The 144,179-nt window shown below is 30.3% G+C and overlaps 15 protein-coding genes and 2 pseudogenes across 32 annotated transcripts; 8 read left to right on the top strand and 9 right to left on the bottom strand.

Annotated features, from left to right (window-relative positions):
- Positions 1-126: 126 nt before the first annotated feature.
- On the top strand, positions 127-723 carry LOC113869850 (MLP-like protein 43). Its single transcript, XM_027506348.1, has 2 exons — positions 127-310; positions 452-723. Exons 1-2 carry the CDS (start codon positions 127-129, stop codon positions 721-723), a joined length of 456 nt encoding a protein of 151 aa, XP_027362149.1.
- A 7,710-nt stretch (positions 724-8,433) lies between these two features.
- LOC113869828 (MLP-like protein 43) lies at positions 8,434-9,277 on the top strand. The gene is made up of 2 exons (XM_027506321.1): positions 8,434-8,635; positions 9,003-9,277. The coding sequence occupies exons 1-2, from the start codon at positions 8,449-8,451 to the stop codon at positions 9,275-9,277; spliced, it is 462 nt and encodes a 153-aa protein (XP_027362122.1). The 5' UTR covers positions 8,434-8,448.
- A 6,065-nt stretch (positions 9,278-15,342) lies between these two features.
- On the top strand, positions 15,343-15,905 carry LOC113869843 (MLP-like protein 43). Its single transcript, XM_027506338.1, has 2 exons — positions 15,343-15,526; positions 15,634-15,905. The coding sequence occupies exons 1-2, from the start codon at positions 15,343-15,345 to the stop codon at positions 15,903-15,905; spliced, it is 456 nt and encodes a 151-aa protein (XP_027362139.1).
- Positions 15,906-19,220: 3,315 nt separating this feature from the next.
- Positions 19,221-26,443, bottom strand: LOC113868656 (cell division control protein 48 homolog B). Of its 2 annotated transcripts, XM_027504445.1 has the most exons (12): positions 25,864-26,443; positions 25,726-25,770; positions 24,745-24,800; positions 24,487-24,636; positions 23,155-23,256; positions 22,450-22,549; positions 21,718-22,002; positions 21,476-21,645; positions 20,712-20,840; positions 20,256-20,343; positions 19,990-20,067; positions 19,221-19,768 (listed from the first exon to the last, which is right to left on the bottom strand). In XM_027504445.1, the coding sequence occupies exons 1-12, from the start codon at positions 26,011-26,013 to the stop codon at positions 19,457-19,459; spliced, it is 1,665 nt and encodes a 554-aa protein (XP_027360246.1). In that variant the 5' UTR covers positions 26,014-26,443; the 3' UTR covers positions 19,221-19,456. The 2 variants fall into 2 exon arrangements, with proteins under 2 accessions (XP_027360246.1, XP_027360244.1); XM_027504443.1 differs by having other exon boundaries at positions 19,285-19,768; positions 25,726-26,440.
- A 5,509-nt stretch (positions 26,444-31,952) lies between these two features.
- Positions 31,953-32,753, top strand: LOC113869832 (extensin-1-like). Its single transcript, XM_027506325.1, has one exon. It carries the CDS (start codon positions 32,103-32,105, stop codon positions 32,610-32,612), a length of 510 nt encoding a protein of 169 aa, XP_027362126.1. The 5' UTR covers positions 31,953-32,102; the 3' UTR covers positions 32,613-32,753.
- A 6,124-nt stretch (positions 32,754-38,877) lies between these two features.
- On the bottom strand, positions 38,878-41,772 carry LOC113869162. Of its 2 annotated transcripts, none has more exons than XM_027505343.1 (4): positions 41,638-41,735; positions 40,720-40,980; positions 39,925-40,179; positions 38,878-39,580 (listed from the first exon to the last, which is right to left on the bottom strand). In XM_027505343.1, exons 2-4 carry the CDS (start codon positions 40,966-40,968, stop codon positions 39,212-39,214), a joined length of 873 nt encoding a protein of 290 aa, XP_027361144.1. In that variant the 5' UTR covers positions 40,969-40,980; positions 41,638-41,735; the 3' UTR covers positions 38,878-39,211. The 2 variants fall into 2 exon arrangements, with proteins under 2 accessions (XP_027361144.1, XP_027361143.1); XM_027505342.1 differs by having other exon boundaries at positions 38,880-39,580; positions 40,720-41,006; positions 41,638-41,772.
- An 8,074-nt stretch (positions 41,773-49,846) lies between these two features.
- Positions 49,847-54,625, bottom strand: LOC113868379 (auxin efflux carrier component 3). Of its 11 annotated transcripts, XM_027503874.1 has the most exons (8): positions 53,568-54,590; positions 53,182-53,537; positions 53,018-53,019; positions 52,668-52,936; positions 52,032-52,117; positions 51,136-51,293; positions 50,567-50,643; positions 49,847-50,476 (listed from the first exon to the last, which is right to left on the bottom strand). In XM_027503874.1, exons 1-8 carry the CDS (start codon positions 54,431-54,433, stop codon positions 50,410-50,412), a joined length of 1,881 nt encoding a protein of 626 aa, XP_027359675.1. In that variant the 5' UTR covers positions 54,434-54,590; the 3' UTR covers positions 49,847-50,409. The 11 variants fall into 11 exon arrangements, with proteins under 11 accessions (XP_027359675.1, XP_027359676.1, XP_027359674.1 ...); XM_027503875.1 differs by lacking the exon at positions 53,018-53,019 and having other exon boundaries at positions 52,668-52,948; positions 53,225-53,353; positions 53,402-54,590; XM_027503873.1 differs by lacking the exon at positions 53,018-53,019 and having other exon boundaries at positions 52,668-52,923.
- Positions 54,626-66,302: 11,677 nt separating this feature from the next.
- Positions 66,303-69,020, top strand: LOC113870359 (annotated as a pseudogene).
- Positions 69,021-73,081: 4,061 nt separating this feature from the next.
- LOC113868474 lies at positions 73,082-75,957 on the bottom strand (annotated as a pseudogene).
- A 3,438-nt stretch (positions 75,958-79,395) lies between these two features.
- On the top strand, positions 79,396-85,066 carry LOC113868472 (pentatricopeptide repeat-containing protein At1g62350-like). 3 transcript variants are annotated; one of them, XM_027504083.1, is made up of 4 exons: positions 79,396-79,548; positions 79,675-79,759; positions 82,014-82,317; positions 84,311-85,066. In XM_027504083.1, the coding sequence occupies exons 3-4, from the start codon at positions 82,033-82,035 to the stop codon at positions 84,737-84,739; spliced, it is 714 nt and encodes a 237-aa protein (XP_027359884.1). In that variant the 5' UTR covers positions 79,396-79,548; positions 79,675-79,759; positions 82,014-82,032; the 3' UTR covers positions 84,740-85,066. The 3 variants fall into 3 exon arrangements, with proteins under 3 accessions (XP_027359884.1, XP_027359885.1, XP_027359886.1); XM_027504084.1 differs by having other exon boundaries at positions 79,438-79,548; positions 81,998-82,317; positions 84,311-84,994; XM_027504085.1 differs by having other exon boundaries at positions 79,439-79,548; positions 81,545-82,317; positions 84,311-84,994.
- LOC113868473 (S-adenosylmethionine decarboxylase proenzyme-like) lies at positions 82,314-86,214 on the top strand. The gene has a single exon (XM_027504086.1). It carries the CDS (start codon positions 85,451-85,453, stop codon positions 86,108-86,110), a length of 660 nt encoding a protein of 219 aa, XP_027359887.1. The 5' UTR covers positions 82,314-85,450; the 3' UTR covers positions 86,111-86,214.
- A 4,774-nt stretch (positions 86,215-90,988) lies between these two features.
- Positions 90,989-107,314, bottom strand: LOC113868584 (ATP-dependent DNA helicase homolog RECG, chloroplastic). The gene is made up of 17 exons (XM_027504281.1): positions 107,164-107,314; positions 107,008-107,075; positions 106,830-106,935; positions 105,882-106,430; positions 105,664-105,776; positions 105,230-105,464; positions 102,264-102,427; positions 100,658-100,739; positions 98,226-98,315; positions 97,482-97,715; positions 95,346-95,417; positions 94,997-95,149; positions 94,739-94,882; positions 94,304-94,456; positions 93,949-94,032; positions 92,802-93,374; positions 90,989-91,362 (listed from the first exon to the last, which is right to left on the bottom strand). The coding sequence occupies exons 1-17, from the start codon at positions 107,164-107,166 to the stop codon at positions 91,270-91,272; spliced, it is 2,916 nt and encodes a 971-aa protein (XP_027360082.1). The 5' UTR covers positions 107,167-107,314; the 3' UTR covers positions 90,989-91,269.
- Positions 107,315-108,808: 1,494 nt separating this feature from the next.
- On the bottom strand, positions 108,809-112,281 carry LOC113869614 (nudix hydrolase 25). Its single transcript, XM_027506038.1, has 6 exons — positions 112,076-112,281; positions 111,278-111,328; positions 110,883-110,975; positions 110,457-110,551; positions 109,248-109,359; positions 108,809-109,169 (listed from the first exon to the last, which is right to left on the bottom strand). The coding sequence occupies exons 1-6, from the start codon at positions 112,139-112,141 to the stop codon at positions 109,065-109,067; spliced, it is 522 nt and encodes a 173-aa protein (XP_027361839.1). The 5' UTR covers positions 112,142-112,281; the 3' UTR covers positions 108,809-109,064.
- Positions 112,282-115,680: 3,399 nt separating this feature from the next.
- Positions 115,681-119,852, bottom strand: LOC113868679 (cytochrome P450 734A1). Of its 2 annotated transcripts, XM_027504492.1 has the most exons (5): positions 119,470-119,609; positions 118,764-119,275; positions 117,417-117,661; positions 116,761-117,124; positions 115,746-116,261 (listed from the first exon to the last, which is right to left on the bottom strand). In XM_027504492.1, the coding sequence occupies exons 2-5, from the start codon at positions 119,253-119,255 to the stop codon at positions 115,842-115,844; spliced, it is 1,521 nt and encodes a 506-aa protein (XP_027360293.1). In that variant the 5' UTR covers positions 119,256-119,275; positions 119,470-119,609; the 3' UTR covers positions 115,746-115,841. The 2 variants fall into 2 exon arrangements, with proteins under 2 accessions (XP_027360292.1, XP_027360293.1); XM_027504491.1 differs by having other exon boundaries at positions 115,681-116,261; positions 118,764-119,852.
- Positions 119,853-120,228: 376 nt separating this feature from the next.
- LOC113868681 ((+)-neomenthol dehydrogenase-like) lies at positions 120,229-123,660 on the bottom strand. Its single transcript, XM_027504493.1, has 4 exons — positions 123,503-123,660; positions 121,994-122,252; positions 121,486-121,680; positions 120,229-121,018 (listed from the first exon to the last, which is right to left on the bottom strand). The coding sequence occupies exons 1-4, from the start codon at positions 123,592-123,594 to the stop codon at positions 120,623-120,625; spliced, it is 942 nt and encodes a 313-aa protein (XP_027360294.1). The 5' UTR covers positions 123,595-123,660; the 3' UTR covers positions 120,229-120,622.
- Positions 123,661-126,066: 2,406 nt separating this feature from the next.
- Positions 126,067-136,885, top strand: LOC113868678 (protein ESMERALDA 1-like). Its single transcript, XM_027504490.1, has 10 exons — positions 126,067-126,536; positions 128,168-128,237; positions 130,765-130,832; positions 130,931-131,019; positions 131,930-132,127; positions 133,965-134,169; positions 134,274-134,441; positions 134,664-134,831; positions 134,907-135,097; positions 135,863-136,885. Exons 1-10 carry the CDS (start codon positions 126,177-126,179, stop codon positions 136,020-136,022), a joined length of 1,677 nt encoding a protein of 558 aa, XP_027360291.1. The 5' UTR covers positions 126,067-126,176; the 3' UTR covers positions 136,023-136,885.
- Positions 136,886-137,852: 967 nt separating this feature from the next.
- Positions 137,853-142,737, bottom strand: LOC113869204. Of its 3 annotated transcripts, none has more exons than XM_027505418.1 (7): positions 142,710-142,737; positions 141,518-141,786; positions 141,328-141,389; positions 141,139-141,217; positions 140,919-141,057; positions 139,628-139,741; positions 137,853-138,297 (listed from the first exon to the last, which is right to left on the bottom strand). In XM_027505418.1, the coding sequence occupies exons 2-7, from the start codon at positions 141,685-141,687 to the stop codon at positions 138,106-138,108; spliced, it is 756 nt and encodes a 251-aa protein (XP_027361219.1). In that variant the 5' UTR covers positions 141,688-141,786; positions 142,710-142,737; the 3' UTR covers positions 137,853-138,105. The 3 variants fall into 3 exon arrangements, with proteins under 3 accessions (XP_027361219.1, XP_027361218.1, XP_027361220.1); XM_027505417.1 differs by lacking the exon at positions 142,710-142,737 and adding an exon at positions 142,524-142,632 and having other exon boundaries at positions 141,518-141,789; XM_027505419.1 differs by lacking the exon at positions 142,710-142,737 and adding an exon at positions 142,115-142,169.
- Between the last annotated feature and the right edge of the window lie 1,442 nt (positions 142,738-144,179).

The raw sequence follows: 144,179 nt of genomic DNA, 5'->3' as shown, positions 1-144,179 counted from the left end.
ATTTAGTTAATAATAATAGTAGGCAAACAATTTGCTTATTTAAGGTCCGATAGGGTTGAATATCCTTCCCATCCTCATCCTTGTTTTGTTTCTTTCTCTACTTTGTGTTGTTTGTTTTCACAAGACATGGCTCTCAGTGGTAAATTAAGTGCTGAAATTAGAATCCAAACTCCTCCAGCTAAATTCTTCAACTTTGTCGCAAAACAACTTAACCATGTTCAAAACGTTACTGAGAAAGTGCACCAAACCAAGTTGCATCAAGGTGATTGGCATGCCATTGGTTCGGTTAAGCAATGGACTTATGTCATAGGTAATTTGACAAAGCTAGCTATATAGCTTCAAATAAAACTAATATATATGTGTAACTAGAATTGGTCTATTATTTTTAACAAAAATTTCCCATATTACTTATATTATTTTGCTTTGATTCTTATTATTTGTGGAATAACAGATGGAAAGGTAACAACATGTAAGGAGAGCATTGAAGCCATTGATGAAAGAAACAAGTCAATTACATACAACCTCTACGATGGAGATGTCAGTCATCAGTATAAAATATTAAAGCTCATCTTTCAAGTGATTGAAAAGAATGATGGTGGTGCTTTTGCAAAGGGTACTATTGAATATGAAAATATCAATGAGCATGTTGAACCTCCATATGGCTACATGGAGTACATAACCAAGGTCTTTCAAGATATTGATGCACATCTTCTCAAGGCATAGCATGCACCAAAAGTTGAGAAGAAAATAATAAATAAAAAATAAATAAAGGGTTTGGCTTGAGCTTAAGTGCTCGTCTCTAAATAATCAATGTATGAAGAATATGGTTTTACCCTTACTGGTTGAACCTGGAGACGCCTATCGATGTAATTATTGTGTTATATAATATGTGTGGAAATGTTAAACCTAATGATTTGATATTTTTTTTTTTTGTATTAACAAGTTTAATTCACTAAATATTCATGATAGGTTTGACTGCAGTGTTCCAAAAATTCTAATCACTAGTAATTAAATTTTATTAGGCAGTTGCAACGGTACTCAAAAATTTGAAAAAATATTATTATTCTTGTTAAATTGATAGTTATAGTTTTTTTAATATTGCAGAGATTAAATAACATATACATCTTTTTCTAATAAACTACCAATTCTACTATCTATTAATATAAAATTAATAATAATAATTATTCCGTGTGTAAAGGAATATAAAATATTCTCTTGATGGATTTACAAAACACAATAAAAATTACAATTTTATTATTGTTAAAATATCTCAACTTAGTTACAATTAGAAAACATTTTGTAAAATTTGAACACTATTTTATCTTGATTTAGCATTTAAAGTTCAATTAAGCTCAATTCATTTTTAATATTATAGTATTACATAGTCTACTCAATCTTAATATTTAGTCGTTTAGAGATATTCAATTTTGTAAATTTTACGCTTAAGACAATGAGTTATAATTAAGCTTAAAGGAGTGTAAATATTACTAATTTATTTATTTTTGAACAAGGAGGAGTGTTAAGCTTATCAACTTGTCAATAACGGGACATGGCTCTAAGCTGGAAAGTGGAGACTAAGTAGAGATTCAAGCACCTGCAGCTAAGTTCTACCACATCTTTAGAGAGTAACATCATCATATTCCTAATATCTCTACTGAACATATACATGGAGCCGAAGTGCAGCAGGTAACTGGGAAAATGTTGGTTCTGTCAGACATTGGGACTACACCATAGGTAAATATTTATCGTAATGTTGATATTTATAATACTCAAATCAGTTAAAATTCATTCTTATAAATAATGAAAAAGTGCGACAAATTAATATTCTCAACATTAAACTACATGTTAATGTGAAAAGGCAGATACAACAAACTTGAATGAATCTTAATTAAGCAATTTTCTACTAAAAATAAAGTTACATTGGTACTATCCACTTAATTCACATAAATTAAAAAGTCAACATAACAGAACAAACTATTCTGTAGCTCAAACCAAAATTTAATATCCAAAGTCATGGCTTAACAGGATATATAACTGGCCAAAACTAAGGAATAGCTTAACTGCTTACTAAACTTGTTGCTTAAACCTATCTGAAAAATAAACTAAGAACTTCTTGTTCTCACTAAACTTCACTGTTTAGACTTTAAATATGTACAGTATTGCATGGGATGGATATATAAATTGCTATTCTTTAACTATTTATCATGAAGGAAATCATGTTCAATACCTCAACCAATTTATAGAATTTGAACATATCTTCTATATATTCAACAGCAGCAAGTTCATTGTCAACATCACCAGAATCAATGTCAACAATCTGCTACTCAGGCTTGTTAGTTATACCACATGTTGCCTGCAACAGAACATCGTTAGAACATTTTGTAAATATTATCTCACATGGTTCAGACTTCAGCCATGTATATTTTTTTTTGGCTTTTTTTTATTTAATTTTTATCGAAAACTACCTTACTTCTACTTATAAGCACAGAAGTAAGAGTGTGTGACTTCATCAGGCTTTGGCTTTAGTTTCACACTGACTTTCTTCTGGCACGATTTGGGAGGGGGTGCCTTTTTAGCCACTCCATCAACAACAGCAAGAGGCCCAGCTACATTAGTAAAAGCCTTATGTCATTTTGGTAATACAAACAATCATTTTAACATTGAAATACAGTTATAAAGATAAAAATGGATACAAACAATCCCTCCAGTTTGGCACCTATGAAGAACTCTGTATCTTCTGCTAGCCCTCTGAGATCAACATCACCGCCTAGTTTCATTTTACGAGTATGTGCACAACGTATCTCATATCGAGTCTCCAAATCAGGAGGTGGCACATACAGAACCTACAATTCCACAAAAATAGACTAGTGAGATGGAAAAATTTAACCAACCCTTTCAACTTGCTGTTAGGGTCAACTGTTTTGAGAATATTTTCAACATATGGCTGGTTGATGAAATTCTTTGTATCACCATGCATGAATAATTCTTGGTATATATTTTTAACTCCTATGATTCTAGTTAAAGACTAAATTGCAAGTATGGTAGAAATTAATATTTCATACCAGATTAGTTATTTGATTGCTATGTATTTTATTTTTCACTTTTATTTATTTTGTATTCTTATTTTTCAGAATGGGATGACTTTTCTACACAAGTCCTTTTCTCTTTATTTCTCTTGTCCTCTTCATTTTTACTTCTTTTTCTTTTCTCTAAACATTGAGAACAATGTTGTGCTTTAAGTATGAGGGGTTTCCATTATTACTTATCTCATTACTTGCTCTTAAGTAATTTCTTGTGCCCCTATTTTGAGGAATTTTTGAAAATTTTATCCCAAAAACCTCAATTTTTTTAAAAAATAATAAGAACATGATTGAGTAATTTTCATTGAGTTTTGGATTCATTAAAAAATATATATAATTAATTGAGATCTCTAACTTTTTGCTCTACATTATTTTTATCCTACTTTAATTGTATCACTTTCTTCATTACTTTGTGTGATTGTCCCCTTGAGATTTATACTCTAAAACTTGACTTGTAACAAATTTAAAGCTACTCCTTTTGATTGCATGTTTTAAATATGATTGAGACATATTAGAATTAATTTTTTTTTGCCTTCAACATGTTTGAGAAAGATATACAAGTAGTTGCCCACTTTGAACTTTATTGATTTTTCTCGGTACTTCATATTAAAATTATGAAATATTTTGTTAATTATAGGTTTGTAAATGGAGCAATTAAGTTGTTGGATTGTTAAAAAAATTCTGCTCTATATCTCTTATGTAAAACAAAAAAAAAAAAAATAGTAAAAAGAAAAGAAAAAAATGGTTACATTTGAATGAAAGAAAAAGGGAGTAAAGAAAGTAAAAATATAAAAATCAATACTCCAAGAGCTTCATTTATAAACTTAAGAGATATTTGTGATTGTTTTAATTAAGTTAACCCTTTGTGTATCTTTTTCCTTTATTTATCTCACTTTAATTATTATAACTCTTGACAGTGTTATGTGAAATTGAGTTTAAATTTTGAATTTAAAATTTAAACTTAGATATGAAGATTTGGAACGATTTTGATCGTGGATAAAACTGATTTGAAACGATAGAGTTCAATTAACTAAAAACTCATGGCACAACCTATATAAATAAGCTTTATGCTCCACACTTGATACACTTCTACTTCTCTACACACCTTCTTCTCCCTCTTAATTCTAATCAAACTCATTTTTGAGAGTCATTAGATATCATTGGCAAAGACAACAAGCTTTCTCTTGAAGTCAAAGCAAGTCATTAAGCACCCTTCAGAGAACGAGAACTCTCTTCGTCTTTTACCTTTCTGGATTTTTTTTGTTTGAGTTTTTTTGTTGTGATTGTGGGATTATTTATCATATTCTTTGTAATTTATTTTGTTATGAGTAACTTAACTCATAGCTAGGGCTACGAGGGATCCTACTGCAAATTTTGTGTAATTTTTACTTTAATATTGATATTAGTTTTCCTTTAATGTTTGGTTTTTATTCTGTTGGATTATTTTGTGTATATTAAGACTTGATCACCCTTAGCATCCCATAGTTGGTTGCATTATAGGCGATCGTACCACGTGTAATTAGTGAACTATAAGATAAAATGAGATAAGGGGCTAGATTAATCATATTTAATTCCTTTCTTTCAGCCGTTATTGAATTAGCAAACTCATAAGATTTTCATGCTTTCTCGACCAATTACCTTGCATGATCATTGGAGGTGTTTGTTCAGGAAAAAGAATATTGATATTGTATAATCATTTGGTGTTAATAGAACTAATTATGAGTAGTTGACAAATATTTGAATACCAATATAGAATTAAATTAATTAGAACATAAAGAAATATAGTAGGTAAACTCATAAGTTTTAGACTCATCTCATCTGATCTCTTTTATATATTATATTACTGATCTTTTAATTTATTGTTAAAATTAAGCTCTGTTTTTTATCTGTTAAAGTCACTTTACATTTAAACAATCAAATTAAGTTATTCTTAGTATTTAAAAATAATCTTTGTGAAACAATAACTTGAGAACTCTTAATTTGAAAACTCTTTATTACTTTTTGATAAGTACATTTGCCTACAAACAAACTTCACTAAGATAAATCTTACCAACTCTAATTGTTTATATATATATATACATTAAATTTAATCAATTAAATAAAATTATATATATTAAAATTTTTGATACATAGATTAATTGATACACTTTCAACTAGTATGCAAACTAATTAATTAAGAAGCACAATGCCTTATATGTAACATTTAAATTAAGATATATACAACAAAAATAATAATATCAGATTGTATACCGTTCTCCAAATCAAAGAAAATATATTATTAAAGAAATTTATACAGATATATAGTAAAGTCAATAAACTTCATTTCTTCAAATGAAGTTATCAAACAGATATGCTGACCACTTCACTTTAATTTCATCCAGTTGTGTATTTGTATAGTTAGTATATTATTACTCAGAAATAATGTAAGTTAACACAGAAAAATATTAATTAGAAAAATAATATATCTATGAATGAAAATTTATGAAATTGATAAGATAGTGTGATTAAAAGTTGAATTCCATACTTTCTTTAAAATTCTAGTTTATCATTGATGTAGATTCTGCTTAATAAATCTCAACATGTAATACCTACAACCTATGTTAATTATTTGATTGCAAAGACACTATACATAAAACCAAATACTTATTCACAATGACAATGCCGATTTTGTAAAGCCAAAGTTAAAACAACAATTGTTAGCGTCTGCGCATGACATGTGGTTTATCCATGATATTTATTGTTATCACTTATCATCAATATTGAAAACAAACTTCAGAATTAGTACTAAGATGACAAATATAAAATATTCAACCATTATATCGATCCAGATATTAGAACCGCTCCCAAATGAATTGACAATTTAATCTATATTATTCATTTCTTCTTTAGTTTTAATTTTAACTCTGTTTAAAAGTATTCCGTGCTACGGTCGACTAAAATTAAAGAAAATAGTGTGTACAATAATTTGATTCCAGTATGTAGCATAGAAAAAAAAAATTAACATGTTGGATTGGCACGATGAGTGAGGATATATTGGAGATGAGCAAGAAGTTTGAATGCTGCATGTGTTCATGAACACCTCGAGAGGGTAACATGTTTGCACACGTATTGGCTGTAGCAGGAAAGAAACGTTGATCATCTTGTTTGCTGGACTTTCTTCCATCTCATCTTGTACATGCAATTTCTGTTGGTTTCTAATGAATATGAATCTTACCACTTATACTAGTTACAGATGGGAAGGAGCGTAAATAGAATGAGTTTAAGGTGATAAGGTCCATTGTAGCGATTGCAAAATAAAAGGATAAAACATAATACAAATTAATAGAAAGGATTTTTAATAGATATAATTTCTCCAAAATAATATATTTATCTTCTTTGAATTTTTCATCAGCTGAGAATTTTTCTAAATGATAATGTAAAATGGTATTCTTGTCATATATAATTTATGGAAATGATTTTGTAGTTTGTACTGTTTATTACGTAAATAATATTTCTTTTAGTGAAACGTAAATAATATATTTATTCTTAGATTAATATTGTTTGCTAATTTAGAATTGAGTGCCATATTTAAGCCTAAATATAATTATATTATATTTGGATTGAAAATTAATGTTAATATAAAATGTGTACATTATGTATTATAAATATTTTTAAATTAAAAAATAAAAAATAATTAATTAGATAGACACAGAAAAATAGTATCCTTTCACTATCATAATTTTGTTTGTGTTAGGTGGTATAAAAAAAAATCAAATAGTTTCTTGAATTATATAAATAGTATTACTTATTTTATTTTTACGAAAGGTTTTAATTTAACTTGTGCGCATATAGTTACTTTTTTTTTTTTTTTGGCTCCAAGTTATTTCTTATTTAGTAATCACACTTTGTTAAACATAAATATGTTAAAGTATAAAGATTAAATTAGAGATAAGTATTTTTAATGTAAGGAAATTATAAAATAAAAATGGTAATTTGTTCTGTTTTTGGTTTTCTATTCAAGTAATGAAATAAAACATTTAAAAGCAAAAATGAAATAAAATATTTATTCACTATATAATTTTTAATGTATTTTAACGTTATTTTTTAAAAAAGATTAATGCTCATTGTTTCTTTAATCGGTATCCTTAGAACGTGGCTAGCATGACCCGATCTTATAATATTACTTTGTTAGCGTATAATATAACAAATTTATTTAATTTTTTGTGAAGATAATGTTGATTGTAGGTCATTTTTTAACATTGTTTATTTGATAATATATAGTTAACCACTTCATTCATTTTTTTTTTAACGAGATGATTAGTAGGTTTTCTTGGTTGGGACCCTAAAGCAAACGAAACCTTTGCTTTTATTCTGTTTGTTTTAGAGGAAAGAAAATAATAAGAGACAGAAAAAGTTAAATTCAAATTATGAAAAGAGAAAATTTTAAATTTTTATTTTTAAAATTTAATTTTTTAATTAAATAAAATGTATCGTTAGCTATATTATTATTTTTATTATTTTTTGCTTATTCAAACAAACGTAAGGTTGAGTTGTTATTGAATCATTCAATTCTGTACTAATCAAATATAATACTATGAAGGGACAACTTATATTGAGCGATGGGAAAATGAATAATTTTAATTAATTTATTTTATTAATATATACTGTATATCTATTTCAGGTAGAGGCCATCTTCTAATTTTATTTAATGTGAAATTTATAATATTATCATTTCCTTTGCAAGCCAATGTCAACGATAAGCTTCATTTTGTAAATAGATTTTTTGCAGCTTAGTGTTTAATGAAAGGGCTGGTTTTTATAATTTAAGCACACAAAGAAAGTCTCATAACTTAAATAATATTTTATTGAACTTTCTATTCTTCGTAATATGAAACTCGTAATGTATTTTTTATTAATCTTTTATTTATTAATAAAAATTATCAGATATGTGTTATATCCTTGAGATATTAATCACATTTTTAATAAAATATTAATATGAACATACATAGCATTATCACATAAAAATTATACATCTCGTGACACACCAAAAACATTGTCGAATCAATATATTATGTAAGCGAATATTTGGCATAGCAACATTTTCCATATTTTAATACGAACTGAAAATTTTTCAAACTTTGGAGGTGTCTAGTGATGTCAAATTAGTAGATTAGATTTTGAATATTTCAATCAATAACTTGTTTTATTTTTTCATTTTTTTAGTGAATAATGCACATAATCTGAAACCCACTAGTGGTGTTGAACCAATAATATATTCTTTTTAGTGAATCCACAGTCTCTTATTTAAGGAAATGCCTTCCTTCCTTTGAAGGCATCTGGGTTCTTCTTTCATCTCTGTGCATTTTTAGTTTAGAGAGTAGATCGAGAGATGGCTCTAAGCGGGAAAGTGGAGACTCAAATAGAGATTCAAGCACCCGCAGCTAAGTTCTACCACATCTTTAGAAAGCAAATTCATCATATTCCTAATATCTCTACTGAACATGTACATGGAGCCAAAGTGCATCAGGGTGACTGGGAAAATGTTGGTTCTGTCAAACACTGGGACTACACCATAGGTAAATATTTAATATCATAATGTTGATAATTATATTGATCTTGAAAGTTATTCTTATAAATTATGCAAAAATGAGACAAATTAATATATCTAACATTTCTTATATTAAAAATACTAATATATTGACTCACTTTTTAACATACTGTTTTGACCAATATTTTTAAAAGTTAAAGTGAATGTTTTGTAAATTGATCATTCTTTAATAATTGATTAATTATAAAAATGTGTTAAAAAATATATTAGAAAACTAAAAGTGTATTTCTAACCTTCGCTTTCTCATCGTATTACATGTCTTAACTACATCTCATGTAATTAAGTTGATGTTATAAATTTAATTTATGTGACAAAATACTTGTGAAACCGAGCAGAAGGAAAGAAAACAAGTGCCAAGGAGAAAATTGAAGCCATAGATGACCATAACAAGACAATAACATACAGCCTCTTTGATGGGGAAGTGAGTGAGAGTTATAAGAGTTTCAAGGTCACTTTACAAACAATTGATAAGGAAATTGGTGGGCTTGTGAAATGGACCATCGCATATGAAAAGCTGAGGGAGAACATTACAGCTTCATCTCCTGATTCCTACTTGGACTTTGCTATTAAGGTCACAAAAGATATTGATGCTCATCTTGTCAAGGCGTAGCACAAGATTGACAAAAGAAGAAGATGGTGATGAAGTGGGTTTGACTTTTGTTTTAGTGCTTATCTAAAGCATCGATCATGTGGTAAACTTGTGTTGTGTTGAATCTGTAATAATATAATGGTGTATATATGTTTTCTCAGTCTTCCATGCCTGTGTTAGTATCGCAGTACGTAGTGATTGTACTATTATGCATGCCTCAACCGAATCCTTCTGTAGTTCATTTGTCGTAGCTTTCAGTTTTGATGTGTTCGTAAAATGTTTGTTTTGAACTAATAAATAAAGATATTATAATGGTACTGGTCTATAATAAAGGAAACTTTCATTTTATTTCTTTAAAAGTTACAAGTATCATTACACTAACTTTTTAATAACTTAAGTCATCAAATTAATCAATCTTAAAGATTTAAATAATCACTATATTAATCTTTTAAAAATCATCACTATTGAATCAATCTTTATAAGAGATTTCAGTGGTGACAAATATTAAAAATCAGTTTGATGGTAATTAAATCTTTTAAAAATATTTTGATAATATTTTTTATTCTTAATAAATTATTAACAAATCTTTCAATGCCTCTTTATGCCAAATATAAAAAAATTATTATAGTAATAATAAATGAAATATTTAAAAAATTAATGTAATTGCCTAGATTTTTTTAAGACTAATATAATAACACTTATAACTTTGAAGCAACTCCAAAAGTCTCTCCCAAATAATATTCCTCGCATGTGATAGCATACAACAACAGCAAAAGGGAGTTATAAATATAAAAGAGGAAAACATATTTTTAAGAATTTAATTATTCAAATGTATTTACGGGTATAAGTTTTTTTTACTATTATTTAATTATGAATTATATATCATTAAAAATTATTGTTTTTTAATAACTATCCAAAAATTATATTTATGATGTTTTTAAATCAATTGATAATATTAAATTTTTTACGTCAAGAATATATTAAAATTAAACTCTATTTTTAATTCTTGGAACATGCCCATGATATCAATTATAGCTTTCTTTGCTAGAAGTTTATTTTATCGAATTCACAATCAAATTAATTTTAATGGGTAAACTATCCAAAGTAATTTACCCCTAATTAACTTGGTGCTTTATGTTGTTGAGGAAGTGTCAAGCTATACATCGAGACATTTTTGGTGAATTTGCAACCCCAAAGTGGGTATCTCAATCGTAAATGTATTGAGTACATATTGAGATGTCGAATGCACTTATTATGGAGACGATCCTTTCATTTCCTAAGGGGATATTTTTATATCCTGTCACCTATATATCATGCATGTGTATATATAGACGATTAATTCTATATATAAAGGGTAAAGATACCATATTTATAAGACTCTACTTGATTGTAGCTTCAATAAAAAGCTTTTGCCCATTTAGTGTGATTAAATATTTTTAGCATTATATCTTATTAAAAGTCTAACGAATTGATCATATGATGGATTTGGTTTTCAGCTGGTCGACCCATTCTATATGTTTTCTATGAAATTTCCTGCATGTAGAACTGTTCAGAAGAATTTTTTGTGGAAATTAAAGTTTGCATGAACATAAGCTAGTATAAAACAAATTGCGAGAAACTTCATAGGTAATTTTTGCAAATTTTTCTACAACTTCATTTACTAGAGATTTATTTGAGAATTATGAATACTTACAAATATTTTCAAAATATGGCAACAAAAATGTATTTTTCATTTAGTTCTGAAAACCTACACAGAACCTTTCTTGTGATTTTACTTGTAAAATTTTGTTGCAAATTCAATTGCAAATAAATCACCTCATGGTTTATTTGTAGCCATTCTTACAAATTACCTGCAAATTTATCCGTAAGATAGTTGCCTATAACATTGTCCTCATAAAATTTTGTAGAAATTTTAAAATTAAAATCATTTTTTATAAAAGAAGAAGAAGAAAAACAATAGCTATAAAAGTTGTGTGCTTTTACTATGAAAGAAATTGCAGAAAAATTTATTACAAATTTTAAAATAAATAATTTTGTTATAAATAAAAAGTAGAATGTGACTGAATCGTAACATATATAATCATTGTCTTAAAAGCAAGTTTCAACAAATCAAAGATAAATATTAACATGAAATTTCAAATTTTAATCTTTTGTTGGAGCTTATCGCTGGAGTTTCTATTAAGGTGCAACAAGAAGATAAATGGGTATAGAAGACAGACTCTTCAGGTTATTATTCAATGTAATCTGAGTATTCATAACTATTTAAATTTTTTAGTGGTCATAATAGTGTAAATCAATGTACGATAGACGCCTTGCAAAAAATATGGAAAGGGAAGATTCCTCTTAAATGTCTAATATTTTCTTGACAATTGTTGTTAAATGTACTTCCTTGTAAAAGTTTGTTGATTGATCGTAGTGTTCAAATTGATGAAATAACTTGTTACTTCTATTATGATTTGGAAGAACTTCCAACTTATTTATTTTTAACGTGCTCAATTTCATCTCAAATCTGATATTTTAGGGTGCGTTAGCTTGGATTCTTACTGGTTTTGCCTTCAAATTTATTGACTGACTTGCTTTTTTGGGTTTGCGTTGGTTGCAGTAAAAGAGAAGGGATATGTTTATTAATTATTTGGGTAAGTACAGTGTGATCTTTATGCTTACATAGAAATAAAATAGTATTTTTCAACGATGTTTTAGATGAGAAGGAAGTCACAAATTCTATTATTACGAGGTTCTAGAAATGACTATCACTTGTTAATAAAGGAAAAACTATTCTGTTAACATATTAATATTTGAACCCACGAAATTGTTTCTATCTTAATTTTACATAAGTATTCTAATTTTTATTTTTTTGAATAAGTATTAATTTTTTTTCTCTGTATATACGGGTTTTGAGTTTTTCTTGAACTCTCTAATAATGTATATTTTGTTTAACAAAAAACAATGATAAATATTAATTATGTAGTTTGTTTCTTAATATTAACACAACAAATCTCTAAAATTCACGCACCCAAGATCTAGAGATGCAAAATTCATAAACATTTATCAAAGAATATATATAATATAGAAAAAAAAAAAAGATAAAACTATTTGATATACAATTTATATCTTTTGCTTAAATTTTTATAAAAAGCACTAACTATCGATTTATAATTCTCAGAAATGAAAAATAATTGACAATAATCTACTATAACGGTTATATATAATAAAATATCACTGAATTTATTATTAGAAAAAATGATCTCAATCGATATTTTTACAGAGTTACATCTGTAGAAAATTTATATGAAATTAAGAAACTTGAAGTAGTAAATGTTAATAAGTTTCGTGATCTAGATACGCATAATATTAAATTATGTAAAAAATATCAAACATTACTCTTCCAAGACCAATATTCACATGATTCTTGCATCGATCTTTTTAAATTTTATTTATGTCCCACGACAGTGATCGGTGATGATACAAGAAGAAAATTCAACAGGAAAATAACACGTGATAAGAATGAAATTATACTAAGGTAAGTTGTATTAATTTTTATATTATTTAATAATTATTTATTGAATAATTCTATTCAGAATATAATTTTTAAATTAACAATTTTTATTATATAAATTATGTTTATAAAATTTTAGATTAAATAAAATCATTTGATATCTCATTTATGTGCATAAAAATTAATATTATTTATATTTTTAAATATATAAGAATAAGACATTTTCATTATATTGATATAATTATTAATATTTTATCAGAAACAATTTTGATACAGTCTTTGGGTTTGGGTAAAGAGATAGGAGAGTTTACGAGAATAAAGGAAGTTTCAGTAGAAGATGTGTTTGTGGGTGTATTCATGGTGTTAAAAATAATCAAAATAATATATAATTATAATTTAATAGTTACATAAACAATTTATGTAAGAAATTAAATTATATCGATTATAATTTACACTAATTCTTATATCATTAATAATTTTAAACATAATATAATTTTATTGATTCACAAATTGAATTAAAATAAACTATTATAAAAATATAATTAAAAATATTAAGTTTTATAAAACGATTTTTATAATAAAAAATTAAATTAAATCCAATATTTAATTTTTGGAATAAGTTATTTAATAAAAAATATTGAATAATATAAAAATTAGCATAATCTAAATTGATATAATTTAAAAATAATATATTTTGTGTGTAGGGGAACACTCAACCTATTAATCGAGTGATCAAATCATACCTTAACAACATGTTTGTCGGTTGACACGAGATTTCCGGTTTTAGCGATTCTGAAGGATTTACCTAGAATATCGACAACGCACTAACAAAAACAAGTGCATAACATTGAAATTTTAAAATATAATATTTTTTGCTTAAAAATAAAGTAAATTAAACGCATATTAAATCAAATATTATAATAAAAATAATTTTTTATTCAATTTAATCTAAATTTAACTTAAGTCATGTAGCTGAGTGAATCAAATTTTTTTTTACATTTATAAGAACTTAAATTTAAAACTTTATTTAAGTGATATTGAATTATATGTCACTTAAACTAATTTCTATTAATAAAAATAAAATTTTTTAAAAAATATTATTAATAAATTTTAATTATTTTTATTTTTATTTTTTATAAAATTTTTGAAGGGAGGAGTTAGTATTCTATTTTTTTTTTTAAAGAAAGTTGAGAATTTATATTTACTTCAACTCAAAGATATTAACAAGAGTTCGAACCTGCAATTTGGTAGATATAAAATTTATCTTATTCAATTTAATTATTAATTTTTTAAAGTTAAATGAGCTTGTTAATTTGTGGTGATTAAAATATTTTGAGAAAGTAGATACAATAATAATAATAATTAAAAATAAAATTAGGTATAAAATGTTTGAAAAATAGGGGTTTTAAAAAAAAATGAAGTTGCTTGTTGATTTAGTTTACGCTTCTGCATATTTGTGGTGTCTATTTTAAGGTGGGAAGTGATATAGGAATCCAGTGATCTCGCGTGTAAGGTGTACCCTTTTTATTTGTTGAATGGAACCTACAGTGTTCTGCAGCTTCAGTTATCCAGGTCTCTGATCTGATGCTTCGATATGAAAAGAAAATAAGTAAAAAGATGATAGAAAGATGAGAAAATAGGTATAATTTTTAATTATTTCAATTATGCGAAAAATGATGAGTTTTATCTTCATTTGTTTGGATTAATAAAATCTGAGAAGAAAAAATAATTATTATATTTAATTAGTATTTTATTTATTATAAAAAATTATCATTTATTAATAATTTAAAGTTAAATTAGTTTTTGTTAGTAAATATTTTTAAATAAATATTAAATTATTAATATACATATTATGAATTTATACTAACAAAATGATATATATTATACAAAAAATAAAATATTAATATACAGTAATAATATATTTTTTTAAAATAAAAATTATCCTAGCACTTATGAATTTTTATTTATTAATAGATGGCAATTTTTTTAGCGGTTCTTTATATATAATGACGGCAGTGTTTAGCACTTAATTAAAATTGGGCAAAATAGTTTTTTTTAACAGTTATTTTAATGATTTTTAGATATTTTATAAAATATTAAATAATAAGATTCTTTAATGATTTATTTTTTGAAATTAAAAAATGTAAAATAGTTCATTAAAACTTACGTGATTTTATTTGATAATTTTAAATATAAATTACTTCAAAATTTTCAAAAAAAAAAAAATTATCTACATTTCAATTTTTTTGCCCAAAATTTAATGATTAGTGTTAATGAGTACTTACATCAAACTAGGGATTACCAGATGCATGGAATAAGTCAACTAGTTTTGTCTAATTGTTTATTAGCCAAATATATTGACGAATTAATTTTCCTATGCATGTCATTTTCGTGCAAATCACATTTAGTTCATATTTTATTACACCCAAAAGTTATGAATTAGATTATTATGATTTAATAATTTAGTTGATAATAATAGTGGGCAAACAATTTGCTTATTTAAGGTCCAATAGGGTTGAATATCCTTCCCATCCTCATCCTTGTTTTGTTTCTTTCTCTACTTTGTGTTGTTTGTTTGTTTTCACAAGACATGGCTCTCACTGGTAAATTAAGTGCTGAAATTGGAATCCAAACTCCTCCAGCTAAATTCTTCAACTTCATCGCAAAACAACTTAACCATATTCAAAACATTACTGAGAAAGTGCACCAAACCAAGTTGCATCAAGGTGATTGGCATGCCATTGGTTCAGTTAAGCAATGGACTTATGTCATAGGTAATTTAACAAAGCTAGCTATATAGCTTCAAATAAAACTAATATATATGTGTAACTAGAATTGGTCTATTATTTTGCTTTGATTCTTATTATTTGTGGAATAACAGATGGAAAGGTAACAACATGTAAAGAGAGCATTGAAGCCATTGATGAAAGAAACAAGTCAATTACATACAACCTCTATGATGGAGATGTCAGTCATCAGTATAAAATATTGAAGCTCATCTTTCAAGTGATTGAAAAGAATGATGGTGGTGCTTTTGCAAAGGGTACTTTTGAATATGAAAAGATCAATGAGCATGTTGAACCTCCATATGGCTACATGGAGTACATAACCAAGGTCTTTCAAGATATTGATGCACATCTTCTCAAGGCATAGCATGCACCAAAAGTTGAGAAGAAAATAATAAATAAAAAATAAATAAAGGGTTTGGCTTGAGCTTAAGTGCTCGTCTCTAAATAATCAATGTATGAAGAATATGGTTTTACCCTTACTGGTTGAACCTGGAGACGCCTATCGATGTAATTAGTGTGTTACATAATATGTGTGGAAATGTTCAACTTAATGTTTTAATATTGTTTTTTTATTAATAAGTTTAATTCACCAAATCTTCATGATAGGTTTGACTGCAGTGCTCCAAAAATTCTAATCACTAGGAATTAAATTTTATTAGTTAGTTGCTATAGTACTTAAAAATTAAAAAGAAAATTATATACTCTCATTAAATTGATAGTTATAATTTTTTTAATACTGCAGAGATTAAATAATATATACATCTTTTTCTAATAAACTACTAATTTTACTACTTATTAATAAAAAATTAATAATAATTATTATTCTACGTGTAAAATAATATAAAATATTCTCTTGATTTACAAAACACAATAAAAATTATAATTTTATTATTATTAAAACGTCTCAACTTAGTTAGGAATGATTAGAAAACATTTTGTGAGATTTGAATACTATTTTACCTTGATTTAGCATTTAAAGTTCAATTAAACTCAATTCATTTTTTATATTATAGTATTATATAGTCTATTCAATCTTAATATTTAGTCGTTTAGAGGTATTCAATTTTTTAAATTCTACGCTTAAGACAATGATTTATAATTAAGCGTAAAGGCGTGTAAATAATATTTATTTATTTATTTTTTAATAAGGAGGAGTGTTAAGCTTATCAACTTTTCAATAGAGGGACATGGCTCTAAGCGGGAAAGTGGAGACTAAGTAGAGATTCAAGCACCTGCAGCTAAGTTATTCTACCACATCTGTAAAGAGCAACATCATCATATTCCTACTATCTCTACTGAACATATACATGGAGCCAAAGTGCATCAGGTAACTGGGCATATGTTGGTTCTGTCAAACACTGGGACTACACCATAGGTAAATATTTATCATAATGTTGATAATTATATTGCTTAAACCAGTTAAAATTTATTCTAATAAATTTTTCAAAAGTGGGACAAATTATTATTCTCAACATTAAACTACATGTTAATGTGAAAAGACAGATACAACAAACTTGAATAAATCTTAATTAAGCAATTTTTAACAAAAATAAAGCTGCATTGGTACTATCCACTTAATTCACATAAATTAAAGAGTCAACATAACTGAACAAACTATTTCTATTGCTCAAACTAAAATCCAATATCCAAAGTCATGGCTTAACTATGTAACTGGCCAAAACTAAGAACTAGCTTAGTAGCTTACTAACTAAACTTGTTGCTTAAACTTATCTGAAAAAATAAAGAACTTCTTGTTCTCACTAAATTTTACTGTTCAGACCTTAAATATGTACAATATTGCATGGGATGGATATATAAATTGTTATTCATTAACTACTTATCATGAAGGGAATCATGTTCAATACATCAACCAATTTATAAAATTTGAACATATCTTCTGTATATTCAATAGCAGCAAGTTCATTGTCAACATCACCAGTATAAATGTCAACAATATGCTGCTCAGGCTTGTTAGTTATACCACATGCTGCCTGCAACAAAATATCATTAGAACATTTTGTAAATATTATCTCACATGGTTTAGACTTTTGCCATGCATTTTTTTTTTTTACTTTTTTCTATTTAATTTTTATCGAAACCTACCTTGCTTCTGCCTGTAAGCACATAAGTAAGAGTGTGACTTCATCAGGCTTTCGCTTTGGTTTCACATTGACTTTCTTCTGCCACTGTTTGGGAGGTGGTGCCTTTTTAGCCACTCCATCAATAACAGCAGGAGACCCAGCTACGTTAGCACAAGCCTTATGTCATTTTGGTAATACAAACAATATCTTAACATTGAAATACAGTTATAAAAATAAAAATGAACATACATTCTTAAGAGCAATACTCTTTATGTGTACAAGAGTTACACACAGAAGAATATTGTTATTCAAACTGATATACGTATTAATGGTTGATCAACAATTGAAAATACATCAAGTAAAATGTAGTTAGTTCTTATTGAAGAATTATTTAAAAATATCACCTCCTGAAGAAGATTTGCACGATAAATCATCGAAGATGAACGGATTGTTATGTTATTTTAATAATACAAATAATTATTTTAACATTGAAAAATAGTTATAAAGATAAAAATGAACATACATTCTAAGATTAATTAATTAGAAGTGTTATTTTTACAGATCACTTAAATATTAGGAGGATTCTGCTGCGATATTTACGTTTATTATGTCCTCAAAAAGTATTTATTATACAATTAAAAATGTGCATACATTCTAGAATTAATCCAATCTACAGTTCATTATTATATACAATGAAGAGTTGCAAGTAAGTAAATGAAAACACATGATAAAGTACTCGAGTAGCATCTACAAAAAATGAGTCACTAATTTGGATATAAAAAAAAGTGACGTGTAACTTTAGAGGATGACAATTGGAGATTAAGACAACATTGTGATTTTTTTTTTCTTTTCCATTGTTCTAATTTTTGCCAAATTGTTTACAAGTGCACATCCTACTGAATGAAGCTTCACCAGGTCGAGCCAAAAACGAAATGTCATTACGAAAGAAGAGTGACAATGTGCTCTTCAGTGTCACCTGTTGGATCATCAAATCATTCATTCCAAATCCTACTCCATGAACGCTTCTTCTTGCTGCATTGGATCCTTATCATTGCGTCCCACCCAATAATCTTCACGTCAATATCCAAGTTAATTAAGGCGTTATCCGAGGAGGATTACAAGAAGAAGAAGGGTTCTCATTGGTTTTCTCGAAGCTTCTGTGATGAAAGTCATAGCAGCATGGTGGTGGATGTGGATTTGATCGGGATAATTTCCTCACTCGTCACTTGAGCGAATATCTAAGCAATTTTTACGATAATTCAGTTGTAACCATAACTGGAAATGATCCAGATCTTTTGTACTATCTCATGTCCATTCTATTTTATAAACTCTGAATCTATTATTAAATTGGAAAATATATATATATATACATAGTTAATCAGGAGAAATTTTCTATTAAATAGCATATTTACCAGAAAAAGAAAATTATTGTTCTCATTGTGAAATATGCCACCGCTTAATAGTGTAACGTGTACATTTTTATTGTTGTGAAAATTACTATCCCGTGCAAAAGCATGGGTACAGAACTAGTTCTTAATAAAACCTTGTCACTTTTAATGCTTAAAATCATATTTAAAGGCTTATCTTAACATTTTATGAACGAGGGATTTGCATACTCGTGAAAGGAAAATGAGAACAGTACCAAGATAGTGCACGTAGATGGTGAAAAATACAAAGATATTACTTGAAGATATGAACCTCAATTAAACAAAATCACATCCATAATACCTTTTGAACAAAATAAACTCACTAGTGGAGACAGTACAATTTACTGTTTTATCAAGTTTATTACTATTCCTACTACCGTAATGCTACTCTTCTCAAAATTTCACTCTCAAATGCTATGTCTAGATGAGGTCTTCATAAAAGATGAGTATAAATCAATTTCCGCTTTTGTTAATTGTGGTTTTAAGGAATTCTTTGATATCTGAAAATGACGGTCACAAACAACAGTAGCAGATATGTCTTCCCTCAGAGCTACAATTCCAGCTTCCTTGCATAATCCCTCCAGTTCAGCACCTGTGAAGAGCTCTGTATCTTCTGCTAGCCCTCTGAGATCAACATCACCACCTAGTTTTATTTTGCGAGTATGTACACAAAGTATCTCATATCGAGCCTCCAAATCAGGTGGTGGCACATACAGAACCTACCATTCCACAAAAATAGACTAGTGAGATGGAAAATTTAACCAACCCTTTCAACCTGCTGTTAGGGTCAACTGTTTTGAGAATATTTTCAACAACATATGGCTGGTTGATGAAATTCTTTGTATCACCATGCATGAATAATTCTCGGTATATATTTTTAACTAGTGTGCTTCTAGTTGAAGACTAAATTGCAAGTATGGTAGAAATTAATATTTCATACCAGATCAAAACGCCCAGGACGCATAAGTGCAGCATCAATTGCATAGGGGCGATTTGTAGCCGCCAAAACAAGAATTCCCTGGAAGGAAAAAGAAAAAAAATAGTTAAAAGGCAGAAAGAAACTAGATGCCGTCTACCAGTCTCTGGAATCTAGTTTTATGTTTACCTTTTCCTTTTGATAAAAGAAGAATTCATGTCTAAAGAAAAGGAGGGTGGAAGATAAAATGTCGTCCTTAACACAAACAACAAAGACAAAGGTACACTTACTTTAGCTTCTTCTAAGCCATCAATCTCAGTCAGCAGAGTGGATAAAAGCCTCTCTCCAACAGTAGCACTATTGCTTGAACTATCACCCCTGCAATTTAGGGAAAACTCAGAACATCCCATTTTATGCACTACAAACGAGAAAAAATTATTGTTTCCATCTCAAAAACTGTGGAACATTTTCATCAAGGAAGTCAATAGTAGGCTTTAGATGCAATGCACCAAACATTTGAAACAGAAAATTTACCAAAAAACAGAGTTAAGATAGTTACATGCCAGACTAATAAAAAATAATTGAGATCCACCACACTTTGGTGCATATAAATATTTGTGCAGAAAATATTTTCCTTTGAAAACTTATCAAGAAATACTATCTCAAAGAGGCCTGGAACAAACAACACAATGAAGCTTCACACTATCTTTCATGATATAACTCTTAAGCAAAGAAAGTTAACTAACCGCTTGGCAGCTACCACATCAGCTTCATCAAAGAATATTATACTCGGTGCTGCAAGGCGCGCTTTCTGAAATGTTTTACGAAGCAAAGCTTCCCCCTCTCCAACATACATTGAATACAGTTCTGCACCACTGATTCATCATTTATTACTTTTAAATTTTCCGTAATTTGGAAATCAGTTACTGAATTGCAAAATATTAGATATAATAGAAAAAAAGAGAATATGATCACAGAGATTATAATGTTAAAGGACTGCAAAAATAGAAATTAAACATATCAAAGCATAACATCACCAATATAGAAAATAGCACACGTGTCATTTATCAACAGAATAAGTGGGAGAAGATGCAGGAGAAATAGTTGAACTAACATGTTTCAAAATAGCAACCAATAATCGAGTCACGTTAGTAACTCATTCATGAAAGACAACTTATTTTGTTGGATTTCAAAAAGTTCATGCACATACGATCCTACTAGTACGTTTTTTCTTTTACCAAAAGGCCACATATCATAGAATGAATTGGATACTCAAATTGAAAGGACAGCATCATATTCAGATAAAGATACAAATAATTTATGAGGAAATAAAATAGTGGGTCCAAGTTCAGGGGGCTGTGTCTTTCTCTCCCAAATGATTGTCACCTTCCTAAAGAAAATTAAAGGATTCATTCCATTTTAACCATAAACTTCTGTCTTAATTATGTTAAGACTCTCTCACTTAAGGACAAAACCTACTTAAGAGCTTTAAAAATAAAATTATTCAAACCTCAAGGAAAAGAAAGAAGCTTGAGCAGCATGTGCAGCAGCTTTGGCAATGGTAGTTTTGGAACATCCCGGAGGTCCATGGAGAAGAATTCCACGTACAGGAGGTATTCCTAATCTTGAAAATGCAGCAGAATGCTTAATAGGCCATTCAACTGCTTGCTGGAGCTTTTTCTGTTCAGGGATACATGCAAATATCACTGACTAATGAGATTCTAGGCAAAATTAAATGTAAAATGTACAAACCTTCAATTCTTTTAATCCTCCAATGTCTTCCCAAGTCACTTTGGGGATTTCCACAGTAACACCTCGTGTTACACTTGGACCAACAACAGACCTTGCATAATTCCAATCTTCCGTTGTTAAACTAAAATTACTTGTGTCTTCATTTATATTAGAGAACCTTTTAATTGCAAACAAGGTAGCTTCACGACATAAAGCCTCCAAATCAGCTCCAACATATCCATTGCATGATGCGGCAATGGACTTTAAGTCCACACTACAATCTGAGGGAATCTTCTTTGTGTACAGCTGAATAATTAAATATAAAACCATATAAATTCATGCTGCCAAGCTTCATCAATCAACAATTCCACGAAACATGCAAAATGACAAAAGAAAAAAAATGAAAGATTGACTTCTCACTAAAGCATTACACAAACAAGTTGAAAAGTTATGTTACTGTCAAGAAACAAATCATCTTAAACGCTCAAGTTACTGAGTGGAGGTGAGTAGTTTTATGTATACAACGCATGCCCCTCACAAACAAGCTTTTTTGTTATGAAATAACATGACAATTGCCCTTTATAGAGTGCTAAATTTTGACTTAACTATGAAGAATGCAGAGAAGAAGGCTGTAATTCCTCCCAATTTAATTACAGAGGCTTTGAATTTGATATCATCTCAAGAATCAAATCATCTCAGAATCTAAAGCTGTTAGGTGGAGATGTGCAGATATTTTATATTTATAACAATTACCTTCAGAATTTGAAAGCGCTCCTCTTCATTTGGGACAGTAACTTCAATTTCAGCATCAAAACGTCCATACCTTCTTAGGGCAGGGTCAATTGCATCCACTCTGTATGCAGAAATCAGATACATGAAAATCAACTGAGCAAAAGTACTTAGAGATGCAACAAATCAGGTGTTGGTGAGCATTCTTAAGCAGTGCTAAAAAAATGACCTGTATTACATGATTAAAGTGAAAGGTTTTAAGAGACCACATAAGCATATAAGATAAATCACATGTTCCAGATATCATCCAAAAGTCAAGAATCAAAGGTATCAAAGAATCACAGATCTTGATAACCTCTCAAGATACAGAAAAACAGCTTAAATCAATACAACACTTATTAATCCATCAGCAGTACAAAACTCAAAAACACTTAATGGATAAACATTCTTATGCCAACCATCAAATAATGATTGACAGTGTAACAATCAGCCAAAGTTACACAATTTGCATACAGCATGATAACTTCTTCAAACCCACACAATATGAAACTTTAAGCTTGCACTATATATTTCTAATAATAGTGCATAGGTTTAGAAAGTGGACAAGAAATAAAAATATTACAGGTTGTGAAAATTGAATTGAATTAAAGAATCAAGGTATGTTCATTCCCTTTAATTGCTGTTTCTGTAAATTCATAAATTACCTTCTGAGATACAATAGGTACTAACCTGTTAGTTGATGCAACCACAACTACACCTGTTGTAAAGGTTGGTTTATTTGAGTCCATCAGTGTTAAGAGTTGGGAGGCAACTCGGACATCTTGCTCCCGTCTGCATGTCAACAATATAAAGTAAATGGTGTAATAAGCATGCAGCATTTATAAATATATTCTTTCTAAGATCAAAGTGTTAATATGCTTTGGTAATTGTTTACGGTTGTTTTTAGTTGTTTCAGCTTATTAGATTAGGATATTAATTAATAAGTAATTTCAAAGTGTAAACCACATTATTTCAAAATACCGAATTTAATACAACTTGTATTGCTTGCTTTCCTTTAAATTCCCTTGACAGCTTGTTTTTGCACCACTCCTCAGAAGTAAACATCTTTCTAAGATTTATTTATTTTTATGAAGCGAAGTTACAAATCAATTAACCGCATGTCTCACCAGTTCCTTCTTATTTGTAAAATTTTTCAACAAACTAAGGTATTAGAATGACTATGAATAAAGCCAACAAATATTCTCCTATGAATTGTCTTCTTTATCAAGGTACGTTTTTCAGTATTTTTACATAATTATTTTTGTTATTCGTTATAACTTGTACAACTTTATCCTCTCCATTCTCCTCCATAAGAGTATCAAACATTTCAAATAGTTTTTCACTGGTCTTCACAAAATTAGATCCATGAATGGATTTCACAACAAGTCCAAACAGGAGAGTTAACTAAAAAATTAATCAAAATCTTTACTTTCAATTAATCTTTGCATCTGACATGAAGGAATAACCATGTTTGTTTCATTTTTCCTACTCAAAAACTGTCATTTTTCTGCCATAACCGCTGTTACCACCATATGCATAACAGCCGCCACCGGAAAATGCCATGCCTGTAACAACGAGCATGGAAACTGCCACCACCATCGCCTTCCGCCATGGCACCGCCATTTGTCAACAATGCTTAGGAATAATTTAGTTTGTTATCTAAGTTTGTTAAAAATCTTTCAGTTACATAATTACTTTCTAATTAAAATTATTATAAATGTACTATTACTATTGAATAAATATGTGTTCATTGCTCATTCGTTCCCTTCACAATTCTACGCATTTTTCTTTCTTTATTTTTACTTTTGTGCCATAAAAACCAACAAAGTCAATAACTATATATTGTGCATAGACGGGATATTTTTCTTCATTATGCATTTTATCTACTATGAAAAAATTATAAAAATTGTGTTACAACCTATATTCATCTTTCCTATTATAAAGAAGTATGAGAAGAAGCAAAAGCTAAGAAAGATGAAAAAAAAAAATTGTTCAGCATTAAAGTAATCAACTGTCCCATACTTGGAATCTCGACGAGCACAGAGTGCATCTATTTCATCAATAAAAACAACTGATGGCTTTCCCAAGGCTACATGAGATGCTGCCTCTGAAAAGGCCTCACGAAGAATTCTCTCACTCTCACCAGCATGTGCTCTAAGGACAGAGTGTGGACTGCAAAATACGTAAAAAGGACGAATAATGACAAGCAATTGATTCAGATGGAAAAACTTTGGAACACAAGATCAACGAAGTCAAGATTGACATTCAAAAGACAAGTACCTGATAATTGTCAAATGTGCACCACATTCCCGAACTACTGCTCGTACCAAACTCGTCTGCAATGACATCCACAAACAAGCATAAATATAATTAATTTTAAATCTCGTAAGCAAAGCAATATATAAGGTACTCATATGATCACACTATGCAAGGACATCATATAATTATCCTATCTATATTAAAATACATGTTAATGTGGAAAGACAGATACAACAAACTTGAATGAATTTTAAGTAAGCAATTTTCAACCAAAAATAAGGCTACATTGCTTCTATCCACTTAATCTACATAAATTAAAGAGTCAACATAACAGAACAAACTATTCTATAGCTCAAACCAAAACCCTATATCCAAAGTCATGGCTTAACAGGATGGACTAGCATAGTAGCTTACTAAACTTGTTGCTTAAACCTGTCTGAAAAAATAAACTAAGAACTTCTTGTTCTCACTAAACTTCACATGTTCAAGCCTTAAGTATGTACAGTATTGCATGCGATGGATATATAAATTGCTATTCTTTAACTATTTATCATGAATTTTCATATAATAAAAAATGCAACACGATCCCTTTATAATAACTTAAAATTTTGCTTACCTAAATTTTTTTAATAATTTTACATAAATTTGTTATTTAATTTATTATATAATATTAACAAATATTATTTAATTATCACCTGTCCAACCCCAGTTCAACACGGTTCAACCATTAATCCTTGAACTAGTGTCTTCACCTATTCAATCACATGTCCGATTTTTAAAAAATTGGTTATAACTGAGAGATCTAATTAAACTAGAGCTTATGTTGATTCATTTGGGGGAAAATCCCTAAGATACTATTCTTAACCCTCCGTATATTGGACCTAACAAACATGCAGGATCATGGATTTCTAACAAATATTTAAAAGGAAAGAAACAAGTTATAAGGACTGAATGAGTAACAAAACAATAAAAATTTCAACAACCCTGTGAATTGTGGCGTACCTTTCCAGTGCCCGGTGGACCGTAGAGAAGCAACCCTCTTGGCCACTGCAATGAAGCAAAGGCAAATGAAAGGGGAAAAAGGTTAGAAAGAAGGAGAGGAAGAAATGGAAATGAAATTGAAATGAAATGAAAATGAACTTTAAGGCCAAGTTTGCGGGCTTGTTGAGAGAAGAGGAAAGGGTATATGATGAGTTCTCTGAGGGCTTGAAGAGCTTCCGCGTTCCCACCAATGGCTTCCTCTGCTCTCCACTGTTCCTTCCTATCACTGTTGCTCACGCAGCTTTCCATCTTCGGTTCTGACTGCTTACAAGAAATGAGAATGCTAAGCTTCTTCTTACCATCTCAAATATTCCATCACTGTAATTCAATAGGCTCAGCCTAACTGCACCCCATTTAAAAATTAGTTTACAAAAATTAAAAATCATTAACATTAAAAAAATAAATATTATCTATTATCACTGGAAGTGTCCATTTCATGAGAATGAAAAATGAAAATAAAATTAAAATTTACTACAAATTAGAAACAACAGAATTACAGTGTTACAAAAAAAAAAAAAATCCAGAATACAATTGATATGAGGTGAGGCCAGTTAACATGGTCTGTGGCATGTGTATAAGATGGTGATCATTCACAGGCAAATAGAAACAAGCAAACCCTTGTCTTGTTTATACCAACTAAAAGCTCTAGTCATTTTTGTTTATACCAACTAAAAGCTCTAAGAGCTTGTTTGTTTTCACTTTTTAAATAGAGTTTTTAATTTTTAAAATTAAAAAATAAAAAAACTTACTTATTAATATAAATTTTAAAAATTAATTTTTACTTTCAATTTTTAAAACTAAAAAACAGAATTGCTATTTAAGGTGTTTTTGTTTTTATTTTTTTATTTTTTTCTAAAATTAACAAAAGTCTAACTAAAAATAATTTTAAAAACTAAGTTATCAAACAAAATTTATTTTATTTTATTTTTCTAAAAACAGTTTTATAAAATTGTTTTAAAATCTAATTTTTAAAATTAAAAATCAAAAACTAAATCAAGCAAACCCTAAGTCTCTACTCCATTTTCCCGCGCGCCTTTTTTGTCAACTGTGCAATAGTCTAATATAAGCTCGCAGGAACACGACGCATCCAGCTCTCATCAATTTAACAAAAATAAAGAACAGGAAAAATAACGAGAACCTTGCGTCAATGACGGGAAATGCAGAGAACGTAAGATTTTGTTTATTATTTGCGGACCTCGATCTTAGAAGGTTTAGGAAAAGCAAAAAACGAAAAATAAAAAAGATGAATTGAATGGAGAGCGGAGAGATTTGCGTACCAGAGTGAAGAAGCAGAGAGAGGTTGAGACTGCAGCGTCAGTGTGGAGGTGGAAGGCGTGCTTGAGGGAAATTCTGAGAAGAAAAAGGGAATCATGAGTTTGAGACTGAAAAAGGTTTCGGCAAACCCACGATCAACCCGACCCGAATCCGCCTAACCCGTTTTTCAATGGGTTATACGGCCAGTCTAACGGGTCATATTTAAATTGACGTTCTTATCATGTCAACGTGAAAATAAGAATTAATCCTCAGATTAGTTTTTAATTATAACAATTTTTAATTTAATTTTTAATGCTTTAAAAGTTTTTTATTTTATTTTTATTCTTTTATATAAAATATATTAGAATGAATGTTGTTTTATAAAATTCTAATAGACTGTTATAATTTAATGAATTAAAATAAATATTGAGTTGACCTCAAAAAAAAAAAGATGAAGGTGGCTCATTGTTACCCAAAATTAGACATAAATTATTCCTTAGAAATATTAGAACTTGAAGAAAATATTCACTTAAAAAAAAAAAACTACTGACGAATTATATATGTTAACATTTTAAAAGGTTATTCATAAGTAATTTCAGTTTATTTATATTTTATTTAACAATTAATTTATAGATTTATTTGACAAAAATAGAATTATTTAATAAACACACTTATCTCGTTAATTTATTGTATTTTTCACTTGTAGCAACGTCTAAATTTATAACTTATATCACCCTCACATCTGCAAGTCTTTTTTTACAATAGTGTAACCACTTCCATAATATCCACCCTTAATCATATCCTCTTTTTATATTCAAAACTAATATAAGATTATTAACTTAAAAAATTTAAACTATATTTCATTTAAAATATGATTTTGTTTACAAAATAAAAATAAAAACTATATAAAGAAAACATATAAAGATGTTTCTTTTTCATTTTTTATTTATCAATTAATTTGATAATTGATTTTACCAAAATAATATTTTTAATTTAAAAAATGACTAAAAGTAAAAAAAAAATATATAACTTAATTAATAATTTTAGCTATCGGATGAGATTATTATTTTTAATTCCTGACTATTTTATCACCCTTTTTTTTTCATTAATAAGTAAGCATTTAATTTTTTTTTCCATTTAAAGTATGATTATTTAATATTATATTTTTAGGATTTATCATCAGATTAGAATAGAAAATAATAAAAAGTAACCAAGAAAAGTAATTAATTTAATATTTTAAATATTATTTGTTTTAATTATTTTTATTGATACAGTTTTATAAAATTAATATTTAAATTAATCAGGTTACTTTTATTTTTGTATATTAAATTAATTATTTTTTATAATCATTTGTTGTAATCATGACGGGATAGTGATATGTAGAAATAATAATAATAATAATAATAATGAGTCATAAAAAAGTTATCTTATGATGTCTGCTAATTAGAATACTTTTTTTAATTATTTATTTATTAGAATAATTATCTTATAATTAATTGTATAAAATTATTTTAATTTTAGAAATATTTATTTTATTTTAAAAAAATAATTTATTTTTTATTTGTAAATTTATTATTATCTTTTTATTTTTATTTTAAATTTTATAATTTATAAGAATTTTTAGTTTTTATGTTTTTAAATAAAGAGACACAATTTTAAAAAATTGAATTAAAAGAATAAATAATATATATATATATATATATATATATATTAAACACACAATTTTATGATTTACACACAACTTTAGAATTCATCAGTCATCACAAAATTTATTTTATTTTATTTTATTTTTATTAGTTAATAAAGATAAAGAATAAAAAACTATTATTATGTAATTTTTTTAATAATTTATTACAAGATTGAATTTTAAAAAAAGGAATAAAAATAATTAAATTATTAATTTTTAAATTTTATCATAAAATTAAAATTATAAGATTTATCACCATATTAAATTTTTATTTGTAAAAAAAAGAAAAAAAAAGTAACTAATTTTTTTTTATTTTAAGATTTATCACATGATTAAATGCTAGAATTTATCACAATTAGAGAATAAGAACGAAACATGCAAAATTAAGAAATAAAAAATAAAAAATCTTATTCGAGATAAATTTATTTAGATCAAACTCCAAGAGAAATATACAAAGAAAAAAAAAATTATTAGTTGTATTATATAAATCGCAACGGCAATAGAGACATTTCCGAAGTGAGAATGGAGTGTAGTTTGTGGGTCTGTTAAGCTGGTTATCTCTAGAGATTAAATAAAATTGATTTAGGATAAAAGAAAAGGCTACTCTAATGTCTTTTTTAAATTTTGTTTATTTTTAAAATGAGAAGATAATATTATTAATTTTATAAAGATTTATATTAAGATATATTTACTTTTATCTCTCCTCACACATATATAAGTCATTATTTTTCAATTTCTTTTTACGTGAAAAAAAATTATAACAAGGAGACAACATCTATATTTCTATGGACTAGGACGCAAACAACAATGATCATTTTCTTTTTAATTAAGCATGTTAAAAACATTTGAACCAAATAAAAATTCTACTAACCAAACAAAAATGGTAGTAAGTGTTGATAGCTAGTGGGTATTTTATATCAATATCCTCAAAATAGTTTGTCAAAGATAAAATTGTGACCTTCGTCGGGGGACACTAATTAATTAATTAAGTTATGAAACAAAGGGACAAAAAGCAAATGTTCATAATATTTACGTGAATATAATCTATGAATAACTGTGAAAAGAAGATGATCATTGGCAAATCAAAGGAACCTTCCAATGGTATTTATCAAAGGTTGTACCACAAGATCAAAAGTGGATTCGAGGATGATGCCTTACGAAAATGGGATGGGACGGTGGGTGCTGCTAAGGTACCATTGTGCTAACTTTTGTTTTCTTTAGGGCAAAGTTTCTGAAGACAAGAGTTGGAAAATGCAATACTCAAGTTTGGATGACCTAAAAGCTTCAATAACAGGTGATGACAGATTGCAGTGACTCATTGGGTGTCAGCAAAATAAGAGATGTAGATTGCACTGACTGAAGGTGTGTTTCTCTATTTTCTATAACACTTGGCATTCATTTTATGTCCTAATTGTGAGTATAGCAGAACCAAACACATTTCTGTGGACCTCATTTGATGTTCTTCTGAATTGATAAAAACTTATCCCCTGTCATTGTCTCCTTTATCCTTTTCTGCTTTTGTAATTTACATACAGGTTCCATATTCATATATAAAAAAATATGTTAAAATTATTATATCACGTTTTTAATTTTTAATTTAAGTTATGAAATTTTATGAAATATATTTTTTGTTTCAGTATTTGATTTGTTGACTTTTCAAATCTTATAATCTTTTATTTTTTTAATTCTCTATAGCTTTTTAATTCTTTAATAAGAATGTAGCAAACAAAGTGCATTAACTTTTAATAAATTCGAGACACAAAGACTTTCCACATTAATTGTTTTAAATATAAAAATCTAAGAGTATGCATTATTAGAATGCCTCATAAGTGTTTCTTTTTATTTAATTTTAATTTTTATCATTTTAAATTTTTATAAAATATAATGAAGGTAACATTTTTCTGATAATCATTTAATTTTAATTTTTAATAAGTTATTAGATTTAAGATGTGTAGAAAACGATTAATATTTTGAAAATATTTCTAACATAAAGTACACCAAACCTTTGCTAAATACCTGTAAGACAAAATATTAAATATAATATTACGTAATAAAAGAGTAGACAAAAAATTATTCAAATTTTAAATTGTCAATAAAGTTAAATTAATATATTAAATGAAATAATGTCTTTTATTTAAAAATTATAAAAGTAAAAAATTATTACTAAAAATTAATTACACTTATAATTGTAGATGCTTCGATTTGTTTGTTCTTTAAAGTTTAAATTCATATCATGTTACTTGAAAATATAAATGAACCATGATATAAAATTATATCATTGATTTTTATTGGAAATAAAATTCCGTTTATAAATGTATATTTTTATTCATATAAAAAATTACTTTAATATGATTTGAATAATATTACTGCGTGCTACTAAAAGTAACTACAGAATTATCCTGAACAAAAAATAATTAATGGACTACTAAATGTTAATGTTTAATGAAAGTAATAATTTTTTTGATATTATGAAAATAATAATTTTAAAACTATAAGAGTACTATTATATGTATTTAAGATAACACAATTTTTTTACGACGTACGTGTGCTAAATTAATCGTAATATAAATTCATATTGAAAGGTGTATTTTTGTTTATTAAAATATATTATGACTATTTTTCTAACCCACAAAAAGAAACATAAACTTAACCATTCTTATATTTAATATGGTGCCAACGTATAACATACGGTTGAATATTACTAAGAAAGGGAGAAGTGATGCAACGAATTTTGAAATGAAAGACTGTGGAAAGTTCTTGAATTTTATAATACTATGGTCAATGATTGGCTAATATTATTTGATCTGAAAATCATGTGGTAACATGCAGAACACCCATCAGAGAAGGTTTTCCCATGTGAGATATGAAAAAGGTTCACAAAAAATAGAAATTGAATGTATTAGAAAGTTGGCAAAATTGGGATCCATTTTCAGAAAGGAAAGAAATTGCTTTATCATCTTTTGAGGGTATGATTCCCTAGCGTCATAGCTGTTGCTCATCTCTTTATCAAGTTGCAGCCATGGAGTTTAGTTCACTCCAAAATTTTGCAACTATAAACGGCTTAATAAGATTGAACAGTGGAACTGAATCAAAAAATGAAACCTTCAAGTGGCCTAGATTAGTGTTAATTATTGAGGTCTTAAGGATTGGTAAGCATGGTGGAGCCCATAATGGGCACATGCTAATGGAAGTTTATATTCCATTCCACCCCTCCTAGAAAGGACCATAAGAGCAAGTGTCCCTCCCTCGTTGAAACCAAATAAATTACCCCAATCCCAAAAGGCCCTTTTACCCATTGTTTACATTTTCCATGCACCTAATAACGTAAGAGATCATTCACTATCCCTCATTCTCTTCCTCTAATCCTCTCTCCAAAGTCCAACCCCTTCAACCCACCATGTCAATAAAAATCCGTCAAATCAAAGCACCAATTATCCTCAATTTGATCCTTTTGCTTATTTCTGTTACTCTCCCAATCAAAGATGTTGACTCAAGGAAGCTTGACGAGACCACAAATAATGGTAATGAGAAATGCGCCCCATGTGGTGGTAACACACCATCCCCTCCACCAATAATATATCCATCACCACCGCCGCCAATACTATATCCATCACCGCCGCCGCCAATACTATATCCATCCCCGCCGCCGCCACTAATATATCTTTCACCGCCGCCACCTTCACCCAATAAACCACCATCAGTGTATTATCCACCGCCACCTTCACCCAAAAAACCGCCATCAGGGTATTATCCACCGCCATCGCCGTCATACAACATATACAATACTGGGCCACCGGGTAATTTGTATCCTATTGTTGAGAATTTCAACAGAGCTCGTCCCAGACACCACTTCAGTTTGCTTCTGTTCTTGCCACTTTTATTGGCCCTTTTGGTGATTGGCATGTGAAGAAATTTAAGTGATTCAGATCATTCAGACATAGAAGAATATTCATGGATTATGGTTGTAGTTAAGAATAGCATGATCTTGAATAAGGTAAGGGGCTGGAGAATTTCAGACTCAATGATTATATTGTTTTAATTAATCTTCCGTTCTTCCTTTAATTTGTGATTACAATTTGTACAATAGTAATTGCACTCATCCTTTCCTAATTATCTGCAAAATTTGCTAGCAGTGCTTCTCCCTCTTTCGTCCGTTATTTGATCTAATATGTAATTGATTTTCTCTGCCACAAAAATTAAAATTTCGTAATTTTTCGCTTAGTTCCAAAAGGGATGTCTAGTGGAACAAGGATATAGATAGATCGAGAGAGGCGAGAATAGTAAATTTGGTAAAATTATTTTATTTGATAATTTTATTTAAAATAAATTTTTGAAAAATGAATGATTGAACCTTATAATGTAATTTTATAAATAACACATTTATATCTTAAAAAACATATACCATAAGTTAAAATGATAATAGGCAATAAATAAGAACGTTTAATATAATAGTTGAATTGATTATATAGTTTATTGTGGATAAAAAGTACTAATAGAAAGAACAATTACCCTTAAAAAAAAAGGGACTTATCAGAAATGTGTGTTAGCTGCATTTAAGCAATTGGAGTATTCAACGTCACAAAATTCAATAATGGTGAAATGTCACAACCTGTGAATAGATTATGATGAATGCATTTTACACATATGTCACCGACCGCCACTTATGCAAGTTTGTTTTATCATCTTTCCACTATGCCAAAAGAATGCTTCCTTTTCGTGTGGGGTCCATCGTTTGTTCTTTTTGCTCGTTAATTATATAACACATCTTTGGTTATTTATTTATTTTTGTGGAAATCGTAATAATGCTTCTTAGGTTAGGTGTGATCAACTTAAATATATGTTATCCCCTAGCCTCCTTCACTCATTCACGGTACAACTGCTATACTTAATTTGTTTTTTAACTTTCTTTTTAAACGAAGGTTTGAAAAAATAGTCTAATCAAATATTATTAAATAATTATAACGAGCCCAGCGATGCTGGTATTTTGCAATTTTGGGCCCATTTAGGCCGCTGCATCGTTTTTGTTACTTAAACACCAAAAAGGCCGAAGAGATTGGTTTTTTCATATAGAATATTGCATCGGCCATGTTTGTGTGTACGTTTTTTATAAGTAAATTTTATATAATAATAATAAATTAGATAAACATTTAAATAAAGATAAAAACCTATTGTCACATTTTATAAATTTTTAATTTCTTAGTTTTAGACAAGTTTTCTTTACCAATTCTCTTTAAGTTAAAATCCCATCTCACGTTACTTTTATTAAATTTTTATGTTCTATTGAACAAAATATGAGACGAAAGACTTAAAAACATTTAAAATTAACGACAATTCATCAACATTAGAATAACTGAGATGTTATGTATGCAATTATACATTTATTATAAATGCACACTTTTCACGCTTAAAATGACATTGCAACTTACCATTTAAATGCATTTCTTCAATTGAAATGTTTGCTCCAAACTCAAATTGAATGATGAAAAATTATCATATTCGATTATTTCAGGGAAGGGATTTGCAAGAATTCACCTATCCAATAACCAAAAAACATGAAAGATTGAATGGCAGCAAGAAGTAAACAACTAAATTAACCAAACCGCACTTTGTGTGGTGAAGAGAAATGCTTTGACGCAGCAACCATGGTGGCTGCAGGCCCACCAGGTGCAGGTGCTGCACTTTTACTTTGCCTTAACATTTCCACCAAAAATGCACACTGCTAAGGATCTAACTTTAAAGAAAAAAGAGCTATTCTCCTTGTCCTTATGACCCATCTTCACAGGCCCACTAGGTGCTGCACGTTTACGTGTCTTCACATTTCCACCAAAGATGCACACTACGAAGGATCTAACTCTAGAGGAAAACGATCTATTCTTCTTGTCCTTATGATCCATCTTGGGTCTGCAATATAATCACGGAATATAGAATTTATGCAAAAAAAAATTAATGGTACATGATTTTACCAAGTTGAAACAGGGAAATATGTAGTAGCACTCAAACTTAATACTTCTGAATTGGATATGTTGTATTATAAATTGTTGATGATCGATGTCTGTGAATCAAGTTCACTTGCTTTTTATAAGATCCAAAATAATGAATTTCTCGTTGATGTTGCTATACTTGGTCTCCAAGTTTGTTTGCATTCATTCAAAATGAAAGTAATATAATAATGTCTTGACTTTGACTAGTTTCTAATAAAATAAAACGTGAAAAGTGTGAATAAGTGCATACTTGAGTGTAGATCTGAGAGCAAAACATGTTCTAAATCAAAATAGAGTGAAAAATTGAATTTTATTTGTGTTTAAATTATGCAAGCTTGTAATATAATAACGACAAAAAATTCGAGTATGAAAATTACCTTGATAATCCAAGAAGTTTAAGATCTTCCCTTCGACAAGGATGATAAAGGAACATCATTTGTGTTTAATCCTTTGCGTCCAACTCTTTGAATATGAAAGGATCACAGCAAACAGAATGTTCGTGAAAAGGAGAAGTGTTTTGTTGTGGAATGTTATGTACAGCAAGTTGCTCAATATATATAGCAATATATTTTCGTTTCACTGTAACTGTAAATAGGTTTTTTCTATTCTTGTCAACAACAACTTGACCAAGTCAGTTACTTAAACTGACAGATGCAGTTTCAAACATTTAAAATAAATTTAGTCGGTTGTGATATTCTGTTACTATCTCTTGATGATGTTATTCTGGTGCTGGGCTAATCAAAAGTGATTGCGCCTAAGACATTCTGTTCCTATCTTATTTGCTGATTCAAAATTTACTTAATGATATTCTTTATACTCAACTCTTTACTTTCTTCTTTTTTTATCGTCACTGCTATAATTTCTCACTTAAGCGAAAAATAAACTGAAGATTAAACTGAAAATGATCCAGATCAAATATATTAACATACTGTTATACTCTTCTAATACACAAAGAAAATCATTAAACTCATGCTAGGTCAAATTTAACTTTTTAGAATTAACCTCCTATTATAATATGTTTGGTAACGACAATGGTTTAAGAGACCTATTTATTAATTGGCTTTATATACCTATATACCCACATCATAGCTATTTTTATGTGAGCATCTTTTTACTTCTACTTATCTTTTATAGCTCCATGACTAACCATAGAGCTTTGAAATTATCTTTGTATGTACACTCACCTTGTCCTAATAAGTAAACATTCATTATAATGGTTTAAACTTTTTTGACATTATCGAACCGTCTTGAGGCTACTTTCTTAGGTATAGTTGTACACATTTTCCTTCTTCTTCCCTTCAAATGTGTCTTATAAAAATATTTCATCTACTCTCTCTACTAGCTATTTTCCTCCAACTAAATTCAATGTATTAACCTATATAAAGGCTCAAACTGTGTACATCTACCATCTCTAAATCTCACTTGATGAGAGTCTTCTAATAGAATTCAGCAATAGTAGTCAAAGCCAACTGGTGCACGTAGCTCAGCATCTACCTCTCAAGATTCTTTCTCAAGTTTCGCATTGATCATTCAGCTACAACTATTATCACCTATCATTGCAAAGCTAAGTACAATCATTTAACACCCGTTATGAGTGCCACCTTAGAAATTTAATTCAATGAATTGAGCTAATATAAATATTTACTGGACTTTTAAATGAGTTGAATGACAAATTATGACTCTACGGGATGCTCAAAAGTATCAAGAGATACATACCTAAAATTTTGGAGACAATCAGCTGCCTTAAAGAATTGTCATTGTAGAAACATTTTTTATGTGAGAAACTTGTAATTAATGTTTAATTAGTTTGCTCTAACTCATTTTTATTATATATCTATACATATATCTGTAGCCTAGGAGAAATAGATTAACAGGGTGCATGAAAAACGAAATAAAAAATGAATAAAGTCGTGATTTAATAGATATTCAAAATAACGTATTAGTTTATTACAACAATAATAACCAAATTAACCAAATTAACATTTTTATACATAGAACATTTTAATAAGTTAAATGAATATGGAAACTCACAAGCACAAGTACTCTCAATACCTATCTCATCCCATTAATAAACATGTAAAGAAAAACTCATTTAATTAAATCTGTGAAGCTTTTATGAACACAAAAGTACTTCTACACATAGTTAATTTTCACCTGCATATACTTACAAGTGTGAATAATTTTTGTTTTGAAAACATATAAAATTCTGCCGAAAGTTGTATATGTGGACTGAGACCTTTTTTTTCCTTTTTAATTAGGGCCAAAATTAATTATTGAAGACATAGTATTCTTAACAGGAACATTAGGATAAATTTAAAACATTTATTTCAATAATTGTCATGTAACATTATGAAATAAATTAATTTCATAACACAATAGTAGGAGTTATAATGGTTCTAGAAGTCCAAAGTTAATTGGTAGACAATCCTTGTATCAGCTACTCCAAGCAATTTTTCTGACCCCTCTCAATATCCTTGATTTCCATTGTGGAGCAAACGTCGATGTTGAAACAGGTTTCAACCCGTAAGTCTTAACAACGATGATAACCCCTTAATTATATTTAATGGACACTAGATAGTTAAATGATAAACTTATCCTTAAAAAAGCGATAAAATAAAAATAATATTTATCGCACAAATAATAATAATTAAAATGAAGATGCTAATAACAAAAGTAATACATGTGATAATAATTATTATTATAACAATGATAATATCAATAATGAATGTCACAATGATAATAATAATCTTTGTAGAGGTGGTGAAAGAATAATTAAACAAGTTACGTAGTGTGAGATAAAGGTGAAAAGAAAAGTTTTGCTCTCTATTTTATCTTATTTCAAATTTAACTTTCAATTTGTTAGTATTAGAAAAAAAATGAATTATTAATATTTTACTTAATTCAAAAACCTCTATGATAAATATAAATAATTAAGGATAAGTTATTAACCGTTCAGAATAGAAAAATAAAAATAAAAATATCCCAATAAAAATAACTTCAATCATTTGAGTAAAAAAATCATATTTTTCTTGAAGGTTATTCTTACAACTTGAATTGGTTACACTTAAAAATAAGAATGTAGTAGCTTAGAATGGGTCCTTTTCAATATCTTGAAAAAAGTGAGGCCAATTGTTTATCGGCTTGCATGACCATCCAACTTGTTTGTTCCTCTTCACGTTTTCCATATTTCTTAATTCAAAATATATGTTCACATGTCATAGATGAGAAGTCACTCCAATAAAAGATGATTTAACTACACAAGCATAATCGATATATTGATGCAAATGTAAGTAAAGGAATTGAGAGAGCTATGACCATTTCATTAGTCAAAGTGATTTGAGAAGGATTGACTCCATAAAAAAGCTATGTAAGCAGAGATGAGAAAGATATATAATGTTTATCTAATTTTGGAGACACGATTTTAAGAGGAGGGAAGACTATTGATACCCTGTCTTTTCACATGTCTAACTATTTTCAATAAAAACTAATGAACTATATTATTTGTTATAATTTCTTTCTAATAAAAACATTAATGAACAACAAAAATCTGAAATTTGATTGTTTGCAACCATTAAAACGCACATCATCACTCAAAGATGACCAAAGATTTCAATATTATCAAGCTAATATATAATATACAAGGAAAACATCTTTTAATATCATACCTTAAATACTTGGCCTGGTTATTTACCACAGATACACCACTGTACTAAACGAATTAGAATCTCAACTAATAACTTTTTTTAAGCTCATTTCAATCCAACTTGGTAATATAATTTATTAAAATAAGTTATTTTAATTTAACTCTAATAAATTTTATAATTAAATTTATGACATAAATTCTCATATTAAAAAAATCTATTAAAGAAATAATTAAGTTATATACCCAAACATATTCTTAAAAATAACCTGTGTAAACACATGATAAGAAGCTAAATATAATACATTTTTATTTAAAAGTTTAGTATTTAACAGTATCAATGCATCAAATTGCGTTAAATTTTTTTATTTTAATAAAAATTTACTATACATAAATTCTTATCGTTTACATGTGCAAGTTAAAAAAATCATAAAAATAAATACTCAAAAGAATCTAATCAGCTCATAAGAATCACTAAATTTCTTGAGTCATATAACTTGTACCCAATCATCATGTTTAGTAAACTGTCGTCCTGTATTAGACATATGAATACTAATTGCCATCTTAATTATAAAAATTGATGCAATTTAAATAGTTTACAAGGGTCGGGCAAGTACTAAACAAGTGGTGGTTTATCGTGAAAAAATCTAGCACAAAGAATGATATACTAAATGGGCTCCAAATATTTAAAGAGAAACAGCTTCAGTTCATGTGAAGGCCTAAATTGCTGTCTTGGTTCCATTAATCTTGAGGGAAAAACAAATGCAAGAGAGGGAAGAACACTAAAAACAGCATGATACAATGTGTACAAAGCTTCATTAAACTTGAGGGTAAAACAGATTAAAGAGAGTGCAATTGAGGATGTGCTCCAAAAACTTAGAAAAATTACTCTTCATCTGATTCTGAATCTGAATCTGAATCAGAATCTGATTCCAAGCACTCCAGAACCTCTTCATCTGAATCTAAGTCAAATTCATCCCGAATGGCAACGACCGCTTCTGGATGTGATTTCAAGTAATTCCTAACAGTTTCACGGTAATAGGCAGGGTCGTCAAACCAAGTTCGGGTATTCAGAATGGTCTTCTCCAACCAATACTCGTCCTCCTCCTCTTCCTTCGTTGTAAAGAGCTCGTAGATTTCTTGCCATTTAGCCATGGCATTCTTCAGCCGAATACTCGGACTTCCGCCAAAAAGATACTTTATATAGTCTCTAGCTAGCTTAGTGATTTCTTCGCCAGTGAGGATATAAATGTACTGAGAAAAAAGATATGTAGAGCCTGATAATTAAGAAATGAAGGATACCCTATGTACTATCCAATACTACTAATCATGTCCAAACTCAAAAGCTTCATGCACTTTAATTATTTAAGCAATTAGCTACTTTTATCATTAATTTACTTTATACCTATGTTTGTGTTTAGGAGCTCCACTTGAACCTTTCTCCTTCCAGTTTTCAAGATTCACATTTTCACAAACAAAATAAAATATGCTTAAGGGTTTCAATGAATGAAGATTTGATACTTATTAGTGCAAATACTCACACATTCGAGCGCACACACACACACACACACACACACACACACACACACAGAGGGTACCAGAAATATAAAGCCAAAGGCTGCTAAAAGCGCTTGGACATTCTCTTCCCACATCCCAGACAAGCTTTCATCTTCTGATCCATCAGAGTCATCAGGACTGCCTCCACTGCCACCACCTCCTCCTGGTGGTTTCACTCCACTGCCACCACCACTGTCATAATATTCACCTTTCTCAATTTGCTTCCGTAATACATCCTCTATTGATTGTCCCTTAAATTTTTCCATAGCTTTCTCAATAGATTTCCATGGGGAATTCTGATTACAAGTACAATTATAATGTTAATATTATGTAGGGACCGAAATATATATAACTAAAAAATTTCTTCACACAGAGATTCATGATAGACAGTAGTGACATTTTTGTGCTTGAGTGGTACTGAAAATAAAAGAGCTGCTTCCAGACTATTCTATTCCAGCTGTTTGCACTACTGCTGAGTATATTTTTTAGTAAATCACAGATTCCTGCAGCTTAGGTTCAAGATTTCCTAAGGGGACTAAACTGCAATAATAGAAAAATCAAGGGGTCCCCAATTTAAGTTAGAATGTAAAAAGAGATCATTAAATTTAAGCCATATTTTCTGGATGCACCATCCTTCTCCTAGATGCACACAGTTTATAAAGAAGATGGTGCAACAGAACAAAAATCTAAGGCGCAACAGTAGCTCGGGCGGGAGTTCTGTCTTTGTCAAAAAGATTAGGTAGCCCAAATCTCATACATTACTTTCTATCATTTCATACTAAATTGCAACAATAACAACAGCATACCAAATTGCAACTCAACAGAAGGTTCAATACCTCATCACTATTTCCCATCATTTCTTTTTCACCAGCTAAACAAATATAGAGAGGTTTCCGAGCTTGTGAAACGGGCCGACATTTCAAGCCAAATGATTGTTCTCCTCTCAGGCTCAACACAACGCGAGTGTAAGGATCAATACTCTTTGGTAAAACACACGGTTTCAGATGCAGCCTGTGCACCTGATAAATATTTTTCACACAAATCGCCGTCTGGCATGCAGTAACTTGAGCAGTGTTCATTTTCATCAAGCAGATCAGCTACCCCAAATTTCAAACATTACAATCTAGCATTTAACAAAATCAAGCTTCAATTCAGATTGCTTAAGTTGAAAATTGAAAAATTAAAACGCTACCCATCAAAGTAGTACACATGCAACAAAAGACATAATGACAAATATCCAGCAATCTGCATTATTTTCTTCAATAATTTCCAAAATAATAAAAATGCAGCCACCCTTGAACTTGGCAACCTCAATAACCAATAGCACATAGAAATAGAGGAAAATAATCATTACAGAAAAACCAACAAACACCAATTAGGGGTTCAAATAAGATTGAAATGGATATAATCCATCCCAAATCAAAATAAAATACCTGCAATTAGCACATTTTGTCTTCAATATCTGATTATAAACGAAGTCCTCAAGAAGTGTAGCCCATAAACACAGAAAAAAAAAAGAAATAAAAGGAGCAAGTGCCCTTTGAAATGAATAAAATAGGCAAAATTATAGTCTAAACACACATTGTCAGCATCCAACAACAAAATTCACAAACCCCAAAAGAAACCAACTACATTAACACACGGGAACACTAATTCTATAGCATAGAATATAAAATGGATAAAAAGAACAAAGCAAAAAAATAAAAAAAAAATTCAAAGTATAAGTGACTTGAAGGGATGAAAGGAATCATTACCTAAGTTTCGAACTATCCAAGGGACGCTGCTTTCTTGCCCTCGCTCGTTTGTTCTTGTCGTCTCATCCACATCCACTGCTACTGGAGAGAGCTGTGCTACGAACGGTTCTGTCGTTTTGGAGAGAGGCACTAATGCGATTTTGTAATGGGCTAAAGGAAAACAGAGCCCAAATTTGTTATGTGTTTTAAAAGGGATTTTCTTTTTAAACTCTTCCAGAAATTAAATTTTGGAAGTGGTTTATGAATCACTTTTCGGAAAATTAAATTTTTAATATGTATTAAACTATCTTTTTAAAATTATTTTTGAAAATAAGTTACAATTTACTTTCAAGACCTAGTTACAATTTTGTTAATTTTCAGAAGTAACAAAAAAATAAATAGTTATGGAGCGTACAAAGAGAAAAAAAAAGAGGAGGTAGGAAAAGAATGGGCCGTTGTAAAAACAAAGGCTTGTAATAGTTGGCAAATTCATGGGAGCCCAGTAGTTGTTTTATGCCATAGTCATTAAGCCTAACATCTACTGTTTCATACTTATTGACCAAAACATAGGCATACATATTGGACCAAAAAAAGAAAGCCTAACAAAGTTTTCTTACATTTTGTGGCTAGAACTCTCATGGTTCATTTGCGAGAAGATGTTGTGATTTCTTCAGATTTTTTAGTGGTTTTAATTTTGTAGTGTTTTAGAACTTTATGATTTAGTGGTGTTCAATTTTTAAGTGTTTTTAAGCAATGGTTAGACAAAAAAAAAAAATAGTGAGTCTTAATTTCACCATATTCGACTATTCGTGTGCATGCTGATTCAGATCTTTGAAAATATTCACTATTGATATTTTCAAAGGCAAATTAGGGATTTACTCTTCATAATATATACAACTCCGTTTATTATATAAGTTATGGTACATCGTTAATTTGTTTACAACGTTATGTTTTCTTTTAGTTAATTCATTTTTATTAGTTGATTTAGTACATATTTAGTTCAGCTTATTTTGAAAAAAGAATCGCTTATTTTTGTAATTTTGTGAAGGAACTTTTAAAAAATAAGAAGGAGTACTTATATGCTTTTGTTGCTCTTGTTTGGGTTGCTCTAATGGTGAGTTTTATTTTATTTTATTTTATTTTTTCCTTTTTCTAATTGTCCTTGAAACTTTGCTACGTGAGTCAAGTCATATTGGGTTTAGTTTGGATGTGCTGAGATGGAACACATTTTAAGTTATAGCATTTCTTGTAATATCAACAATTATTGTTGATGTCATAATTTTATAACAAAAGAGGGGCCGAAAAAAGGGAAATAAAGGAGATACTCAAGTCCGGTAGCTTATAGGAAAAAGTACATTTTCATTTTCAATTAATTATTGTGTTTCATAATTTTTATAGATTCATATTTTACAGAATTATTTGATGATGGATGAAAAAATTATTTTAGTGTAAGGAAATCATTGCATGGAAAATAAGCAAGAATTATTGTATAAATACAATAATCAAGATATTAATTAGAATAAAGTTTGTAGTAAAAAAATAATTATTAGTATTATATGACAAATATTCTCAATTGAAATAAAATAGTCTCACAAACAAGGACGATAAATGTGCAGCTAAATTAAAAGAGGGGATATGCACACGTACAAACAAAGGATATGAAGTGCTGAATTTAATTGAAAAAAGGGGACCAGAAAAGAACATGCATGCTGATAGTTACAGACTAGTATTTTTGTGAGACATGTTAGCAGGTATTTCGGTGCACACTTAATTTTCATGATAAGCTTACGGTTCTGTACCAAGTGGACCTACCATCATGGATTCAAGTTATGCAGCCAACCATAATCTCTTACTTTTAGTTCCCAAAACTATTTTGCCAAGAAAGATCATCAAACAACTTCATTTTCTGCACTAAATAAACTATCAAATATTCTACTACAATCTACCTACCTAGCTAGCTGTATCTTACGAAAGCTTTTCATATATACTGTCAAGAATCACACAAATTAAATTATAGACCTGAATGGGGGTTCAATATTTTAATCAAAACTAAATATAATTGTAAAGTATACATACATATACGTAGGGAATTATTAAGATAAAAATGCTTGATTATTGTTTATGAAAATAAAAATTAGAAATACAAGTTCATATATATATATATATATATATATATATATATATAGAGAGAGAGAGAGAGAGAGAGAGAGAGTCATGGTTTGTATAAAAGGAACTTTCTTCCCTTTAAACCTTTTTCATTGTCCTTTGTCAAACTCAACCCACCACCCCTTAAATGGTCCCAGCCTTCAATGGTCCACCCATCTGGCTTATGTCCGTGGTTCACCCTACAAAGATCATGACCTCTCTCCCTCTCATTTTCCCTCTACTTTGATTAGGTTTTGTTAGGATGTATTTACTCTCATCTGAACCACGGTTTTGAATTATTTTTTGGTCCAAATCCCCACTTGTTCAAAAAATTTAATATCCACCCCACTATATAAATCTTATACAGAAAACGATGTTACTTGAAAAATACGCACATACATTTTCTTTTCACCTGAATAAATTCAAAGAGCCTTAAATTTTATTAGTGTACAGATACTTGTATTGTATTTTGGTATTATGGGTGCAAAAATTCTTACTGTACTTTCATTGGACCCATTGGAATTAGTATGTTGGCCCGCAACATATGCTCCATAAGATAAGGCCACGCACACGAGGGTAGCACCATATGTGTATCTTGCATTTCTTCTTGACCACCAATAATTAATTTTAGCATACATGCAATGTATTACCATCTATATAATATACCCGTTTCAATCAATCGTTTGCTTTTCACCATCAACTTTTTTGGTGGTTGAAGAAACATTTTGCTATGTTAATTGTTAGTGCATGCATGAGTGATATATATAAGGGGTGTATATATCCATGAGAGGGTAAGAGAAATCATTTTAGATGAAAGAGGAAGACATAAATCTAAAATGAATAATTATATAGGGATAGTTATGGTTATATAAACAGATGATGGCTTAAATGTTTTAATTATAACTATTTATAATGAGATTTAACAATTAAAAATTTTTCTCTCAATTTCACACACAAAAAAAGCTTTAGCTAAAAAAGTCTTTTTATATGAAAATTAGAGAAGCAAACATGAGAAGTCGCGTAGTCATTCAAAAAATTTCATAATTTATATATTTTAATATTGATAATTCATGATGAAAAATATTAATCAAAGTTTCTCATATGGAACCACTTGCATGCAGAAGGTTAGCCATTCGGATCGACAATATGATCTGAAGTCTACATCGCGTGACAGTGGGAAATATATCAAGCATGTTCTCATTGTAGTTTAGCTAGTGTTTTTTGTGGCTTCTGATGTAATACGGGTCCTCAGAATGTTGAAGATAAACAGAAAAATAACAAAATATAAACGAAAATAAACGAGAAGAAACACATATATAGAATATGCATGCTGATATATGTATAGTTGCAATAGTCTCAAGTTACAAAGACATGGTGCAATCGGATTTCACTTTTATTATCAGTTAGAAAAAGAAGAAGATTATATATACTAGCTAGATTTGGTTTTCTAATAAAATATTGAAATTCAAAAAATATGACTCAGGTTACCATATATACCACTATCAAAAAACAATATAACTTACAAAGCTAGTCATTGCATATAATACATTAAACAACTCACGATACATAGCAAACAAATAAAATAAAATTAGGCTAAACTCTGTTTCAAGTATTGTGAATTTCGGGGTGAGGAATATATTCATTACTATACAGTTATAACATTACAAAAATGCAATGTGGGGATGACTTTATCTTCAAATAGTGTCAACATTATGGTAGGACCTTAATGCGTATGATCAGTGATTGAATAATATCAAATTCGGGGTCCATTTATTCTTTTTCTAATCAAAAGGGTGAAAGTTTCTAGATGAGTAACTTCGAAGTCCACAACTTGATTTTGCTCAACTTCATTCTCGTAGTCCCTACCTTAGTTGGAACCTAATCCTTTCCAAGCTTCTCTTTTACTTTCTTTCTCATGCTCTTTTGCTTCCATGCAATAATATAAACCACTCCATGCATTTCTGGCATCCAACATTACACAGTCCCAGCACCCACATGAACCCAGTATGGGCATCCACATGAGCATGGACCCCATAGTATCGCTTTTGCCACGTGTACACTATCTACACACACCATGATCATTATTATACTTTACTACTAAAACTCTGCTATGTGTGTGTTTGTGTATATGTATACCAATTGGCCCTGTAACTTATATTGAGTCCATGCCTCTATGCAAACTTCAACGAAAGTTACAGATGGTAGTTTAAAACACGGGAAATTTCCAGTTTGATAAGGTTTTCTTGCTAAATTTTCATCAATTACACAACAAAAATTCATAGTATTCTGTTTTGAATTCCTTCGTATTAGTTGGTAAATTTTGAATCAAATTTAATTTATATATACTGAATATAGTGTTTTATAATCCATTTAATATTATTCATCTCTTCTTAATTTTTTTGTATTACAGTATATCGCATATCACATTTCTTTTCCTATATATATCCTCTTTAGATATCTACATTCCTATCAAATATCTACCAAATGTTTTCCAAGTAAAATTCAATACCACATCTTTTCTCACTTGCTATGAAACTTATTTCTTAGTTATAATGGTTATCTTTTCAGCGTCAGTGGCAATTGAATTGCATCCACTCTTATATTCCTTTTCGATTTTTTTAAATAAAAAATAATTAATTAATTCATCAAAATTAATAATAAATAAATTATATACCTTCAATTTATAGTACATTTTAAAAGATACTTATAATAATAAATGATTTGATTAATCACTCTTAGGTTAAATGAATCGATATATCTTCTTGTGTGAATAATGAGTAAATGTTTTATTATCACAAATTCTATGAAATATAAGGATATAATATTTAAATAATTTTACAATCTAAACATAAAATGATTATTTTTTATAAGTAATTATAAAAAAAGTTATCCAAATAAATAATATATGTTAATCGTAAGACATAAATGTTACACACATGTTTAAGATATGCATAATTAAATAAATAACAACTAATAGAAATGAATGGTATTTAAATAATTTAAATAAAATTTTATGATAAGAAACAATTATAACCATGTCAATTTGTATGTATAGTAATTTTCACTGAATATCATTTAATTTAAATCAATTATATTCAAATGTATTTAAAATTTAAAATTCACTTGATAAACATCTGAATGAAATAAACAAAAGCAAATTAATTTCAATCCATTTGATTGCTTTTTTTTAAGGCCATTTTATTGTTACCCGGTAACAATATAAAAAACTAAATTAAATATTTTGAAATACTCGTTTACAGTAAAGCTAATCTAAAATCTTGTATGTATAATTTATATGATGAAAAAATTTAATATAGGTTTTATGATAAAATTATTTGATAAAAAATTATGTGAATGAGTATAATTGATACTAATGTTAGTTCTTTTCTTTGTATATGTTAAAATTAAATAATATTAAGAGTTAAATTTAATAAAATGATACATTTAATAACATTTTATTTAAACTATAAATTTTATTAATAGATCAAATCTATAAAATTAAATCAACATCCTTAATTTAAAAAATGAAGGAATATACTTACACAAGTATGAATTAAAAAGAAAAAAAATTATTGTAAATCCCACTCTCACAAGTTTATTTTCTTTCCTTTCACTAAAAAAACAAAACATTTGTTTTTTCTATACAAAATCTCTGATGAATTTCTTTCCTTTCACCTACATCTTATCCAAACCATGTGTTAAGGTTTAAAAAGCACTTATATACTTATAGGTCATTGGTTGATGAAGTCCTCACATATCTTTACCTTGGTTGGCATTTGAACTAAATAATATGAACTATCTTCTAATTTTTTTAAATAAAAAGTATTTTTCAAAACTAATAAATTAAAAACAAACCTACTCATTTATAATTAGTTCAACTTTAATTAAAATATTTGAAAACTAGCTGAATTAATTTGTTGCCATTGACACGTAGGTAACCCCACTCGATGTCTCTCAGCATATGTTTCTGTTATGAGTAAAAGATTCTCACACAATTAAAATATTGAGTCTTTCTGGAATCTCATGTGGGTCGTTCATACATATATCTTTAAACTAATGAAACCATCAATAAATATTGCAACCTCCACGCTTAATAAAGAATAAATTTTTATTTAGAAACATATTGCATAATCATTTTTAAATTTTATAAAATTTAAGAATATATTATAAAAGCATTCTATCATACTATTTAGTAATCATAATCAGGCGCTAATCAATTGTCAAAAGCATGAAGGATATATGAATTAAATACAAACCTAAGGTCGCAATCACAATGAATGCTACAAAAGATAGACATAAAGAAATGCATATATGCTGCTTTGGATTGATATATGGTTGGTCCAACCATGACCAAAATTTAAGGGAAGCATGGCTTAGAGTATATATGATTATTTATTGGTTTTCATAGAATAAAAATAAAAAGACTAAGTGAGAAGCAGAACCACACGTGAGGATGAGAATGGAGTGGGCACATAGGATGATGTTTATGTGATTGAAACAAAGGCATGTGAAAGTGTAAAGCATTCACTATAGATAGAAGGTAGCCACGGCGTTTTGGGGTGTCGTGATGCAGCAGCAGCCATCGCTTTCACGGCGGAGCATGTTGGTCTCTGCCTTATTTACTCACTCTTTGTCCAACCCATGCCCTCCTTCCTATCTACTCAAAGCAAAACCCCTCAATGGGAATGGACCAAAGACTATAAAAAAATTATTGATATTTTTACTAAAAAATAAAATATTTATTATATTAAAATCACAAAATAAGATTTATGCTATCAAGTTAAATAATCAAAGAAAACGTTTTGTCATTAAAAATAATCAATAAGATAATATTTTTTCACATATAAGAACTTTTCATTTCAAATTTGATTTTTTTATTAGTACCTATACTTATTAATATTTTCTTAATTAAAATTCTGACTTCAACCGAAGAACAAAGAAATGAATATAATGTTGGATTGAGATTCACTATTTTGCTGGGGAAGGGAGAAAGGTAGAGGATGAAGGGTTCTTCTCAATTTATGGAGCTGATAAAGAGAGAACTGCAAAGCTAGTTTGTTGTGCGTGTGTTCCCTGCCATTCATACAAGTTATTAATTGAAGTCGGGAGACTTTGGTGTAGCAATGTTAATGCTTTATATATATATATATATATATTTTAATTATCACATCATTTATTTAGTTTAATTTTTCAGTATATCTTACGTAAATATATTAAATTGACTTAAATATAATTCTTATCATTTTGAAGTTATAATAAAGTTTTGAACATGTTTTTGTGGACATACATAATTGAATCGTATCTATTTATGGATTGGTTTTAAAAGTGTATACTATTTATATAAACCTTAGAAAAAAAAATTTCATTGTAATGAGTGGTGTTTAGTCCAACCTGTGTATATTTTAATTAATTGATTTTTTTGGGTCTGGCTAAAGGTTGATCATTCATGCTATGTTAATACTTTGGAAATTATCAATCAAAAGAGCGGTAAGTATTATAATTAATTGTCTCCATAAATATAACTTTTATTTGATAAAAATTGAAGTGTTAATATAAATATATCAGATTTATATTAATAAAATGATACATTATACTGATAATACTCGATGTTTTAATGGTATGTATTAATTTATTAATTTTCATATAATATAACATACTATTAATGTCAATTTATAATATTTATATTAATAATTCAATTTTTATTAAATAAAGGTTATATTAGTTTTTTAATAAATGTGAAATATAAATGGTAATTTTCTATTGACGAAAGTATTGATCAATAATAGTTTTGACTAAATATTAGTTCATTACTTGTCTCACTAAATTATATATATACTTTAATTTTTATAACAAAAAATAAATTTTGGATATTTTAAGAATAAAAATCAAAGAAAAAAATAGTTGTCTTAAAATTATAAAAGAACTATTATTTTTAAAATAGCTAAAGATATTATTTTTTGGAGATAGAAAAAATACTATATTTCATGAATATTCATAGTATTAAATAATTAAACTAATAATTTTTATATTAAATATATATATAAGTAATAAATTAATATAATAAAAATAAGGAAAAGAGGAGAAGAAAAAAAAGGCTTCGTCGTATTTTTCATTAATTTAATTTCCTCCGCCCAACTACTGCACTGTCTTTTTAACTTGAAACCGGATTTTCTCATAAAATTTACAAATGCTGATAGAGGGAATCATTTATAGATATCAAGGACTTGGCTTACGCTAGCTTTCCTCTGTAATGTCTCCCATACACTGTTATCCTCCCTCTTCGAGATTCTTGAAAATTGCATTATCACACTTTTACAGCATGTTGATTCACTTTATTTTTAAAAAAATAATCGCTTATTTTTTAAAAAAAATCTAAAAAAAATAAAAGAAATAAGCGATTATTTTCCAAAATAAAATGAACCAAACATAGGAGGCATTAAAATTACAAATGAGGATTTGGCCAATATCTCACAATTTATAAAGTTCCCAAAATTTTGAAACTTGGAATGACATCCTCTGCTGTGAAATTACTAGTCAGGGATAATTTTTGCGAAAATCCTCGAGTGATAGAGTAAGTCACTGTGGTCTCCATGCATGTTACTAGCTTCCAAAGCATCAAAGGTTGAAATGATTCGCTTAAATTTTCCTTTACAAACCAAGGAGTATGTAATAGACTAGAGTAATGGGAAGGGCTATCAACATGCCAAATATAACCCTGCAATTCAATTTATTTGTAAAAGGGTCAATTTGTTTCTTTAAAGTAACAAGAAAGTGACGAAGAAAATAAAGAGGTTTGATTGCTTACGCTGTACTAAGAATGGCTGGATGAACATTGTACTCCTTAGCAAACACAAATGGAACGATCCCTTGAGGAAGTGCAGCCTATTTTCGACCACAACATTTCCAAAAGTTAACAACTTGTCTTTTTCCTTTTTTATTGTTAATTTTTGCCAATAAGGATTATAAAAACTTTAGACAGATACCCATAAAAAAGGAAAATGAAAATTAATTAGACCATCTTTGGCCACAACCCATTCCTAAAATATTTTGATAATTGATAAGAATTTCATGTTGATAATGAGTAAAATATAACTAAAAAAACAAAAAAAAATGTAAAGATATTAAAATTGACAAGTATTCAACATCTCTATCATGGTTTTAAATTGCGGTCAACAGTTGCAGTATAGCTACACAACTCGTATTTTTTCATAGTTTTGCTAATTAAACTTACCACTGCAACCATAATTACGATTTTAAAAAATGGTATACTAAATTAGACCCTAAAATTATAACTACTAGTCAATTTAATTTTTATCGTTATAAGAATTTGTTTAGATTAAAAAATTGCATAAGAATTTGAAGTTGATATGTAACCTGAACAATGGCCACATGTAGGAGGGTGCCACGGAGGCCAACTGCAATGGAAGCTGCGGCCATAACAGCTGGGCCAGTGAGGAATCTAATAGCCATGGCAAATGCAGCAACAGAGTTTCCACATGCAATTATCTTGGGCTGAAGTGCCATAAACAGACCTAAAATACAAATATCAAACACAATCTTTCACTCAAGTGCATTAAGAAAGACATAAAACAAAGGGCATCAATGTTTATATTCCAAAAGCATAATTCTTTGAAAAGAGACACGGAAACCAGAAAGAAAAATTAAAAGAAAACTATATAGTACTTGGTGATTCGTCCAATTCAACCACCATCGTCTAATTATCCAAAATGGTACCCCTCACCACCACCATTGTCCACCGCAAAGTGACCTAGTTCATGACCCGACCCCACATGTCGGAGGCATTATGCTCAACAAGTGAACAAGATCATTTGGTCATTACTCGTTAACTAACATCACGGGAATGGATGGCTATGACTTGTTTAATACTTGCTTTGCCCCAAATCCATGCTTTTCATTGATTCAGACCCATTATTCAATTATGGGGAGCTGCACAATTTATTTTATGTAATTTTGTTCTATGGCTATTAACATAATTTAGAAAAAGCAATATCATATATTATATTACTATTTTCTCATCGTTCCTACAATTTGGTTAGAAATATTAAAAAAAGAAAAAAAATAGAAAAACGCTAAATAGATACACACATACAATTTTCTTAGTCTAAGGAAATACACATCTACACCAAAAACGGGAGCCACTAAAATAATGATGTTTATTTATGCGAAAGAGGATGCAATTTGTGAAGATAAAAGAATGAAATTATTGCGTGAGAGTATGAATTTGTAGAACTGGATTGGCGACCACTCACCTAAGCTGAACATAGCCATTCCAAGACCAGCATCAGACAGTATGGAAATTGATTTCTCTATTATTTTGGGCATATGCACGTGCCACCTGTACGTCATCGTTACCATGAACAACACCATGTGTCAATAACTAATAATAATTACATTACTCTATTAACCAAAACTGAAAAAACGAAACTAGCCACTGCTCATGTTGCCATTACCATATTCTATTTTTTTTTTCTTTCGTACGTTGTTGTCTTTGATTTATGAGTCTTGTTCTGTAGTTGACCATATCACATTTATCAAGAATAATATAAATAATAATTTATTAAAAGTAAAACTAAAAGTGTATTAAGAATTTATTATCATACTTTAATGAAAATTTACTTTAAATATATTTTTATAAATATTTACTTTAAATTTTCTACAAAAATAATTTTAATTTCTATTTAAAAAAGGTTAACACTTTAATGCCCGTTGATAACATGATTAAGGAATTGTTACATGCTATTTTTTTTTTTGGTTGAATTGTATTAGTAAAAGAGACTAAAGGCATTAAATTTAAAAACATAAAAATTAAAAATATATTTAAATTTTTAAAAAATTAATTCTTATCTAGTGTTAGTGTTAGCGTATGCTTTGATTTATTTACCTACCTAAAGGCAACGAGGGACCATATGACACCAATGAGGCTGGAGTATGTGTTGGGATTACGAATAAGCTTCCTCCAAACCATGATGAGTATGAGACGGGTCATGACACTCGCCGGTGGCATGTGTTTTACGGCGCCGGCAGACTCAACCGCTCCGGCAGCTTTCGGGTGGAGCTCCGCCGTGGAGCTGGAGCCCAATTTGTTAAGCCCATTGGGCCCCTCTTTCTCTTTCTCTTTCTCATTCTCATTCTCATCCTCAGCTTGTTCTCCCCCCTTTCCCGGGAACTTGAACCCTTCCCCACCAACCCCTTTCTCTAAATCACCTTCAATTTAACCCAATCATTACACAATCACACCTCATCATCACATAATCATAATCTTAAATCAAATTTCATCATTACACAAACAAAAATTATAAAATAGAAATTACATTATTGTCACATAGTATTTAGTACTTTATCTTATAAAAACGTAAAAAATTACCGTTAAATATAATTTATGTGTGTAATTATTGGTACCTTTGTTATTGGTCTCTCCATTTTGAGTGTGTTCATCAGGCACTATCATCCTAATCTCCTTTGCACCCCGGTCGGATTGTTCGGAGTTTCCGAGGTCGGTGCTACCGAACACGTTGAGACCCGCACTTTCCGAAACCGGCGAAGCGCTTGAGCTCCACACGAACATGTGAAGCTCTTTAGCATCGTGAGCACCCTTGCTATTACCCAACGGAACCTGAACCTGAACCTGCTGCTGTTGTACCTGCAAGTTTTGGGTTTGGGTTTGATTTTGATTTTGATTTTTCACGGTTTTGGAGAACTCCGGGTTGGGAGGCGGGTACGAAGCAGGCACAGTTTGGGCCGGGTAAAACCCGAACCTGGGAGAAGCTAAGGTCACCGGCTGTGACTGGGGCATTGAGGGTTCTTCGAAATTGGAAGGTCTGGGAGTGGGTCCACGCGAGGAATATAAGTCATTAGCGGTGAAATTGGAGTGTCTGGGCTGGTACCCCATCATGGAGAAGAAATCAGCATGGTTAAAATTGGAGCCACGTGGCGTTGGGTTATGCGAGGAGCTGAGGCTGTAAATCTCCGCGCCGGTGAGATTAGACGGCCGAGGGGTCATCATAAACGACCGTCGCGACGCGTTGGACTTCCTAACGGTGACGTGAAGTTTTCCGTCATCGCCAACTTCAGCGTCGGTCTCAAGAAAGTCTCTTCCGTCTAACGAAACGACGTCGGAGTCCACTTTAAACGACACAATGGAAGCCGCCGTTTCGGGGAACTGTTCCAAGATCAAAAGCTTGGCGGCGCGGTACTCGAAGAGGAAGAGAAGAAGCGTGTACCAAATGATGCATTGAAGAACGACGATTTGAACCATGAGGGTTCCGGAATATTCGCCGTACATGGCGATTAAGAGAGGAATTCCCATGACTAAGGTGTTGGGTAATGTGGAGAGGGAGAAGACGGTGATGGTCCATTCGAGGGAACCGTTTTTGGTGAAGTTGGTCCAGAGAGCGAGTGCGAAGAGCATGATGACTTTCTGTAGCGTGTCTGCGGCGATGAAGCGGAAGTTCATGGCGTAGGGGTTGTTGGTGGAGATGAAGTGGAAGGAAAGGAGTGGAACTGCAAATATTGCAACGAACCGGTTTATGCCTGAGCATTGGTCCGGTGTGAAGATCTTCCACCACCGGACCGAACCGTATGCGAGTATCATCGCCACGTACAGAGGCACCACTGCGGTTAGGACCGTGTACAGGTCTTTCCAGCTTATCATCTTTCGGTTCCCAAAAATGGAAAGAAAGAAAAACGGTTAGTTTAGTTAACTGAGAGTAGGAAGGGGGCGTTTATTTATATATTTGGCTCTCACTCTCTCAGTTTGAAGTTTTAGTTACTGTTTGGGAGAAGATGGAGATTAAGAAGGATAATATGGAGTCCAGAGAGAGAGAAACAGAGAATTACAGAGTATAAAGGTGTGAGTTGCAGATAGTATATATAGGGCATGGGGATAGGGAGGAATGCAAAGGGTGGATGTGTCAATGACTTTAGGAATAGATTTTATATATGTGAATCATATTTTATTTTGACATCGTTTAATATATTATAATTAATTATAAAATATATGTTGAAAATTATAATTTTTAATAATTTTCATATATAATTAGAATCTGTCTAAATTATTCTAGAGATGAAGTGTTTTTATTTTGGGCATGGTTATAGATTGTTTCTTTTACAACCTTGGTTACAAGCATATTTGATTTTAGTTTTAGAAAAGGAATTGATTGGGGGAGGTGGTGAGGGATGGGCCCAGGGTTACGGTTCGGAGTGGCTGCATCCTGTGGTACTTAATCCTTTCTTTAGGTGCAATGATCTATGTTGACCACTAACATATGCCATGATCTAGGAAGGAAAACAAATATTTAGAAAAAAATATATATAAAAAGAGTAGTTTAAATGAGAAAACACTTCTTTATTTCATTTGAATTTTTTAAATAATAAATATATCATATAAATTAATTGCTCTTTTTCGTTTTTCTTAAAAGCATTCTAGAATTTTTCTAGCTAAACACACTGGACAAAAGCTAATAAGTTGAAAAAAAAATACAAGTCCGAAAGCATCTAATATATAAAAAAGTTGCATTCTTTTTTCTTCCAAATTTAATGTTCGAATCACTTAATTCTCAACTATAATTTGAAATTGGATTTGGACACTTTTCATTCACTTGTAAGGATAATTAGTGAGGAAATGAAAAATAAGCGTTTAAGGTATTTTTAGACTTTTCACGTTATATTGTACTACATTCTAATTGCTAGCCTAATTAATTTAGTGAATATAAACCTATTTATACTCACATTTTGTGTAGTTGTCTCAAATATCTATCCGTTTGGGGGCAAAGGGCAATTATTTATTAGAATTTATCACCATTAACCACAACCCACTCCTTGTCAATTGTTAATTTCCAAATCTACAAATTCAAATTTCAGAATAACGGACTTTTATCCTTTAACATATTCCTATAAAGATAAAATCAGTTGTAGGAAAAGGAGAAAATATTTTTTCTCCTAATTGAAAATTTGAAATATGTTCTTATCTTCTCTCTGAGGTTGGCATGTTGAAAATTAAAAAGGTATGTTTGATTAGTGTTTTAAAAACAGTTTTTTATTTTTAAAAATAAAATATAATACAAAATTGTATTGAATTTTGTTTTTAAAAACAGAAACTGTTTTTTTTTTTTTTTGCTATTCAACAAAAAACTACTTTTTTTTTAACTATTACAAAACTGTTTTTAAAATGGAAAACAAACACTCTCTTAATTATTCCAAGAATGAAACTCATACACAAGATGGACATCATAAAGTTACTAATTAAACTGAAAATTTAGTTAATAAACTTTATTATCTTATTGTGGCAGGTCCATAAATTTCTTTCCCAATAAGTAGTCAATTATTTCATGTCGTAAGATATGAGTTCTCTTAATATATGATTTTGCAGTTTAAATTTTTAAAAAATTTATAGGTTGCGAGATTCATGATAAATATATTACTGTCATTCTTTATGCAAATAAGATTGGGTGCCCTGTGGATAAAAAATTAACCAATAGTGATCACGTGTCCATTGAATGATATTTGATTTCTTAAAAAGAATAAAAAATAAAATATAATAACGAAGTTAAGTATAAAGTTTAAGAGTAGGTTTAATTTTTTTAAATAGCTTTTTATTTTTAAAAATGAAATCAAACATGCTTTAAATATTAAGTAATAACTAAAACATCTTTCAAATTATTTTTGGCATATGATTTTATATGAGATTTGGCTCGAAGGTTCTTTATTATGAAATTTTGGTGGGACAATTAAATTTCCATTCATGTTTTTTCATGAACCCTATGCATCATATGTAGGAAGTTAATCCTATGGTAATTCATATATAATTTAAGGTGAGTTGAAGTGTTATTTATTGCAATATTTTTTTTCTAAAATATTCATTATAATCTAAATAAAATAATGATTCAAAAATTATAAAAAAAACAAATTATAATAAGTAAATGAGTGAGATTTGAGATTCAAGCTTCAAATTTTATAATCATTGTTTAAAATTTTTATTCAAAATTTTCAAATTATAAACAAATTTAACTCATTTAAATAAATGAGTTAATTTTTTTTCTCAAGCTTGAACTTTATGCATTCGGCTTGTCTCGTTCCAGGACAAATGCTTTACCTTTCTTTAATCTTTTATTAATTATTTACATCAAGGACAACCATTTTACAATATTAACAATCTATTGACTTGGACATGAAAGAAAATACGATAATTTTATTTAAAATATCGAGAAACTGATAATTTTAAATTTTATTTTATATTTTAATCTTGGTCCACTCAAATATATTTCAATTAGCAAAAGTGAGATCAACGACATCAAAATAGACGTTGGTGATAGGTAATTTCTTTTTCTTTTCATGATAAAATTAGTAATTTGATAATTTATTATTTTATTTTATTTATTTCATTTTAATTATATATTTCTTTTTGTTGTAATATAATTCTATTTGTCAATTGTGACTATATTTTACTAATACTAATTTTTTTTTGTATATTAATTGTAATAAGATAAGCATAGTTTAGACTCAGGCACATATAAACAGAACATTGTAGGAATGCACACGTGCATGTCTATCTACTACCTCGTATGACTTAACCTAATCTAGCTTTTTCTTAGTACATTGTAGTTTATTTTTCTTTACTTTGATCTCTTAATTTATTCCTCGATGGATTCAAATTGAAAATGGATGGGAACAGAACTTCTACCATTCCTTCGGTTGTTTAGGTCCCACCCATTTGTAAATTTTAATTATCGATCTTATAATCTAATGAATTATCTGTGGAATTGATTCACACAAATGATTGAGTTTTCAATTTTATTTTCCACAAATAGAATAGACATTAATTTGGTTTCAATTTTAAACATTTTGTCTTTAATTAAACCTTTGATTAATATATGCATATGGTATTGATAGAATTACTAAATATGATGAAGCATGAATAATTGCTTACTAAATATGAAAAGGTCTTATATTTACTAACAAAATGTTATCATTAACAAGTAGTGTATTTAGAATTTTATTAATGTATGTGCTTTAGGTTTGTGAAGCCTATTTGTTTAAAAAAGTTTTGACAATTTTGACTCTACACTTCTCCTTTTTAACTTGTAACTAATTTTATCAATGTCATATTTTATTATTTAACATTTTCTCTTAAGAGTAGTTAACTTTAATCCAGTTGAGACTTGAATTCAACTTTTAACCTATACTCGTAGTTAAAGTTTAGGCCTTCTTGTTTTCTCTTATTGTTGCCCATGATTATGTCTTCTTTTTTTAGATGTTTTAAGTATATTTTTTTTAGTCATTTGCCCTTGACATTTTTTTTTGTATCCTTCAATTTATTTTAATTTTTGGACTGTAATTTTTTTCTTAAACCAAACTCTCTTATCTTATTAGAATATAACTACGAACTCAATCAAGAAGGTGAAAATAATTAAATTTTGAGTTTGAGTGATATATTTATCTAAACTATTTTTAACAATTTGAATTCATAATTCACTTAATTATATATCTTTTAATTTAATACTAATATACTAACATAAAATTTTATTATCTAATACTTTACTCTAAGTCTAACTAATTTTGATTCAGCTGGCTTACATTTAACATTTAGTTTAATTAAGCTTGTATTTCAAGTTTAGTCTTATATTATATGTTTTGTTTTTTAATTATCTGGACTAGTGTGTATATATTTTTTTTAACTTTTTAGATAGCATACGACATAGGTCTATTTTCTTTTTTGTTTAGCCTTTATTTCTTTTTTTAATTTTTAACTTCAAGTTTTTTTTTCCTTCCTAATATAGTTGTGACTTCTATTTAACGAGTTTATACTTCAAGATTAGGCCACTGTCACATGCTTTATTCTCTTTTCTTATTGTTTCAACCTGTAATAATATTCTTAAAGTTGTTCAATATTATAATATATTAAATAATAATGTAATATATCATAATGTTAATATAGATTTTTAAAATTTATACTAACAATTTGATATTTGTTTAAAAAATATATACTAATGAAAGAAATGCTAACATTTAAGAATCTTTAATTGTCAGTAAATAAATATTTTTTAATGATTTTAATTCATGGAAATTAAATAATATGTAGCTTTTAGTTTACAAAATGTCATCACGATGGATTGCAAGTCTCTGTCGATAAAAAATCATATGATAGCTACTTTATGTGAAATAATTGAACTTTACAAAAAGGAAGCACGAAACAAACACATGCACGAATGCCATTTATTACAACCCCGGAGTTTTGTCTTCCCATTTTCTTTTCCAAATGACGGAAGTTTCTTTTAAAAACTTAAATATATTTTTTTAACTATTTAAAATAATTTATAAGAAAATCATATTTATAATTTCTATTTTTTAAATAAATCATTGTTTTTATTTGAACGTAATTTTATATAAAGTTAGGATTTGTTTATACTAAATTTAAATATTTATAAATAAAATATTAATCAATTACTGAGAGTTCTTAATATATAAATTAATTTTATAAAAAATAAAAGTAATTAATATTTTATTACTTTATTTTAACACGTAATATATTTTTAAATATAAATAAATATCAAAATTTAGATAATATGTCTATAAATATTTAAATATAAAATTTAATATACATAATCATAAAAATAATATTAAATGACATGATGATTAAATTAATTTCTTATTTTATAAAAATTTATTAAATATTATAAATGTTCAAATTTAACATTAGTATCGACATATCTCATTCTTTTGTATTTTATAAAAAAAATATTATCTTGATTAAAAAGTTTTAGGTTTAATTTTTTGCGAAGATATTTCATTGATAAAATTCATAATACTACATTAGTTGTTTGCTTAGACTCAGTGAAATTTGAGGCGTTCCTATTTTATTTTAGAAGGTGAAATTTTATATGATTTTTTTAATGTGTCTCTTAACTTTCATAATTAAAAATTAATAAATAATAAAATTTCATTAAACAACTATAGCATTAATGATATGAGTTTAAATTATTTGTAATAAAAAATTACTATATATAAATTATTATATCATCTCTTTAAATTCACATATAAGAAACTGGTTTACGTAACATTTTTTAAAAGGTAAATACAATGTTTGAGGACATGTAAATGTTCCATAGATGACAGAACTGAATCGTTTTGCATGGAAGAAACACGGGGAATAAAAAGAAATATATCTTGTTACAAGGGAAAATTAATCATTGAAATTAACTACATAACAAAATACCTCTAATGAACATATAATATGAAAGGAGAATATTTTCAATTCGTAAAAGCTACGTTTTCAATTCTTGCTGTTTTACATTTGGCGAAAACTGATTATTATAATTAGTGATGTGTGTATTGGTTCAGTAATTATAATTAGATTGAAAGGAAAATAAAAGAGGCACAGTATAGTTGAGGAGCGATTATGAGTGAGTGGATTAGGGCAATTATAGAGTCAAAGAAAGGAATGAGAGACACGTGAGGGCAAAAAGGAAAAAGGTAAAAGGTCTTGGCGCACACAAAATGGTCCCCTTAGGTTGAGTGGTTCAACGCATGGCTCACCCTTTTTTTTTTCTTTCTTGTTTTGAAGTAAGCAAGTGCTTCTTACTTTGTGACAGTTTGGGTACGTGTGAGTCAAAATATGGGAGCTTGTCTACCCATTGGACCCTCCCTAAATGCCCTTCCCACCATATCTCTCATGCTCGTCAAGAACCTGGTTCCACCATTTAACCTACCATTACGATGTTCAACCCGTGTTGCAATATATATATATATATATATATATGATTGTTTATGTTAATTATTTTGAAGTAAATTAAATTCAATATGATTCAGTCTCATCATTGATTCATCCTTAAATATTTTACTTTGTGAAGTTTATATTCCAGATATTCAGCAATGGATATAAAGAAGTGCGTTAAAGTGTCATTGATTAAAAATATGATTAAAATATTCTAATAATTAATAATATCTAATTTCTCTAATGCAAATAACTAATTAACTAAAGTCATTTAGTCCAAAGAAAATCTAACTCACTTAACGTTATATTGAAATACTTATTTCTTTTGTTGCAATTTTACAAGAGCCAATTTTCGTTCGGGGAATATATGTTCATGCATTGCATATTACAATTACATTAGGTATGTTCAAGGGACCCATTTGCTCATTTCCCATAAAACAATAACTTACGATACCATTTTCTTCCTATTTCTTTGGTTCTTTATTTTGAGAAGAATAAGTTGCGCCGTTTAAGAGACTCGCGTCATACTTAAGCACTAATAAGGCTTAGTCAAACTTGACTAACTATTTAAGAACCTAGGATCAAAATGCATGAAAAACATTGGTGATAAGACGGTGGATCAATGTTAAGGAGTAAATCTCATCCAACAATGTGGTAGGATTTCTGAGTTTTAATCATGATGTTTCTAAGAAGAATTTGCATTCCTATTACACAATAATTAATCAAAATTATTGGGTTTAAGAACTGATTGAAAAGTGCAGCCTATTCTATTGAAGAAAAGACGCAATCTAATTGAATATGGAAGAGTTTATCGATAAGATTGTTAAGTGGAAATATTATTGATGTGTTTCTTCTGAGGTCTTAAGTCTCTTAAGCATTCAAATGACGCCACACCCTTGCTTTGGAACCTGCAAATAGCTAAACCCCATGGCATGTTTCTCAATGCGTGTGCGGTTGATTAACCTGCCCGTGAAGGAAAGCTTCTACCCTTTATTGGGCCTATGTGAATTTTTTGGATCAAGATCGACATTGGTTGGCCCAGCTTTTACATTTTCACAGTCCCCAACAACTAAATTATGCCCCACCAGAGAGGGGGAAAAAATTATGCCACTTATATAGAAAATCCAAAGTTACATGCTCTATCCCCTAAAGGGCAAACTTTAGTAATAAAATCCTTGAATATGGAGATAACCTTTTATAGACATCTTAATCAAACTCCTCTACGTCTACTTGATAAAATGCTATGATAATATATAACTCAATTATAACGCAATAAACATACAATAGCGCAAAAGAAATATTAAGATGAACACGAATTTCTTCCCAAAAAGAGAGCTAATTTGAATTGCTGCTGAAGTTATCCACTGTGCAAACTACTAGCAAAAGGCAAACGACAGTACGCATTCCTGGACTAGGAAAAACAGAGAAAAAAAATATCTAAAGAGAATTTTGGGTAACTTGTTTCATGTTGCATGTACGGAATGTATAGTGTTCAGAACCTTGTACTATGGCATCAAGACCCTCTTATTCATAAATCAATATGGTAATTGCTCGTTAATTTGCTCAATATCTACAAATTTTGAAATGTGTGTGTTGTACTCTCCTATATATATAATTCATTTGTAAGATATTATGTGAGTACCCATGAGGGATTAATGCTGTCCTCCGATGCGGGATAAAGCACTCAAAATTCAACTATTTGTTCTAGAAAGTCACACATTCACACTTGAGTTGAATCTTCTTAATAAGACATCGATGGCAACATCGGTATCTTGTATCGTAGATTGGTATAATTGCGGTGACTTTAGTAATATTTATTAGTTCTTCTTTCATGACTCATAGGTGAGTTTCCTTTTAAAATCAAGATAATTTTAGTTTAAGACATATATTATTCATATAACGTTTTCTTACAATATTTTTTATAATTTTTTATTTCTATATTTCCTTCTATCACGTCAAATATTTAATCGCACACTTCCCCGTTCTTTTTCGATTTATCTCTTTGTTGTAAATGAATTTTATTTAAATTTATTATATTTATTATAATATGTATATCACTTCTAGTTTTACCAATCAATGTTATTTCTCTACTCCTTTTATCGTTTCATGACAACCATGACCCCTATCATGTGTTGTGTATAGGAATTTTCACTTGACTACTTATAAAATGTTTAAATTCTTACATATACATCCACACATAGAAATATGTAACAAGTGTGTTAGACATGAGATGAGCTAATTTAATTGTATTATATAATATGATAAAAAAATTAAAGTTAGTTTGAAAGGAAAGAAAATGCCAAAGTGAAGGGTGGTTTATCTTAACTTCATAACCTATAGTCTAAACCCAAGCCAAATATTTTCATGGATGATTCTGATAAGAGTTCTTAATTAGTTAATATATGATTGTCTCCTACCCACGTAACAAATTGATAGACATGCAGTTTGACAATGGCATGGGCAATTATGTGAAATTAAAGATCGAAACTTAACCCTCATTAGGTTGACAATTAGCATGTTTCGTGCATTAGAGGATTGTTATTAAGAACAAATTAATTAAACATGTCGTTTCAAAGCTTATACAATGTAGGTTATGAACCCTTAAAGCCCAATCATGTGAAGGAACATTCTTCTGAGGGTGTCGTTTGTGACTCTCATTCCTCATTTCTTCCCATCCTCAAAATTGGCCACCCCATCCTTTTGTTCTTTCAGCTTTTGAGCTCCAAATTCCTCCAAAAGAAGAAGCAATTTCCAAAATACAGCTAAGGCATTGTTTCATAATCTTGTGACCTATTTGGATTTGCTAGCTAGCTAGTTCCATTTTGTTGAATCGTTGGGGGATCAAAATCGGGGACACATTTAATGGGTCTCCTAGACATGTTTGATATATGTTTGAACATGAATTTAGATTGGAAAGGAAACTTTGTGACGAAAATATTTGACAATGCATCGTTCATAGATGTGTCTGTGGCCATTCATTTGGAATAAAGCTCAGGGCGGTGTGAGGCCCATGTGACGTTGTTTAAGTGCCTTTAAGTGAATTTATTCAACTTGTTCGGTAGAGAGGGTGTTTATATTAACTCCCTCATTAGAATTTTTTGCTTATTTTGTTCCCCTCACTTGCTTTTCTTCGCCTCTCTCTCTCTCCCAACAAAACATGTAGAAGAAAAAAAAGTGTGTGTGCGTGTATTGTCCACGTAAAAGTCAAAATGGGGTTTGAAAAACACATACTAGATCAGTATTAATCTTATTTACTACCTGTGATGTTAATCTTATTAATTTAAATTAATCATATTTTAATAGTTTTTATATTTTGCATGCTACTTGTATGTATTTATTAAACATGTAATATATAATCGATGATTCACCGGCCAATTAAATCAGTGACATAACTTAGTGTTTACCCCTAGTCAATAAACGATTTCAGTTTTATTAGTATATATTTAACTCCTGTTAAACTAATATACAAATATCAAATTAAAATCGTTTTCTGTAAAATGCTTTGATGTAATTCTTAGTAATTAATTTATAAGAAAAGCATAAGCTTTCATTGCTCAAATAAAAATTTCAAAAAATAACACACAATATTTATTAAAGGAAAAACTTATTTTTTCATTTTATAATTTTTTTTTATAATATTTTTTCTTCAAATTCGTTATTCGTCCCCACCACAGGGGCAAGCAGTTTGGTGAGTGTTAGCTATATAAATCAGTGAAGCATAAATCGTTTGTCGCTTATTATCATTTGATGAAGTACACGCCTTAGCCATGTGCTACACTTTTACAGTTTTTGAATGGAAGAGTCTATTGTTTAATTATTTGTCCCTTTTTCATGGGAAAACTATATCTTATTAATAAAGACAACATCACTTGATATAGAAAAATATATATTTGTTACATATTTTATAAATAAATAAGTAAAAGGAATCAAATAAACATGCCAATTAATTCTCTACCTCTACTTTTGTAATTCAACTATAATTTTTTCCACCATTTAACCTTTCAATTTTATCCATCCATTCATACATAATACATGTATGTATATAAAAAGTATATATTTGCTAGTTCAATAATAATGAAGGAGTGATCCAATTGTGTTCTCATATATTTGGTCAATAATTTGGCTAACTGGAAATTGTGGCACTGAATGAGTTTTCAAGTACCATCATTTCTTTGCTTCACGAACAGGTTCTTTAGAGCATGTAATGTGGGGTATGCCATGGTAATATGTTTCCACACAACATGCATAAAAAATAACTAGCCCTATTACACTTCTGGCCTGCATTCAAATTTTGGGCTTTTATTGATTTGGGCTACTTGATGAAAGGCTCCCATTCCAGAGTTTCCTTTTTGGTGATTTTTTTGACAAAAAAGACTAAGGAAATTTGTTTCTTCGGTGTCTTTTTGTTACTTTCCTTTCATTTTTTGAAAAAAAAAAGGTTTTATTTAGGCCTCATTTGAAATAATTTATTGAAAGCCTATGAAAAAAATATATAATTTCATAAGGTTTTTAACTTATTTTAATATACTTTATTTTAATAAAATTCATTATTTAAAATTAACTATGAGAACTTTTGTTAATCTTTTAATTTTAATTAATTGTGAGAAAGCAAGACATGTAGTTTATAGTATTATGGCATAAAATGTTGCTTCCTTTAATGTTTGAAAGCGCAGTTACCTTCATTTTCCTCTTATTTACTTGATAATGTTTTTTCATTTATTAAAGAAAAAGTATAACAAATTTGTCAACTCAGTATAAATCATTTATTTCATTTTTTAAGGAAGCAAACACATTATAAACTATCCTCTTAAAAGTTTTTCAATATAACAATGATAATGTGTGGTTGTGGCTATAATTGTCTCTTTTACAATCTCATTTACTCACATGCTATACGTGTATTGTGTGTTATGTGTTAATTTATTATGCTACGATACATATTATATAAGCGAGATGGTTTAGATGCGATGAACAAAGTTGCCTATAATTATATTGATTTTGTATTACTTTGTAATTTCCATGATCATTTTTTTGCCCTTTTTGTATCATTGTTATTAATTAGCTAGCATATTCTTCTTTCTCATTTAAGCCAAATATCACAACTTAATTTTCTTTTAGAAAAATTATTCTTTTTTTTTCTCTTATCATTTCATTTTGCTCCTTTTCTAAACTTGTATATACCCCTATCAATTTATTATTTAGCATAATTCTTTGTTACCAATATTATATATTGTATGTCTCACTTTCTTATCAACTAAATAAAAAAAACATGAACATAAATTCTTATAGTTAATTTTGAATAATTAAAAATATTTTTTAGTAAAAATACAATATTTAATACATAAAAGTAAAGAAAAAAAATTAAAATTTTAAAATCAACCCTAAAAGGAATAGTAACAAAAGCATTAATACTAAATAGAAGCAAAGTAACAGAAAAAACACTGAAGAAGTAATTTTTCTTAGTCTTTTTTGTTTTCGAAAAATTTTCTTCTTCTATAAAAGCCCAAACTCAATCACCTTTGCAATACAATCCATCCCATAGTCAAAATTTGCTTGGACCAAAAAAAAATGCCAAATTTTGCAAAAATATTATCAATAAAAATTAATTTCAACTCTTCACAAAACCCTAAAAATATTATCAATCAAATTCGAGTTTTTTTCCTTAAATTTTAAAAGAAATTACTAAAAATAAAGTAGTTATTTATTTTTTATTTTATTGAAAATAATGTTTCATTAATCAAATTTTAAATAACAATTTTTTTTATCATTTAAAAAAATAAGGAAATGAAAAATGTAGGCAAAGGTCCTTCACCCAATGCTGCTACGTCTGGCAGTGCGACGAGCGACGACCCGAACCGAGGGTAATTGGGTCCGGTTCAGCGTCGAGCCCAAGCCTTTCGATATGGAGGCAGAAGAAGGAGATAGGAAAAGAAGAACTGATGGTAGCAAAAGAGCAAAAGAATCTCCAACCGAACCCAGTTTGGTTGGACCAGTTTATTTGGTCCAGCGTTTCCCGGTTGCTAAAGTCCGATCTCGTGGCTGTCCTCGCTGAGTTTCAGCGACAGAACCAAATCTTCCTCTGCATGAAGGTGATTATAAAATAAAATTTTTAATAATTATTAAATCTATTGTTATATTCTCTGTTTTATTATTATTATATCTTGCATTTTTACTTTATTGAGATTTTGTTGAATTTAGTAGTTCCATTGGTTTATGTATGGTCATTTGTTTATTTTGTGATTTTATTATGTTATGGGAATTGGAGTTGTAGCATTAGGAGAGGCAGATATTTTATCTATATGCTATTTGCTTGCTTTGTGAATAAAGCTGTATTTTATTATGAGATACTATACGCTTTTGAATCACCTCTATTTTGAACTTTGAACCCTTACCTTTGTTTTTTTTTTTTTTTTTACTGTGCGACCGCTGCCCTCACTTTTTATTGAAGGTTGAAGATGCCTTGTATCTGAAATATGAATGTCTTTTGAATTTTGTTTGTCTCCTTGACTTCTATTGTTATTTATCTGTATGTTTAGTTTAAGGCCTGTCTTTTTATTGAATTTTATGAATATGTGATGAATTTTGTCTTTTATTTTTTTATTTTGAGCATTTATATGTATATAGTATACTTTTCTATACCATCCACTATGTGGGAACTATCTAAGATTAATCGCTATAGTTTCAGCCCATATATAAATTTGTGAAGTTTACAAACCTTAATCACCCGTTAAGGAAGACATTCTTCACATCCAACTAATGGAGCCAGCAGTGAGTGGCCATAACAAAGGCAAACTAATGCAAGGATAGCCACCAGTAAGAGTCTTAGAGTGATAGATGGTAGGTTGAGCATACCCTTTAGTTACCAATCAAGCTTTCAAGCTAATAATCACAGAAAGCAAGACCCGTCTCAAACCAATATAGCTTATTTATCAATAGGAAATAAAAGATAACACATAACTCGATTTGAGAGATTGTAGGATGTGAAGGAATAATAAATAGAACATAAGTAGCAATGAGAGATTGATTGTTAAACTCTTGGGTTAACTCTTAAACTCTTACAAGTTTATGATTCTAGCATATTGCAATGAATCAAAGAATATAAATGTAAAAGAAAAGAAAAATCTTATTGAATTGAATGGAAAGAAAATAAAATAGTAGAGAGATCTCTTCTCCAAGGCCTTTTCCTTCACAAAGAACTTCTCCTTTCACAAATAGCAAATGCTCAATTTACAAATGATAACACTTCTGAATGTTATTCACTCACATCTTCATTATATTTATTTACTTCACAAACTTCCTCTACTAAGTTATCCCTCCCACTAACTACAAACTATCTTAACTAACTTTTCTTTTCCTCTCTCTTAACTCCTACCACATACAAGTACGTTAAATTACATTTAAACTCTTTTTGGTAAGCTTTGACAAATTTGATAAACTCTCAATTCTATTAGTGAGTTTATGAACCTAGATTTCTACATGGTCACAGCAATAAAATGTATATTCTTAGCTGATGTTTTATACTTGGGTCAAAGCCTGTGTTATGGAGATGCTATTAAATTACGTTTGGATACCAGTACGTGTTTGACAAACAAAAAGGATACCAATGTGTAATTTTTAAATAATATTTTTGAAGTCTATAAACTCTAAGTCAATTTTAGGATTAGAGTAATAAACTAAAGCATGAGAAGAAGACACACTCACCATTCCTGTAGATGTAAACATGTAACACTTTGTTCCATTGTTGAAATTATGAAGGTTCTAACTATTTTTTCTGTTATTTTGGGGCTATATTTGGAAAAAGAAAATCAACAATATGCCCATTTTTGTCAAATTGCTTTGTTTTATACCTTTATGCTACTGTAGTTTGTGACTAAAAATTACCTGTTTAACCATAATGTGTAGCAAATATCTAATGTAAAACTGAACTAGAAAAAAATAAAAATAAATGACTCTGAAAAGCTAAAATTTTACCTAACTTTTATTACATTTAGTACTGAATTCTTGTCGTTGACTTTGATTTAACCACTATTAGATCTAATATTTTGATATGCATTGGTTACTTAATGGCAAAACCTTTATTTCTCAGTTGTATGATACAGTCTGCAAAGAAATATGGTACCGGTTAGACATATTTTTTTTTATAGGGATATGCTTATGATACTTGCACGAAACCGAAAGGTGGAAGAAACGAAGAGGGTTTGGGATGATTTGAAAGTAGGGGGAGTTTTGTTTGATCAACATACATTTGGAGACATTATTAGAGGTTTTCTAGATCGTGGATTGCCCTTAGAGGCAATGGACATATATGAAGAAATGAGACAATCTCTTGAGCCCCCTCTTTCATTGCCTTTTCGTGTTATATTAAAAGGGCTCATTCCATATCTAGAGTTAAGAGAGAAAGTAAAAGATGACTTCTTAGAGATTTTCACAGATATGATAATCTACGACCTTCCAGAGGACTTGTTTGAAGATAATTTGCAGCACCAGGATAGAGATAATAGGAATATTATTGCATAGTTCTTTGGACACCTGACACAATTATTAAGGCAAAAAAAATTTAATTTGCTATGATGGTGATCAAACTGTCATATGCTTACCAATACATCAGATGCATTGTACATTATATTTAATATAATTATGATTATGTTAACTATTCTGATTCAACCTATCCAAATCATTGCTTACTGGTATTAATCCTTATCTCATGACTATTTAATTTTTTATTCTAACTCTCAATTTTGTTTTTCTTTCCTTGTATAGAATGACTAATAAAAAAGTGTTTCCTACTCAACAAGTTAATGAGCAAAATGTGGGGGAATCACATGATGTTTCTACGAATCAAGAAGTTAATTAGACTCCTCGTGAAACTCAAAAGAAACTCACTTCAGATGTTTGGAATCATTTTAAGAGGCAAAACGTTGATGAAAAATTTAAAGCAGTTTGCAATTATTGTGGAGGAAAGTTGTTAGGTGATACAAAATAAGGAACTTCTCGTTTGTAGAATCATTTCAAGATTTTTTCACTTAGAACAACTTGAGATATAAGGTAAGCAATTTTGAAAATCAAAGAAAAAGGGGCCGATACGACTGTGGTTGGTTCTTATGCATTTAATCAAGACATAATAAGTAGAAAACTTGCTAAGATGATAATACTTCATGAGTATTCTCTCTCCATTATTGATCACGTTTGATTTAAAAAATTTTGTGCCTCTTTGAAACCGTTGTTTAAGGTTTTTAGTCATAACACAATCAAGAGTGACATCATGAAACTTTATGGGACTGAGAAGGACATGGCAAGGAAGAAACTTGCAAAGAATAAAGTCGGATTGCTATTACCACAGATATGTGGACTGCAAGCAACCAAAATAAGGTTTATATGGTTGTCACAACTCATTATATCGATGTTTCTTGGACCCTTCAAAATTAGCTAATTAGGTAATCTCTAATTTTAAGTTATGTCTAATTTTAATGTCATTGATTATCCCACATGTCGATGATTAATATTTATGTTTTTCTTTTTAAATTCCTATTTAAAATTTTAGGTTTGTCTACATTCCTGCACCTCATACTAGTGAAGTACTTGCTAAAACATTGCATGAATGCTTGTTGGATTGGAATATAGATAGGAAAATGTGCACTTTGACAGTTGATAATTGCTCGACAAATGATGCTATGATTGCTCGTATTTTAGAAAAGGTTTCTCGTAGGTTTCTTATTTTAGGTGGTCAGTTATTACACATGCGATATTGTGCTCACATACTAAACTTAATTGTTAAGGATGAGTTGTCCATAATTTCTGATTCTATTGAAAAAGTTAGAGATAGTGTTAACTTTTGGATATCAACACCTAAAAGATAGGAGAAGTTCAAAGGGATAAATGAGCAAGAGAACATCTCATATAGTAAAGAACTTGTTGATTGCAAAACTAGGTGAAATTCTACATTTTTTATGCTTGACACCGCTATTCATTATAAAGATGTGTTTGCTCGATTGCTGGTAATAGATAGTCAATATCGCATTGTGGTTAGTGAAAGAGATTGGGAGATGACACGTGATATTTGTCAAAAGTTAGAAGTGTTTTATGATGTAACTCAATTATTTTCTAGGACTTTGTTTCTAACTGCAAATATTTATTTCCTAAAGATATGTGAAATCAAGTTGACTTTGGTTGATTGATGTATCAATCCTAATGTTGTTATTGCAAAAATGGGGTGATGGCTGTTGAGACGGTATTAGATCCAAGGTACAAGATTGTTTTTCTTGACTATTTTTTCCCTCCAATTTATGGAGAAGAAGTTGTTTCTAAAATTGAAAAAGTTAGATATATTTGTCAAGATTTGGTGAGAGAGTATGATATGAAACTCAAGGGTAAAGACCATGTTTCTTTGTCTTCAAGTTTAGCCACAAATGTTTCGGATGTAGGTAGTGGAAGAAAGACAAATTGGAAGTCAAATTTTGCAAGGTATGTTAGTGAGAATAACAATGCCACTACGTATCGTAAGTCAAAGCTAGACCATTTTTTGGAGGAGCCAATGTTGCCTGATTCAGAGAAAGATTTTGACATTTTAGGTTAGTGGAAGGCAAATAGATTAAAATATTCAACATTGCAAATGATTGCAAAGAACTTTTTGGCTATTCCAATCTCTACTGTTGCCTTAGAATGTTCATTTAGTACTTGTGGTCGTTTTCTTACTAATCGTAGTAGATTAAGCCCTAAAACATTAGAGGCATTGTTGTGTACCCCAAAATTGACTATGAAATCATGTCAAAGGTAGTAAGATTACGCCCTTATTTTGGTTGCTTGCAGTCCACATATATGTGGTAATAACAATCTGACTTTGATTCTTTACAAGTTTCTTCCTTGCCATGTCCTTCTCAGCCTCATAAAGTTTCATGATGTCATTGTTGATTGTGTTACGACTAACAACCTTAAACAACGGTTGCAAAGAGGCACAAAATTTTTTAAATCCAACGTGATTAACAATGGAGAGAGGATACTCATGAAGTATTATCATCTTAGCAAGTTTTAAAATGATTCCAAACATCTGAAGTGAGTTTCCTTTTATTATTTGGAGGACAAGTTTCAGTTGGAAAAGAACTTTCCGTAGGAAGAGAGCTTTGAGTTTCAGGAGGAGTCTATCTAACTTTTTCATTCGTAGAAACATCATGTGATTCTCCCACATTTTGCTCATTAACTTGTTGAGTAGGAAACATTTTTTTATTAGTCATTCTATACAAGGAAAAAAAAATTGAGAGTTAAAATTAAAAATCAAATAGCCATGAGACAAGGATTAATACCAATAAGTAATGATTTGGATAGGTTGAATCAGAATAGTGAACATAATTATAATTATATCAAATATAATGTATAATGCATCTGGTGTATTTGTAAGCATATGAAAGTTTGATCACCATCATAGCAAATTAAATTTTTTTACCTTACTGAAGCATATTTAGTTATCTACATAATCATAATTAGTAAATATATCTACATAATGTACGTGGTTTGTTTTTCTTACTAAAGCATATAATGTACCTGGTTATTTTTTACCTTACTGAAGCATATTTACATCATAGAAAAATAGCTACTAGTTACTAAAGTTCCACACATAATAGTGGTGTGAGAAGGGTGGGAGGAGGAGCATCGGCAGTCAGTCAACCACTGGAGAGAGAAATCATGTTAGATCTGAGAGAGAAAATTTGAGAAATTGAATTAGTATGAGGAGATGAGGGTGTTGCAGAGAGATGTGAGAAAAAGAATTGGCTCTTAGGTTTAGGTTTATATATATATATATATATATATATATATATATATATATATATATAGAGAGAGAGAGAGAGAGAGAGAGAGAGTTATAAAGTTATTTTCATAGTATAAGGCGGGTACGGGTTGTGTGAAACTCGCCCCCGCCCCCATTTATTTATGGGTTTTAAAAAAATTCGTTTAACACATCTGTGGGTACCCGACTTTGTCCCGCGACAGGTAATACCCGTAGGTATCCACGGATTCGGATCCATCATAAAATTTACCTGATAACGATCATATATAATGAAAGAAATTGTTATGGACATTTCTCTAATAAAGTTTCCGATTGAAAATCTGATTCATTGTTTCTTTCCTTATTCCCTCGACTCATGTGCTTCCCATCACATGTGACGAGTGACAACTATTTGAGCAATTGAACAATTATGTTACCATCTATTTGACTATAATAGATAATTTTTATTTTTTTTATTTTTACTTTTGATTCATTAATTTAAAAACTCTTCTTTCATAAAGAATTTACGATTAGCCAGTGTAATTTCTATAGAAAATAAAATGGTTAAACTTGAATTGAAGTTGTTACTTGTTATCCAAATGTTAAAAATAAATAAATTCAACATGCTGTCATTTGCAGCCCAAGTACACGTAATCTGTTAACCTTATAATGTACTTTAGTGATAGTAAGACATTTGTCGAATAGGTACCTTGATAGAATTGCTCGAACTCAAACAACATAAAACAACACTGAATACCAAAAGAGAAAAATAAAAATTCAGAGTATCTTGTCTGTATTACCCCATTGAACAACTCCCTGCACCCATTTCTAATCTGTTATCGCTTGACGTATTATGAATATTCATTCATTGTTTAGGCTCAGATGTACAATGATTGAAAAAAGGTGAACTTTGAAAGCTGGAAAAACTTAGTTGAGATAAAAAAAAAATTGTGATTACTTACAACCGCTACCACATCTCAACATTGCATGGCATCAGGCTGGTTCAAAATACAAAATATGGTGCAAACACCTCGATCTTTACATGAATAGAATTTGTCAGAGCAAAGTGTAGATAATTGTGTCGGGTGTCCAAAGAACTATGCAATAATATTCCTATTATCTCTATCTCGGTGTTGCAAATTATCTTCAAACAAGTCCTTTGGAGGGCCATAGATTATTATATCAGGAAAAATATTTAAGAAGTCATCTTTTACTTTCTCTCTTAACTCTGGATATAGAATGAGCTCTTTTAATATAACACGAAAAGGCAATGAAAGAGGGGGCTCATGAGATTGTCTCATTTCTTCATATATGTCCATTGCCTCTGAGGGCAATCTGCAATCTAGAAAAGCTCTAATAATGTCTCTAAATGTATGTTGATCAAAATAAACTCTCTCCAATTTCAAATCATCCCAAACCCTCTTTGTTTCTTCCACCCTTCGGTTTCGTGCAAGCATCATAAGCATATCCCTATAAAAAAAATATGTCTGGCAGGTACCATATTTCTTTGCGGACTATATCATACAACTGAGAAGTGAAGATTTTGCCATTAAGTAACCAATGCATATCAAAATATGAGATCTAATAGTGGTTAAATCAAAGTCAACACCAAGAATTCAATACTAAATGTAATGAAAAGTTAGGTAAAATTTTAGCTTTCCAGAGTCTTTTTTTTTTTTCTGGTTTGGTTTTATATTAAATATTTACTACACATTATGGTTAAACAGGTATTTTTTAGTCACAAACTACAGTAACATAAAGATGTGAAACAAAACAATTTGACAAAAATGGGCATATTGTTGATTTTCTTTTTCCAAATATAGCCCAAAAATAACAGAAAAAATAGTTGGAACCTTCATAATTTTAACAATGAAACAAAGTGTTTACATGTTTACATCTACAGGAATGATGAGTGTGTCTTCTTCTCATGCTTTAATTTATCACTCTAGTCCTAAAATTGACTTAGTTAGAGTTTATAGACTTCAAAAACATTATTTAAAAATCACACATTGGTATCTTTTTTGTTCTGTCAAACACAGACTGATATCCAAACATAATTTAATAGCATCTCCATAACACAGACTTTGGCCCAAGTATAAAACATCAGCCAAGACTATACATTTTGTTGTTTTGACCATGTAGAAATCTAGGTTCATAAACTCACTAATGGAATTGAGAGTTCATCAAATCTGTCAAAGCTTAGCAAAAAGAGTTTAAATGTGATTTAACGTACTTGTATGTGGTAGGAGTTAGGAGAGAGGGAAGGGAAAGTTAGTTAAGATAGTTTGTAGTTAGTGGGAGGGATAATTTAGTATAGAGAGTTTGTGAAGTAAATAAATATAATGAAGATGTGAGTGAAGAACATTCAGAAGTGTTATCATTTGTAAATTGAGCATTTGCTATTTGTGAAAGGTAAAATTCTTTGTGAAGAAAAAAGCCTTGGAGGAGAGATCTCTCTACTATTTTCTGTTCTTTCCATTTAATTCAATAAGATCTTTCTTTTCTTTTCCATTTATATTCTTTGATTCATTGCAAAGTGCTAGAATCATAAACTTGTAACACTTCAAGAGTTAACCTAAGAGTTTAACAACCAATCTTTCATTGCTACTTATGTTCTATCTACTATTCCTTCACATCCTACAATCCCTTAAATCGAGTCATGTGTTATCTTTTATTTCTTGTTGATAAATAAGTTATATTGGTTTGAGACGGGTCTTTGATAAAATGAATCTGTTCTGTGGTTATTAGCTTGAAAGCTTGACTGGTAACTAAAAGGTATGCTCAACCTACCATCTATCACTCTAAGACTCTCACTGGTGGCTATCCTTGCATTAGTTTGCCTTTGTTGTGGCCACTCACTGCTGGCTCCATTAGTTGGATGTGAAGAATGTCTTCCTTAACGGGTGATTAAGGTTTGCAAACTTCATAGATTTATATATGGGCTGAAACCATAGCGATCAATCATAGATAGTTCCACATAGTGGATGGTATAGAAAAGTATACTATATACATATAAATGCTCAAAATAAAAAACAAAAGACAAAATTCATCACATATTCATAAAATTCAATAAAAAGATAGGCCTTAAGCTAAACATACAAATAAATAACAATAGAAGTCAAGGAGACAAACAAAATTCAAAAGACATCCATATTTCAGATACAAGGCATCTTCAACCTTCAATAAAAAGTGAGGGCAGTGGTTGCACAGTAAAAAAAAAACACATAAGTAAGGGTTCAAAGTTCAAAACAGAGGTGATTTAAAGGCGTATAGCATCTCATAATAAAATACAACTTTATTCACAAAGCAAGCAAATAGCATATAGATAAAATATCTGCCTCTCCTAATGCTACAACTCCAATTCCCATAACATAATAAAATCAAAAAATGAATAAATGATCATACATAAACCAATGGAACTACTAAATTCACCAAAATCTCAATAAACTAAAAATGCAAGATATAATAATAATAATAAAACAGAGAATATAACAATAGATTTAATAATTATTGAAATTTTTATTTTATAATCACCTTCATGAAGAGGAAGACTTGGTTCTGTCGCTAAAACTCAGCGAGGACAGCCATGAGACTTTAGCAATCGGGAAACGCTGGACCGAATAAACCGGTCCAACCGAACTGGGTTCGGTTGGAGCCTCTTCAGCTCTTTCGCTACCATCAGTCATTCTTTTTCCATCTCCTTCTTCCGCCTCCATATCAAAAGGCTTGGGCTCGACGCTGAATCGAAAACGAACCGGACCCAATTACCCGCGATTCAGGTCGTTGCTCATCGCACCGCAAGACGCAACAACATTTGTGTGAAGGACCTTTACCTACATTTTTCATTTCCTTGTTTTTTTAAATGATAAGAGAATTTGTTATTTAAAATCTGATTAATGGAACATTGTTTTCAATAAAATAAAAAATAAATAACTACTTTATTTTTAGTAATTGCTTTGAAAATTTAAGGAAAAAAACTTGAATTTAATTGATAATATTTTTAGGGTTCTGTGAAGAGTTGAAATTGATTTTGATTGATAATATTTTGCAAATTTTGACTTTTTTTTTTTGTTTTTGGTCCAACCAAATTTTGACTATACGATGGATTGTATTGCAAAGGTGATTGAGTTTGGGCTTTTATAGAAGAAGAAATTTTTTTGAAAATAAAAAAGACTAAGAAAAATTATTTCTTCAGTGTCTTTTTGTTACTTTGCTTCCATTTAGTATCAATGCTTTTGTTACTATTCCTTTTAGGGTTGATTTTAAAATGTTAATTTTTTTCTTTACTTCTATGTATTAAATATTGCATTTTTACTAAAAAAATATTTTTAATTATTCAAAATTAACTATAATAATTTATGTTCATTTTTTTTTTAATTTAGTTGATAAGAAAGTGAGACATACAATATATAATATTGGTGACAAAGAATTATGCTAAATAATAAATTGATAGGAGTATATACAAGTTTAGAAAAGGAGCAAAATGAAATGATAAGAGAAAAAAAAAATGAATAATGTTTCTAAAAGAAAATTAAGTCGTGGTATTTGGCTTAAATGAGAAAGAAGAATATGCTAGCTAATTAACAACAATGATACACAAATGGCAAAAAAATGATCATGGAAATTACAAAGTAACACAAAATCAACATAATTATAGGCAACTTTGTTCATCGCTTATATAATATGTATCGCAGTATAATAAATTAACACATGATATACAATACACGTCTAGTAGGTGGGTAAATGAGATTGTAAAAGAGACAATTATAACCACAGCCACACATTATCATTGTTTTATTGAAAAACTTTTAAGAGGATAGTTTATAACGTGTTTGCTTCCTTAAAAAGTGACATGATTTATACTGAGTTGGCAAATTTATTATACCTTTTTTTTAATAAATGAAAAAATATTATCAAGCAAATAAGAGGAAAATGAAGGTAACTGCGCTTTCAAACATTAAAGGAAGTAACATTTTATTCCATAATATTATAAACTACATGTCTTGCTTTCTCACAATTAATTAAAATTAAAAGATTAACAAAAGTTCTCATAGTAAATTTTAAATAATTTAATTTTATTAAAATAAAGTATATTAAAATAAGTTGAAAAACCTTATGAAGTTATATTTTTTTTCATAGGCTTTCAATAAATTATTTCAAATGAGACCTAAATAAAATCTTTATTTTTTTTTTCAAAAAATGAAAGGAAAGTAACACCGAAGAAATAAATCTCTTTAGTTTTTTCGGTCAAAAAAATCACCAAAAGGGAAACTCTGGAATGGGAGCGTTTCATCAAGTAGCCCAAATCAATAAAAGCCCAAAATTTGAATGCAGGCCAGAAGTGTAATAGGGCTAGTTATTTTTTATGCCTGTTGTGTGGAAACATATTACCATGGCATACCCCACATTACATGCTCTAAAGAACCTGTAATGTATTTTAATAATACAACTCTCACTATAAATAAAAATATGAAAAAAATAATCATTAATGTATTTGAAAATAAATATTTGTTTCTTATAGTTTGAAAAAAAAATATCGGCAAGTCTTTCTTAGAAATAGAACTACAGGTACTAATAAATATTATCTTAAATTAAATAAGTAAATAAATTAATTTTAATTTTAAAAAAATTAAATTAAAATGCTTAATATAAAAAATTCTAAAAGTACCACTATTTAAAAAAATTCACAAAAATGCTATTGTTTAAGTATTTGTACTCATAAATTATATATAAAAATTGATAATTCGACATGTTCAAAATAAAGAATAATTTATAAAAATAATATTGTTTAAAAATACTTATAAAAATATTTTTATTTAAGAAGTTACACTCATAACTCAATTTCTATAATATTACTTTCAAGGACAATAATGAAGTTATTACAGGAATATTAATGTTACTCTGCTTAATTATTTTTTTAAAATATTAAATTTTATCTTAAACAAAGTAATATGTTCATATATTATACATATTAAATTATTTAAAAATTAAACCTTCCACATACGTAATTACATAACATACTTAACGTTTATTTGTATTGGTAGTTTATAAATATATATTAGGCGCTAAAATAAAATAGTCTAATAAATTTATAATTAAATTTTTATTTATATAGTTTTTTTATAGACACGATTTATTTTATAACAAAATATTTTAATAATTGAATTAATAAAATTTAATATTTATAAAAATTGATTAAGTGAATTAATTTTATTTTTTATATTTCTTTGTTGTTATGAATAAAAAATCAATTAAAAAAAGTAGCTAAATTATCCCTACATCATCTAAAAATGGAAATTATTTTTTCAAATTTTCCAATTTAATTATATTTTCTAATTATTTAAAAATTTAATTTAATTTAGTTTAATAGTACTCATATAATATGTCAAATTGTTACTAATTCTATATAGAGATCGATTAACAATTTTTTATCCTTTATACAAGTATTTTTGAATTTAAATGAAATTTATTTAATCAATGATTGTTAAATTAAATGAAAACAAATCGAAGGACTAATACGTTTAGAGTTGATATAAAAATATCGACATTAAGATATGTTATGCTAAATTTTGAAAAATGAATTTAAATTAAAGATAATTTACAGACATTTTCATTTAAAAATGAATATGATTTTTTTTATTGTGACTCATTAGATGCAATAACACAGTATTAAAATATATTTAATAAATATTATATATTAAATTTAATACAATATATTAATTTAAATACAATACTTTAAATGAAAATTGAAAAGTGGAAAATAAATTTAAAAATTATATTTTAAAAATAAGTCTACAAAAAAAATTTAAATTATTAAATATAAAAATATTTGTACTTATGATTAAATTCTAATTTAAAATTTTTAATATCATCAGTTAAGTTAAATATATAAAAATATAAAATTGAAATTAATAATTGTGAAATGAGTATTTTTTATTGATATATTAATTGATAATGTAAAATTTTGATATTATTATTTTCGGCTGTCGAACCCGTAAGCCCGGAAAGAATATTATAGTAAAAGCAGCCGCCAATCACTAGAATAATGATGAAACGTCCCGGAAACTAGGCAAGGGCAAGACCGTAAATGCATATCGCGCCACACTAGTCACGGACGGCCCTAAAAACGCAAACAAACCCTTCCCCACGCACCGCCAACCATATAAATTCAGCTTCACCAGCGTAAATCAACCACACGCAACTCTTATTCCGTATCGCTCGTTCTTTCTCTCTCGATCTCGATTCTTCGTTTCAATATCTAGGGTTTTTGCCGTCATATACTTTGCTCTTTTGCTTCGTATCTGTAAGCGCTTTTCCTGTTCTTCTTTTAGTCTTCTTCATTCGTGTTGATGATGCCGCGTTCGATTTATTTTCGTTTTTCAACTTTGTAATTTGCGGCTTCTGATTTTATTATCGTTAAAATTTTCAGATTCTCTGCGTTTTGTTTTTCTTGGATTGAAGTTGTTGAGAGCTTAATTCGTTGCGGCATTTGTAATCCGAATTTATCAAATCAGGTATCTGTTTTCGTTTTCGCCGCCTTGATTTTATGGCGTTCTTCGTTTTATCTGTATTTTTGTTGTAATGATTGTGTAATTTTTGGATTCGATGATCTTTTTTATTTGTTGGTTTACTTTACATGTTTTGATCTTTTGATTTGATTTGTGTGCTTATTTTATTATTGTTCATGGGGTATAAATATTATTCTGTTTCCGTTCTTTATATATCTGTTTTTTGTGTTTTGATCCTTTATATTTCTGTTTTTTGTGTTTTGATCGTTGTTTTTTTTTTTTATGATTATCATTTGCGTCTGTTATTTAAGATTTCCATTCGATGTGTCGGTTTGTGGATGTATTTGCTCTATAATTGTCATGTCTGTCGAACTGTATAACTGGGACCTGTTATACATTTATTGGTTGATCTTGTATGTTCAATCTTTTTCTTTTGCTATTCTGGTTTTACCTTTTTATTATTTTCTTTAGTTTGTTATTTTTTTATAAAATTTTTTCATTGTTCATTGATTTCGATGTGTACGAATTATTGAAAATTTAGGCCCGTTGTTTTAGATTTTACTTAAAATTATTTTAAATGATTTTATTTTGAAATAAATTATTTTTAAAAGATTGATGTTTAAAGGATTGATTTAAAAGTGAGTTTAGAATAATTAATTTTATTTAAATAGTGAGGTAACATAATTTTTTAAACGTAAATACAGGTACTTTCCATTTATTTTTCATGTCTGTCACCCACAATCGATTTTACCAACCTTGAGGCAAATTATTTTTACTCTTTTGATGTTAGAGAATTTATACATCATTATTTGGAATCTATAAATCAAATTTTTGTCTTGCGTACGGGAACTGTGAATTAAAAGTGCATGATAAATCCCTAGATTTTTTTGGAGCTAGAGTTTTTTTTTTTTTCAAGGAGGCTAAGAAAGAGAGTATAATATATTTTAATATATTATACTTAAAATTATTTTAAACGATTTTATTTTGAAATAAATTATTTTAATATATAATTTCATAAGGTTTTTCAACTTATTTTAATATACTTTATTTTAATAAAATTTATTATTTAAAATTAATTATGAGAACTTTTGTTAATCTTTTAATTTTAATTAATTGTGAGAAAGCAAGACATGTGGTTTATAATATTATGGCATAAAATGTTGCTTCCTTTAATGTCTGAAAGCGCAGTTACCTTCATTTTTCTCTTATTTACTTGATAATGTTTTTTCATTTATTAAAGAAAAGGTATAATAAATTTGTCAACTCAGTATAAATTATTTATTTCATTTTTTAAGAAAGTAAACACGTTATAAACTATTCTCTTAAAAGTTTTTCAATATAACAATGATAATGTGTGGTTGTAGTTATAATTGTCTCTTTTACAATCTCATTTACTCACATGCTATACGTGTATTGTGTGTTATGTGTTAATTTATTATGCTACGATACATATTATATAAGCAAGATGGTTTAAATGCGATGAACAAAGTTGCCTATAATTATGTTGATTTTGTGTTACTTTGTAATCTCCATGATCATTTTTTTGCCCTTTGTGTATCATTGTTGTTAATAATTAGCTAGCATATTCTTCTTTCTCATTTAAGCCAAATATCATGACTTAATTTTCTTTTAGAAACATTATTCATTTTTTTTTCTCTTGTCATTTCATTTTGCTCTTTTTCTAAACTTGTATATACTCCTATCAATTTATTATTTAACATAATTTTTTGTCACCAATATTATATACTGTCTGTCTCGCTTTCTTATCAACTAATTAAAAATATCTTTTAGTAAAAATGCATTATTGAATACTTTAAAGTAATGAAAAAAAATAAAATTTTAAAATCAACCCTAAAAGGAATATTATCAAAAGCATTGATACTAAATGGAAGCAAAGTAACAAAAAGACACTAAAGTAATAATTTTTCTTAGTCTTTTATTTTTGAAAAATTTTCTTCTTCTATAAAAGCCCTAACTCAATCTCCTTTGCAATACAATCCATCCTATAGTCAAAATTTGCTTGGACAAAAAAAAAATGTCAAAATTTGCAAAATATTATCAATCAAAATCAATTTCAACTCTTCACAAAATCCTAAAAATATTATCAATCAAATTCGAGTTTTTTCCCTTAAATTTTAAAAGCAATTACTAAAAATAAAGTAGTTATTTATTTTTTATTTTATTAAAAATAATGTTTCATTAATCAAATTTTAAATAAATTCTCTTATCATTTAAAAAAACAAGGAAATGAAAAATGTAGGCAAAGGTCCTTCACCTAAATGCTGCTGCGTTTTGCGGTGCGACGAGCGACAACCCGAACCGCGGGTAATTGGGTTCGGTTTGTTTCTGATTCAGCGTCAAGCCCAAGCCTTTCAATATGGAGGCGGAAGAAGGAGATGGGAAAAGAAGGATTGATGGTAGCGAAAGGGCTGAAGAGGCTCCAGTCGAACCCGGTTCGGTTGGACTGGTTTATCCGGTCTAGCGTTTTTCGATTGCTAAAGTCCGATCTTGTGGCTGTCCTCGCTGAGTTTCAGCGTCAGAACCAAGTCTTCCTCTGCATGAAGGTGATTATAAAATAAAAATTTTAATAATTATTAAATCTATTGTTATATTCTTTGTTTTATTATTATTATATCTTGCATTTTTAGTTTATTGAGATTTTGGTGAATTTAGCAGTTCCATTGGTTTATGTACGGCCATTTGTTTATTTTGTGATTTTATTATGCTATGGGAATTGGAGTTGTAGCATTAGGAGAGGCAGATATTTTATTTATATGCTATTTGCTTGCTTTGTGAATAAAGTTGTATTTTATTATGAGATGCTATAAGTCTTTGAATCACCTCTGTTTTGAACTTTGAACCCTCATCTTTGATTTTTTTTTTTTTTTTACTGTGCGACCCTTGCCCTCACTTTTTATTGAAGGTTGAAGATGCCTTGTATCTGAAATATGAATGTCTTTTGAATTTTGTTTGTCTCCTTAACTTCTATTGTTATTTATTTGTATGTTTAGCTTAAGGCCTGTCTTTTTATTGAATTTTATGAATATGTGATGAATTTTGTTTTATTTTTTATTTTGAGCATTTATATGTATATAGTGTACTTTTTTATACCATCCACGATGTGGAACTATCTAAGATTGATCGCTATGGTTTTAGTCCATATATAAATTTGTGAAGTTTGCAAACCTTAATCACCCCATCTGTTAAGGAAGATATTCTTCACATTCAACTAATGAAGCCAGTAGTGAGTGGCCACAACAAAGGCAAATTAATGCAAGGATAGCCACCAGTGAGAGTCTTAGAGTGATAGATGGTAGGTTGAGTATACCCTTTAGTTACCAGTCAAGCTTTCAAGCTAATAACCACAGAACAAATTTATTTTAGTAAAGACCAATTTCAAACCAATATAGCTTATTTATCAAAAGGAAATAAAAGATAACACATGACTCGATTTGAGGGATTGTAGGATGTGAAGGAATAGTAGATAGAACATAAGTAGCAATGAGAGACTCAAACTCTGTTAACTCTTATAAGTTTATGATTCTATCACACTGCAATGAATCAAAGAATATAAATGAAAAAAAAAAAGATCTTATTAAATTGAATGGAAAGAAACAAAAAATAGTAGAGATCTCTCCTCCAAAGCTTTTTCCTTCACAAAGAATTTCTCCTTTCACAAATAGCAAATGCTCAATTTACAAATGATAACACTTCTGAATGTTCTTCACTCACATCTTCATTAGATTTATTACTTAACAAACTCCCTCTACTGAGTTATCCCTTCCATTAACTACAAACTATCTTAACTAACTTTCTTTTCCTTCTCTCCTAACTCCTACCACATACAAGTACGTTAAATCACATTTAAACTCTTTTTCTAAGCTTTGACAGATTTGATAAACTCTCAATTCCATTAGTAAGTTTATGAACCTAGATTTCTACATGGTCATAGCAACAAAATGTAAAGTCTTGGTGTTTTATACTTGGGTCAAAGCCTTTGTTATGGAGATGTTATTAAATTATGTTTGGATACCAGTATGCGTTTGACAGAACAAAAAAGATACCAATGTGTGATTTTTAAATAATGTTTTTGAAGTCTGTAAACTCTTACCAAGTCAATTTTAGGATTAGAGTGATAAACTAAAGTATGAGAAGAAGACACACTCACCATTCCTGTAGATGTAAACATGTAAACACTTTGTTTCATTGTTGAAATTGTGAAGGTTCCAACTATTTTTTTTGTTATTTTTGGGCTATATTTGGAAAAAAAAAATCAACAATATGCCAATTTTTGGTCAAATTGCTTTGTTTCATACCTTTATGCTACTTAGTTTGTGACTGAAAATTACCTGTTTAACCATAATGTGTAGCAAATATCTAATATAAAACTGAACCAGAAAAAAAAATAAAAATAAATGACTCTGAGAAGCTAAATTTTTACCTAACTTTTTATTACATTTAGTACTGAATTCTTGGTGTTGACTTTGATTTAACCACTATTAGATCTCATATTTTGATATGCATTGGTTACTTAATGGCAAAACTTTCATTTCTCAGTTGTATGATATAGTTCGCAAAGAAATATGGTACCGGCCAGACATGTTTTTTTATAGGGATATGCTTATAATGCTTGCACGAAATCGAAGAGTGGAAGAAACGAAGAGAGTTTGGGAAGATTTGAAAGTGGAGGGAGTTTTGTTTGATCAGCATACATTTGGAGACATTATTAGAACTTTTCTAGATTGCGAATTGCCCTCAGAGGCAATGAACATATATGAAGAAATGAGACAATCTCCTGAGCCCCCTCTTTCATTGCCTTTTCGTGTTATATTAAAAGGGCTCATTCCATATCCAGAGTTAAGAGAGAAAGTAAAAGATGACTTCTTAGAGATTTTTCCAGATATGATAATCTACGACCCTCCAGAGGACTTGTTTGAAGATAATTTGCAGCACCAAGATAGAGATAATAAGAATATTATTGCATAGTTCTTTGGATACCCGACATAATTATCTGCACTTTGCTTTGACAAATTTTATTCAAGTAAAGATCGAGGTGTTTGCACCATATTTTGTATTTTGAACTAGCGTGATGCTATGCAATGTTGAGATTTTGTAGCGATTGTAAGTAATCACAATTGTTTTTTTTTTTATCTCAATTGAGTTTTTCCATCTTTCGATGTTTACCTTTTTTTAATCATTGTACATTTGAGCCTAAACAATGAATGAATATTCGTGATACGTTAATCGATAACAGATCATAAATGGGTGTAGGGAGTTGTTCAATGGGACAATACAGACAAGATACTTTGACTTTTTATTTTTCTCTTTTAGTATTCGGTGTTGTTTTATGTTGTTTGACTTTGAGCAATTCTATCAAAGTATATTATAAGGTATATTATAAGGTTATGTGTATTGCGGCTGCAAATGACAGCATGTTGGATTTATTTATTTTTAACATTTGGATAACAAGTAACAACTTTGATTCAAGGTTTTATCATTTTATTTTCTATAGAAATTGCACTGGCTAATTATAAATCCTTTAGGAAAGTTGAGTTTTTAAATTAATGATCAAAAATAAAAATAAAAAAAAATAAAAATTATCTATTATAGTTAAATAGATGGTAACATAATTGTTCGGGGACGTGATGGAAAACACGAGTCGAGGGAATATGGAAAGCAACAAGAAACCAGATTTACATGTCTTGCTCTATTTGGCATATATCACTCATCATTAAAACCTGTGGCACTACCAAGTTACTGCATGCGATCCCACCCATATTGAAGTTAGCTGGGGTCCTTTCCCTTAATGTTAGATCTGTACGGTACACGAGGGGAAGTTTCATTTTTCCTGGTGCTCAGCCATATCCCCATCGGAATTTTTCTGAGGAAGTAGCTATCCTTGATGGCTACTTTGGGAAGCTTGGGTCAGGCAGCATGGCTTATATTATGGGTGGCTCAGACAAAGCACAGAAATGGCATGTTTACTCTGCCTCGGCTGATTCATTGACTCCAACCGACAATGTTTACACTCTAGAGATGTGCATGACGGGCTTAGACAGAGAGAAATCATTGGTTTTCTTCAAGGAACAGTCTGATTCAGCAGCCCAGATGACTGTCAATTCTGGCATTAGAAAGATTCTTCCAGATTCTCAGATATGTGATTTTGATTTCGACCCATGTGGTTATTCAATGAATTCTGTTGAAGGTGCTGCTGTGTCTACCATTCATGTTACGCCAGAAGATGGTTTCAGCTATGCAAGCTTTGAAACTGTGGGGTATAAGAAAGTAAATCTACCCTACATCTATATGTTCATTAACTCTCTATTGTTATGTATATGTTCATACACTTTGTTTTAGCGACGTTAACGAAGCTCTGACACATTTGTCTTATGTATGCAGTCTTTAATGAAAAATGAAATACTTTACTACAAAGCATTCAAATTATAGTATGGAATTAGTACTCAGATTCAAAAATAAAACTAAAAAAAGGTAAAAAAAAAAAAAGATATATGTGAAATAAAATATAAGAAAGCCTTAAAGTAATACATATACGTATTTTTTTCAAGTTACAAGTTTAAATTAAAATAAATTGCAAGCAACAACTAACTTAAAACTAATTGAACTTAAAGGAGAGACGGTTGATATATTAAGTCCACGTTTTTAAGCTAATGACAAATAAAAAACTATACAAGAAAGATATAATTTACTCTAAACTTATAATCCAAACACTCTCTTTATTAAATTAGACCCATATTAAAATCCTAATATCATTTACTACAGTTCGTTATGTCTTTATTTTACTTGATTCCAATGCCCTCAATTTTGTATGTGAACGTGAAATAGTATTAATTGATATCTCGTGTGTTAAATGAATAAATATATCAACTTACATAGATAAATGGTGGATATTTTAATAATACAACTCTCACTATAAATAAAAATATGAAAAAAATAATCATTAATGTATTTGAAAATAAATATTTGTTTCTTATAGTTTGAAAAAAATATATCGGGAAGTCTTTCTTAGAAATAGAACTACAGGTACTAATAAATATTATCTTAAATTAAATAAGTAAATAAATAAATTTTAATTTTAAAAAAATTAAATTAAAATGCTTAATATAAAAAATTCTAAAAGTACCACTATTTAAAAAAATTCACAAAAATGCTATTGTTTAAGTATTTGTACTCATAAATTATATATAAAAATTGATAGTTCGACATGTTCAAAATAAAGAATAATTTATAAAAATAATATTGTTTAAAAATACTTATAAAAATATTTTTATTTATGAAGTTACACTCATAACTCAATCTCTATAATATTAGTTTCAAGGACAATAATGAAGTTATTATAGGAATAATAATGTTACCCTGCTTAATTATTTTTTTAAAATATTAAATTTTATCTTAAACAAAGTAATATGTTCATATATTATACATATTAAATTATTTAAAAATTAAACCTTCCACATACGTAATTACATAACATACTTAACGTTTATTTGTATTGGTAGTTTATAAATATATATATTAGGCGCTAAAATAAAATAGTCTAATAAGTTTTTAATTAAATTTTTATTTATATAGTTTTTTTATAGACACGATTTATTTTATAACAAAATATTTTAATAATTGAATTAATAAAATTTAATATTTATAAAAATTGATTAAGTGAAATAATTTTATTTTTTATGTTTCTTTGTTGTTATGAATAAAAAATCAATTAAAAAAAGTAGCTAAATTATCCCTACATCATCTAAAAATGGAAATTATTTTTTCAAAATTTCCAATTTAATTATATTTTCTAATTATTTAAAAATTTAATTTAATTTTGTTTAATAGTACTCATATAATATGTCAAATTGTTACTAATTCCATATAGAGATCGATTAACCATTTTTTATCCTTTATACAAGTATTTTTGAATTTAAATGAAGTTTATTTAATAAATAATTGTTAAATTAAATGAAAATAAATCGAAGGGCTAAATATCTTTTATTCCGTATTAAATGAAAATTAAATGAAAGTAAATCAACCACACGCAACTCTTTTATTCCGTATCGCTCGTTCTTTCTCTCTCGATCTCGATTCTTCGTTTCAATATCTAGGGTTTTTGCCGTCATATCCTTTGCTCTTTTACTTCGTATCTGTAAGCGCTTTTCCTGTTCTTCTTTTAGTCTTCTTCTTCATTCGTGTTGATGGTGCCGCGTTCGATTTATTTTCGTTTTTCAACTTTGTAATTTGCGGCTTCTAATTTTATTATCGTTAAAATTTTCAGATTCTGTGCGTTTTGTTTTTCTTGGATTGAAGTTGTTGAGAGCTTAATTTGTTGCGGCATTGTAATCCGAAGTTGTTAAAATTTTCTAAAACTCAAAGCTCTCTTCCTACGAAAAGTTCTCTTCCAACTAAAATTTATCCTCCAACTAATGAAAGGAAACTCACTTAAGATGTTTGGAATCATTTTAAGAGGCAAAACATTGATGAAAAATTTAAAGCAGTTTGCAATTATTGTGAAGGAAAGTTGTTAGGTGATACAAAATAAGGAACTTCTCGTTTGTAGAATCATTTCAAGATTTGTCCACTTAGAACAACTCGAGATACAAGGCAAACAATTTTGAAAATCGAAAAAAAGGGGGCCGATACGATTATGGTTGGTTCTTATGCATTTAATCAAGACACGATAAGGAGGAAACTTGCTAAGATGATAATACTTCATGAGTATCTTCTCTCTATTGTTGATCACGTTAGATTTAAAAACTTTGTGCCTCTTTGCAACCGTTGTTTAAGGTTATTAGTCGTAACACAATCTAGAGTGACATCATGAAACTTTATAGGGTTAAGAAGGACATGGCAAGGAAGAAACTTGCAAAGAATCAAAGTCAGATTGCTATTACCACAGATATGTAGACTGCCAGTAACCAAAATAAGGTTTATATGGTAGTCACAGCTCATTATATCGATGATTCTTGGACCTTTCAAAATCAGCTAATTAGGTAATCTCTAATTTTAATGTCATTTATTATCCTACATGTCGATGATTAATATTTATGTTTTTCTTTTTAAATTCCTATTTAAAATTTTAAGTTTGTCTATGTTCCTACACCTCATACTAGTGAAGTATTTGCTAAAACATTGCATGAATGCTTGTTGGATTAGAATATAGATAGTAAGATGTGCACTTTGACAGTTAATAATTGTTCGACAAATGATGCTATGATTGCTCGCATTTTAGAAAAGGTTTCTCGTATGTTTCTTATTTTGGGTGGTCAGTTATTACACATGCGATATTGTGCCCACATATTAAATTTAATTGTTAAGGATGAGTTGTCCATAATTTCTGATTCTATTGAAAAAGTTAGAGATAGTGTTAGCTTTTGGATATCAACACCTAAAAGAGAGGAGAAGTTCAAAGAAATAAGTGAGCAAGAGAACATTCCTTATAGTAAAGAACTTGTTGTTGATTACAAAATTAGGTGAAATTTTAAATTTTTTATGCTTGACACCGCCATTTATTATAAAGATGTGTTTGCTCGATTGCTGCTAATAGATAGTCAATATCGCATTGTGGTTAGTGAAAAAGATTGGAAGATGGCACGTGATATTTGTCAAAAGTTAGAAGTGTTTTATGATGTAACTCAATTATTTTCTGGGACTTTGTTTCCAACTGCAAATATTTATTTTCCAAAGATATGTGAAATCAAGTTGACTTTGGTTGATTGATGTAGTAATCCTAATGTTATTGCAAAAATGGGGTGATGGCTATTGGGACGGTATTAAATCCAAGGTACAAGATGATTTTGCTTGACTATTTTTCCCCTCAAATTTATGGATAAGAAATTGTTTCTAAAATTGAAAAAATTAGATCTATTTGTCAAGATTTGGTGAGAGAGTATGATATGAAACTCAAGGGTAAAGAGCATGCTTCTTTGTCTTCAAGTTCAGCCACAAATGTTTTGAAAGTGGGTGGTGGAAGAAAGACAAATTGGAAGTCAAATTTTGTAAGGTATGTTAGTGAGAATAACAATGCCACTACGTATCGTAAGTCAGAGCTAGACTATTATTTGGAAGAGCCAATGTTGTCTGATTCGGAGAAATTTTTTGACATTTTAGGTTGGTGGAAGGCAAATGGATTAAAATATCCAACATTGCAAATGATTGCAAGGGACTTTTTGGCTATTCCAATTTCTACTGTTGCCTTAGAATCTTCATTTAGTATTGGTGGTCGTTTTCTTACTCGTCTTAGTAAATTTAGCTTTAACACATTAGAGGCATTGATGTGTACCCAAGATTGACTATGAAATGATGTCAAAGGTAGTAAAATTTTCTCATTTTAACTTTATATGTAAGAATATATGCAATAACAATTGATAACTTTAACTAATTTATGCTTTCTTTTTCAGGGTTCTTCTTCTAATGCAATTACAGACTTGACATGTGACACAATTGTAGAAGATCGAGTGTTGATGTTAGTATATTTTCATAATTTTAGTTTCAAAATTTTCACAAAAATATGTTTCTCATATTATTTATATTACTTTTATTTTATAGGAAGAAAGTAATGCGCCTGATGCTACTTGAATTACTACTTCGTGAATTATAAAATGCACATTATTGTTACAATTATGTTTTGTATTTGGAGTAGTTATTATATTTGCTATGGTTAAATGTTGTATTATATATTTTCAATGAGGTTAAGTGTTGATTTTTTATAGCTTTAAAACTTGCCTATGATTATGTTAACTAATAGATTTGGTTGAGTTTGTTGTGATGATAATTAAATTTTTATTACTATATACTATATTTTTATCATTATTCAGGTATTACGTTTAAATTTTATAATTATACACACTATACTTTTTTTTTACAATTTTTAGTGAATTCGCAGATATAGATATCCACAAATATCTGTAGATATTCATTTAAATCCGTGTGAAATGCTTATACTGATACCCAACCGGTTTAAATAAAGCAGAGACGGGTATGACGAGCATCCACGTGGGCAGGTGACGGGGGCCTAGTACCTGCCCTGCCCCGTTACCATCCCTAGTATTGATTTTACAATGCTTTGAATATGGGAACCAACTGAAGGAACATTTTAGAGCACTTGCTATAAGAAATGCTATACACTCTTGATCACATGCGTCCTCAAATGGAATGCAAATTCAAAAGGTTAAACAAAAGAAAAAAAAGAAAACGAAATAACACTGAAGATATAGAGAAGTAAAAATAAACGAGTAAGCTTTGGAAGATTTTTTTTTTTTTTTTTATGATTTATTGTTTTAAAACAAAATTGGTGCATTGCTTTGTCAGACGTTAATATTGCAAAAATTGCTACAAGGAAGCATCATGGCCAAAACAAGGTAAAAAGGCAATAAAGAACTTACAAGATATTAACATTGGCCCAAAGGCTATATCGTGTTTACATAATAAAAAATAAAGAGCTCATGAAATTAATTACAGTGTCAAAATTATCACAGTGAGCACGGTAAACTTCTGAACACCACATGCAAGATTCAATCACCTAGTAGGCAAAGTGGCTGTCTCATGCTAAGCTCCAATTTAAGTGCTGGAAATTGCTCCAAATTATGGGACGCAGTTAAAATTTTCTGCAGTCAGTCATTTTTGGACAATTGGAGATTATTTTATTGTCATAATTTAAAAGGAATAGCATTATCACTAGATCTACTGAAATTTTGCATAAATTAGTTCAGCAGGTAAACTTTCTTATAATGGGCAATGGGACTTGGAATCGAATCCCACGTCAAAGGAAGCAAAATAAATAAACAAATAAAAGACTACCAAAAGTTTAATGACCTGATCAGCATACAATTTCCTAAACAAACAGTAAGGAGGGAAGCAGAAAAACAACAAAACAATAAAATCCAAGCCTGAACTCCTCTCTCCTCTCCACTACCTACATTGTTCATTCAATTAACTATCAGTTGCATTTTGTAGTTGTTTCATTTAGCCCCTTTCCATGTGGAATCCACTCGAGTGTTTCCAAGAACTATCCATTTAAACTCTTCGCTCTTCTACAGAAAATTATGAGGCAGTGAGCTAGCAAGTTCTGCAGAACACTATGAAAAGGTATGTTCACTCAAGTGGTTGTGTTAACAAAGCATACTCGATGTGAGTCTAGCAAGAATGTGTAAAAAAAGAATACTCGGTTGTAAAGCTTGAAGAAGTTGTAAATAACACTTGACTTAGTGAAAATACAATCAAAGTTTGGTAGGGATTGGACATAGTCCACACAGAGAAGGGTGAACCAGCATGAATCCTCAGACACTCATCTCTATCCTTCTCTCTTTATTTTTAAGATTACCGCTTATATGTTTTTGTTTAGTGCACTTGAAATGTTAGTTTTTTATGAAGTCTTCATTTCTCAATACATGCTCATAATCATGGTAACTTATCACATGAAAACAAATACATCTTAAATAAAAAAAATAATTGTAAAATTTTTAACCGTACAGAATACCAACTTTAATACAAAGTTAGAAACAATAAATATTGAACCAGAAAAGGAGCTCCAGATGCAATGCAAACAATGCTTTTTAAGTGGTTAACTAGAAGATATAAACTAATGTGTAGGTAGGAAGATCACAAAGTCACAATCCTAAGAAAAAGTACTATCAACAGACAGAACTTAGAACCCTTGGATAAAGTGGTATGGATGCTCAGTATCCCCCATTAGTCACACTTTGGGAGGGTTTCATGGTAACATAAAATAATTAACGTGATAAAACAGCAACAAAAATCAGAATCAAAATCATATGAACAAAAAAGCCATGGAAAATTCGTGATATTTAGCACATGTTTGGTATACCATTTGGGGAAACAATAGCATTTACTTTCAAAATCTCTCTCAAGGAGTTGCAAAAATAAGTGATTATATCTTTAAAATGTGCTGAACCAAACATGCAGTTTAGCAAGTTACTAACTGGATAGCAATGAAATTAAAAGTAACAAATCACCATAAAAACAATTAATAGATAAATCTCGTAAACAACACAATAACTATTAGAGGGTGTTATTCAATAAATACCAGTGCAGCCACATGTGCATCTTGTAAAATATTTCCATCAACTTCCAATCTGGCAACAGGAAACTCAGGAAGATGTCCAGATTGTTTCTTTCCAAGCAAGTCACCAGGTCCCCGCAATAAAAGGTCCATATTAGCCAGATAAAATCCATCCGATGATTGCTCTAGTACTTTCAAACGATTTAGGCTACTTGCAGTTGATGCTACTAGTATACATTTTGATGGCCTTGATCCACGTCCAACTCGCCCTCTGAGCTGGTGTAATTGGGCAATTCCAAATCTTTCAGAATTCATCACAACCATCATAGATGCATCTGGAACATCAACACCAATCTCAATTACTTGAGTGGCAAGTAGTATATGTATTTCTCCAGTCCTGAACTTTCTTAAAGTTTCTTCTTTTTCATCACTTTTCATTTTTCCATGTAATAAGCCACAATTGTATCCTTGAAACCGGCATGATATAACTTCAAGATCTGCAGAAGCAGCACGAAGCTGAGGTAGCTGCTCAGAAAGTTCAATAATTGGGTAGACAAGATAAACTTTCCCCCCATCTTCCAATTCATCCAGCATCATCTGTCATAGAAACACCATTTAGAACATCATAAGAAAAAAAAAGAACAAAATAACTCCTTGTTTTAATCTTATTGACAATTTGACATGGAACACATCTGAAGCTGATTGAGAGCTAGTCAATTGACAGAATGATATATTTCTCAATACAATACAATATGTCAGTATTTAGTCATAACTATTTTTTTCTATAGGTTCAAAAAATGAAACTAAATGCATACAAACTAAAGCTTGATGTATTCTATCTTTTTCATTCTCTCCGCTCTTTTTCATAAGAACGGTTCTAACACAAATACAAGTTTTTTTAACAGCAAACTTATACTGTTTTCCTTGAAAAGGTTTAAAGAAGTGAGGAATCCAAATTAAAAAATCTGATTGCATGTGAGAGACAGAAATGCTCCATCTTCATCTAGAAGGTAGATGCTACTAGCATGTCATAAAGAGGCTTATTGAAAGGTTATCATCTAGATTTCAATGCCTGAATTATGAAATTAGCAATTACTTTAAAATAGGGAAAATACTGAAGGGGAAAAAATGATAAAGATATAAAGAAGTACATTTTTAAAAGGATGGTTACCTTGTAGACATCCTCAAATCCTTTGTCATTTCCTTCAATGGTAAATGTTTGAACAGGAATTCTTCCAGGAGGTAAGTCAGTTATCTGTGATTGGAGAAGACAAAGAAGAAAACATTTGCAACAGAACATGATTTTACACATTAAATTGTGAAATTTGGTAAAACAAACCAAAGTGAATTAGTCAACATAAAATATCTTTCATGAAATTTGTGAAGTGTTCTCACCTAGTTGTGGACCCCCTTTATTTCATGGTGTAAAATATCATTCAAACATATTCAAGGAAAAAGAGACATACATATCTAGAGGGGCGGAGCGGGGAAATGAATCAAAATCATAAACACAAAAAAGTAAGTACCTGTGTCAATGACATATCACCATATAAAGCAAGTGCAAGTGTCCTTGGAATAGGAGTAGCAGACATTGCAAGAACATGCGGAGCCATGGAACCATCATTCTTTGAGGACTCATCTGTAACGGCATCTTCCATGTTTGGAGATGCACAATATAACTAAAAGACAAAAGTTAGGAGACCACCACAATAACATTATCAAATATTTTAGAAAAAAGAAAAAAAGGAGCAATGAAGACATGACTTATGTGGATAAAAACATAACCTATATGCAAGATGAAATTTGCAATGGCAAGGAAGATATAAATTAAACAAAAGCCATAACATGAATGTTTACCACAGTTACCTATACTTCTCCAATCTACCCAACTGAGCATTATGAGCATTTGTGTGTGCATAATATAACCATATTTAAATCCTGTACAAAGAGATGTGAACCACCTTACTGTTAAACCTTCCTCTTTGAATCACACCAAAGCGATGCTGCTCATCCACCACAGCAATGCGCAAGGCTAAGAATTCCACACTTTCTGCAATCAAACTGTGGGTTCCTATGACCATCGAGATTTCTCCAGTCTGAATACCCTGTAATATTATAATAGAAAATTATAAGAATACCATACAGGTTCAAGAAAAGAATAACTGGATTCAAACAGTTCAGATGATCCTTTTTATACAATAATTTAAAAAAGAAAATACCTTACGAATCATCCGTGTTTGTTTTAGTGGGGTCGAACCTGTTAATAAAGCAACAGTTGGCTTGCCAATGAACTCATCCAACTTTTCAAGCAAATTAAGCAAGTGTTCATAATGCTGGATTGCAAGTAACTCGGTTGGAACCATGAAGGCAGCCTATCATGAGACAAGAAAACCTAACATTAACATACATTAAATGTTAACTTCTTTATATTGCATAAAGCCCTGAATGATAACAAACAAGCCCTGCAATCACAACTGCCATATGCTATACATCCATGAATCTAATGAGAGAAATCAAGGATATAAATACACAAACAAAAGGGAAGCAAATTAAGAAGCAGTGACCAACCTGATAGCCAGAGCCAATAACCTCCATGCATGCAAGAAAAGCTACAACAGTTTTTCCACATCCAACATCACCCTTAAAGTGTCACAAGATAACATCAAATGAGAACATATCATGCTTCGAGTGACTACAGCACATCAATAAAAAATGCTTCAATTTAGACAGAATATTAATTCTTTAATGAATAAATAAGAGAAAAATCAACATTGGAGGAAACAAACCAGGAATCATGTAAAATTTACAAGAAAACGAGCTAAAACTACGTAGAGTCCTTCTAGTGTGTAAACTACTTTAAGAAAAGAATGATCAAGATCAGGTAAGAATCACAAATTAGGCTTGCTTGTCATAACGATTTAATTTATTTATTTGGTTGTTTTGGTGAAAGAAAAATTCACAAAGAAAGGAAAGAACATAAGACAAGAATTCTAATGCAGAGGAAACAACCAGGCTTTTTTTCAAAACATGGCAATGTTTTGTACCCCTTGGTGCATTTTTAATTGTCTCAGTCTCAGCAAAAATTGATAGGTCAAATGCAGTTTTGAAGCCCAAGGATATTTAAGCCTAATAAAAGAAACACATCCTAGGTGTTCCACACCATTAGCAATCTGTCAAAAACCCTTTCTACAGGATCAAAGTGAAAGTGGAGACTTGAAGGAAGATTCTTGAAGACATCTTCATGGAATCTACTTGAGCAACGTGTTTCTGAGGGCAAAGCCTAGGGTTTCTCCTTATTTCCTTCTTCATTCTTGCTTGATCTTATTTGTCCCCATGTTTAAATTTGTAGTTATGGGCTTATGGCTAATCAAAACATAATCAAGTAGTTTTTATGTTCTAGTAATTGGGAGTAACCCAAATAAGAATTAATAATGATGTTTTGAATATTTTATGATCTATTGTTAATCTTGATTTTATTGATTCAATTCTTGGTGTTTTAATGCTTGGCAATTTATTGGGCTCCTTATTTGCTGGATATTAATCATTAAGGAATGGCTGAAAAATAAACTTTTGACGAAACTTCAAGGTTGAACCAGAGATTATTTAGATCATGAAATGAAACTAAGTTTCTTGAGAAATTCCAAAATCACAAATATTAATGGGTTTAATTAAATATAATTATCACGAAAGGAAGAGTTATTTTGATTAAATACAATATTACATTCTAAAAGGCAACAATAATCATCTTAAGATAATTCACTTTTAAGATAAATCAAGAATAAATAAAAGATCTAATGGGTTGAGTTCATCAATTCTAATTTAGAGTAAAACTAATTCCTAAATGTTTCTTAAAATTTGAATTTATCCCATTGAAATTGTGTTCTCCAATTCTTTCCTTTTCTTTTTCATATTTTGTAAATTTTATCTCATTTATTGAGTGTATTCGTATAATTAATTTAATTGCAAATATTTGGCACTAAGTTACACAATTCTTGGGAGACTATCATCCTACTTACTTCACAAAATCCATGCACTAACGGTCTATCAAAACATAGCCTATCAATTCTAGAAAGACCAAAGAAGTATGCTCTCTTTGTGTCCTCATAAGGTGGAATTCAAAGGCAGGATATCCCTAAAGTTGTGACTCAAATTTGGCATGTGGCAGCTTTACATTGTCCATTCTGATCATTGCGTGACTGCTTTTGTTTTCAATAATGTCAACTTTGACATGTTAACTCTTTCAAGCTGTTAGTTTATTGCTCCTTAAAAGGAATTTGGATGCAAAAGTGTGAGAAAACAAGAGAAATGTAAATATATTTTTTGATTTGTAGTTTACATTTTTATTTTCAAAAAGACTTTTTATCAACTCCCCAATACTTAAAATGAGTGATAAAGCCAGCTTAACCAAATTTCTGACATTGATTCTACACTTTGATACATAAGTTTGGAGCATAATTCTCAAATGTTTAACAAGAGATCTCCTTTATGAGGGATTTGTTAAATGTTTGGGGTTTGGGCATCTACGTTTGTCCTCTCTTTGTTGAAAGTTTGGGGTCAACTTATGGAAGCTTGTTTCACAATGCCTGATTTCTACTGTTACCTATTTTATTGATAGGAAGAACAAGCAATAATAAGCCGTTACAAGTGAGTGGAATAATGTATAAATATGATGATAGTAAAGCAATACAGAATAAAAATCCAAACCTGCAGAAGCCGATTCATTGGAACTGGTCGTTTTAGATCCCAAATAATCTCTGAAACAGCATGCAGTTGACTAGAAGTAAGAGTATATGGAAGGACCTCCAAAACCATCTTGGTGAGAGACGACCATTTTTCTGTACACACAGCATTATTTTTGGGTCTTCTATACTTATCTAGCAATACATCCTTTTCTATTTGTGTACCAAGACCTTCGAGCATTTGGAACAAGCGTCCTAACTGACAAAGGACAGAATAGACATAAAGTTAGGTTAAGTAAAAAAATTATTAAAGCATATAAAGACAGCAATATATCACTGGTGAAAAGGTCAAACAATTACTGCACAATAAACATGCTCAGCATAGAATATGCCAGAAGTATAAGTCAAAAGCATTTGAGAAATCCTGAACAAGATAAAGCTTATGCTTAAAAGCTGTCAACCTCATTTAAATTTTTATCAATCCAATAGAAACAATTCTAAATTTAACAGCCACACCATGAACTAATCAATGACCAAGCTACAACAACCAAAATATTTTAAATAGCACTTGTTAACAAGGGAAAGGAAACTATACACAACACCAAAAATGGTTGTTGGTAACTTGCAAATTGATAACTGGAAGAAATGATCATATATATGAAATCACATAACCAAATAGAGGCTTCAAACGATAGCAATACAAGGATTTTTTTATAATTACCAATAGAAGATATAGCAAATAAAATCTGACATAAAATGATCACCTCACCTGTAGGTAAAAAAACTCATCAAATATGAGTCTTTTGCGAGCCAAATCAGCTTCATTTATATCTTTCGGTTTGTGGATTCCAAAATATGCCTATATTGTTAACATAATTTGAAATTTCAGTGAAAATATGCAGAACCAGATAGAGTGAAGTTTCAGAAAATAGGAACGAAACAGCTTTTTTTTTTAGGGAAACAGACCATAGATAAGGGCATTCCTCAATCCACTCCAACCAAAGACACCACAGAACAGCATAAAGCACAAAAACCCAGTTTAGCACATTTATTAGAGAATTTTAGTCCCAATTCACAAGTGCAGTTTAAACAGAGAGATGTAAAAGACTAGGTGCATTAATAACAGTATTAATATTGGAGGATTGAGGAAGTTAGAAATCCTTCGTAGGTTAAGGCAAGAATGGCTAATTGACCTGCTCATTTTGTTTTCAAGTTCCTTTAAGTCAAGCATTTCACATCTTTACTAGGTAGCTGTTTTACTCATTGTCTAACCTTGTGAAACAAAGTCAGACAATGGCATGGATAGTTTAAGTTCATTGACACATGAGCACTATTAGGATTTGAATGTGGGCTTGATCCATGATTCAGGGAGAGTAGGTTTTAAACTTGAGTGGTTTGTCTCATGACCCTCTTGCTTATATATACCCTTTAAATCCACCAATGTGAGACTTTATTATCTTAACACTCTCCCTAAAGTCCAACTAGCTTTAGCCTAGTTAGACTTGTATTTTAACTTTTTTCTTATAGTCTGACTTCTACTTCAAGTTTGAGCCTCTACCACAAGTCTTTTTCTTTTTTACTGACTGAACTTGTGCTCCTTTTTCTTGTAATTTTTCTTAATGCTACAGTTCTTTTCTTTTCTTTTTTTGCTTGACCCTTTTTTTAAATTTTAGGCCTTTCATTTTGTTTTTTTTTTGGACCTAGACTTTGATACCATATTAGAATTTTGAATATGGGCCCAATTCAAGATTGGAAGAGTTTAAAACTTGAGTGATTTGTTTGTTTAAAATGCCTTAGGCAATTTAGATTCATGACTCTTTGATTTGTTGTAAATCCACCAATATGAGACTTTATTATTTTAACAAGCACATGCTAGAGTATTAGTCAAGTATGGCTACTACTGCAAATAAAGGTTGTTTATTAGCTAGACAATTAGTCCTTGACTAGCCCTTATACAAAATGCACTCAGGGATAACTCCAATAAATTAGAGTTATTTGGGAAGGATTCCTATGTTTGAGTTGTGCAAAGATTTACAGTGTAGAATCATAATTCTATGTTGAAATTTAATTCCATTTGTCACCCATAATTCAGGGTAGTCATGGATGGGATCACATAAATTTTGAGGGGAAAAAAATTCCATTAGTGGTGATGGTGACAGTAATGCAAAGGTTTAGTGGTAGTGGAAGCAACATTAGTTGTGGTCAAGAGGGTGAGGGAGTGGTGTCAATACCAATGGCAACAATATTTGATGGTGGTGGGGTGAAGGGATGGCAGCACTGGTAATGGTGGTGAAACAACAAGGGGGTGATGGTGGCAATAACAACAGCAACAGGGATTGATGATGGTGGGGATGGTGATGATAGTGGTAGTTAGTGCAGCAGAAATAACAATAATGGTGATAGTAATGAACTAGAGGTGGTGGTGGAGGGGATGAAAAAGCAGGGAGAACAATTAAACAGTGAGAGGATGAGGTTAGGAATTGTAAGTTAGAAAGTAAGGGGTAGAAATTAGGAAATTCTAGTTTTAGTTATATTAGAATTCCATGAAATTGGACCGTGGACTCCAGTTCTGAAACATTTTCCAAGTTCATAATTACAATTCCAAGGTCTAATTCTAATTGCAAGCCCCAATTTTATGCTCAATTTAGTCCACCAAATGGACATTAAGTGAAATTTCTAGTAGAAAAACCATATTAAAACTACAATTAAATTGTGAAAAATCAGAACATCATAAATAAACACAACCACCAGATCTAGCCCATCTCCTCCCCTTTCATTGTGCACTTGTGCTTCAAAAATCAAATTTGCTCCCCAAAATATAAGGAGGAACTTTTTTCCTAGACAACACAGTTAAATGTGAAAGAAAGATGACAAATATATGAAAGATTTAAAATATAAAGTACATAACTGGTCACTGCAACTTTATTTATAAGAGCCCATGCACTTTTTTCTTTTATTTTCCAATCCTTGGTTTCTTGAAGATGACTTGTTTCCTCTTTCTCTGTATTTGTTTATTCTCACCCAATAATTTAAATTCCCCCAAATACAACACTTCTACAATTCATAAGCAGGCATAGATGTATATTGCAAACAAAAAGTCTGTATTGCCAAGTATGTGTCAAGAGTCAGATTTTCTTATGGCAGGTAGGCTTATGTCAAATAATTTCATCAATAGAGAATTCTAAAGATAGAGATCCTTACATCATGAAGACTTAACAATCCAAATTGCTCTGTGATATCCTTAGGAATGGGATCAACATTGAAAGGCAATGCTTGTAAACCCCTGGAAGAAATGAAAGAATAATATGTTGTACAAATTGTTACAAGGAATTCTATTTCCTCTCATCAGATAAGAGGATTGGTACAACTCAAACTTCTTACTATATAAATTGAATCTCAAAATAGAAATAAATGAACATGCTAAATTTCCACATTAGCAGCCAAGCATGGAAAAAAGCTTTGGAATTGAATGACTCAGTCCGATTGAGCATAAGTAAAATAGGATATATAGAATGCATGTTCAGCAAGACGCACACTAGCACTTACTTGGACATATCAAGTCTCATAGTTCAAGTATCTTGAATCTATCATACAAAGCAATGGGGATTATAGAGGGAGATGTAAATTATGGGATTCAAGATGGATAGATAAAATGGAGGAGTGCTTAAGGTGTTTCCCTTCCCCTCTACAACAAAGCTACTACTCAATTCCCAAATGCTAACTAATTTTAATGCCCCTCTTCTACTCTCTCATACTCAATTCCCTATCTCTAAAACCTTCAACCCCTCAAAACTTAGAAGAAATCCAATTTTCATAATAATATCTTAATTGAATTCTATGTAATGATCAATAAATTTAGTTTTAGTCCACATTTAGTCTCATCTAATCAAAATCTTAACAACAATTGAATTTAACAAATTTTTGAACTGAAATAAATTGATGAACAACCAATACCAACACAAAAATAGTGTTTATTAGTGTCAAATCGAAAATGGTTTTTTCTTTTATATAACTGAAGAATTTCTAAAAAAAAGAAAGAAGTAAAAAAAATTCAAATTCGATATTGTATGAATAAATTTGCTACTTTATTTTGATAGTTTGTAAAATAGAAAAAATTAGAATTTCTTCAAAAAAAAATATTAGAAAAAAAAGAAATAAATATGAAAAAATTATCTATCTATATATAAATAAACAATTCAAACTAACTACTCCTTCGTGGCCCAATCATGTGGTGCAGTAACATGTAAGAGTTGAATAAAAAACATCCACATGTCATAAGACATATTTCTCTAAGAAGCAAAAATCAATAGCTACTAATTTAGTATTTTGAAGCATAAATTAATCCTTAACAGGAGAAGGAATTATTGATCATAACTCTGGAAAAAAAAAGCATCCTCAAACTATATATTGAAGATTTAAAATATATATATATATATATATATATATATATATATGGGATAGGATCTTTTTACACTAGTGCAAGTCTAAAAACTTTTACACTCAATTTGAGTCTTTCATTTAACTTACATATAAAGAGTTATAATTTATTACTTTACTGACTGTTAGATGTAAAGTAAATAAAAAATTCAGATCGATGTAAGAGTTTTTAGATTTACACTAGTGTGAAAATATTCTTCCCCATAAATACTACTATTTGGGAACATTTAAAAAATCAAACAATTAAGTGGTATTCATGAACCATTCTAACATTGTTAACAAGTTGAGTAGTTAATTGTTCTTAAACAATAAAATTTTTATAAAACAAATTAAATTTACAAATAAGATTCAAGAATTTGGAAGCACAAACCTTGTAATAATGTCCCTAAGAAAAATTGGGTTCAAACGTCCTTTTGAAGGGTAGATAGGATATGGCCTCTCTTTAGCAAAAAAGGATAAATCTTTTCCATCTTCAAGCACATCAATATTATATTCTCTCATCTCATAGTGATCTTTAGCACGCATAGTCTTGACCTACTTTAAGAAGCAACAAAATCATGTACAGTCTTACAAATTTCTAAAATCAAATTAGAACAGAATATTCATGTATAACTGAAGGAAAACGATTTCTTTTCCTTGTGCAAGCATGAAAATAAGACTATCATACTCTAAGGGATTGGGTTAGGGTGAGCTTAATCTAATTCCTAGTATAAACAGGAGTTAGTGCTTTGTTTTACATAACATATCACAATGCGCCACATCAATTTAATATCCTACAATCCTAAGCTGCTAATCTATCTTGTCCTTTTTTGTTACTTAAATCGTATTAATTTCAGCGAAACATTTAAAAACATGCCAAGGGATGTCACCCATGCAAGGCAAGGAGTGCCTCCCTGACCCTGCCCCCCATCCATGCATCCTCAATGTTCTCCATTCCCCAGCTTAGGATAATTTTTCTCCCTATCCCCATTTCTCAATTCTTCATGGATCCACAAAAGGTCTCACATTAAAATAATAATGATAATAATAATAATTGCTGAGAATAATTGTAAATAAATAGGAAATATTTATTTATTACATTAGATAGTGTTATTTATGGTAAATATGTAATAGAATATTTTATAATTGTTACCTTGTAATTATAAATAAAGCTCTATGTTGTATATCAAACACGTACAAATTTCACTCAATGTCTCTCAATCTCTTCTCTTTCAACAATAATTAATGAAAAATTAATAAATATTATCCCTTTTAATAATTTAAAATTATAAAATATAAGTTAATATATTAAATTATATTAAGGAAAATATTAAAAATATATTATATATTAATTATTAAGAAAAACACTAAATTTTCATTTGCATGTATGTGTGTATGAATATTGTTAAATATATGTAAATATATTATTTAAAGAAATAGTATCTATATAATTATAGTAATTAGATAACCATATATTTGTCTTTAATTTTATAATTATGATTACGATTCTTGTTATTAATATAAATATCCATCCCGTGATGTAGTTAAAACACATGAAATTCCTAACATGTCTTTTTGTTTTCTCTCATCTTAACAAATATAAAAGTAAGGATGGTTTTTTTATTTTTAAATATTTGAGGACCTTGCTGGTCAAGGAATATGATCAACATCCCAAAGGGTAAAAATCCCCAAACTCAAATGGGGCAGTCCCCTCAAGGATCCCCAAACAACAGGGTAAATTGCCAACCATAGCATGACTCCATCATAACAAAAGTGCTTAGTTGTCAGTTGTCACTAATTCATCAACTTCCTTTCTTGATCACTCTCTCTCCATCCTTTGATCACAAGCACTATGATAGAAACAAGGTATTTTATTAAGAAGAATTAGGAATGAACTCCAATTACAAAACACACAATGTAGAACTTCGATGGTCTGCACATCCCAATGCCATGAAGGCCCCAATTTCCTTTTACAAATCACCTTCCCCATCCTCTCTAATCTCCCCTCTTATTTATAGGCAACATGCCTTATGCAAACTAGCTTACTAATGAGTTCCTAACTAATATCATAGCTAATGATAAATGGGTGTTACCTAACACACTATTCCTCTTTTTAATTTAGAAAACATTTTGGATTTAAGCCTTTTGTGTTTGAGCAAAATGGTGCAGGACCTCAACTAAGCTGAAATTATTTAAGAATTTCAAGTTAGTTTATTACCAATTAAAGCCCTAACTAGTGAGTACATGCGTGCACACACCCGTGTTGCAAAACAGGGACAACAATCAAATCTTATCTCATAAAATCCAAAATAATGCTGTTTATTCAAGTTAAAAATTAAAAGTCTCCAATGATTAATACCGAGATAGAGTAAATAACTTTTCTCCCTTTATAATAACACTTGCAGGATTTATTAAGCCATGTCATTTTTTAATAGCAATAAAGATTTTAATGCCATGTCATTGAGTGAATTATTCCAAAATTTAGTTCCTTATACCAACTACCTTTAATCTTAGACACAAAGAATTCTTGTTGGTAGACTTCGCCATCTATAAGTACCATTATTAGCCCTTGCTATGTCTTGTAGTGAGGCTTACCTGATCTAGGTACATAATAAAAGGCTGATAGACTTTCATTGTGGCATGTAATAATTATACTACTATTTATTTTACTCTATGATATTTACTATAAGTGACAAAGGAATGTGTATTGTTCGAACTTTCTTTTGTACTTAGACATCTCACTCACTCTATCTATAATTCTTCTAAGCAAGTTTCTTATGAGGCTCCCCTTCAACTAAGGAACTGGACACCAATTAAAATGGTAATTCAGCTCCAACTATCCTTATTATGGTGTCCAATTCAACAACCAATTTGCCAATTGAATTAATCAAACCATGACTCCTAGGTCTTATCAATTCATTCTATTTCCCTAATGGTACGTGTGTAATTCATGTAAAAAGTTTTGATAAGTTTTATATTGGCTGTCGAAGACCTAACACAACCCTCCTCCTTTACCTGGGCTTAAGACTGGCTATGGGACAATAGGGGAAGTTATATTTCCCAATGGTACCTAAATAATAAAGTTTTCAATGCTTTAAAGAAAGTTTCTTATTTTGAGGTAGGCAAACAAAAATGAGTCAAACTCACTCTCATACAAAGAATGGAATATAGTTGCTTATTTCACAGTCCATTTGTGTGGAAAGCCTATTATCGTCTTCAAGATTCACATTTATGATATCCTCCATCGACTTGAGGAAATATCAATTCCTCCACATTTTAAAAACTTGCAATACAACTTATAACAATTTAAAAAAAAAAAATGTGGTTTGGGGAGGAGGGTGAGTAGAACAAACTCACCTTCCCACTGACACATGCTACATCTCCCTCTTGATACTTTTCTGCTAGGCTTTTAAGGAAAGGTTTAAAGGTAAATCGTGAGCCACGAAAAAATTTCTTCAGATGCAAATAAATTGTCTTCTCCTGCACATCACTAGCATCACTAGTCACATGCTCAGAAGCAGGTTCACTTTCTGCAATCTGACATCCCACAATCACCTCAAGAAATGAAAATGAACAATTAGCTTTGATACCCCTGCAAAAAAAAACTAAAACTTATCACCATAAAAAATATTAAATTGCCAATGGTTAAGATATTGAAAATCCAGTAGCTAAAAGCATATTACCCACACACTCATTCAAGTGACCAAGCAAGCACCCAGAGAACTTATGCCAAGAGAAAAGGATACAAACATGAATAAATCATGTCAATAAATGAAATAGAGGGCCATCACCTTGAGGATAAGACTTTTCCAACAAAAATCAAATATTGCCCGTCATCAATTTTAGCATGTGCATTCTGCAGATTGGCATATGATCGAGGAAAGTGATGCAGCAACTTCCGTAACTACACTTAAAGAATGTGGGATCAATGTTAATCCAAGCCAACTTTTCAAAGCTGAAAATCCAAAGAACTACACATTTTCCAAAGTCCACAGATTTGGGAACCCACCGTGTGAAACCCACAGTTTTCTAGCTGTCGGCATTGCCTCTTAGTTAATCCAGGTATGCAACTTACAGATTTGTCAAGCAATAACTCATTGGGTGTAAGGTTTGACTGTGACTGCATCCCCACTTCCATTTTAGAATCTTCTGCAGTTACTTGATCCAATTTTTCTTCATACATTGAAGACACTGAATGAGGCGGCAACTGACAAGAATCTTCTTCTCTTAATGTGGAAGATGCTACACTAGAATCATTGACATACAAAGAAGGAAATGCCTCAGAAAGAGTGCTTTGCACCCACCTTGCCTCTGAAGAATCAGAAAAATAATGTTCAAAAGTTTCTGTTGCTAAAGAGTTTGTCGTTTCAGAACATGACACGGTCCCATCATATAAATCCACTTGAGGAGCGGTACCCAAAGTAATAGATGGAAATCTCTTACATATCAAGGAGATCTCCAAATCATCCAATGCATCTCTCATACTCATTTCAGATTTCGTTTCACCCCTTCCATTTCCAATTAGGTCAGGAAGGTTATAATCCATAAGAGCAAATACCTGTAAATATAATGAATTTCAATCAATGTCACATTTATATGGGCATCAATACGCATCTTTAACCAAATTATCACTATTTTTTTTATCTGGCCATACATTCAAAGCATTGTACTACAAAAATAATGTCCAACTGCAATCAATCAAAGAATATATATATACACATATACGTAAGATTCATAAAACAAGCCATTGAACTTCCAATAGCCATAGGTCATGCCATTATACATTCGATACCAATCGCTCTCCGCCAGTAAGAATCAATCTACGTTACAAACCTCAATGCCAATTAAACATAACAACAAATTGAAATAGTAAAAAACCAATTACATGAAAGCAAAAATATTCAATTAATTGAAATTTTGATCAAACACAACATACGGCTGTATTCCGAATTTCTACCTTATTCCGCAACTTGGAACCGCTTCTTTCACCTCTCACAAACTTGTTCTCTGCGAACTTATGCTTTAGGCGGTAACACATTTTCGAAGGTAGAAAATTACAATACCTGCAAAAAACAAGCGCCGAAACAATAAGCCTCAACTTTGGCCATCGTAACTATTTGTATAATGCCACGTACCTCATTCTTCCACTGAGAAATGTTCCTTGCAAGACTACAACACTTCTTAGTTGCTTGCCACACAAACACTGAGAAGAAAGAGTGAAGAGTTTTCAACTTTTGGGAAGTTGAAGGGAATGAAGTGTATGTAAATATAAAATAAAACCTAGAAATTACCATTGCAATGTTGTAAAGCGTTGCTTCGAAAGTGTGAGTAACGGACCACACCGGTGAGGAAGAAAATCTGAGACAGAAAATGAACTGCAAAATTATCGCTGCGCAAAAATGGGAGTTTGGGTGGGGATTCGTACTCTTTAGCTGTTGCCAAGCCAGGAAATAAAAAATAAGCAAAATTAGTATTTTAATTTATTACTTTTATTTTTTTAATTTATTTTATTCTTTAACTTTTATTAGTTATTTTTATAAATTTTTTAAATATCACTTTAAGTGATGATTAAATAATTCTTTTTGTCATGTATATTGAATTAAATTAATTAAGAAGAGTAAAAATTACTGAGCACATGAATTAATTTTGGAAACTCAAAAGGAGAGCTTTGCACGGGAGAAGTTTTATTATATATTAATTTTTTTTCTCATTGGTCTATGTAATTTGCTTCCTCACAAAAATCAGACTAGAATAAGTGTAGCAAAGCAAACGTTCACGGTTTAGAGGAGGACCAGCATTGGGCATACGGTTTGTTTCACATGTTAGTTTGGTTATTTGGACAACTAAAAGTTAATAATATATACTATTTTTATCTCTCATTTACTTTTAATTTTTATGCATATATATAAATCTTAAAAATACTTAATTATAAAGAAGAAAAAGAAAGCACCTGAAACTGTTGCTTCTAGTACACAAAACATTTCCTGCACATGAGGGGAAATAAAATATGGACAACCAACTACATCTGCAACCCAACCGTTTTCCATGTACACAAGGGCAAATAGAGATTACACGAATGGGAATTAGGAACTACTCTTTTACACGTATACAAATTACATTTAAACCAAAAGACACATATAATCTTCAAATACATATTTCAATAAAATCAATCAAAACACTCAGGTTATGACATCATCAATCTTATTATAAAAGATATATATATATATATATATATATATATATATTATAAAGTATAGTTATATAATTTAATTTCCAAGAATGAGTTTGTGTTTATATAATTCATAAATTAAAAATAATTTATAGTTGTTATTTTTCAAAAAAAAAAATTATTTAATTTCTATAAAATTTAAAAAGATAAATTATTTTAAATACTTATTATGGTGTTAATAAACTTAAGAAGATACTACGCATCTTCTCTAAATTAAAAGTTATAATTTTTTTAATATCTTAAAATTAAAAGATATTTATGTCTTTTTTAAATAAATTATTAACCCTATTATCTATTAATACATAACTAATAATAATAATTGTTTTACATATGAAAAGTCATAAAATACTCTATTAATTTATAAAGTACAATAAAAATATCTTATTTATAATTTATGAAAAAAAAATTATTTATGAATTTTTTAGTCCCATTTATTAAAAAAAAATATTTTTTTATATTAATTTTTTTCTTTTATAAATATTTCTCCACAAGTTTAACCAATCTAAATTATCCTTTTTAAGTTTACCTAAACAGAAATATCCTAAACTATCCCAAGTTGTTACGACGGGAGACAAAATTATATATTAACTGTAAGTTCAAATATCATTAAAAAAAAAAAGGCGAGTTATACAATAATAATAATGGCATTTTGAAGATCCTCTTATAGGCTGAGAGACGGATTAAGTATTATAAAAATTGCTCCTGGTTATTTGGCACGAAGTCATTATCACCGTTCTGCCACGAGATCCTAACTGAAAAGTTCTATACACATTCACAATCATTCTCGCAGCAAGGTTTAGAACAGAAATTAGGCATTTGCACATAGCTTATTATTACAAGGCGGCAAGTACCTAATGGGTAGTTCTAACTATCATCCATTTACAAATAGCTGAGTGCTATCTAAACTCAGGAAGTGAAATTAGATAAGAAAATGGATTGAACTACAATGCACACTCATAACATTCACCACTTAGTAGATTTACATTTGGCAGATATAGCATTCCCTTGAAAGTAAGGCTTGAAGGTTCTTATAACTTCTTCATAGGTTGGTCTCTTGTAGTCAACCGCCTGTAATCAGATATCGGCAATTAGTCTTTCAAATGGAGAAAAACAATACTCATTTCAAATATTGTTTTTCCAACTAACCTGCTCAATAACTTCATCAGGGTCTGCCCATTTCCACTCTGCAAATTCTGGGTCTGCTTCACCAGTTGCTAAATTGATCTCACTGTCATCTTTTGTTAATCTCATAAGAAACCTAACAAATGTTCATCATCAATGTCAGAAAAAGCATAGTTTTTTGGGTAGAATAACCACACAAAAACATTCAATTAAAGAAACAACAAAATGTACAGGCTTTCTTACACAGTTCATATCAGAACTGGATACTTAAAAGACAAATCTCATCCTCATTACTGGAAAGTAGTAAGTTTGGGCACCGTCCATTTGCAAGTTAAGCCATATTTTAACCTAACTTGACATGTCATATGTAAATAGGATAGCCATCGTGAGTACTGAAAAACCTATTGGGAAAAGTGGATGATTTCTCCTATCTACATTAAAGTATACAGTTGACTAAACAGGCACAAAATCTGCAACTCCTGATCAAACAACCACTATTTACACAAATTACCAAAAAGCACAAAACACAGGCACCAAATTTAAATAGAAAAAATATCAATATGTAAACTCCATATACTATGGATTTTATTGTCTCCTCACTCACACTCAGGCTTTTCATTTGCTTTTTCTCGACCTTCATCATGTCAATTTTTTAATACCATTTATACCCTTTTACACTTGCTTACATCTGCTTCGGCTACACACACACACAAAAAAAAAAAAAAAAACTGAAGTTGTAAACTTTCACACACCGATCTGTCTTTTCCTTGTCATTTTATAAAGTCGGGCAGACCAACCATCCATCTTTCTTTCTATATTTTCAAGCTAATATGCTAGCACCCATGTACAGGGCTTCTTCATTCAGACACACATCTTGCCTGCTTAAGATGGCAAAATATTTAATATGTTAGCAAAATCTATTTCGAATGTTTTAACCAGCATGACACACTAAACTGACTTAGTTCGGTTCATCCTTCACCCAGCAGAAATGCATTCAGGACTCTCACTTGGGGGTGTAGCAGAAGGGAACACAAATCTGTGTGGAATAAGTCACATATTTAGTCTTAGACTCTTGGTATCCAGAATTAATATATTGGACTCTGACTAATCTGAGTTGGATCAGGTAGTCACATTTTTTCAATATAGTGATAAACAGCCAAAATTTAGATCTATAGATAAAATTTTCAGAAGATAGCACTCAAGTCTGCACACGAAATAAAATAAAATACACACCACTTTTGTGCCTGTCCATGCCATTCACCTCCCCATACACGACTGACTTTAGCCTTAACAGCAGGAGGGAAGTCATATGTCAACCATTTCTGAACCTGTAATACACAAGCTCTGTCAAATGTTTGAAAAGATTAAAACCCACCCTGTTATCAAAATGATCAGAGGGTTATTTATATAAAGTACCAAATCATAGAAATGAATACACAAGTGCTTCTCTTGAATTTGATAACAGGTGTTTCTGTTTCATGCTTCTCAGAAATTGTTATTGTTCATTTTATTACACAATGGTAAAACCACTTTGAACTCAAATGATTCAATGTTGGAAGATATCACTGATCTGTAGAGCTTGGATTATTTACAAGCATCACATTAGCTGTTTTTTTGCAGAAGAAACTAAATCCAAATGAGAAATTATTTTGCACAAACCTCAGCAATTATCTCAACAGATACTATGCCAGTTTCTTCTCGAAGTTCCCTAATGGCAGCAGATTTGGGCTCTTCACCATCTTCAATTCCCCCCTGAGAACCCAAAAGAACATTCACTTTTAGCAGAAAATTTTAATACCATAAAAGAGGAAGAAAATAATTTACATATTACAAGAAATAACAAGAAGATATTTTTAATAATCCCATAAAGATATGTCAAACCAACATGTCCTGACTGTTGAATATGTCAAAAGAAATACTACAGGATGCTCTCCAAAAATGAGGTTCTGCACTACATAATGCCTTCTAATCAAAGTTCTTTCAGCTTTATGTTCAAGTCACTTGCACTCATGTTAAGAAAAAATGTTGTGTATAAGCACGTAACGTGATCTCACCTGAGGCATTTGCCATGCTCCTGGGACATTCATCCTAGAAGCCACAAAAATCTGAAAAAGAAAATTAAAATCATGGTTTGCCCTTTGTTCATACACAAAATAATCATGTAACAAAAGGACTGTACCATCGTGGAAAGCAACCAAAGTATTTTACTATCAAACATCTTCCTCTCTAATTCATAGAACAGGTTAAAATTATAGACTACAAAATGCTGAAGAAATCATTGAACATTAAGGTAAAATATCTAATCCACAAAAAAATAAATATCACAGAATATTAAATCCAAAATTACCAGTTCAATAGTGAGCATTTTACAACGTTTTAGATAAGGTCATTTTAAAACAAATGCTCATCAATCACGGCAAGGATTTAAAGTAAAACAGAACAGAGCACAGAATCACAGTTCAGCCTAGGAATAACTCCAATTTTCCAAATCTAGACAAAGAAAACACTACTTAAAAAAAAGAAGAGAGAGGTTTATGTAATTTTAAACATATTTATTCCTAACTTCTGGTTGGTGAATTTAGATATAACAATCGTAACCAACTAACTAAAATCAGAAAACGGGAAGAAAACAAAAAAAAAAAAAAGGAAGAAAACAGAACAACTAAAACTTGCAGGTTTGAAACCGTTAAAATTATGCAAGTGAAATATCATGGAAAATCGAGAAAAATAAATAAGACAACTTAAGATCGAAGAGACATAACTGTCACTCATACACACACGCACACTACATTAATTAATATTCAGCAGTTAAAAAAAAGAGAGAGAGAGAGGATTAGAGGAAGAAGAGAAACCTGATCGTCAGAATTGATGAGACAGACACCAACGTTGGGACGGTAACCTTGGGGAAGATCCTCCATGACGTTTGAGAATGTTGAGAGAGAAGTGTGTGTTGCGTTGAGAAATTGGGAATTGGGAATGAATTTCAGAGTGACGCACGCTGACTGTGACAAAAGAAAAAAAGGTGTGAGTCAGAGAGAGAGAGAGACACGCGAGGGTGCAGTTTTGCGACTCTTACCTTTCACCCCACCACTTCCCCCTTTTTATTATTCTCTCCTCTCTCTTCGGTAATCCCCTGTTCCCCTTCCCATTTTCCTTCCCGTGAGCCTTCCTCTCCCTTTCAAACACCTCTGATAAGATTGCATGTTAAATTAAAATAATTTTCTGCTAAATTCATTCACTTATTTGGTCTTAACAACTCTTTTTCCAATAATAAAGACTTTTTATTTTATAATTGAATTATATATTTTTTATATTTCCTGCAATTTGATGGTGGGGTGGGGCGCATGGAATAGAAACCCGGGGCGCAAGATAGCAGAAAGTGCGCCGATGGTGACGCAGTCAATGAGATGAACACGCGGAGAGAGCACTAAGCAACAAATGAAGGAAATAAAAAAGGAGTGGGGCCCACCACCGAAGGCGTTGACTTTTAGTACTGAGATTATGGAATTGGATCGAAGCATCATTTCATCTTTTTTTAATGTTTATTTCTCTTCTTTTTCTTCCCATAATAGAGAAATAAAGGTAAGGTTCAAACCAAAAACGCAACAATGCTAAATTCAACTCCCCGCGCGTAAGCTACACGTGATGCTATATTTTTTAACACCATTTTTATTTTTTAAGAAGAATGATTAGTAAGATTTTTTTTAAAATTAATTTTTATTATTAATTTATTTTGAAAAAATAGTTTTAAAAAATATTTAATTTATAAAGTAAATACTTAATTTTTTTTAAAAAAATTATAAGAAATATAATAAATAATATATTAAAAAGTTTGTTATTAGTAATTTGTTTATTTTAATGTGAAGTAATCTAAAGAATTAGTTCTTTAAAGATATAAAATTTTGATTAATGTAAATTTTATATTAAAAATAAATTTAAATATAAAATTAACATTTTGTCGTGAAATATGTGCTTGGATTGAATTGTTTTATCGTTAAGAGTTTAAAAAATTAAAGATAAATTTAATTTTATTTGGTTTAAGTATTGTTTATTAAGAATATTAATATTTAAAAAATATTTCTTTACTCTATTATAATTATTAATTTTTATTATATCATTAACTAAATTTATTATTATTTAAAATTTTTAAAATAAAATACATAAAACAATTATTAAACACGTTTCAAAAAATGTTAATTTCTAACTCTGTTTTAGAAAGCATTGCCTAAATACATGTAACTTTAACATTTTTAACTTAAAAATTTCCCTATCAAACACCCTTTAACATTTTTAACTTAGAATTTTTCAAAAAAATTTAAAAGAACCTTACAAGCTTAACACACTCCACGTCTAAATTTGGGCATGAGAAAGGTATATTAAAATAATTCATATTAGCTAAAAGTTAGTAGAGACATAAAGCTTAAATAACCCTTATCCTATAGATGAACTATTGAAATTGAGTTATATTTAATTTTCTAAGTTCCTACTGATAAATTTTGTTAGGAAAAAGATCGTGAATCAGACTTCTTGCCAGGTGTCATAAATAATGTTAAAGGCTCGTCGTTAAATCCGTAAATTTAAAATCTAGGTCACACAATCCTCTATAATTCATTAGCACCCAAACTTTCAAAAAAGGAACGTTGTGGAAAGGAGATATAGAAAGGACTATTTTATTGTCAATAAGTAAAACTCAACATACACATAAAGAATTTATATTTTCTTCTAAAATTTACCACCAAGATAATCCTATTACGCATATCTTTGAATCTTTTCATTTTCAAACTAGTCACAGGTTTAAACTTATGATAAAAAAAACAGTGCAAGAAAAGAGTTACTCTCACCTTACTTGAAGTTGATGAAGACCCTTTTTTTTCCTTTTAAGCTTTTTCTTCTATGCTTTCTCTCCCTAATTTCCCTTACTTCCTTCTTCTAATGTGCTTTAGTAAATTAAAACCAATGATGTGAATATAAGAGAGGAATCTGGGCTTGGCCAAGCCCTTCTCGGCTTCATAGACATACATTTGCTTTTGCTTCATCAATTAGATGATAAATTATACACTGATAAAGTTAGTATTTTATATCTTCTGTTTAAAGTTAATTGAATTTTAAGTATATGTTAAAAATGCTTGTATAATGTTAGTAATTTAATACTGAAATTTTCCTAAAGTAACTAAATAGTTAATAGATAACTAATAGCTAGGAATCAAACAAATTTGTAGATTGTCTAACTAACCTAATGATTACTTATTGGTATTCGGAAATTTAAAGTCAAATAAATCTTTTGACTTTATCCATTGCATGCACTGTGGGATAAGACAAGATTATCGCCTCCATGAATGCTTGGGCACACGGGGTAATCTTAAATATTGTCACAATTTTAGGGACTTAAATAGAAACTGCACTAAATTTTATGTTTTTTTTTTTTTTTTTGCTATTAAATGTTAGGGTTTTAATAGAGTTTTTAAATTAATGATTTGTTTTCTGTAGTTTTAGAAAATCAAGCAAAACTAATAGGCAACGGTGGATCTTCTTAGGAGCAAGAGAAGTAACTGTAGCTTTTCCAAAAAATGTTTTATTACTTATACTTTTAGGTGCGTTTCATATTAATTATTTTACTTTAAGTAAATTTATTATATCATTTTCTTATATATTTTTAACAGTTTAAATATGTTTCTAGTCTTAATTTTCTTAGGATCTTAGTTCTTTATTTTTTATTTTTTTTTAGTCAATAATGTTTTTAGAAAAATATGAAACATCTTTAATACGACTGCATTATTGTATCATATGGATTAATAATACACAGGTTATACTCACCCTTCCGGTGAAGCAACTATCCTATTGTTTCTCTTCTCTCTTGTAAAAAGACTTCAAGCTCATCTAAAACACACACACATATAAAGAAGCAAATTATCTACCGAAAATGCCAAAAGAAATTTACCTTAATCAAAATCAACTCCTTGTGCCAATTTTCTTCAATAGTGGATAGCTTTACATAAGTTAATACATTTTCTTTCAACCTATTTAGTAAGATAAATAGCTGACATGCCTAAAGTGGACTTGTCTAAACCTGCAAAGTTAAGTACTCTTTTCAGTCTTTTTTATAAAAAACTTTAAAGACTTCCATTGGTTCTTAATATAAGACCTTTACAAAATTTTAAAGTTATTTATTATTTGTTCACATATTTATCCTTTATTATTGAACTTTTCTAACTTAGGAACAATTAATATAATAAAAATAATTTTTTCAAAAAACTAACACATTAACTAATTAGCAACCTAGTTAAAATATTCTTATAAAATGGACGTGGGGGAATAAATTATTATGCTCTGACAGACTGAAGCATTCATGCAATCAAGTTAGACAGATTCATCATTCATGTACTTTTCACATCCCTATACACGCCTTCGAAGGAATAAGATGCAAGAGTGAAAATGCAAATAAAAAAAACCTATATACATTTGATGATCCAATTTATATTATGCTGCCTTGAAAATTTTTCACCAGCTATCAACACAGATTTCACATGTCAAAAGTACACCACTTTATTTATAGCTACAAAGATTCATCACATACAAAGTTCAAAACAAAACAGAAAAGGGTATAGGCAATAACAATCTTCAATATGAAACCCTTCTGAAAAAGATTTGTGCCCCATGTTGAGGCTGCAAAGTTATAAATAGCATAGGAGCATGCATATAGTTTGGAGATACCATAAAACTGTAACGTTGAATGATCAAAGCCAAAGCAATCTTTGCCTCAACCATTGCCAAGTTTTGCCCAACACAGGTTCGAGGGCCTAAACCGAAAGGAAAGAACGAGGCTAAATGTTTCCGAGGCTCACTAAATCTCATCGGATTGAAGTTATGACAATCTTCTCCCCAGATTTCTTTATCATGATGAACAGCAGTCAGTGCCAAGAACAGTTGAGTCTTAGCAGGAACATTGATGCTCCCAAGCATAACATCTTTATATGTTTGCCTCATTAGCATCACTGCCGGAGGATAGAGCCGAAGTGTTTCATTAATTATCATGCTAACCTGTTGGAAAATGTATACCAACAATAATCAATGAAATTGAACCAAATTTTGTATTGAAGGATATTACTGAAACAACAGATTTGTCTATGAACTCAATTGATTGTTAGCTCATTTATTAATCCAATGCAGAAACTGATTACTTCAATATACTGCACTGCACTATTTAACAGATATTAGTTACATTCTTAATTCATTTCTCTAAAATCATGTATTTCCATTTTATGTTTCTTTTTTGTTTCTCCATCCATGGCCTAATTCTTGATTCTTCTGCACATCTGCTTGCATTTTACATAGCATAGCTTGTCTGTTGACAACAGATCCATGATTTATGAGCAATCCAAAATAAGCTGAACCAAACACACACCAATATGTATTCAGTTACGCATCACTGTGCTCCATCTTGCATTCAACAGAATAGATGTATAGTAATCTTCATTCTAACACTGATATAAACACATGCATTATACCGATTCCCTATAAGTATAAAAAATGAACTTACAATCTTAAGGTCATTTAAATTGTCTGCAACTGGAAGTTGACTGTGTCCGATGACACGAAGAACTTCTTCGCGTGCCTTACTTTGCCATTCCTGATGTTTGGCTAACATAAGAAGTGTCCATGTCAACAAATTAGCTGTTGTTTCCTTTCCAGCAAAGTAGATGGTTTTACATTCATCTATAATTTCTTCCACCCCTAATTTTTCTTCACCACCTACTTCATTCTTGTAGGAAGACATCAAAGAACTAAGTACATTTCTAGTATTTTCCCTCAAATTGCTCTTGGTCTCAATAAGTTTGTGAATTGATTCACGTGTTTCTTTGTCTAGCCTCCACCTATCCCTGTTCTTCTTAGTTGGCAAATATCTATTGTTTTATCAAAGTTCCAAAAAGGAAAAAGGTGTAAAACATTAAATAACTTAAAAGTCAAGGCGGCAAAATACAGCATGTATGCCAAAAACTTTATTTTGGAGACATGAATAACCAAATTGTAGTTTAGAATTTAGCATCCAAACTCTGGATCAAATAAATATACATGTAACTGTATTCCTCATCTATAGTAATTGTCAGTTTGTGAGGCTGTAACTTGAAATAATAATCTATTTTTATGGGATATGGTTATAATGAGAAAAAAAATCTTAAGAGTTGGCAAAGTCACCTAAACCCAGGGATATAGACACTTCTAACTGCCTGTGAGAAAAGATGCATTTGCTGCTCCTGTAAGTCGAAAATATGCTTTCCCTCTTCATGATTGCTGCCAAAAGCAGTCCTTGATATAACATCTGCAGAAAGATCATGAAGGTCTTTGTACACATCTATCTCAAATTCATCTCTTTTTCCCCCTTGGTCTTCCCATCTCTCCAGCATCTTTGTGACACTTGCCACAATATCTGGCACCCATCCCTGCAACAGATTTCATGACACACTCATTAATAATCTGTCATGTCCTTCATAACCAAAACACAGAGGATTCAAATCACAAAGTAAAAGGTGACATGTCAACAAAAAGAAACTAACAACTAAACACCATTTAAAGGGAGAAAAAATTTATTGACAATACTTTACTTTTTAGGAGAAAAAGGGCCAAATTTTGTCTATGCATGACATTTAATGATATTTAACGAGATATCTTTCCACTTCTTGACATTACTTTGACCTTTTTTAATTCATAAAGCTGCATAAAAAAGCAAGAGAAGTCTATAATAGCGAGAAGACTATATGGTATTATGTTATATAAATTAAAGGAGATTTTTGTAGGGTCTAAAAACTGGGGAGCATCATGTAAAATTTGATTAAACCTCAAAAGAAATAAGTATAGTTTTAATTTACCAAAAAAAAATTGAATTACATGAAATGATTTCTGTAAAACCATAAGAAATTAAATTGCTTCCCCTTGCAACAATTTTTTCTTTCTTCAAACCGGTTGCTCCCTCCACTTACACACTCAATTCCCTCCAAATTGGTTAAAAATCTACTCATAACTTTTTTTAGGTCAATTTTCTTGTACTTAACAGCATTGCTGTATTTTTTTTTAAATGGACAAAAACTTATGTATTTTACTCTAAATACTTTTGGCAATAGTTTTTAATTAACGATTTTTTTAACATGTATACAGTAAGAAAACAATAAATAATAAATTTTTATCAGAAATTCTAGAATTTAACACTATCGATGTATTAAATTAGTATAAATTTATTACATAAGTTTTAATCGTATAGCCTTCCACCACATTAAAAAGTTTAATTGAAGTTTTAACGATGTCTAAATTATCAAGATAAAACTTAATTTTTACTTTAAAAAAAAAAAAACACTAGGCACCGGCACTAAAGTTTGGGTTAGATAACTACTTAATTAAGTGGTTACTTAATAAACTCTTATTAGACTGAAAGTAACATTTTAAAACAAGCTCCTATAACTTTCAGAAGCTATTTCCATTAGTTTTCCTAAGCTCTTCCAATAGCACCCTTTCTTCATTTCCATTCCCTTCTAAGACAAGATGCAGTACCTTAACAAGCTCCATGTTGAAGGCCAGGTTTATTATTCTTCTGTGAAATGCCCATTGTTGACCCTGCAAGCCAACAAGTCCCTGTCCAAACAGCAACTTGGACTGGGGGTTATACGCAACTTTCCCATACTCCCCACTCTTATTCATCAACACCTCCTTAATCATTTCCGGGTCAGTTATTGCTAACCGTGGCGTTGAACCGAACCAGTACAAGAAAGTTTTCCCGTACACGCAAGCCCACCTGTGGTAAAATGGAACCACACGTTTCACTATGTCATGGTCAAACAGAGGGCCTGCCTCTGATTTCGCCTCTGCGTAGAGCCGTTTGATCTCTGATGTGTTCCCAAAGATCGGACGGTAGCCAGGGCCTCTTATCCCTTGCTTCCTGAAGTGACTTTGAGTTCTCCATGGGACCCACAGATTTGAGTGCAAATTTTTCACCACATAAAACACGACAACTACTGTGATAACAGTAACAACTACGAGATTCATGTGAAAGCAAAGCCTGAAAACTAAAAACTCAGAAATGAGGTTGAAGAGAAAAGACGAAGGGTCATTGCCTTGTCTGTTTGTTGAGAGAATAAATAAATAAATAAATAAAAAGGAACTAGCTGAGTTAAAGGCAGAACAAGCGTTGACTTTTTAAGGTTGAAAAAGAAGAAAAGGTATTGAAGCAGTGAAACGAAGGGATAAAGTGAAACCTTACCTTGTGTAGTAAGAGGAGAAGGACGGTATTCAGAGTGGAAATAAAGCTCGGAAGAAGAAGTGAAGTGGCAAGTGGCAACTCTCTCTATGTGCTATGGTGATTGCGGATTTAATTTTAGGCAGGGTGATCAAACAAGATTTGTCTTCTTTACACACCGGAAGATTCAGCGCATGACTGAGAAAGTTTTTATAATAAAATAAAATTATTCTTATATCTTTTGATCTCATTTATTATATAACTTTCGTGTTTTATATTATAAAACAATTTTACCTAAAAATAGATGAAAGCGATCAAATAAGATAACATTTCCTTATGAAGTCATAAAATAAGTCACAACAAAACAAACTCATTTGTAGCTTAGCAGTATTGTGAAGATTCTCTTTCAATAATGTGAACCGAAATACTTATTTTCAAACCCCAATAGCCCAGTGGATATCAATTCAGGCTATTCCCTCCTACTGGCCGCTCCCTTCACTTCATCAGTCTAAATTGGATCTATCCTCAGAATCTTTGATGGTGTTTTCCAGTAGAATTACTTAACTCTTTAATTTATAATTCTTATATGAATCTCATAAAAACACGTAACTTTTCTTACTTTTTACAATTTACAAATTTAAGTAAGTTTTCTCTACAATCATCTGTAACTCTAAAAGTAGCGTGTGTTCCGGGGGAAGATGGTGTTGTTCATTTCATGTTTGGACCCTATTCCCATCTCGTTGCCTTGTGAAGCAAAAATTATCGAAAAGAATTAGCTTATCACTCAAAATTACATGATATATAAGGAAATTCAACATGCTAGCAAACTACTGCACCAAACAAAATCTCATTTTTTTCTTTGAATTTTGCAAAAGTCAGTAATAATTAAAATTACTTTAAGGTGATATCTAAGTGATTGACAGTAAAAATTAAGACAAAACTAAGGTGTAGTACCCATAGGTGTTTTTGGTATTGTTTTCCAATTAAAATTGGAGTTTCACATCAGTAATTCATGTAATAAAGGTTAGCATAAAAAGTCATCACACATTATTGAACTAAAATTCCAATTTTAATTGGAAAACAACACCAAAAATACCTGTAGTATTATCGCACCTAAGTTTTATCCTAAAAATTATATCAAAATTAAACACTTTTTCTAATTCCAACAGTTACCAACCTAAAATTTAATTTCTCTTCTCTCAGCAAAAAACTTTCCTATGATTGTTTGATCAGTCAGAAGGGCAAGCCATACTCCAGTATCAGCCCCTTCCTCAACAGTATTATTCCCTGCATAACCTGTAAGAGCTGTTTTCACCCAACCTGGGCAATAACAGTTTATATAAATCTTCTGACCTTCTGGTCGCTCATAAAGCTCCCTTGCCATAAGCCTTGTATAAGCATTAACTGCAAGTTTGGACACTGAGTAGTCTGTGTATACTTGAGGCCATCCACCAGATGTCCAAGTTCCATCCTCAACTTGTTGTAGAAAACTAGACAGTGTCCGATCAATAAGTTCCAGTGAAAGGGATTCAACATCACCCAGTTGTTCCCTCAAGGCTACATTGCTGATTCTCTGTCACTCAAACAAAACATTATCAATTTTATGTCCAGCATAAGTCATATTGTGCACAATAGGTACAATACAATCTCAAAGCTAACAATAAAAACATTTTACCACAAACTGTATGTTTTACTAAATTGTTCACAAATACATCACTACACAATGCTAGAAGGAATTGCAGCACTTCAAAAGATTTTTCATTTTATTCAAATAAGAATACTGATATGAACATATGAGTTATGCTCCAAATTCACACCACAGCTTCTGTAGCCAACAACTTCATATTAAGCAATTCATATTTCAGAACATGAATATTTGTGTGGAAACATGTTTAGTTTTAACTCCAATAAGGAAATGGTGAGATACATTTTTTATTTTGACAAAGGTAGGAGAAAATGAAAGAACCATGAGAATGTTTGGAAAGAACCAAAGATCAATTTTTTTAAACATTGTTAACACAGTGAAGAGATTTTACTTACATTCCGTCTTCCATTTAGTCGACCTAGACGTGAGCTTACATTTACAATGCGAGCACCAATGAGGGATGGCTTCATCAATGGAATAATAGCTTCAATCATACTCTTGGTGCCATAATAATTTGTTTTAATAACCTTATAAGCATTTTCAACTGAATTCTCAGATCCAAGATTAAAATTAACACCAGCATTGTTTACCTGCATGGAAATGATATTGCTCAGAACTCAGAAGCATAAAATAAGAAATGTGATAAACCACATCATCCACAACAGTAAAATCTAATCATCTTATTGCATTTATATCCATACTTAGCATATTTAGATTCATCATGAATAAAATCTAAAACAAATTTATTTTGTGAACACAATCATAAATATAATAGAAGATGGCAAAAGATAAGCCAGAACAGAAGTAATCAAAATGGATACAACTACTAGATAGATCCCAACAGCACGTGCTTGTGTAGTTAAAATCAGACTATGTGAAAGAAAGCACATTATAGAAACTGACCAGAATATCCAAACCACCATAATTTTTCTGCAACCACTCAACAAACTGGTTGATGGATGAATGGTCTACTATGTCAAGTTGATGATAAATCACGTTGAGACCACTTTCTTGAAAAATCTTAAGTGATTCAACACCAGCACTAGAATCTCTTGATGTTAGTATAACAGTCAATCCATGAGCAGCAAGTTGTCTACAAATCTCAAACCCAATTCCTCTGTTTCCACCAGTAACCACGGCAACTGTTTCCTTGGACCACCACCTCCAAATACACAAATCAAATCAACAACAATTAGAACAAGCAACAGAGATTAGAAGAATGTTCTGCAATTCCAGAAACTATGGATGTTTAAATTAAAGGCTGAAACAGCAATCATTGTCAAACAAAACACATGCTGAGTGTTACATGCTTGCCAAGTGGCAACTGGGAACACTCTCAAGATTGGTTCAATCATCACACATAACATCCAGACATTCACTTGTGGTTAAACAATAGTTTTTCCCTCATTGACCAGAAGATGCATATGAAATCAAAGGTCTGAACGAAGGGGTCTGTGCAAAGATCATCTTGACATTTTAGCATACACTACCAAACATTGAAACAAAATAAAAACAAGCTAAACCAACTCCACAACAGAAAAAATAGCAAAGAACACTGTCACCAACAATAATTTTGTATTTACAACTAGTCATTGAGAAATGCTAACAATACACTAGTTTCTAACAAACTCTTTATTATTGGGGCAAAATACGAGGGTTCCACTAAATGATATCTCACCCCTTATCCAGTTGATCCGACTCCTTATTCCGAAAAACTTTTTCATTGTCCAGGACCATGTAGTTCCGACCAATGATATTGTATTTGTGCCATATGTATAAATTTTACAATTTACAAGAAAAATTTTATACTAGGGCGCGATGTGAGTAGCTGGAACACATGGTCCCAAACCACACAAAATTTACTCCCTCATTCCACATGTTATAGTACTCAATAATAAAGAATGTGTTAGAAAGCGTGTTTATATCTATTTCTCTTATTCATACCTATACGGATGGTTCCACCAAAGATTAAAGCATCGTTTAAGATTTTAAGGAATGTCTATTGTCATTTTCATGTGTCCATTTATAGTCTTATTAAATTTTTTTCAACAAGAATTATTTAAACAAGAGTGCCAATAGGCACTTCGAAGTAGCAATATCACACACTCAAGATTTTACCCAACAAACTTCGAATGAGCCATAAGAGTTATGTAAATTTATTTTTCAATATATAGTTGTAACTATAGGATATATTTTAAATCAACGAAAACGAAAAAGAAAATTCACATTAAAGGAAAACAAAAGATTAGAGATGGAAATGAAAAAGGAACTTATTGCAGAAATTAAGTAGCGGAAGTCAGTGCGAGTTGTTATGAAATTTGTAGGTTTCAACTTTCAAAATCTAAAAGAATAATAACTCTAAACCTGAGAAGGGAAATTGCAAAAAAATAAAATAAAAAATAAAAAATGAACCTCTGGTGATCAGAATAGGGAATGGTCATCTGAAGCCGTATCTCTTGCAATCGCTTTTCTCTTCGTTCCTTAGATTTCTCTCTGTTCCCCATCTCTCTCTCTCTCTCTCTCTCTCTCTCTCTCTGCGGTTTTGGCAACTATGCAGCAACTGTGTCCCATTCCAGCTTCTTCAAGGGTTGGAGCATAAAGAGAATAACGGTAATTAAGTTTTTATTTTTAGTTGAATTGATTGAATTTTAAACAATTGATGTTAAAAATTTAGCCTATGTTTGAAATTAATAGTTTCAAAACGATTCTGGAAGAATTAATTTGAGATTTCTTTGTCTACCTTTTCCAAAAATTACTATGTGGTGTCACTTGTTTGGAGTCGGTAATTATTTTTAACATCAGGAAAAATTAAAATAATCTTTTTGATATTTTTATTTTTTTAAGATTAGATATTTATTATAATATTTTTAAAAGTTTAAATAAGGTTTTGACTCCTAAAAAAGAACTTGCGATTTTTTTTATTTAGTTTGTTTTAAAAAAATAATTTATTCACTTAAATATTGTTTTTATATTTTGTTTCTTTGTTAATTAATTTTATTATTTAATTACATAAAATTGGAGTTAATTTATATAATTTAATTAGTATATAATATGAATTAAATGTGAAATTAATATTTAAAAATACAAAGGAAATGAAAATGTAAATTTCACATTATTCATTCGGAATAATTTAATACTATATTATTAGTTAAGTGATTTGCAATCAACCTCCTAAAAAAGTAAATATATAACTTAAAAAATTACATAAAATTATTAGGTTAAAAAAATGTGTTCATCTTATATATTAATCTAAAATTATACCTTAACAATGTTTTATTATAGTTCTACATTTTTTTCAAATGTTATTTTTTTATTTTATATTTTTTTAATATAAATTTCTTGTCTTTTATTATCTTATAAATTTATTATATATTATTGACTTTTTTATTATTAGGTTTTTTTTATAAAAAAAAAATTTCACAAATTTTTTATAAACAAAAACTTTGACATAATTATGTTATCAATAAATCTTTTTATTTTATAAATATAATTGATATTACTCTTTGCATGTAATATTTTTTAATTATATATTTTATTCATACACCTTATTTTTATAATTATTTTATTACTTTTTATCTATATAATTTTTTTTTAAATTATAAAATTCTTCACAATTTATATAGATATTTAAGAATATAAATTTTGTCTTAAATTATAAACACAAGTCTCTTCTTTATCAAGTAAGAAAAGACTACTTCTTTTATGTTAGTTTGATAATTTATATTATTTGGTATGTTTAATTATCTCTTTCTTTATATATATATATATATATATATACAGGGTAAGACTTTTTTACAATATTTACATTAGTATAAGTTTAAAAACTTTTACACTAAATTTAAATTTTTTATTTAACTTATATTTAACGAATTATAATTTATTAATTTACTGACTATTAAATATAAATTAAATGAAAGATTTTAATTGAGTATTAAAAATTTTTAAACTTACTTTTTTCACATATATATATTTATTACCTTCAAGTCTTTTTCACTTACAATAGTTTTGTTCTCTTTGCCTTCTCCTTTCGTTTTTTCATTGGCTTTTTTTCCTTTAGTTTTTCTTTTTTGACTTTTCTTTTCTCCCAAGTTTTGCCTTGCACTTTTTTCATTTGACTTTTTCCTTTCTTGTTTGCTGTGTTAAATACATCCCAAGCCAACACATAGAATAGGTACATCATATAAATATTTCTCCTATTGAAATTTCACGTAAAAAGGTTAAATTCAGTCACTTAAATACATAATTTAAAGCTTATTCTGCACAAGAAAATACTCATTACCATGTCGAAGCTTACAAACATCTATGATCCAACACCAGTCACATAAAAAAATTACAATCTTAATTCAATGTCATATCGATCAAACCCCTTAAAAAAAAAGAAATATACTCATCTTGTATAATAAAAAGTAAAAGCTAAATTACAGTATTTTAAAAAAAGGGAAACAAACAAATAAAAATAAAGATATTTGCAAGCAAAGTAAACATAGATTAAAATATTTTTTTAAGTATAAAATGAAGGAAAATAACATTTACAAGCAAAGTATAAAAGTATTATTTTGAAGCTATAAATCCACTTCCATCAAGTTACCATTAACGTCCTTTTTATCTTGATTCTGAGTTAAACCCCACTCAAAGTCTTCGCCTACATTGTTTCCATCAACCAAAACCTTTCTTTCCACGTGCACCCTCTCTTTCTACCTTGTGCAACTTAACTACCATCTCTGTGTCTCGAACATTTTAGTTTTATTTATTTATTTTTAATAACAAATACTAGTATATATATTTACTCGTTTTAAAAGCGTTTTTAATGTTTTTATTTTTTGACTAATATTCTAAAAGCATTATTTAATAAAACCATATATTTTTATAAAAAATTATAAATTTAAATATTATAATTTTTTATTAGTATTTATTTATTTTATTATGTATGCACGCACGTTAAAAAAAAAGGTTATTAAAATTGGAATGATAGCTGGTTCCAAAAGGAGAAACGGTGCCATTGTTAGGGGGGTCTGTCATAGAGAGCGAGAGAGAGGCGCACCGTAATTATGATGTGACGCACTCCCGTAAGCACGTTGCTCCCCAAATGCACCCTTACAACCGGCTACCGAGCAGTGGCCACTCCACCCCGTCACCGCCGCAGTCACCACTCCGTTCCCCTCGCCTCCGCCACTCCCGCTCCAAGCCCAACCGCTTCAACCCGACCCGAACCGGTCCACAACGGCTCGCGTGGGTCTTTCTCTCTATCCTCCTTCGGCGCCAAGGCGTGTTCCTCTTCGCACCTCTCATCTATATATCGGGGATGCTTCTCTACATGGCCACCGTCTCCTTCGACGTCATTCCCATCATCAACCACCGTCCCGCCCCTGGCTCCCTCTACCGCAGCCCTGAACTCTACGCCAAGCTCCGAACCTCCATGGACGCCGACGATTCTTCCGACGATGCGGTGAAAATTTTTAATCATTTTTAAAAAAAAATTCGGTTGCTGTTTTTGGATTAGAGTATTTGTGATTCGATTGGAAGATCGGATAATGTAGTGTTTGTTTGTCTTGTGTTTTTTTGTTTGGAATTGTAACGTGCAAAGCAAAGTGCTATTTATGTGTTTTAGATGTTATTTGTCACGAGAGATGCAACAAACGCTTTGTTATTTGCTGAAATTTATTGAAATTCACAAAAATTATGCAGTCGTGCTTCTAACTTAGTGATTCTTACTCATACTTTCATGGTTTCCAATAAATTTCAGCCACTGATAGATGGTGTGTTAGAAAGATTACGTTAGGGAGTGTCTTCTTAACACTCTTCATCTGTCATTATTTGGTTTTTTCTGTTGAGTGCGGCTCTTTAAGCGTTGTAGTGAACTTTTTCTAGTCATGTAGTTTAGTTTAAGCCTTAAGGATCTGTTGGTTATAGCATTCCATCAATGTGGCACGGTTCCCAAGATAAAGTCGAGGATTAGGATTTATTGTTGCACAGGGTTGAATGGCTCTGATGATTTTAACATTCTCACTGTAATGCAAACATGCTCTATATTGTTATAATCCTGTGATGCTGTAAACTGTGTAGTGAAAGCTTTCAAGTAAAGGAAATTGATTCAAATGGCCGGTCCTTGCCTTAGCTACAAGAATCTGGAAGAAAAGGATAATGGATAACATATCGGGTTGTAGTGCTTGGTATACTATTGCCAAGTTGTAGGGGCTAGTTATTTGTTATAAAGTTGAATGTGTATTAGTTGGCTTGTTATTTAGTTGTGTAAGTAGTAAAATGTTTGGCTACAATCTTCATTGATGTAGAGGTGTCTTTTTTACTTTCTTGAGTGTGAGGGAGGTTTTAAGATGAGGTGTTTGGGTTGGAAGGAGCGATGTAGTGTTAGGCATTGAGAGTTACTGAACAGGTGGACATGAAACCTAACCTAAGGTGCTTATTAAGTAAGTTGAGTGCCAATTGGATACAACTCATACAAGCCATTGGCAGAAGCATCAAATTTTTGGTTCCGTTTACTTATGTATGAATCTATGATTAACTTTTAAATATTTTGTCCCCTTTTTAAAACTATCCTGTTTCTTGAGATGATTATAAAAGTTCAGAGTAAAGAAAATGAAAATTTTCATTTATGTTTTGAGTCTATATATATATCATGACGTCTCAATGTATGTCTTCACTTATTTAGGAAATGTTTCATGCCTGATGATAAACATTATTATATTGTTTGTTGAAGTAAAATTCTAAGTTGTTCTTGACTATTGGAACCCAAAATTATGGGCTGTATTCCCCCTCCACCCCTACCGTCAAAATCATCTTTAAGGGTTCTTGACTATTGGAACCCAAAACTCTCAATGACTTTTGAATCTTTCATACTGTGAATCTTGATGTTGACCATCACTAGCTATGTATGACTTCTTTGTTCTGACTTCTGACGATGCATTTTTTTTAATGATTATACTTCTTCCTTTATATTTGAATTTTGAGTCATGTTAATTTTTTCCTCAGCACCTTACAGATCTTCATACTTGTTACTTCTAATCTGTTAAATGGAAAGTTGGATAATTTTAGTGACAAAAGCAGTTAACTTCCTTTCAGATATCAATGATATGGAAGATTCCGTATAAAGGTGGTGATTGGAAGCCATGCATAGATAGACCTTCAGAAGGTATAATACGATAAATGATTAGTGTTGGTGCATAGGTACCATTCTTTTGTTTATTATTTGTCAATACACGACATATTGACAAAGGGGGTGTTTGGAAGAGCTTATAGGGAGCTTCTTTTGGCTTATGAAAATAGTTTCTGACTCCCATAAGCTCTTTTCAACTTATTTCAATAAGCTTCTTTGCATATTTTATTAGATTAAACTCTTTTCATCTTATTCTATTATGTTATATGGTCAAATTAATGGTTTTAAGCTCTAATGTAATAAGATTTTATTAAATAAGCACTTAATTAAGCTATTCATCCAAACTCATAGGCACATTTTGTTGGTGTTAATGTTACTATTAAAATTTTTAAAATATTCATTCAGCTTTTGCATGTCATATGCAGTTTAAAGTATTGTCTTATACTCTTATTCTTTGTTGTCTTTCACAAGATTCACAAACCTTTGTGGATGGCGTTGAGTACAATCTAACTAATACTCACATCAACTGGTACTCGAGTTATGACTTAGGTTGAAAAACTAAAACTGAACAAATAGAAAGTTAATGCTCTTATTTTGCCTATTATCCTAGTTGTTTAGTTTTTCCTGTGGGGACACTATAAGTTAGGGACAATGGATATCATAGAATGTAGCATGTTAGATAGCAACATTTTTGCAATAGGTGTTTGTGCGTATATAAATTTGTGTGTATGTTATTTTATGGTTTGTTTACAAGTCAATCACAAGTTCTTATTAATCAATCTGGTAAAAGATTAGCAGCATATTGTGAAACATTCTGATGGAGTTATCTTATGGAGACTTATTTGTATGATATACTAATCCTTTATTACTATGTTTTATTTTACAGAGTTTATCATATAGTTAATGATTGAATGTGATCTTTTCATAAAATTGTTAATTTTCAATTTTCATGATTTCCTGCAGATCATATTAAATATCTATAGGGCTTTGTTTATGGACTACATGAAATTGTGTGAACTTGAATGTATATTGTGGTTCATAGGATGTGGTGGTTATTGTATTTTTCAATGATCTTTTAGCTTTTAAAATTTCTTAAAGGTGATTGTGCCGAACTTAGAGCATCACTTTGTCTAGCAGTATTTGAAATAGCTTCTTCCTTTGAATTCTGTCCTGTCCTTTACTTCTGTTTCATGGGGTCAATTTCAAATTCCTTGATGAAATTCCTCATTTCCCAAACCTACCTTGCTCAAGAAACGTAATAAATATACCCAGACTGCTGAAGAGAAAAAGAAGCACCACTAAGTGGTAGGATAAACATGCATGGGTCCACTACAAAGTTGATGGTTTTTTTTTTTTTTTAAAGATGAATTTCAATAAGACAAAAGGAATAAAAATACAAAGGAAAGGAGGACTAGAACTTATCCTTATACCCCTAATGGATTGAAGACCATATCAACAGGTCTTCTGTGTTGCAAATATTGCATATCCGGTCTAAACAAAATCTTTGAAACAATACCTTTATTTCCATGTCTCCTGGCCACTTTATTGCTTACTTTAATTTCATGTTTCTTAAGTAAAAGAGAAGTGAAAGCTAACTGCATGGAACAAAAGGCAACAATGTAGCAGCAACTCTATCCAATCTCACCACTATTTGTTTGGGATGCCCTTCCAAAAACCTACATGCGTGACACCAATATGGAAGCCAAATACATAATATTATCCCAAAAGAACTGCTGAAATATCCTTAAAACTGTGAGTTACACTTCAACCAAATGCACCAGAATGTAACAAATATTGCACATTGCCTCTATAATTTGGCATCTATACTTTTACCAAAACCATTAGAACTAGTCACCAAAAAAAATGGTCAAAAGACCTAGGGCACACTGAGTCACCACTCACCAACAACCAACATCTAAATAACATTCAATAAAGACGTAGCAGCAAAGCAATCAAGAATAGATGAGGGACTGATTCCAAACTTGCGCCACATGTTACAAATATCTGGTGAAATTGCCTTATATGGCCTTCAAATCTGTAGCATGTTATTGGTATTAATTCTATTAAATACAGCTGTCCATAGAAAAGACTTAACCTTACAGGTGACTTTGGATTTCCAAAGGGACTTATCAAGGTAAAATGCTTCTCTATTCAATGAAATGAATGAATCAAATTTGAAAATAAAATTTGGACAAATCAACCTGGTTGTATCAAAGTGACCAAATTCTCTAATTTGGACTAGGGGACAAATTAACAAAGTCAAGGAGACCCAAATGGACCTTTAATTTGGAGGTTTCCTTATCATATAAGTTAAGATAAAGGTGGATATTTGCGAGTAACAATGGAACTAAAATTGTGGATTGGCAATTTATGCAAGAAAGATAGCCAATATTGCTGTGGGAACTCTTGTGTGAAAACACTAGGTGGTTAACTTATGATGTGTGCTGTTCGTGTTGCTACCTTCATATTTAAATCTATCTTCTTGCAGTCCTTTTATGTCAGGCAAATTATGTTTGCATCTTCTATATTAAATATTAATGTAAATCTTTTATGTTTTTAATAGGCCTTCCTGAATCAAATGGATACATTTATGTAGAGGCTAATGGTGGCTTAAATCAGCAAAGGGCATCGGTTAGAATTTTCTGTACATTCCTGTTCTTTTAAGTGTTCCTAAATTAGCTTTACACTTGACTTATTTATATAATGAATGTTAATGTTGTCCCTCGTAGGTGTGCAATGCTGTTGCTGTGGCTGGCTATTTGAATGCTACACTTGTGATTCCGAATTTCCACTATCATAGTATATGGAAAGATCCTAGGTTTGTTTGTTTCCTTTCCCATCTTTTAATTTTAGTTTTCAGCACTAGGGAAGTCTAGTTTTTACGTTGGCATAGTATTAGCTAGGTGCTATGGAGCCAGACAGTGTGGCATGTGGAGTCTTCTGGCCGCTAGGGCAGCTTAGTTGTGAATACCAGTTGCAGGTTATTTTGCAGTAACCACAGCTGCTGCTGCTGCTGCTAATAGAGGAGCCATCTGAAACATTTTCCGGCCAGCCTAACCCTTTTCTGGCTGCATCCTGCCTTTTTCTGGCAGTCTAACCTTCTTATGACATGTATTGAAAACGTGGACCTTTAGTACAGAACTGTAATTTTGACAAGTGTAATATGATCCTTTTTATCTTGATATCTCTCAAATAACTGAAAAGACATCACTGTCCTTCCTTTATTGGAAATTGACTTTATCATCTTTAATTTTTAAATATTTTCTTTTCTCTTTGGTTACAATTTACTTGCCAGACTATCGGCTTTTTTCTTCCCCCCACCTGAACTTGCTGTTCTATTATTCTTTGTTGCTTATTAGACTACAATATTTGCTACTTGCCCTATTTTAACAAGTTTTCATGCCCAGCTCTTTTTACTCTCTTTTTGCCTTGCCCATTTCCCTGCTTCTCTTTCCGGTGTTTGTTTGATAATGATATGACTTTTGAGTATTAATGATGAACAAGTCTTTTTTTTTTTATTGATATGAATTTTGAATTTACTAGAAATTGTTTCTGGGGTTTGTGGTTGGCCACCCTGCACCACTGTCTTGAGGTCAATATTATGTATGTTTCATATAAAATTACACTGTTGTGTTGAACGATGAGTTTGTTGGCAGTTATACCAATTTCGATTATGGTGTTTCATTTTAAATGGACTAAAATTGTTTCATAATGTTTCAATTTTCCAGCAAATTCAGTGACATTTATGATGAAGAATATTTTGTCAATACCTTGAAAAATGATGTACGGGTGGTTGAAAAAATTCCTGAGTACCTGATGGAAAGATTTGGCAGCAACATGACAAATGTTTACAATTTCAGGATAAAGGCTTGGTCATCCATTCAGTATTACAAGGATGTGGTACTCCCAAAGTTACTTGAAGAAAAGTGAGTATGTGATGGTCATCATATGAATTTATCGCTCTAACAGTTAAACAGTATACTGGGTATTTTATCACAGTATTCAGAAGAAGAATAAGAATAACATAGATCAGAATGATGAGTCATTAACGTAATAGTTCTGAATTTTAGGGAAGTTGGTGACAATAAGAATAACATAGATCATGGTGAATTACACCACTTTGATACATTGTTGAAAATACAGTGTTTTAGGTAGAGGTAGGAAAATGAGATAGAAGAGATTGAACATAAAGCACCAACTCTTACTTATATTAATATACTAGATCATAATCCTAACTATATAAGGTAACAAATCATGAAATATAAGGAAATATTGGAACTAATTGGCCGAGATAATATAAGGTACTTACAATATAGTCAATATTTTATTGGATATTTTTCATAGATTCTAACAACTCAACAATTTCTAAGTTTTTTCAAGGAAATATTTTCACTATAGTTTAATTTGAAATAAGTTCAGCCCAATGTCACAGTTAAGAAAACTGGAGTTGAACCAATCAGTTCATTGATTGTTTTCATCAGCCTTTATAATTAGTAGTTTGAAAACTAGCCATTAAACTATCAAGCCAGCAGGTTCAAACCTTCTCAACTGCACAAATTTATCCTGATATAATTGATGAGTGATTATTTCACCAAAAATATGTAATCTCCTTTGCTGGATATAAAATTTTGGCCTTCATTGTATTTTGTCAGCACCTTTTATCCTTGCTCCACTAGCACACCTTGATAGTTATGCAAAATCTTCATATTACTTCATTACATGCTAAAATATTCTTAATTTATGTTTATTTATATTTATTATCAACTCTTATTGTTGCTTTTTATCTTGCAAGACATATCTTGTGGACCTTGTCTATTAATTCAGAATATCACCTAACTTTATTGTTTACGATGTTATGTTAGTTTGTTACTTAATATATTATATAATATTGAAACTTATTTATCTAATTATCACTGATTTGACTATGGTTTAACTATGGTCAGACTAGCGAATCATGAGCCAGTATTTTTATTATTTCAATGACCAATCTAGTTTTTAAAACATTGCCAAATATTGCCACCCAACTTGTGCATACAAGTATTTTAATATATGCAGAGATTCTACTAATTATGAAATATGAATTAGTCCGTTGAGATCCTACATTGACTACAAATATGACTAAAGTAGAGCTTATAAAGGTTAAAATAATCTTTAGCTTACAAGCTAGCTTTTAACCTAAATTTGAGATGGTATCTGAACTTATTGTAGATTTGACATTGAGTCCCTCTCAATTGTAAAAAAAAAAAAAAAACTAACTTGGCCCTGTAAATTTTTTTAGTGCAATTAACTTAACTCTGGATTTTTTAGTGCAACCTAGCCTGGCCTCACGAGTCACGACTTTCTTCGTGAAGTCTATTTGGTCCATGGCTTTCCCAGGGCTATATATATATATATATATATATATATATATATATAAATGATCTTACAATCACTATGCTCTAGCCAATCTTGAGCATAAGGGAAATGCGTTCAGATGTCACATTGACTATAAATATTGTCAAAGTAGAGCTTATAAAGGCAAAGACAGTCATCACCTTACGAACTAATTTTTGGAGTTGAATTAGGTTCAAATTCAAATTTAAGCTAGTTATTCTCCTATTCATGTAATGTCAATGCATTTGCAATTTAGATGTGTATTATTTTTAGATTAAGTTTTTATGCTATGATGCTTGGCGTGATATCTTCTCATTGTTATGATTTGGTGAGTGGAAATCTATTATGTTTGCTGTATTAATTTACAAATTTGGGCATTTGATCATGCAGGGTTATAAGAATTTCACCATTTGCAAATAGATTGTCATTTGATGCTCCTCCAGTTGTGCAAGGCCTTAGATGCTTAGCAAATTATGAAGCTTTACGATTTTCAAGTCCTTTATTGACCATGGGTGAAGCTTTGGTCTCAAGAATGAAGAAACATAGCTTAATGAATGGTGGCAAATATGTCTCCATACATCTTCGTTTTGAAGAGGTTGGTTTTGACTTTTAGTTAGACCGTGTCTGTTTTTAATGACTTCAAATTATGAATGGTAACGTTACATAATGATAATTGTTGCAATTTTTTCCCTTTTGCAGGATATGGTTGCTTTCTCTTGTTGCGTTTTTTATGGTGGAAAACAGGAGAGAGACGACATGGTTGCTGCAAGAGAAAGAGGTTGGAAAGGGAAGTTTACAAAACCTGGACGAGTTATACGTCCTGGAGCAATCAGGATCAATGGAAAGTGTCCCCTCACTCCATTAGAGGTATTATCTCCTTAAATGTCCAGTTATCTTGGTCTCTAAGAGGAAGATGATTTGAGGAAATAATTTTTTTTCTCTAGTCTTGCCAGGAGCATCAAAAGCTTCCTGGATGGTGCTCTTTTGCTTCACTACTTTTAAGTCAGCTACTGTTTTTATACAGAGTTTCATAATTTTTTTCCCATGATTAGTTTAAATTATGGTCAATGCCTTCCTACACATCTTCAGGTTGGCCTTATGCTGAGGGGAATGGGTTTCACAAAGAACACATCTATCTATTTGGCATCAGGAAAAATATATAATGCTGAGAAAACAATGGCCCCGCTACAGGAAATGTTTCCTAATTTGCATACTAAGGAAACTCTAGCATCTGAAGAGGAACTTGCTCCATTTAAGGTTTAGATTCATACTCTACCCTACTCATACACCCCAGGATTTAAGTGCTCTGTTTTGACTTGAGTTACTTTCTAGAATTATTCTTCCAGGATGGCTGCTATAGACTACACTGTTTGTCTTCATAGCGAGGTGTTTGTCACCACTCAGGGTGGTAACTTCCCCCATTTTCTACTGGGCCACAGAAGATACTTGTATGGTGGACACTCTAAGACAATTAAGCCTGATAAACGGAAGTTGGCATTACTCTTCGATAGTATCAATATTGAGTATGTATTGTTACTTCATTATATATTTCTTTCTATTCAATTTTGCTATGACAACTGAGATATGATCACAATAGAAGGCAATTAGGCAAATCCCTAGGCGGGGATTTTTTTCTGATCTAAATTGATAGGGAAATACTTATAGTTGAGGATTCATGACAAGTGATACATTTTGGAACTGGTTTCTTAACAATCATATGTTAGAAGAAGATTTGGTTGTAATTGTTGTTATTATTATTACTATAAACACTGGTTGGGTGAGGTGGAAATCGCATGCTAATATTAATCGGGCTTGTAAGGAATTATGCCAGCCTTAGTCACTAACAAATATCCTCTTAAAGAGGATTAATGCTATGTGTCAACTCTTCATTTTGTAACAATGCACAACTACACATCTGACTCCATTTGAGTTTAAAGAAGAGAGCTAAGTTAGCCCATTTAAATTGAGATACAGCCACTTGTAAACCTATGGGCCGTTGGATCAGGTGGTACACGCCTGATTCCCTTTTAAGTGAAGTGTTAACTCTTAGGTTTACGTATTGAATGTTCTCAACTTAAATAAGATTGTCTTCACTAGAAAATACTTATAGTTTAAACAAAAATAAAAATAAAAATAAAATTGGAATAGAGCCGCTTGTACTCAGTTGTGTGCAATACATTGCATTCCTCTGTATAGAAAATGTTCCTTGTTTTCATTATCACACAAATACAATTTTATCTTTTTAGTAGAAAGGTATCTGACTTCTCTGCTTTTTTATTACTTCACAGATGGAAAACTCTCAAGCGTCATTTACTGAACATGAGGTCAAATAGCGATTCCAAAGGAGTTGAGCTCAAAAGACCAAATGATTCAATATATAGTTTTCCATGCCCTGATTGTATGTGTCGTGCTAATAGAACTGTTGATTCAAGATCATCTGCCACTTGATATATTGACAGAATTTTATGGGTGTTACTTAATGTCTCCTATGATTTTATGAGTCTGTCTTGCTGCTGACTGCCTTTTGTTGGTATCACGATTATTTCATTTTTTCACCCTTTCCATCTGGTGAGAGGGCATAAAACTCAATTTTGGGAGCTTAACAGGATTTTGTTGATTATTTCTTGTGATTGGATTTCACGGGAGTGGCATCGTTTTTGCACATTATGCCAGTGAGAACAGAGCAAAATTGTTCAATTGCAAGATTCTCTCCCCAGACATTGACTGAGCATTGCTTAGTATATTAAATTAACAGCTGCTGTGTTTAACAAGCAATGGAAAAACGAACTTATTCCATCACAGCATGCCTGTACATTACCTGGAGAATGTTCTTCGCATCTTGAGGCTGTAGCAACAGATTGTTACGTGTACATTAACAAAATTCAGCTTGGGTAAAGCTTTGTATTTTCTTTGTTCCTGTTATAGATTCTATTTTCTGTTTGCCCTCACATTGAGGGCCCCGTTGTTAGTTGTATGTCTGTATCTGAGCACATTTGTTATTCTTTTACATTGGTACCCCATTGTTTTAGTAATGATACCAGTGAATGTAATTAATTTGCCAGTAATGACTTGCAATTGCAAAAGGCTCTCAATAGACATTGTGTTTGGATTTCCAGGTGGACTTGTGGCCGTAGGAAATGCATGCAGAATGTTCGTAACATGTAAAGAAATTTTCAAATATTTCATTTATTTGTTTATTTAGTTGTTATTATTATTCCGTAGTTAGGTCTTGTTTTGTGCCAATTTATGTTGTACGGATTGAGAAGAGGTGAAGCAGGCTTTAAAAATTTCTATATATGATTTAGTTTTTGATAAATATTTCTTTTAATCTTTTTTATAAGAAACAAATAACTAATATTTAGATCACTAACTAACTAGAAGCTCTTTTAAACAAGCCAAATGGCCAATAATCAAAAGAGATAAAAAAAATTATATAAGTCTTGATACTGTAAATGTTCATAAACTAAAGTCGAATTTTCGCCTTCATTTCATGCCTTCAAGTCAGTATCGCACCCTTCCCCTTTCATCTTCTCTCATGCATGTTGCACCATGTACGAATCTCCCTCTCCGTCAAAATTGTTTACCGTTCAAAAAGACTTCTTCTGCTATTGGGAATTAATCCAATGAGTGACTCAACATTTTTACCAATGGATCAGAATGTATCAATATATTTAAAAAAGGAATGCAAAAATTACATGTTTATTTATAATAATATAGTTCATATATTCCAATCTATTTTGAAAAATACAAAATATTTTCTTATTTTTGCTTATATAATAGTATTAAAAAAAGTTAACAAGTCCATATTATTTTGTAGCTTTAAACGTGATGAGAAGTGAAGAATTAATGCCTACAAAATGGAAATAGTATTGGAATAGCGTGAACGTCAAGCCTAGACATAACAATTATGTTTTAAATTCATTACATTTCTATTTGTAACATTTTTTTTCTATATTTTTGGATGATAAAATTTGAAATGTGTCAATGGTTTTTGAAAATAATATTTCAAAGATGGTTTTCGAAATTTAATTTCTAAGAGGTGTTCAAAGAAATTGTATATCCATCATTGTTTGAGTTTTCAACAATTATTTCAATAATTACATATTTAATTTAACCTATAAATAAATATGCAAGCAAGATATTAAGTTTTTGGAATTACCAATCCCATCTCCTACACATCATCGTATCATATATTTCCAATCTTCAGAAAATTATATTGCAGGTTAAATGAAAAGTCAAGGAGTTCATAGAAACAATGTCTCAACATCTTCAGGTAAGAAATATATTCTAGATCTTTTATAACTGCATGTTCATCAAACCAGAATAAAAGGTGCCAATTTTTAATTAATGATTATAGAATTACAACAGGAGGTAAATAATTGAGAACCTAATTTGCATTTGCATTAAACTCATCTAAGTACAGCAAATCCAAGTAAATGTACTACTTTATGGTAAAGTCGGCAAATTATGTTGATGCTATTCTTACTGGGTAGAATGCATGCTTCCCAGCTATCGAATAGAGTGTGCACTCCTACTCAAGAAGCTTATTGCAGGTTCCAACACCAACAGCAGCAGCAAGATGCCATGCGGCATGAAGGTAGGGCGTTTGGGGAAATAAATCATCGGCTATAAAAAGCACACCACCCAGTAATGAGGACATCTTATGCACTGTGTGAGCCATCCTCAAGTCTGGATCTTTCAATGCCCTTTTAGCAAATGCTACCTGAATAAACATTTTTTTCCTTAAAATGAGAAAAACTTAATTTCAAAATGTCTGCTTTTCATTGTAGCATCGTCAAATTGTTAAATCAAATCCATTTCATAGTTATATCTGGTATTGCACAAATAATTTTAAACTTGTATAAAATAAAATAAAAATATAAACTGAAAAAACACTTTAGGAAATAAATGTTTAAAATTATAACAGAGGTATGCATGATTAGGTCAAGTAGAATCTTACTCTTAACAGTATAGATTAAAAGGAATTATTTTAAAAATGAAAAAGATAAGAAAATTAATTGAAAAAGGTTGAATTTATTCTTTAAGAGAAGTTATGAATTTCATATGCCAATATTAAAAGAGTAGAATAAGATTAAATCACACTTGAGAGAATGCACTCTAAGACAACACATTTGGCGGATATTATGTTAGCAAAGAATAAATTTTGCCATTTTGTAGAGCGTGTGACCAAATATTTGATCGCTTTGATAATATCCCTTCGCAATATTTTCATCAATTCGACCAACTATAACTACACAATTGCTGTAATCTTGAACGCAGTAGCTTAAAAGTTCAATAATCATAAAGTTAGAATTTACAAATGAGATAAAGAAATACATTAAAAAGATCTTCCATCATGAAAAACTCCCCCACAGTTAGGAGTAATATGGTTGACTAACTAGGCTGTCTATGTAATCAAGTCATTCAAACATTCAAGCTTCTGTTAAACAACGGTTGAGCATAGTTTTCTTGTTTAATGAAGTCTCTGTCAATCCAGGAGGAAAAAAATTATAGGACAAATTTATTATTAATTATCCCCTAAAATAGAATGAGGGCAAGCCTTGGCAAAACACTAGGGTTGGTGCTGCCTTGTGACCTGGAGGTGAATTATGCAATTAGAGGAGGTAAGACTATATAACCTCTCCAGACCCCACTTGGTGGGAGTTTCATACATTGGGTTGCTCTTTAAGTCTTTACCCTTTAAAACTGAATCTTTCCTTATCCCCTCATTTTTTGGCATGACTAATCTTCTGATAATTCCACTAATACCAAATGATGTGGTGATAAATGATAATAAAAGTCAACCACAACAAAAGCCAGATAGTGAAACCAGTTGCAATTTGTTTCACACTTGAAACATCATATTCAATTAAATGAATCTGAATATTCAGATTTTAAGTTATGGTCTCAGAATCAATGAATCAACAGATTTAATTAAGGTCAGTGATGTTAGTTACTAACGTGGTCACCATACTTTTCTGGAGCAATGCAATTATCTATTACAGAAATGAACACTAAATTGTCACATATAATTAGTTAGAAAAGAAACTTACTTCCATCATCCCAGTGTGAATAACTGAAACCATCATTGGATTAACTGGAAGAACTACTGCAGATGCCGCCATCAGTAACTTTGGGTTCTCAGTTCTGAGGGCCCTAGACAGACACTGCAGAATGATTTTATATTCAAATACAATATCAAAGCAACTTCAAACTAGGAGATAAACAAAAATGCAAAAACTTAAGGTATAGGGAAAACATTTAAGATAGGGCCACGTACATGCACACACTAGACTTAGACAATGTTGATCTATCTCTCTTCCCCTGCCTTAGTTCTAGGAGGGGATGGAGTTGCAATTTATAATAGAAGTTAGAAGAAAGGAACTTATTCAAAGATTAACAAGGATCTTCTTCATAAAATTGTTCAAACCACATAAGGGTACTCTCTGTATAATAGTAATCACCAATCAGTCAACACTAAAAGCAATATATCAAAACAGATTATGACATTTGACACTCGGGTTCGTGTCTTTTTCAGCAGTAAAATATAACTGCTAAATTTTTAACGGTAAGCAAAAAAAAAGAAAACTCTGTTAAAATAAAAAAAGGTCTAGGTTAGATGAAATAATTTAGCATTCCCGTATGCAAAGTGATACACACACAAAAACATGTCTGCATATATAAGTAATATGCCTTCGTTATTTCTTTGTAATAAGTAAGCAGCAGACAAAAGAAAACTTTATATTTAAGGCAAACAGGAGTCAGGAAAACCGAGGCAGAATGAAAAAGACATTAGTTAAAAATTGAAACTTAGTGATTTGAGAATATAGCATGACAATAATCAAACCTCTCATGCAATGAATGATCCCAAATTCAAATAACCCCCTTTCTCCATGTTCAGAGACTTGGCACCATTATCAATATGAAAGAAATATAAAAATGTGATGTTTAGAAACAGCCAACTCTAAGTCTGCTGAATAACCCTTTATCTCTAACGAGAATATTAGATATAAGAATTCAATGCAAATGCTGACAGCACAATTATTGGAATCAAGATTCATTTAAAGTATTTGAAACATATACTTGAAAATTGTTCCCTGAAAAAAAAGTACAGGAAAAGGACATTTCTAACTTGAGTGGATGTGCTAGTGATCTCTGCATAACTGAAGATAAAACTTGAACTCTCATAGTTCTCCTAACAGGACCCTAAGACATTCACTGTAGTGCCTCAGTTTCAGCAACTTGGTCTAGACAAAATTAATAAATGCGATAGCAGATATAATCAGGTTTTTGCATGCAATTGAGTAGCCTTTAATTATGTTTATCAATGAATATGTTACTTACAACAGTCGCTGTGGCTATCATTGTGTAGTCTACCCATCTCAAAACTTTTCTCAATCTCCCTCTTGAAGAATGGTAAATGCTTGAGGCCACTCCAACTCCAATTAATGAATTAGCATACAACTTAGAATTGAGACTCTTCCTACATTACACAATTATTTATAAGACAACTAAAATTTTTTTCTGATCAAAGGAATTTATGATGGTTGGAGCAAAATATTACCTGGGGGCATGCATTCCAATAGCTATAAAAGGGATTGACGTAAGCACATTGGCAACTGTTTCAGCAACATGCATATCACCTGACAAGGGATGCAGTAATAAACACCTAACAATTACTTACTTACGACTATATTATTAGAAGGAAAATAATAACGTAATGTCAAATGGAAATAAACTTTCACAACTATACCATGACAACTGGTACTACCATGGATGGGTCTCAAGCATGCTGGTCTCTGTTGCCATAGTCGTCTAGAGAACAGGTATGTAGTTGGTTAGCATGCATGGCTTCGTAAATTTTCAATTCTTTGTACTACAATAAAAAAATACAATCATTTTAAAATTCTATGGCAATTCTGATGGGTATATATTTCACTCACTGCATTAACAACAGCTGATTGGCTTCTGTAGTTGATGTTCCACCAGTTGAACAATGAAAGTCCCCACTTTGATTAGTTTCTGTCAAAGCAAAGGGTGAATGAGGTGCAACATGGACCCCATGGACACCCTCAAGGGCTCTACTCCGATTCAACGCACTCTTTTGAGTCATGTCCTCTCCTCACCCAGACAAGATGCAGGCCAACTTGAGTACCAGCAAGAAGTTGCTGGCACCAGTTGGTTGGAGAGCGCTGAGTGCTAGCCAATAATGCTGTATTGAAAGAAAACAAACAATATTGGTATTACTTCATAAAATCTCGAACCTGTATCTGTGTATTTTATAATCCGACCACAAGCAAATTTTTAACATACTAGCACGAAGAACTGCTAATGACAATGATTATATAACAAATCATATATGAATTAACCCAATTGACCCTCAACTATTTGTCGTAATTAAATTTCATTTCATTGACTCCCTAACAATGAAGGGGTAAAAGATGATGTACATGCCGAATAACTCGCCATCACCAAAATTTGGTTGACTTCTAACTTAAAAAAATGTAATGACTTTTTCAAATACATACATGCATACATACAAACAGGTAAATACATATCTAGCCAATTGGTGACAAAATCCAGCGCAAATTTGCACGGGAATTTAAGCTCCCTCACTCATGCTTTGAGTTTGTATTCAAATTATCGACAGAAAAGGAACACACGAATATCAACATTTGCAATGTGCATCGACGCATAAAAGACAAAAAAATAAAATAAAATAAAATCTAATCCCTATTTTCGCATATACCATAACACTTAATCCTTCCTAATCGTAAAGAAACAAATCATGAATACGAAAACTGACCCCGAGAAATAATCTAAAACAATAATTGGATATTTATTTTTATGCATTTTCTAAAAGCTAAATTCGATATTCCGTCAATCTTATAGTAATCAGAAAAAGCACAAATGCATGGCTAGTCCGAATGCAGAGAGAGATGGAAAGAGAGAGAACCTGAGAGAAAGTGGTTAGAAGAAAATAGCAATGCAGAAAGGTGAATTTATATATAAAGGCGAAGAATGAGACGGTGGTGGTTGATTTCAGTTGAAGAGGTTTATTTTGGGTTTTCAGAAATAAGAAAGAACAAAAATAAGGGAATAGAATAAGAGACAGGAATGGAAGATGCTGTTTACTGAAGAATCTTCTTATGCATATTCCCCTTTAACTTGCCACACTTTCCATATGCATATCCAAAACCCAATTTTACCCAATCTTGATCACTTTTTCAGTTTTATTTTTGCACTATTTTTGGCCTCCTTCTTTCTCTATTTCCGGTGTTTCCTCGTTGTTCTTACTCTATTAAGTCAATTATTAGTTGTCCAATTATCATTTTGCAAATTCCTAATTATTTTCCAAAAAAAAAATTGATAATTACTAATCTATTCGTAAATTTTGAGAAGATATTATATATATATATATATATATATATATATTAAAATTAATAGTTGTAATTAAATTTTAAAAAATAATATTACTATCTATTAATATAAAATTAACAGTAATAATTATTTAACTTAAATATGTTATTGATCTCTATAAATGTAAGTCTTTTTGTAACAAGTCTCTATAAATATTTTTGTTAGGAAATAGTCCTTAAAAAATTGAATATTTAATATTTAATTCCTACTATTAATTCTCCCCATGTTAAGTGCTGAAGCTAGGTCAGCACTCCATGTGGCTATCTCGAGGCTTAATCATAGCCTATGTGGCATGTCACATTATTTATTATTTTATATTTAAAATTAATATTTACAAATAAGTCATTGGACATATTTTACATAACTACATAAAAGTTTTTCTAACTTTCTTTCTTTCCTCTCTGCAGTGTCTCCAATTCCCTCCCCCTCCCCCTCCCCCTCCCCTTTTTCCTCCCCCTCCCCCTCCTCCTCCCTGACAATCCCGTTCCAGCACCCCTTCTTTCCTCTCCCTTCCCTCTTTCTTTTATCATTTTCACCTTATCTCTCACTTATTCTACCAAAGCTTCCACGTTCTCTCCACTCGCTATGGTCTTATCATTCATCTCTCCCTCGGTTTCCTCTACTACATTGTCGTTTCAACCTCTAAAATAGCCAACTTGCTATGAGAATGATGGTGATGACAATCACAATCCATATTGCCGAATTAAACAATCTTGAATTGGATTTTACATGATAAAAATAAAATTATTAGGTTACAAATAGGAATTGAAACAAGAAGAAAATTAATAAATGTGGAAATATGATAGAGACGGAGAATGACATTACCATCGCAAGATTAATAAATCAAAGAACGATCGCCACAAGAATTTTGGCCTCTTAATAAGATCAAAGAAAACTTACTCACTCAAGCACCTAGAATTACACACTCTCACAAGAGTATTCAATCTCAAATTGTATTCAAGACTAATTAATAATATATATATAAGAACATATATATGTCTAACGCTCATAAACTAATGCAAACACAATCTTAAAGGGTTTCTTGTGGCAACAAGCCCAAATCCAAGTAAACTAAATAAAATAACAAAATTTTATCTTAACTAAAAACTCAAAATAAGTAATGACTAATATTAAAATAAACAAACTAAACATAATAATTAAATCCTAATGAAACTTACTGGAGTC

This window comes from Abrus precatorius, unplaced genomic scaffold (assembly GCF_003935025.1).
Source record: "Abrus precatorius isolate BTA unplaced genomic scaffold, Abrus_2018 Scaffold6, whole genome shotgun sequence".
In the NCBI taxonomy this organism is placed as follows: Eukaryota; Viridiplantae; Streptophyta; class Magnoliopsida; order Fabales; family Fabaceae; genus Abrus; species Abrus precatorius.
The sequence above is the reverse complement of the archived record's forward strand: the minus strand, read 5'-3'. Positions and strand labels throughout refer to the sequence as shown.

Bases quoted from the DNA above. Each gene is read 5' to 3' on its own strand.
- LOC113868679 (XM_027504491.1), bottom strand. From the start codon at position 119,255: ATGAATCTCGTAGTTGTTACTGTTATCACAGTAGTTGTCGTGTTTTAT. The intron at 117,125-117,416 runs GTGACTTTGCCA...ATAAAACAATAG, and splicing joins GTCTATATCCCTGGGTTTAG to ATATTTGCCAACTAAGAAGA. The intron at 116,262-116,760 runs GTAAGTTCATTT...ATTTTCCAACAG, and splicing joins ATTTAAATGACCTTAAGATT to GTTAGCATGATAATTAATGA.
- LOC113868678 (XM_027504490.1), top strand. From the start codon at position 126,177: ATGCACCCTTACAACCGGCTACCGAGCAGTGGCCACTCCACCCCGTCA. The intron at 132,128-133,964 runs GTGAGTATGTGA...TTGATCATGCAG, and splicing joins CCAAAGTTACTTGAAGAAAA to GGTTATAAGAATTTCACCAT. The intron at 134,442-134,663 runs GTATTATCTCCT...ACACATCTTCAG, and splicing joins GTCCCCTCACTCCATTAGAG to GTTGGCCTTATGCTGAGGGG.
- LOC113869162 (XM_027505342.1), bottom strand. From the start codon at position 40,968: ATGAAAATGAACACTGCTCAAGTTACTGCATGCCAGACGGCGATTTGT. The intron at 40,180-40,719 runs GTATTGAACCTT...ACTTGTAATCAG, and splicing joins TGATGGGAAATAGTGATGAG to AATTCCCCATGGAAATCTAT. The intron at 39,581-39,924 runs GTACCCTCTGTG...CTTTTTTCTCAG, and splicing joins CCTTTGGCTTTATATTTCTG to TACATTTATATCCTCACTGG.
- LOC113868379 (XM_027503865.1), bottom strand. From the start codon at position 54,433: ATGATAAGCTGGAAAGACCTGTACACGGTCCTAACCGCAGTGGTGCCT. The intron at 51,294-52,031 runs GTGAGTGGTCGC...TTTGTATTTTAG, and splicing joins AATGGCTATGTTCAGCTTAG to GTCTGTTTATGGCACTTCAG. The intron at 50,477-50,566 runs GTAAGCAATCAA...ATTGAATTGCAG, and splicing joins CCAGCCATTCTTAGTACAGC to GGTTATATTTGGCATGTTGA.
- LOC113869832 (XM_027506325.1), top strand. From the start codon at position 32,103: ATGTCAATAAAAATCCGTCAAATCAAAGCACCAATTATCCTCAATTTG.
- LOC113869850 (XM_027506348.1), top strand. From the start codon at position 127: ATGGCTCTCAGTGGTAAATTAAGTGCTGAAATTAGAATCCAAACTCCT. The intron at 311-451 runs GTAATTTGACAA...GTGGAATAACAG, and splicing joins GCAATGGACTTATGTCATAG to ATGGAAAGGTAACAACATGT.
- LOC113868656 (XM_027504443.1), bottom strand. From the start codon at position 26,013: ATGGAAAGCTGCGTGAGCAACAGTGATAGGAAGGAACAGTGGAGAGCA. The intron at 22,550-23,154 runs GTTAGTACCTAT...TTCTGCATACAG, and splicing joins GTGGTTGCATCAACTAACAG to AGTGGATGCAATTGACCCTG. The intron at 20,841-21,475 runs GTTTGAATAATT...ATGATGAATCAG, and splicing joins GCTTCTTTCTTTTCCTTGAG to TGGTGCAGAACTGTATTCAA.
- LOC113868584 (XM_027504281.1), bottom strand. The intron at 102,428-105,229 runs GTGAGTTTGTTC...TTCTTAAAGTAG, and splicing joins TAGCATGTGTCAGTGGGAAG to GTCAAGACTATGCGTGCTAA. The intron at 94,457-94,738 runs GTGGTTCACATC...TTTGTCTTTTAG, and splicing joins GAGGAAGGTTTAACAGTAAG to TTATATTGTGCATCTCCAAA.
- LOC113869204 (XM_027505418.1), bottom strand. From the start codon at position 141,687: ATGACTCAAAAGAGTGCGTTGAATCGGAGTAGAGCCCTTGAGGGTGTC. The intron at 141,390-141,517 runs GTGAGTGAAATA...CCTGTTCTCTAG, and splicing joins AATCAGCTGTTGTTAATGCA to ACGACTATGGCAACAGAGAC. The intron at 141,218-141,327 runs GTATAGTTGTGA...ATCCCTTGTCAG, and splicing joins TGGTAGTACCAGTTGTCATG to GTGATATGCATGTTGCTGAA.
- LOC113868473 (XM_027504086.1), top strand. From the start codon at position 85,451: ATGTCTTGCTCTATTTGGCATATATCACTCATCATTAAAACCTGTGGC.
- LOC113869614 (XM_027506038.1), bottom strand. From the start codon at position 112,141: ATGGAGGATCTTCCCCAAGGTTACCGTCCCAACGTTGGTGTCTGTCTC. The intron at 111,329-112,075 runs GTTTCTCTTCTT...TTTCTTTTTCAG, and splicing joins TCATCAATTCTGACGATCAG to ATTTTTGTGGCTTCTAGGAT. The intron at 110,552-110,882 runs GTTTGTGCAAAA...TGTGTATTACAG, and splicing joins CTGTTGAGATAATTGCTGAG to GTTCAGAAATGGTTGACATA.
- LOC113869828 (XM_027506321.1), top strand. From the start codon at position 8,449: ATGGCTCTAAGCGGGAAAGTGGAGACTCAAATAGAGATTCAAGCACCC. The intron at 8,636-9,002 runs GTAAATATTTAA...GAAACCGAGCAG, and splicing joins ACACTGGGACTACACCATAG to AAGGAAAGAAAACAAGTGCC.
- LOC113868681 (XM_027504493.1), bottom strand. From the start codon at position 123,594: ATGGGGAACAGAGAGAAATCTAAGGAACGAAGAGAAAAGCGATTGCAA. The intron at 122,253-123,502 runs GTTCATTTTTTA...GTGTATTTGGAG, and splicing joins CCCTATTCTGATCACCAGAG to GTGGTGGTCCAAGGAAACAG. The intron at 121,681-121,993 runs GTCAGTTTCTAT...ATTTCCATGCAG, and splicing joins ATGGTGGTTTGGATATTCTG to GTAAACAATGCTGGTGTTAA.
- LOC113868472 (XM_027504083.1), top strand. From the start codon at position 82,033: ATGCTGCTGCGTTTTGCGGTGCGACGAGCGACAACCCGAACCGCGGGT. The intron at 82,318-84,310 runs GTGATTATAAAA...TTCATTTCTCAG, and splicing joins AAGTCTTCCTCTGCATGAAG to TTGTATGATATAGTTCGCAA.
- LOC113869843 (XM_027506338.1), top strand. From the start codon at position 15,343: ATGGCTCTCACTGGTAAATTAAGTGCTGAAATTGGAATCCAAACTCCT. The intron at 15,527-15,633 runs GTAATTTAACAA...GTGGAATAACAG, and splicing joins GCAATGGACTTATGTCATAG to ATGGAAAGGTAACAACATGT.